Genomic DNA, 144,179 nt, shown 5'->3' on the forward strand with positions numbered 1-144,179 from the left:
AGATGTCACACTGGAGGAGCGTGGAACCCCAGGAGGAGGAGGCTTAGTGACAGACGGCGACTTGGAGGGTTTAGAAGTGGATTTCAAAAGTTTAACCTTGGTGGAAGAGGTAGGATTTCTCATCTCTTTCACGCAAAACTGAGAATGTTCGATAGATCTAGCAAGAGTTAGAGCAGTTTCTAAATCAGGCTCATCAGATGATAGTAATATCTCTAGAATTTTCTTATTGGAGGTCTTCTCAATTAATTGATCCCGGATGATTTCATCTCTAAATTCCCTGTAATTGCAATTGACTGCAAGAATTCTAAGCGTGGCCACAAAATCATCAATCGATTCACCAGGAATTTGAGCTCGCTGAAGAAATTTGTGTCGTTCAAGAACAATGTTCCTTTTTGGACTAAAACGCTTGTCCAAGGTTTTGTTGACTCTGGCATAATCATCCACCAACAAGGTATCACCACTATCCTTACCAGTCACTAAAGTGCTCACAGTTTCCATGGGTAGAGTTTTTAAGACACTTCTGCCTTCAGTCCCAAGGTTATAAATCAATAAAGCTTTCTTTTTTTTTTAAGTAAAAGTATCCCCATCAATTGCCTCCAAATACGCTTCAAATGTGTCCTTCCAATCATCCCACTTCACAGGAGGCGTGCCAGCAGACTGATCTAAGACGTGATCCATAGCGGCTCGTGGGTGAGTTGCTGCCCCACACTAATACCAACAATGACAAAACGAACCCTGTAAAATGAAAACAATGCAATCAAATCACAACAAGGAAGTACATAGTGGTGTGCACCATAATGAATGCTGTGCACATCAGCGGTGAAAAGTAATGTAAACAGATATTACAGATGCAGCTGTGCACAACAGTAGAATAAGATGCTGGCGCTGATGAGCACACGAGAAAGAGCTGTGCACATCAGCGGGTGAGAATTGCAGTCTGAGTGACTGTATATGTAGCAAGAAAGAACTGTGCGCATCAGCGAGGTAAACCGATACGACTGACACTGTTCGTCGGCTAACCGCGCTGAATGGAAAGCTGTGCGCGTCAGCAAGGTTTCTATGGAAATGGCAACCCAAATGGCCGCAAGCAGTGTCAGAACGTCGCGTGAAGGTCAGGCAGGACGTGCAGACAGAAGTCAGGCAACGCGCGGTGACGCAAGAGCAGAAACGGCTCAATCGCTGAACGGGGCTAATTTGAGAAGAGTACCTTAAAAATGTTGACCACGCAGACCCCTAGCCAGCCAGGATGCAATGGAGACACCACGATTGTAGAAGTGAGGCAGGAATTGCCGAAGGGGTGGCAAACGAAACGCAGAATTCGGTGGTCCCAAGAAGTCAATTACGCGAAAACAGCTGATCGGAGTACTTCAAAGAATGATGGGGAGGCTGCATCTGGCATCAATCGTCGCCAGTGAAAGGAAGTAGAGCTCCACATCAAAGGTAATTAGGAGGATACTTTATTCATGCCAGTTCAGGGACTCCCTGGCAGCAACTGGCGAAGTAAGAACACTTCAACACAATGTTCCATGCAGGGATTGTTCATGTGCCCAGGTTCCCAGCTCTTAGTGACTAGATCCCAACAAAGTCCTTGTAACTTGACATCAGAGGCAATGAGCCGTGTGATAATGGGTTTGTTTGTAATTTTAGACAGCTCTCTGACACATTCAGATGCGTAAAGCAGGCACAGAAGGGTGCTTGGGTTTTCTATTATTATTGATGGGTATGTTCTACTGCAAATGTCTGTGTGGACTTTTTAGACACTTTAATAACAATTGTCTATTTTGTCGTTTGTTAGGGCAGATAAGAGTTTTTTTTGCATGACTAAATTACATTCTTTCTTTCAGAGCTGGGGGCCTTGGGAATCCCAGGAGTTCTCAGCAGGGTAGAACCGTGAGTTTTACCTAAATACACATGCACCCTCACGGTTATGGTACGCCTTAGCGTGCGTACACCGCCTGGGGTTTTCCACCTGGTCCTGATGAAAGCTTTGCTGATCTAAGCACTAAAGCAGAAACATGTCGACCATTTTATCACATTTTAAGGACACATTTGGTTCAAATTTATAATCACTAGTGTCCGACTCACTTATGTTTTATTGATAGCCGGCTGGCCCTATATTAAAATTAGTACTGGGATCAGCTTGCTACCTTTTAAAATCACTATTCACTTTTCTTTGGGCACTACCTTGACACGTCCAATATAACCAGCTCCACTGTAAATCAGGCGTGGCACCACACCAAGGAGACATTCGGTCTCCTTGGTGGAACCCAATGGTGAAGCATGTCACCAACCAAGTTGGTGAGTGAGGGTTCTCCTTTTAATAAAGGTTATTCCCACTGCTCACACACCCTTTGTTACTCCTGTTTTGGTTTATAATTTACTCTGGCTGCAATTTTAGTATTCATTTCTTACCATTTATTTTGCGCAATTAGTCACTTCTTTGTTGTTTACGAGCAAGTCCTTGTGCCATCTCCCGCCGCTGCTGGTCTAGTACCCAGCCCCATTGTTGCTCCTTATCTGCTGTGTGTCACTAGTACCGTATTAAACTGCAATGCCTTGTTCTGCCACTGTTGTAACTTTAGTTGTAACATTGTTTCTTTTGCCGCCTTTTCATTATTTTGTCATTGTGTATCCCTTAGCCTGTGCTTGTTTTGTTTAGCCACTGTTGTAACATTTGTGTAACATGTGTTTCTTTTGCAACCCTTTTCATTGTTATTGTTTCCCCTAGCCTAAGCTTGTTTTTGGTTTGTGACTTCTATTTTCCAATGCCGTTCCCCCGCCACTGCTCATTTTGCCGCATTTTATTTTACTGCTTCCCTCCCACTTACTGCATTCTGAAAGCCCCGACCCACAGTCCAGAACCTACTTAATGGAGGCCGAAAAGCGACCTCATTGAGCAGGTCCTCATGCTAGCTCCTCCCACTGCTGCTGTTCTCACTCCCAGCCCTGTTGTTACTCCTTATCTGCTCTGTATCAGTAGCAACATACTTAACTGCATTGCCTTATTCTGCCACGGTCGTAACTTTTGTTGTAACATTGTTCCTTTTGCCACCTTTCCATTATTTTATTATTGTCTATCCCTAATCATGTGCTTGTTTTGTTCTGCCATTGTTATAACATGTGTGTAAAATTTGTTTCTTTTGCCAACCTTTTCATTTTTATGTTATTGTGTTTTCCTTAACCTATGCTTGCTTTTGGGTTGTGACTGCAGTTTTTCTTCGCCGCTCGTTTTGCCACTGTTTTTTCTGCACCCTTCACGTCCGCCTACTGCCAAACACAACTTAAAGGAGGATGGAGCGTGGAGCGCAGCAGATGCATGCCAAAGGCATGCCTAAAGTCAAGCCCATCCGCACCTGGACCACGCTCAGTGCCGGGAACCCTGGCTCTGCTGCCACCCGAAAAAACACTGCTGCCAGTATCGAAGCCCTGGACTGTGTAATAACAACTGCTGCACCTCTCCCTGATTTACCATCAGACCTTTCACCCGCCGGCATTTCCTCTTCTCCTGCTTCACTGGAATTCTAGCACGTACAGCGAGCACCACCACGCCAATTATGAGCCCCTGAAGGTTTCGCCACTGCCTTCTGCTCAATACACAATCTGTCTGCAAGCACGCTACCGATATATGGGACACCAACACCTCCCATACCCCAATGTAATTTTCTTCACAGAGCTCTGGCTCCACACTGCATCTACACCCAATTTGCCTCTGCTATGCTAGACGGCTACAATATTACACAGCGAGAACGCATCAACAAGAATGGAGGAGGAATCGCTATCATCCCCAAGCAAACCATACACTGCACCACCACCGCAGACAACATCACCCCTATCATGGAACACCTCAACTTTCAATTCCGAACCAACACCAAGACTACCTTCAGAGAAACACTCTTGGCTGCAGACCTCCAGGATCCCCCCGCCCAGTTTTTGCAACACCATTTCCAAATTCATTGCTCTGCTCACCATCGACTCAAAAAATGACTTCTTGCTTGGCGACCTCAATTTTCACCTTGCCAGCCCCAACAACACCAACAGAGAAAACCTCAGAGAAAGTATGAGCAACAATGGCCTCACCCAACCTGTAACCAACCCAACACACATTGCCGGACACATACTCAACCCCATCTTCATGCCCAGAGACAAAGTCAAGTACAATACATATACACTAACCTCAGCAGATGCCAAGGGTGGGAACCAGAGGCTCAGGGTTAAGGGGCAAGCTAGCCTCCACTCTACTATGAATCCACAAAAGAAGATTGCCCCTAGATTGTGTTCTTAAAGGTATCTACAGAGTTAGGGGAGGATGCATTGCCAATGGGGGCATCTCATAGAAAGTTATGGACTGGCCTCACACACTGCCCGGTGTCATGCTTCATCATCGGCTGTCCTCGCCCTCTAAAAACTGCATCCACCAAAGCAACAGTGGAGGACACTCCTTCTCCTTCCTCTCTGCGAAATCCTGAAACGACCTCCCTCTTTGCCTCCGGACCTCGTTCTCCCTGTTTGAATTTAGAAAAGGACTCAAAACCTGGCTATTCAACAAAGCCCCTACAGCAGAACTCCCCGCGCATGGATAGCCTCACGGGTGTTTAGCCACTCTATACTGAAGAATCATTTATACCCACTTACTGGGTCTCGGTGGCGGGGGAACCGCCCAAGTATTCCATACCCTCCTTACATAGAAAAAGGAGACACAGGAGCCTTTGTCTGCAGAGGAACCAAGTTTTATTCGAATAGCTCGGGCTATGGAACAGAGTCCCAAGCTTGTCGGAGACAAGACAGAGGAGCCTGCTGCTTCACTCCGCAGCTTACAAGCCTTATATACACATTTCATACTTAAGAAAACAGTTTGGATGGGGGCCTGGCGCCTCCGAGTGAGAATGCAGTTACACCATTCTTTGTTCAGGCAGGACGGTGCTGCAACAGTGGTACAAAAGATTATGGACAGGTCTTGCAAAACAGGATATGTACGTGAGAGAACAGACAGATCTTGAACAGCAGGATACGTGAAAGAAACAAGTTGTGGGACGATGGTGTAACCAAATCTTGCAAAACAGGGTGGGTGTGTGCAGGAGTGTAGTCTGAGGGTGGTGAGGCCAATTCTTTGATCCCTTTTTCAAAATTGGCTTAACCACAAGGAGCAGGAAGGGCACGGTGGTTGTGACAGTTAGAGTTTCATCAGACATCCGCAGAAACGACCAGGAGGATCCTGCAGAGGTGTTTGACACGAAATAGCAATGCAAAATAAATGCCGAGAAGAAGGACACTTTTCTTCAATACAAATCCTCATTAAGTGACATCCATAGAACTCTGTGAGACGCTATCCTAAAACGAAAAACACAAGAAAAGTACGTGTTTAGCAGTGTTAGACTTTATGATACAGGTGCAAATAGAGAGGAGGATTGAGCTGCTGGCTGAGCATTAGAAAATTATTTCACAGGTAGGGTAGGGGGGCTTTATTAACTCTGTCAGAGGTGGTGAAGAAAAATAATTTATCGTTTATTTCATTTAAGTTCAGGGGGCATATTATCAAGGGCATTATCGCCGCTTTAGCTTTAAAGCGGCGATATTATTATCGCCCTATTAGCAAGCCTGCGCTAACATGCGTTAGCGCAAGCTTTCCGGTGTTAACTGCCGTTTTTTTTATCGCCTTGCATGCCAGCGATACATATCGCTAATGGCATGCAAGGTGGGTGTAACTTACCTAAATTCCTCCGTAGAAATCTCTAACAGCACTTCGCTGTATTATCAATGATGACCCGCGATAAAAAAAATCGAACTAACCCATGATATACGCAGGTTTTTAACACCTGGAAAAAACCTGACTAAACCTGGTCATATGAGGGAGAATAGCACCCCTTTACCATGTTAAGAGGTGCTGTTGTCTTTTAAAGGGGGTACATTGCAGTTCATCAAGAATTAATCTTGCCTGTGACCTAGCATTAAGAATATTGATGATAAATTAGCAATGAATAGTTTGATAATATACCTTTGATGTGAGGAAAAGTGTTTTTCTGATCGGAATCATTTGTACCGAGATTCCATTGGTTTTTCATTGCCATCTCGTGTCAAACACTTCCACATGACCCACCTGGTCGTTTCTGCTGATGCCTGAGGAAAATCTAACTAACACGACAACAGCCATCTTGCAGCCTGCATTTCTGCCTAGGAACTGTTGCACACAGAGCCCCCTTGTTCTTGCAATTCAACAGAAAGCCATGAGACACTCACACCCTGTGTAAATGATTTGTTTTCCATCTCCTGCTCCTTGACACCGTGATCTGGTTATCTGGACAATGGTCTGACTGCTGGGCCTTGATCAGGGTGATTAAACAATGACCTGAAAGACCGGGCTTTAATCAAGGTGATTAAACAATGACCTGAAAGACTGAGCCTTGATCAAGCTGAGTGAACAATGATTTGTGTACCAAGCCTTGACCAGGTTACCATCTACAAAGGTCCTCTGGATCTGGTTATCAACTGCAAACACTGCCCTGATTGAACAATGAACTAACAGCTAAAAGACTGAGATGAAAAAGTATAAAAGGCTTGTAAGTTGCGGAGTAAAGCAGCAGCCTTCTCAGTCTTGTTTCTGATGAGCTTGGGACTCTGTTCCATAGCCCGGGCTATTTGAATAAATCTGGGTACCTTCTGCAGACAAAGGCTCCTGTGTCTCCTTTTACTACGTATGAAGGGTATGGAAGGCTTGGGCGGTCCCCCCGCCGCCGATACCCAGTAAGTGGGTTAATCCGGTTCTTCAAATGGCACCTGAACAAGGACTCCACGAGCACGAAGGTCAGGCCCAGTAGATGTGAGGAGGTGCACGGAGAGAGCTTACAATCCGGTAAGCTGAATGACTTGCCCGCTGTTCCTCCTCACCCGGTCTGGGCCACATGACTGCGTTCTGGCTGGAGTCTCCTAGCAAATAATTTCTGGACTAGGACACAGCCCTACGTCTGCAGAAGAGAACTACCCCTGTAAGGTAAGGGTGGACGGATCACCCACCAACTCTGTATAAATCTGTTATTGACTTTCGTAAAGGCCAAGCTGTTATTGACTTTTGCCAAAGCCAAGCAAGCGAGGTGAGTTTTTTAAAGACACGCGGGTGTCTGTTCTGTATGATTCTTCTGTTATTGACTTTTGCAAAAGCCAAGCAAGCGTGGTGAGTTTTAAAAACCCGCTGGTGTCTGTTATCTGTTTTCAAGCATGCCAGTCAGTAGTAAGTTCAAGAGATTATGTTGTTGTATGTGTACGCAGGACTCCCAGCTGGAGGCGGCTTGTCCTCTTCCTCCAGAAGGGACCCCTGGCCATACGATGTATGTTAAACATGGCCCTTTTACCATAATGTTTTCCTCATTCTGGGTAAAATATATGAAACAAAGTAACACGGAATTACAGTGGCCACTTTATGGCTCCTTTAATTCCCAAGTTCTCGCCAACCTAGAGGAACAATTAATGAAAGGAAAAACGCACCCGTCTATATTTGAATCTGTCCATTTTTGGAGGAAAGAGATAGAGCAAAGAGCTAGAAAGCAGAAGGCTCAAGAAACAAAACAAGAACGTATGTCAATGACCAACCACGCCAGAGAAAATTTACAAAATCAAATGACAAAATCAGTAGAAATAGCCGATAGGGAGCATGGGGCCCGGGTACAAAAATATTATCCAGCTCGTGAGGAGAAAGGAAAGGGCCATTGGGAAGGGGGAGAAGAAGGTGATTCCTTGCTTGATACCATGCTAGAAAGCCCTCCTGCATATGCTCCAATGTACCCTGCCCTGACGCCTCACACCCCGCATATCCCCCCACCACAGCCCAATCCTGCCCCCACTGCCCCTCTTACTGTTCTCCCTGTCACACCATACCTCCCGATTTTTCCTATGACACTGACCACGCCCACTAACCCTGTCCTCGCTGCGGGAATGACAACAAGTCTCCATTCACCCAACCCCAACACGCCCTTTTCCTGCTGCCCCGTGTACTACAGTTAAGCAGGATTTATATAAATTGTTGAATTCCCCCCCACTGGCCTCCTTGCACTCTGCAGTCAGGTTTTCGTCCCTTCGAGAAAATTACCTACAGAGGCAACAGTGTGAATGTTGGATAAATAACAGGAATATTTATGCCTTTAAAGAAATATGATCCACCTTTTCCCAGTGGATGATTATGGAGCAGACCACCTGGGCTGAATACATGTGTACCCTCGTCATGAAAAGATTTGAGAATGCGCTTATGCAGATACCCACCGGATTAATGGACATTAGGTCGGAAATAAAAAGAGGCGATGTTCAGGGAGAGGGGATGTTTGGCACTTTGTCTGCTTTAATGGCTTACCGTGATATGACAGCTTTTCCCAACACCCCTCTAGAAACAGCTATGCCAATGAGGGAGGCAGCCCCTGTCTTTGTTAACCGCATCGCTGCTGCGGTGATTTTTGCGCTACACGGCTTTTTTTGAAAAGCCGCGTTAGATGACGAGCTCAGCTCGTCATCCGCACATGCCCCCCGTGGCTGATGACGAGCTGAGCTCGTCATCAGCATTGAATGGGTTAACACACTTACCGATACCCAAAATAATGGCCGAGGCTCTGTTGAGGCACACTGGCGCAGGCTTTGGGTTCATGGGCCTTGGAAAAGGTCAGAAGTAATGCAGTTAAAAGGACAATTACCAGATCCCCGGATGAATCCGGATGCCTTTTACCGAGAATTAGGTCAGATTATATCTGCAGGTACTCTCGTTCTTTCGGATATAGATTTACTTTTTGGTACAGTTGTCCCTAAAGAAATTTGGGACAAAATTCGACATACTGACCATGAAGTAGCGTTGGTCGGTAAATGGGCTGACCTAGAGGCTATGGAAGAAGCAAGGGTAGGAGGGACTAAACCAGAAGCTGCCATCCTGACTTTGCCCGGTAAAATAATGACGTTTATGAAAACACTTTTGCCGGAAACTGTCATTAACTGGGATAAAATAAACGTCTGTAGGCAGCGAAAAGATGAGAATGTGGCTGACTTCTTTACCCATTTTGAGACAGAAAACAAGGGACATAGTAGTTTGGATCCCCGGACCCCAGGTTCTGGCCCAGCATTTGTTGATAAGTTTGTCAGCAACTTGCTTCCTGAGATCTCCGCCAGGCTTAAGAAAGTTGAAAGTACGTGGTCTGCCCAAACTATGACTGGTATCTTGGCTATGGCAAAATATCACAAGAATAGGGAGAATGAAGATAGAGACAAGGAAAATAAGAAGGTTAGGGATCTTAAGACTAAGGCACTTCTGCAGCAGGCTTAGCCTCCCTAAGGTCCCGATGCCCACGGGAATTTCAGACCTCAACACAAACCCCCTACGAGGGCTCGCCAGTCTACCTCCTTCAGCCCTCAACGTACAGGAGCCTTCCAAACAGATCAGTGTACTTATTGTAAGGGGTACGGCCATTGGATAGATGAGTGTCCTATGTTAGCTGAAAACATCCGATCAGGGATGACTCAGCCTTGCGCTCCCAGGTAGCGGAGGCCGACTTGGGACCATGGCCCATCCCATCCACAGGATACAAAAACGCAGGCCCAGGGATGATGCTCAGAATTTTCTTTTGGATACTGGGGCCACCAGGTCTTTAATTGCACGTCTGTCAGTCCTGGAGGAACCCCTTTCTGGCAATCTGAATGTCTCTGTGGGTTTTGTAGGAACACCTGTGACCAGCCCTGTCTCTGAACCCCTTCCTCTCGATATTGGCCCTACACATGTTGACGCTCCATTGGTCCTTACTACAGGTCGCAGTGAAAACTTGTTAGACATGGATTTACTGAAAGACCATATCATGTAGTCCCCAAGGTGTATCCCTAACAATTTCCTCCACCGCAGCTTCCGATGTGTACCTGTCCAGTCCCCTCCCACCAGAGTTGCAGACACTGATGTAGGGTGTCTCAACATATCCCCTCATGTGGTACATATCCAGCCAGGTGCACTTCTCCCCGCCTCCGGCAGTATTGACTGCCCGCGGAAGGAGAAATGGCCCTTTTAACAATAATATCTGAATTAATGGAGAAGGCCGTAGTGTAGGAAACACGAGGAAATATCTGTAACAGTCCCATTATTCCCGTTCTTAAAAAGACAAATGGAGATGCTCTCTCCCCTAAAATATACTGATTCGTGATTGACCTGAGAGCCCTTAACAAAATAACAATATCCCAATATCCTGTTGTCCCCGACATTACAGCCCTCTTAACGATGGTCCCTTCTGATGCAACGCACTTCTCTGTCATAGACCTGAAGAATGCTTTTTTCAGCATTCCTATACATCCTGACAGCAGACATTTTTTTGGTTTCTCCCTTGGTGTGCAGAGCTTTAGATTCTGCCGCGCCCCTCAAGGTTTCACCGAGAGCCCCAGTATCTATAGTCAAGCAGCCCTAAAAAGTCAACTAGATTCCTTGGAACTCCCTGATAATTCCACACTATTACAATATGTAGATGACCTCCTCATTGCTGCAAATTCTGGCCCAGCATGTAAAGAAGCTACTCTCTGTTAGTTACGCCACCTTGCTCTCCATAATCACAAATTCTCTTTGAAAAGGCTTCAGTTTTTTCAAGAGGTTCTTCTGATCGGCATTATTTGTACTGAGACTCCATTGCTTTTTCATTGCCATCTCTTGTCAAACACTTCCACACGACCCACCTGGTCATTTCTGCTAATGCCTGAGGAAAATCTAATTAACACAACAACAGCCATCTTGCAGCCTGCATTTCTGCCCAGGAACTGTCATATACCCAATCCCTCATGTTCTTGCAGTTCAACAGAAAGCCATGAGACACTCACACCCTGTACAAATGATTTGTTTTCCATCTCCTACTCACAGCCTGGTAAACATCCTTGACACCGTGATCAGGTTATATGGACAATGGTCTGACTGCTGGGCCTTGATCAGGGTGATTAAACAATGACCTGAAAGACCTGGCTTTGATCAAGGTGATTAAACAATGACCTGAAAGACTGAGCCATGATCAAGCCGAGAGAACAATGATTTGTGTACCAAGCCTTGACCAGGTCACCATCTACAAACGTCGTCTGGATCTGGTTATCAACTGCAAACACTGCCCTGATTGAACAATGAACTAACAGCCAAAAGACTGAGATGAAAAAGTATAAAAGGCTTGTAAGCTGCGGAGTAAAGCAGCAGCCTCCTCTGTCTTGTTTCTGACGAGCTTGGGACTCTGTTCCATAGCCCGGGTTATTTGAATAAATCTGGGTTCCTCCTGCAGACGAAGGCTCCTGTGTCTCCTTTTACTACTTATGAAGGGTATGGAAGGCTTGGACGGTTCCACCGCCGCAGAGACCCAGAAAGTGGGTTAATCCGGTTCTTCAGATGTTAGCGTTCAATGTTACATTGGGTAATGAAAGACTATTCATTGCTAATTTATCATCAATATTCTAAATATTAGGTAACAGGCAAGATTAATTTATGATCAACTGCAATGTATAGGTTGGCAAATTTCATGCTGCAGCTTGCGAAGCGCCTGTAAAACAGGGGGTTTTCAGGCGGCATGGCACGTTAGCTGCAATATAATGCCCGCTAACGCGCTGATTACATGCTATCGCATGTTTGTCTATCGCGTGCTAGCTGGAGTTTTAGCTTCCTTTCCCAGACACCATCACGTTAACGATGTTTTAATAGTACGTTGATAATGGACAACCATTTATACCCACTTACTGGGTCTCGGTGGCGGAGGAACCACCCACGTCTTCCATACCCTCCTTATATAGAAAAAAGGAGACACAGGAGCCTTCGTCTGCAGGAGGAACCATGTTTTATTCGAATAACCTGGGCTTACAGAGTCCCAAGCTCGTCGGAGACAAGACAGAGGAGGCTGCTGCTTCACTCTACAACAGCTTACAGGTTTTATATACACATTTCCCACCTTTAGAAACAAGTTTGGGTGGGCGCCTGGCGCCCGAGTCAAAATGCAGTTTCACCATTCTTTGTTCAGGCAGGGCGGTGCTGCAACAGACGGCACAAAAGATTACGGACAGGTCTTGCAAAACAGGATATGTACGTGAGAGAACAGACTGATCTTGAACAGCAGGATATGTGAAAGAAGCAAGTTCTGGGACGGTGGTGTGACCAAGTCTTGCGAAACAGGGTGGGTGTGTGCAGGAGTTCACTCCGAATGTGGTGAGGCCAATTCTTTGTTCCCTTTTTCGAAATTGTCTCAACCACAAGGAGCAGGAAGGGCAGGGTGGTCGTGACAGTTAGAGTTTCATCAGACATCAGCAGAAACTACCAGGAGGGTCTTGCAGAGGTGTTTGACACGTAATGGCAATGCAAGAATAATGGAGTCCTGACACAAAATAAATGCCGACAAGAAGGACACTTTTCCTCAGACCCTCCTTTTGCCAATGAGTGGCAAATACTCTAGGAAACGTCGATATTTATGAGATAATCTGTTTCTTGTTGGAGCATCATCTTCATGTTGGTGTCCTGAATGTTAGAAGGTTGAGGCTTGAGAGCCTGAACACTACATTGCACAGAGCATTGGCAGGCACTGAATGCACAAACAGCAGGAGGCTAGGACTGCTACTCCCAAGGCAAGGAAGATGAGGACCCTCCATCCCAATTGGGAAAGGAGGCCCCAGATCCAGCATGTCAGGGAACAGTTGCCTTCATCCTGATGAATTTCAGAGGAAAGGTGATGAAGACGTTGGATGGCATCATATACTGTGGGTGCGTGATCTGGAATATACACACAGCCGCTGGAGCAAATCAATTTACACATACCACCATGATCAGCGAGGATGATGTCAAGGACCATTCTACTTTGAAGTGTTACAAGGCGGTTTGCCTGTAGCTCTGCAGTGATGTTGGAGAGGGTACCAGCTGTTTCTGTGATGGTGGCCTCAAGGACCCTGGTCAGTCCTCATATAGCCCAACACTTTGCCATGGGGCCCAAGAATGGGAGGAAACCCTTAAAGAAGTCCCCGGCTTCCTGGTTTACTGTATCCTCAGCTGATATGACACCCCTACGTGAGCGGCGCAAAGTGCCCTTCATCATCAGGTGGTAATCTCCATGGGTAGAATACGTTGGTAGAAGGATGAAGGCCAGATAGCAGGTACCAGACCATTTACGGGGGGAGCCAAGTGTAGGCTGCTGTGCCACAGATAAAATAAGTGTTGGGGGATGCCATCAACTTTGGAGGAGACGTAGAGTTTAAAGTTTTAATGATATCAAAGATACTAGTACCAACTTTCCTAGTTCCCAAGCCATGGATGCAGACACAGCCCGGCATATTTATAACGTTCAGAGTGTTTCATACATTAGGTAGTAGCCTTCTGGCTTGAAATTTGGTAAATGTTTGTGAAGAAGTTGAGTTAAATACCACCATCTCACAGTGTTCATCCGTCGGTAATAGCAATGTTGAAGAGCCGGTCGAGCAAAAAGGGGTATTGGTATTGCCAGACCTGTTTCGCCAGAAGTCATCTCGAAATGTTCCAATGGCAGAATTGGCACTACCATTGATAGTATAGGCCTCCTGCATCAACATCCACCATGCAAGACAGGACCCAGAAATGGAAAAAGGATAAGGAAGAATGGGACAGGTTGTGTCAAAGCATGCAGCACCAGTCCACATATCCAACAGTTGGAAGTATTTATGATCAGCTGATGATGATGTAACATCTGGAAAAAGGTGTTATTGAAGAATTCTGCACGGCGGGGTAAATCGTGGGCGGGTAACGTGAAATACTGATGCTCTGCAGGAGTCGGGGTAGGAGTTAGTGGGGTAACAGGATAGAAGATCAGTAACATCCATCCGCTGATAGACAAGATGATTGAGACAAACAGCGTCACCACGGGGATCACGGAGCACTTGCTATGTAGGAGACTGACATATCATTTCTGGACTTGGGTGGATTGGACGGCTGCCTTTGTACTAAGCCAGGGACCACTAGCGGCTGTCTATGATTAGTGGTTGCTTCACTGGATGCAGGTGCCAAGAGCCCTAGGGGTGTACCTTAGTCTGACACACCAGCACCGGTCTTAGCCGGGAGATCACAGCTCTACAGCCTATAGGTACCTGGGCGAAGTCAAGGGCAAGCCTTCCTTCTGGAACGCAAGATATATCGGGTAGAAGTAGGAACAATATGGTTAGGAAATAATTGTTGCTGATGCTGAGCAGAGTGAGGGGAGTGTTCCACCTTTCCCTTCAGTATACTGTCACTCTCTGCTTCCGTAGATGTAAAATGTAATCTTGTGTCGCTGAATGGAACAAACGTCGGGAGTATTTCTGTCTCTGAGTCTCCTCGTCCTTCTCTTACCCACTGATCATAGGGTAGAGGCAGAGGCTCTCGTCTACAGTGTGTTGCGTGGTTTCAGTTCTTCCGACCTTCAACTTTCATGGCAGTGCGGTGGCCGGTAACACCTGACAGGGCTGTGTCCAGCGGGGCTCGAGGCTCTTAGTATGTTGAAAGTTGCGAATCAGAACTCTGTCTCCAGGTTGAATAAAGTGTCCTGGGCCCTCGATTTTATCAGGTATGGCCTCATGCACCTGGTGGTAAAGAGAACAAACTGTATATATATTCAGTCAACACGGGGTATTCAACATCAGACAGTTTCTGGGGCCGTGGAACACCCCACATATTTGCAGGCCTCCCAAGCACAATGTCATGGGGAGATAGTCCTATCCTGGTATGGGCCATTGTCCTGACAGACGGCAGAGCCAGGGGCAGAGTATCAACCCAAGTGACACCTGTCTCGGCTACGATCTTGGCCATTTTAGTCTTTAGGATGCCATTGTACACCTCCACTAGACCTGCTGACTGGGGGTGGTTAGCTGCATGAAATTTTTGTTTCATACCCAGTGCTGAACCGACATACTTCTTTATTTGAGCAGTAAAGTGTGTCCCGTTGTCACTCCAGACTAAACGGCGCAAACCAAATTGTGGGAAGTATTCTTTCAATAGTATTTTGGCGGTAGCGATAGCTGTGCAGTCTTTGACAGGGTAGCCCTCCACCCATCGGCTCATGGTACAGACCACCACGAGGAAGAATTTTAAATTGTTACATCTGTCCATCTGGATATAATCCATCTGGAGGGCTTCGAAAGGAAAGGTAGGGGAGAGAATCCTCCTCCAGAGGTTACTGTACCTTTTCCCGGGTTGTACGTAAGGCAAATCATGCATGTTTTGACCATCCTCTCAGCATGTGCTGGTATCTTTGAGTTATACCAGGTGGGTTCCAGCATCTTACATATCCCTTTCGCACTAATGTAATCAGGGCCATGGGCCATCGTGATTACCGGTAGCACATGACTGTCAGGTAACATCCATTGTCTCTCCATAGTGATACGGGCCCAACAACCATCTATTTCCTTTACCACCAAATGCTCCATCCACATCCTCAACTCCTCAGGGGTAGCATGGGACTGAATATTGATAACACTCTGTACTGTATCTTCAACCATGCCCCCCTCTGCCACACACCTCCCACATACATTTTTCTTAAGAGCTGTCTGTCTGGCTGGCTGTCTGGTCAGCCAGGGCATTGCCTTTTCCAACATCATCCGTCACTTTCTTATGCGCTTTACATTTTATAATGGCTACCTTTCTGGGAAATGTCAGGGAGTCTAATAATCAGTGAATTTGGGGGCCATGTTGAATTTTCGCTCCGTGTGAAGTAAGGAAATTCCTTTCTTTCCACAGTCTCCCAACGTTGTAAGCCACCCCAAAGGCATACTGACTGTCAGTTATTCCTTTGCTTAACTCACAGGCTCTAGTGAGGGCCACTAATACTGCAGCTTTAGCAGAGCACTGCGGAATCTGAGCTGTTTCTACTACTTGCTCCAATCTCGTAAGGGCGTAGGCGGCTGATGTGTTACCATCTGGCCCTCTGAGACATGATCCGTCGCACATACAGTGTACCTTCTGGGTCTGCTATTGGGGTATCCTGTAAGTCAACCCGTCCCTTCGTCTCCTCCTCTGTCCTCAATATACAGTCATGTGGATCTAAACAGGCATCCTGAGTATCCAGTGGGAGTAAGGTGGCGGGATTCAGTACAGTGCATCTCTTGATGTTAATGTGGCTGGAAAAGAGTGTTAATTCATATCCTGTGAGTCATGCGCTAGTGAGGTACTGTGTCGTGGTGTTATTAAGGAGGGTATCCACAGAATGGGGAACCATCAGAGACAAGGGGGAGTTCATGGATATCCCCGCACTCTGACGGACCATGAGTGCGGCCGCAGCTGTCGCCCGTAGACATCCTGGGAGAGCCCTTGCAACATGATCTAAGGTAGCTGAAAAATAGGCACATGGCCGATGGTGACCTCCGAATATCTGGGTCAAGACAGCGCATGCACAGCCGTCTGTCTCATGTACAAAAAGAAAAATTGTTTGTTATAATCAGGAGTACCGAGGACTGGAGCAGTACACAGAGCTCTTTTTAACCCCTTAGATGCGGCCGCTTTTTTTCCCGTGTGCGGCCGCCGGCCGAACACGGGCGGGCCATGACGAACCCCAGCCGTCATCAGCACACGAGCACCGTAGTGCATGACGGCTGGGGTTCGTCACCAGCATGGAAGGGGTTAAATCCTGGAAGGCCTGCATATGCTATCTAGTCCATGGAAACGAACCGTCTGATATATCTTTAGTGGTGAGGGCAAGAAGAAGTTTGCCAATGGCCTAAAAATTGGAAATCCACTGTCTGCAGTATAAGGTTATACCTATGAAGGCTCGCACCTGCTTTTGTGTCAGTGGCGTCGCCATAGCATTGATAATGGCTACACGATCAGCAATGAGCTACCTTCCCTCCTTCAAGAGTAGATGACCTAAATAAGTCACCTTCTCTTGACAAAACAGAAGCTTTTTTAAAGAGACATTGTGGTTAAGGAGGGCAAGGTGTTGTAACAAACAGAGAGTAGCCTCTTTACATGTCAGGGCGGAATTTGCAGTAATGAGGAGGTCATCAACATACTGCAGCAGTGTGGAATTATTAGGGAGTTCCAAGGAATCTAGTTGACTTTTGAGAGCTTGACTATTGATACTGGGGCTCACGGTGAAGCCTTGAGGGGTGCGGCAAAATCTAAACCTCCGCCCACCAAGGGAGAAACCAAAAAAAGTCTGCTGTTAGGATGTAAAGGAATACAGAAAAAGGCATTCTTCAGGTCTATGACAGAAAAGTGTGTGGCATCAGAAGGAACCATCGTCAAGAGGGCTGTAATGTTGGGGATAACGGGGTATTGGAAGATTTTTTGTTAAAGGCTCTCAGGTCAATCACGAATCTGTATATCTTAGGGGAGAGAGCATCTCCATTGGTCTTTTTAAGACCCGGAATAATGGGACTGTTACAGATATTACCATGTGTCTCCTCCACTACGCCATTGTCCATCAATTCAGATATTATTGTTAAAAGGCCCGCTTCTCTTTCCGCGGGCAGTCGATACTATCGAAGGTGGGGAAGGATGGAGCCGGGCTGAATACGTACCACATGAGCGGGTATATTGAGACAGCCGACATAAGTGTCTGATGATGCCCAGAGAGAGGACGGTAAAGACTGCAACTCTGGTGTGAGGGGACCGGAGGGGGAAATTGTTAGGGATAGACCTTGGGGACTACATGATGTGGTCGCATACAGAGCTTTCAGTAAATCCAGGCCTAATAAATTTTCACTGCAACCTGTAGTGAAGACCAAGGGAGAGTCAAAATGTGCTGGGCCAATATCAAGAGGGAGGGGTTCAGAGACAGGGCTGGTCACGGGAGTTCCTGCAAAACCCACGGAGACATTCATGTTGCCAGAAAGGGGTGCCTCCGCGACTGACAGACTTGCAATAGAAGACCTGGTGGCCCCAGTATCCAGAATAAAATTCTGATCATTCCCCACAACTGACATTTGAACATACAGGCCCCTTTGATCCACTGGAATTTGCACTCTAGTAATACCCCTTTCCTGGCTGTCCTATGCTTGATAGAACCCTGTCTCATCAACTTTGTCATAATCTTTATTGTAATAAGTGCATGTTGCTTCGTATCCATCAAACCAATTGGCCGGGCGTTGCCGGACAGGAGCGTCATCCCTGGACCTATGCTCTTTGTCCTGCGGACAGGGCGGGCCATGGTCCCTAGTTGGCCTCCCCTCCCTAGGAGCACGAGGCTGAGGATTCCCTGTTCGGATGTTTACAGCTAACACGGGACACTCATCTGTCCAATGGCCGTATCCTTTACAATAAGCACACTGATCTGTTTGGAGGGCTCCCGTGCGTTGAGGGCCTGAGGGGGTAGACTGGGAAGCCCTCGGAGGGGGTTGGGGCTGCGGTCTGAAATTCCAGTGGGCATCGGGACCTCGGGGAGGGTAAGCCTGCTGCAGAAGTACCTTAGTCTTAAAATCCCTAGCCTTCTTAATTTCCTTCTCTCTATCTTATTATTATTATTATTATTATTAAGGGGGTTTGTAAAGCGCCTGGTGACGCCTCCCGGCGTGTCCCCGCGCTGTGGAGAAAGAGTCTTAGGAGGGCGGAGACGGAAAACAGGCAGCTAGAGAGTGAAAAGATAGGTTTTCAACAATTTTCTGAAGGAAGCCTCATTTTTATCTAGTCTGATGTTCATGGGGAGGGTATTCCACTTCTTAGCTGCAAGAGTGCGGAAGGACCTACCTCCCATTCTAGCTTTTTTTGGGAGCGTTGTTTTAAGCAGGCCCATTCCCTTAGAATGAAGGGATCTGTTGGGCTCGTACGGTAAAGCTAGATCGGACATGTAGGAGGGGGCTTTTTGATGGATAATCCTGTGGCTCCAGAGGAGTGCTTTGAATAGTATCCTCTTACCGATAGGCAGCCAGTGGAGGGTAGCCTGGGAAGGTCTGGAAGGAGCTCTACGGGGGAGTCTTAGCACTAGGCGTGCGGCTGAGTTTTGCAAGACTTGTAATCTTCTGATGTTTTTTTCAGAAGTGCCCAGCAGCAGTACGTTGCCATTGTCTATTCGGGAGGTAATGAGTGCCTGAGCCATGGTGCGCCTGGAGTTCAAAGGGAGCAAGTCCAGGGTGCGATTAAGAGTTTTCATGACTCCAAAGCACTTACCTACTGTTTTTTTGACATGGATGTCATAGGAGAGCTTGTTGTCTATCCAGACACCCAAGTTCTTAGCTTCCTGACTGGGAGTTGGTAAGGGTCCCAGACAGGTAGGCCACCAGTCTTTAGTCCATTTTGTGTCTTTTCCTCCTATTATGAGTACCTCAGTTTTTGTGCCATTTAATTTGAGGCAGCGTTCGGTCATCCAAGCTGCAAGCTTGCTCATGCAGGATTTAAAATTGTCGGCCTCGGAGGAGGGAGCTTGAGACAGGGAGATCAGAAGTTGAGTATAGTCGGCGTAAGAGACAAGCTCTATGCCGAACGATTGGACCACCTCTGCCAACGGTGCCATGTACAGGTTGAACAGGGTGGGACTCAGGGCAGAGCCCTGAGGTACCCCCTGTTCTAATGTCATGCTGTCCGAGAGGAAAGTCCCTCTCTGGACCTGAAAGCTCCTGTTGGTAAGGAAGGCCTTCAGCCATCCCAGAGCCTCTTTGGTGACCCCCGCTCTGTTTAGACACTGTAGCAAGATGGAGTGTGCTACAGTGTCAAACGCGGCGCTGAGGTCCAGCATGATGAGAGCCATGGTCTTGCCCTCGTCGGCTCCTTCCCGCAGAGTTTCAGTTGCTCTCAGGAGTGCTGTCTCTGTGGAGAAGCTCGATCTGAAGCCCGACTGCGATGCATGAAAGGCATTTTGGGCTTCAAGATGGGCCATAAGTTGGACATTGGCTACTTTCTCTGCAAGTTTTGCTAGATATGGTAGCAGGGAGATTGGGCGTAGGTTCTCCAATATGTCCTGACTCATGTTGGTTTTTTTTTCGATGGGGAGCACTATAGCTTTCTTCCATTCTGCAGGTAAACAGGCAGTGGAAAAACTTCATTCTCCCTATTCTCGTGATACTGTGTCATAGCCAAGATACCAGTCATAGTCTGGGCAGACCATGTACTCTCAACCTTCTTGAGCCTGGCGGAAATCTCAGGAAGCAAGTTGCTGACAAACTTATCAACAAATACTGGGCTAGAGCATGGGATCCGGGGGTTAAAGCCACTATGTCCCTTGTATTCTGTTTCAAAGCGGGTAAAGAATTCAGCCACACTTTCATCTTTTCACTGCCTACAGGCATTTATCTTATCCCAGTTAATGACTGTTTCTGTCAAAAATGTTTTCATAAGCGTTATTATTTTACGGGCAAAGTCAGGATGGCAGCTTCTGGCTTAGTCCCTCCTGCCCTTGCATCTTCCATAGCTTCCAGATTAACCCATTTACCTTCCAGCTCTACTTCATGGTCAATATGTCGAATTTTATCCCAAATTTCAGGAGGAACGACCGTACCAAAGAGCAAGTCGATGTCTTCCAGGGGCGGGGAGGGGTAAAGCTGCAGGGATTGGGCGGATGGGGACTCGTTGTCATTCCCGTGGCAAGGACAGCGGTAGTGTGCGCAGTCGGTGTCATAGGCGTCAAAATTGGGGGGGGGGTCAGTGTGACAGGGGGAACAGTAGAAAGGGCATTGGGGGCAGGAGTGTGCAGCACGGCTGGTGCAGCTGCATGTTGGGCAGGGGGTGTCAGCGCAGGGTACATGTGGGCATAAGCAGGAGGACTTTCTAACATGGTATCGCGTAGGGAAGGGCCCTCTTCTCCCCCTTCCATAAAGCCTTTTCCTTTCTCTTCACGGGCCGGGTAGCACTTCTGCACCTGTGCCCTATGTTCCCTATCAACTATCTCTACAGATTTTTCCATTCGGTCCTGTAAGTGCTCCCTACCATGGTCCGCCTTTGACATCCGCCCCCGCTTCCTTTCTAGAGCCTTTTCCTTCTTTGCTCTCTGCTCAATTTCCTTCCTCCACAACCTGACAGACTCAAACATCGAGGGACGAATCTTCCATTTAAATAGCTGTTCCTCTAGATTTGCCAGAACTTGCGGGTCAAACGACCCATAAGGCGGCCAATGTAATTCTGACTTACTTTGTTTAGTGTATTTGGCCCAAAAAAGGGAAAACATTTTAGCAGAAGGACCATGTTTAGTATACATGGTGTGACCAGAGGTCCCCTCAGGAGGAAGCGAACAGGCCGCCTCCAGCTGGGAGTCCTGCTCACACATACAACAACATAATTTCTTAAACTTACTACTGGCCGGCATTTTTGTAAACATATAACAGACAATAGCGAGTTTAAAAAACCCACCTCGCTAGCTTGGCTTTTGCAAAAGTCAATAACAGCAGAATCAAACAGACTCGGTGGGTGATCAGCCCACCCTTACCCGACAGGGGTAGTTCTCTTCTGCAGACTCTGGAGTTCTCTTTCTGCTCCAGAAATCACTTTGTTAGGGGACCCCAGCGAGGACACAGTCATGTGGCCCAGACCGGGCAGGGAGGAACAGCGGACGAGTCGTTCGGCTACCGGACTGCAGGAATCCCTTGGGTAGGGTACCTCCGTCGGAGTCTCTCCGTGCACCTCCTCACATCCACCGGGCCTGACCTTCGTGCTCGTGGGGTACCTGTTCGGGTGCCAGATGAAGAACTGTTTATACCCACTTACTGGGTCTCGGTGGCGGGGGAACCGCCCAAGTCTTCCATACCCTCCTTATATAGAGGAAAGGAGACACAGGAGCCTTCGTCTGCAGGAGGAACCAAGTTTTATTCGAATAGGCTGGGCTTATGGAACAGAGTCCCAAGCTCGTCGGAGACAAGACAGAGGAGGCTGCTGCTTCACTCCACAGCTTACAGGCCTTATATACACATTTCCCACCTTAAGAAACCAGTTTGGATGGTGGCCTGGCGCCTCCGAGTCAGAATGCAGTTACGCCATTCTTTGTTCAGGCATGACGGTGCTGCAACAGATGGTACAAAAGATTACGGACAGGTCTTGCAAAACAGGATATGTACGTGAGAGAAGAAACAGATCTTGAACAGCAGGATATGTGAAAGAAACAAGTTCTGGGAAGGTGGTGTTACCAAGTCTTGCGAAACAGGGTGGGTGCGTGCAGAAGTTCAGTCCGAGGGTGGTGAGGCCAATTCTTTGTTCCCTTTTTCGAAATTGGCTCAACCACAAGGAGCAGGAAGGGCAGGGTGGTCGTGACAGTTAGAGTTTCATCAGACATCATCAGAAACTACCAGGAGAGTCATGCAGAGGTGTTTGACACGAAATGGCAATGCAAAAATAATGGAGTCCTGACACAAAATAAAGGCCGACAAGAAGGACCCTTTTCCTCAATAAAAAGGCGAGTGTGTCCAGGATAGGATGCGATAAATAAAATGCGGATGACCTTTGCTGGCGATCATTATCGCCTCTTCTAGATAATATACCCCATAGTTATTAAAACCGTTGCACAAAAAGTGATTAAAACACATACATTGGTTTAAAAGGTGTTACAAATACTGACAAAACTGAATGTACAAAGTAGTAGAAGTAAAATAATTTTAAATAGTGGGTAGATATGGAAAAGCAATAGCAATGTATGAAATATACATTTGGAATTTCTTTGAAAAAAATAGTGTAGGGAAATAAACTGATTTTCTAAAACTATATTTTGGTGCCTCACTTCGTGAAGGTATGCCTAACCCATTACTGTACCTCTTTATTATTTCAATGAGATATAATAAAAAATATGTTGACTTCTGCTACTACAGTATGTAGTTATTGTATTGTTTTTTATATAAAATAAGACAAGTAATGGCATTAGATGTACTTAAGTTATTCAATAGGATTATGAAGTGATCACCAGCCACATGTATTGCCATACCATCACTTACTAAGGTTGGATGTTTTTTCCTTTGGTTTGTGTGGAGGGATATTTTTATAGGCAGTAATTATATACGGTTTCAACATGATTACATAATTATTATGTGTGGAGTTTCTGTTTGTAATAGTGGCCATCTCTGACTCTGAATTACTAATCTGCCCATGGTTTACATGATGTTTGTGGGTTTTCTGTACACAGGTAGCTTTTAAGTTGTGTAGCACACTTAGTTCGCCGCTGAGATGGCACAACCCACAAATAAATCTTGATAAGAGCTCACGACAAGGCATGATGAGATGGTGCTCTTCTGAAGTTTCACTGCTAAGGGTGGTGATTGAAGTACTCCTTCAAATTCTGCCAAAGACACACACTGTCTGTCTGCCTTCCTGTCTGCCTGTGTTATGCATTTCTGACTGTTGAAATCATGAAGTCGGTGCCAAAGTTGTCATTTTGTCAGGTTTCAAGGTGAGAAATAACTTGCCCTTCCTAACCACAGGGTACATAACTACTCCTGGTTGGATGAGGTTGGCAGAGTCTCAGCCAATGTGAGGAGGAAGAGGTGACAAAGGTGGAAAAGTGAGAATGTACTCTGTATCGAGCCTCCGCTAACCTCTTCCTTTCTTGATGTCCTTCCTGCCATGGCGCTGGTTCACAAGTCTTTGAACTGTGTGTTTATGTATAATGAAGTGTGTGTGTGCGTGTGCGCATGCGTGCGTGCTACGGTGTGTGTTTGTATGTCTACGGTTGGATGAAGGCAATATCCTTGGCGCATGTGCAGAATAGTGCCCATCCTTGGTCTAACTGTAGCCCTGGCAGATTCTGACCATACTTGATATCTTTTGTTTCTGTTGGAATTAAGGGAGCCAAACCTGACATGATGGCTCTGGCATTTTGTGCCCTTGTTAATAGCCACCATGGAATAATGGCAGTTCTGGTCCATTTGGGCTTCTTTGGTGTATATGGATGCCCTCCACATTATGTAGACCATCTCTAGCATGATGGAAGCCTCAGGATATTGTGAGTATCCATGGCTTTATGGTTGTCCTCCATGACACAATCATGGCTATCCCTGGTGTATTGTTTGCTGTCACTGGCATAATGATGGTCCTTGGTTATTGGCTTGTATTTACATAGCACTTTTCCATACACAGTGCAAGGACTACAACTGTTATCCTTGACATACTGTAATCCCCTTGACATTAAGGTAACTAGTCCTGGCATAGTGGTGATCCAGACGTAATATAGGCATATTTGGATTAATGTATGATGGTCCCTACAGAGCTCCTTTTTATTGCAATTATAAAGAAAACGAAATAGACACTATTTGACCCTGTCTTTTTCAGAATTATTTTCTGGAAAAAAGTTGGAGAAGTTATTTGTGACTACACTTTCAAAATTCAAGAGCCACATCCAACAGTGAAAGTTGCAGATTGAAACAACAATGTTTTCTTTTTATGTTTTCCTATGCCATGTTTATCGTGGCCGGCATTTAGGTCATTATGCCAGTCTGGACTATTCCTTGAAATCGCTACAACCAGGCTTTGGGGCCTAAAGGGGGAGAGGGAGGGTGTGGAAAAAGGTAGGGCTATGACCTTTTTCAAGATTTGCCCGGCGCTAACCGCCTTTGTACCATTCAAATTACCAAGCAATGAGGCAGGCGCCGGAGACCAGAAGGCAGGAAACAGAAGTTTTATTCCGACGGAGCAGAACACATCAGATCAGACAACAAGGTATCGTCTCGAGGTGCTCTATCAGCCTCTCGGAGGCCTGGCCTCTTATACACTGGTTTATGGCATGTGACCTTTCTTTATTACAATCAGAACATTGTGAAGTAAGGAAAAAGACATCCCCGTAATCCTCGTGTCAATCCCACCCCCATATACCTCCACAATAGAGGTCCTCAACCTGCTGATAAGAGGAGGGGGTCATCACGCAGCTGAGTATTCCGCCGAGTCTTAGGATGTGTGCGCCTGATCATATCCCAGGGGGTGGGGAGGCCTTGATCAATAGAGGGTCCTTTGAAGAAGATCGACTTCATACAATAAGGGGCAGTAAATGATATCTCCCGGCTTAGGCGATGGCCTCGGACCTGTGTGGACAGCTGGACACGGGGGAAGGGGTCATCAAAGGAGTGGTATTCATGCTGCGTGGACAATCGAGCGCGGAGGGAAGGTTTATCAACAGAGGGGCATTCATGGAAGGAGAGGAGATGCTGGTCAGGCGCAGGCGTGACTCCCAAGGACAGGGTCATGCAGAAGGGTTATGCTCATGAGGGGGAGGGAGGGGGAGCCAGGGTGCGCGGAGGATGCTTGCTGGGTCAGAGGGGCGCGCTGGCGATCGATCGTGGACAGGGAGACCATGATACCTAAAATGGCTGTCGTGCACGTCGCACGTGGGTGACAAGCTGGCGCAGATGATGTTTAGCTCGCAAACTAAAATTCCACAGTCCTCCCTTTTAACATGTCTCGCCAACTTGTCAGTTTGGATTTATCCCCATAAGGCCACGTATTTCTACTTCGTAAAGGGGACTCATGTGCTCAGTTCGGAAGTCCAAAGTCTTCGGGCACATACAGTTAGAAACGAAGCTGCACAAGGAGGGTAGACATTGAATACCCAAGCAGCACCCACATAATATCACAACAGGTATCAGTATGAAGGAAAACAACCTCCAACCCCAGTTCCTCAAAGTGTCCCAAAACCAGCTCCCAAGCGACCATCCTTCCTGCTCTTGGTGAACCTCCGAGGAAAGTCTGTGGAGGTGTTCAATGGCTTTGTAGACTGAAGGCGAGTTATCTGGCACGTAGGTGCAGCAGCTGGATCCGATGATGCGGCATGCTCCTCCTCGATCGGCTAGGACCACATCTAGAACAAAGCGGTTTTGAAGGGTCACAAGGCGGACCGCCTGAAGCTCCGCCGTGTTGTTAGCGAGGATGCCGGCCGTGATGTTGATCGTTGTTTCTACTGCCTGGGTCAGGTGTCGGATAGCGCGGCTGTTTGCCATTGGGCCCCACAGAGGAACAAGTCCCTTTGCTGCATCTAGGAACTGTGCCCCAGTGGAGTCGGCTTGTCCAATGTCATCTGCACGCCTCTGCCGGTGATGGTTGGCAGGGGCTACATACGTGGGGGGAAGAACGAAGGCAATGTAACAGATACCCTTCCAACCTTTCGGGAGCCAGGTGTAAGCTTTGGTGCCACACACAAAGTACATATTTGGAGAAGCAACAAATGAAGGGGGGTCAACTGAGTCCAATGTTCTGGTGATTCGGCAGGAACTGTGACCCACCAGCTGCGTTCCCTGGCCTTCTAGGCACACAAGACCGGTGACATTGATAACAGACAGAGCCACAGTCAGAGTGGCGGTGGTTTGTTTTTGCAGATGAGAGAAGGTGGATCTAGCTGGATTGTGGAGTACCTGTACTTCAACAAGTTCTTTGGCTGGAATGTCTTTAAGGAAGGTGGCGCCTGTGAGCGCAGGACACAGGGGAGCAGAGGTCTTTCCGGTTTTGTTCAGCCAGAACCCAGAGTAGAAGTGCGACACTGTCTGGCTGGAAGTGGTGTTGTCCTTGTGGCTCTCTTGCATGAGGATCAACCAGGCGAGGCAGGAGCCGTGAACTGAGAAAGGAGAAGGGATGAAGGGGATGGAGTGTCCAGTGGCATGCGGGAGCAACCCGCAGATCCAGCAGTTCGTAGCATTTGCAGCAAGGTTGTGTTGGTGCAACAGTTGCACGAAGGAATTGTTCCAGAATTCCCTGCGCCTTTCTCGGAGCTGAGGCGACAGGGAGATTAGGTGATGCTCCTTCATGGGGGTCGGTTGTGCAGTAGGCAGCAAAGCCTCATGAGCCGGTGTGCTTTCCTCCAGAATCCAGAAGGAGGTCATGAGGAGGAGGCAGAAGAGGAAGACAATAAAGAGGGCGATTGTCTTTGATTTGTGCAAATTGTCAGTCTTTGGGTTTCTATAGTGGGTATTTCCTGTTGCTGCCATCATCTTCTTATCTGGCGCTTCCATCATCTTCTTATCTGGCGCTTCCATCACCTTCAAGGGGCTCGGTAGCGGGCAGAACCACAGACTTCGTTTAGCTTCTCTCCCGGCATCCCTTGGTTGTGCTTAGGTCACTGTTCTGAGATTCAACTTAGTCCGTGGCCTACTTAGCCGAAGCTCCCTCCCTTCGACGCAGGAAATACCCTTCTCTGGATGGCACAGTGGTATCAGAGAATTTTGCAAGTTCGAGTGCCTCAGTATCGGGATAACAGTTCAATGTCGGTCGGTCTTTGTTCAGGAGCTCTTCTTGGGTGTTGACGCTTTCTGTCGTGGCCAGGTTTGCAGAGACCTTCCGGCAGTGATGTGCGTGCAGCCAGTGCCTCTTCCCCTCCACTCGAAGCGCCGTCCGTGTGGTAATCAGCACTTGCCAGGGGCCCGTCCACCGGGGTTCCAGACTCTTGGTCCGTTGGAAATTTCGTATTAGAACGAAATCTCCCGGTTGGATGTAGTGGCCGGGGCCCCTGGAAGCATCGGGGATGGCCTGCTGCACCTGTTGATGAATGACAGACAACGTTTTAGTTAACTTGCACAAATAATCAGATAGTAGGACGTCCGGGACGTCATGAATGGAGGTTGGCTTGGGAGCAGTCCAGAGGTTCATCGGTCGCCCGAATACAACCTCGTAGGGGGTCAAATGGTGTTTGGTGGGGGTAGAACGCATCGATAGCAGGGCCAAAGGGAGAGCGTCTGGCCATTTAAGTCCGGTGGTTGCCACTATTTTTGACAATTTCAACTTCAGTGTGGCATTATGGCGTTCCACCAGGCCGGCGGATTGGGGGTGGAAGACTGCGTGAAATCTCTGTTTCACCCCCAATCCTTTTAGGATTAGTTGGATAACCTCAGCTATGAAGTGGGGGCCATTGTCGCTCCATAAATTTCGACAAAGGCCATAGCGAGGAAAGAATTCTTTCAGTAGTACTTTGGCAGTAGTCATGGCAGTGTTGTCTCGGGTTGGATAGGTCTGTACCCATTTGCTGAAGGCACATACGATGACTAGTACATACTTCAGGCTTTGGCATCTCTCTAGTTGGATGTAGTCCATCTGAAGGACCTCAAAGGGGTGATTGGGGGTCCCAAACCCTCCCCGGGGTACCACAGTTCCTTTCCCGGGGTTGTGTTGCAAACAGATAAGGCACTGCTGGACTAGGCGTCTAGCTGAGTCGGGGATTTTGTCGTTGTGCCAGACTTTGGAAATGAGTTCGATCATGGGTGCAGATCCTATGTGTGCGGGGGAATGTGCCATCATCAGTATGGGGATCAGATATGAGTCAGTCAGCAACCATCTGTTGGCATCCTTCGTTCGCCAGCAGCCCTCATCATCCTTCAAACCCACCCCTGCCCATTTAATCAGTTCGTGAGGGGTGCTGGCCGACTGGATGTCTCTGATCATTTCCCTTGTGTCAGTCCATTTCTCTGCTTGTGACCTGGTCACATACATGCGTGTCACCGTCCTATTCTCAGCTGTGGTTCGTGCAGTGATGTCGGCCAGTGCATTCCCTTGTCCGACTAAGTCTGTCACCCTTTTGTGTGCCTGACATTTGATCACCGCTAATCGTTTGGGGAGGAGAACTGCTTCAATCAGGGCGGAGACTAGATCTCCGTGGAGGATAGGGGTGCCGTGGGACGTCAGGAATCCCCTCTCCCTCCACAGGAGCCCAAAATGGTGAACCACCCCGAAGGCATACTGGCTGTCTGTATATACGTTCGTGGTGGTCCCTCTGGCTATGATGCATGCTCGTGTGAGGGCTATCAGCTCCGCTGCCTGGGCAGACCGTTGTGCGATGCAGGCTGTCTCAACTACTGTTCGGGCTGTCGTTACTGCATAGGCAGCTGAAGTGGTCCCATCTGGGAGTTTGATGCATGAGCCGTCTACCCATACTCTCCATCGGGGTCAGTGAAAGCAGTGTCTCGGAGGTCAACTCTACTCCTAGTTTGTTCGTCCGTGAGGGTCACACAGTCGTGTATGGGAGGAACGTCGGGGTCATTTTCAGGCAGGGGCAGTAATGTGGCAGGGTTCAAAGTCGTGCATCTCTTTAGTGTGATGTGGGGTGCAAGTAGCGTCAATTCGTACCCTGTCAGTCGTGCGCTAGTCAAATGTTGAGTCTTGGTTTGGTTCAGAAGGGTGTCGACAGCATGGGGTACTAACACGGTGAGGGAGTTTGAAAGTACTATTCCTTCGCTCTGGCGGATAGAGACAGCAGCGGCAGCTACTGCTCGAAGGCAGGCAGGCAAAGCTCTGGCTACAGGATCAAGAGTGGCGGAGAAGTAGGCACAAGGGCGCTGCTTAGGACCAATTGATTGAGTTAGGACAGACAATGCACACCCCTCCCTTTCGTGGGTGAAGAGGGAGAAGGGTTTGGAGTAATCCGGGGTTCCTAGGACGGGTGCTGAACAGAGTGCATCCCGTAATTCCTTAAAGGATGCTTGACACTCAGTGGTCCAAGGAAGCAGGGAGGGGACATCTTTGGTCAACAGGGCAAGTAGTGGTTTCACAATGAGGCTGTAATTAGGTAACCACTGTCTGCAAAAAGAGGTTAGGCCAACCAAAGAGCGGACTTGCTTTTGTGTTTTTGGGACGGGGGTGTCTAGGATGGTTTGGATTCGGTCAGGTGTAAGTTTCCTCCCTTCTTTGGACAGGAGATGGCCTAGGTATGTCACTTGTGGCTGGCAGAACTGCAATTTCTTTTTGGAAACTTTATGGCCATTTTCTGCAAGAAAGTGTAGGAGTTGGACAGAGGCTGTGGTTGCGAGGGGGGTGGTGTCGGCCGCCAAAAGGATATCATCGACATATTGGATCAACACCACTCCATCTGGTAGCTGGAAGGCATCCAGCTGTCTTTTGAGGGCCTGGCTGTAAATGCTGGGGCTTTCAGTGTACCACTGGGGAGCTCTACAAAATCGGTACGAGCGGGATTTTAAAGTGAAGCCGAAGAGATAACGGCTGTCTGGATGGATGGGGATAGAGAAAAACGCATTCTTAAGGTCGATAACAGTGAAGGTGGTGGCAGTGGACGGGATGAGGGTCAGAATGGTGGTGATATCGGTGACTACGGGGTATTGGGGTACAACCACTTTGTTAATTTCTCGCAGGTCGATGATGAAGCGGTATGCTTTCTCATCTCCTTCGCCTTGCTTCTTAACAATAGGTAGGATTGGGCTGTTGCAGACGTTGCTAACCACCTCTTCAACCACTCCCGCATCCACCAGAGATTGAATGATTGCTACCAGTGCCTTCTCGCCCTCGGGGGATATCCGATATTGTGGGAGTTTCGGGAGCATAGCGTCCTGTCTTACAGTTATATGAATGGGGGTCAATCATCATTCGTCCCACATCAGAGTCATTTTTGGCCCATAGGTACGGAGGCAGGGTATAAAGCAAGGACAGGTCAGCATCAGTTATGGAGCACATGTGCCGTGCAGGGCAGGATTTGGGTATGTCTGGGTTGTCGTACAGGATGACTCGGATTCCATCTGGGGAACACCTAATGGTAGCTCGAAAATGTTTCAGTAAGTCAATGCCCATAATGGCGTCAGGGGAGTTGGAGGAGAGCAGAAATGTCGCGTCAGTGGTGTTGTTTTCTAGGTCAAAGGTGATAGGTACGGACAGGGGATTAGTGGAGGGCGTTCCATCGAAACCTATCGATGTAATGTGTGAGCCAGACAAGGGTGCCCTTGGAATCAGTCGTTTTGATAACACACTACGTGTCGCCCCAGTGTCTACCAAGAATGGAGACTCTGTACCCAGGACTTTAGCAGTGACGTAAGGACCTTGCTGGTCAACACAGAGCTCGACTGGATCCCTCCCTTGCCCCTGGCAGTCCTATGCAAAATCAGGGGCATTCTCACCATCGGACAGTTGATATTGGTTCTGTCGGGGGCGGTCAAATGTGTTCAATCTCCCTGATCTGTCATTGTTGGTGTCGTTTGTGTGCCCTCGTCCTTGTACTCTATTTCTCGGACCACCTGCCACATCCCTGGGGTCCCTATTTCTATTCATCTCTAGCAGAACCGGACACTGGGATTTCCAATGGCCGAATCCTTTGCAGAAGGCGCATTGGTCATTGCTAATGTCTCTACGTCCAGTGTGGGGTGTTGGGGTGTGATCTTTAGGAGGTAGATTTCTGGGGGTGGTCGATTGGTAGTTCCCTCTTTGGTGTTCCCGTCCTGCCGCTATAACTTGTATCTGGGCTATCATTACCCTTTCTTTTAAATCTTTCTTCTTTTTCTCGGACGCCCTATCATTCTCATTCTTTTGGTGCTCGTAATACTGAGCCATCTGAAGGATAGCTGCGGGTTTGGAGGCCCCCCAACTACTCTCACTCGTCTGCAGTTTTTGGGAGACCTCTTGTGATAGGCCCTTTACATAATTTTGTACGAACAGGTGCTGTCCGGTTGCGGTGGTCCTGTCTTGGCCACTGTAGTCGGAGAACACTGTCTCGAATCGGGAGAAGTATTCTGACACATCTTCCTGGGGTTTCTGTCGACAGGCCGTGACTATCGACCAATCTACCTTTTTCTCTGGGATCAGTGTCTTTAACTTCTGAACTAATTTGTCTGGGAGTTCTAATATGTCCTTTACTGGTTTCCTTCCAGGCTCTCGCTGTCTATCTAGTTTACTGAGTTGGTCCCAGGTATGTCCAAACAGATCCGTGTGGTCAGCCTTCCGGATTTGCTTCCACACGTCAGCTGGCAGGCATAACCCGAAAAACAAGTCAATGTCCGCTAAGGTCATTATCGTCGAACCCAAGGCTGTGCCTAATTCGGTATAGAATGCTGTCGGGTTCTTTCTTAAATCGGGCAGAGTTTGTTTAAAGGTTAGGATATCTTGTCGGTCCCATGGTTGGTAAACCCAATTGTACACAACCCTCCCTTTTGCATCTGCATGATTAATATCATCGCTTGTTCCCTGGCCACGTGGCCGGATCCAGTAAGGGGCCGCTTCTCTGATGGGCATCATAGTATTGGCTACTTCTACTGAGGTCGTTTCAGGGACTGTAACCTTGGCTTCTGGTTTTTGTTCCGTGAGGTGGCGGAAGACCTCAAGCATCTGCATGAAGAGCTCCGTCGCCTCACATTCAGTCCCATCTCCAACATCAACCTTTCTATATAGCGTTGTCAGGTTAGCGGGGCCCTACTCTGATACCTATCCTCATATGCGTTCAGGGTGTGGTAGCTGAATCGCAAAATGAAATGCCGTCTATGGCTGTCGGCATGTGAGTTATACATGTTCATTGTGTATTCTTCGCTCTCCCTTCGTTCTACTAATGTCTTTGCTATTTTGTCAATCCCATCCCGTTCATCTTTGCTCAACCTATTTGGTCTGGCTGGTGGTTGCTTGCTAGCCTCGGGGCCATCTGGCGATGTTGTTAATGTGGCTGGTGCGGAGGCCGTGAGGGCTGGTGCACTAGCGCTAAGGCCGCTTTCGCTCGCACTTGGGGCTTGCAAGCTTTGTTGGCAGGGGGCATATGGAGGGGGCATATAGATGATTGGGGGACCTAGTAGTAACTCATCGTTCGTCCGTTGTTTGGAGGGCAATTCGGGGTAGAGCGCAGAGGGGGTCCTAATAGGGCATTGACCTGTCGACCCTGATTCTTGGTTTTGTGCAGCTTCTTTTCTTTCTTGTATTTCTTCTTCTAGTTGCTTAGCGGCTAGGTGGGCTGCCTTTCGTAATTCTTTCCCTATTTTTGCTTCTTCTCTTTTCTTTCGTTGTTCCGTTTCTTTGCGCCACATGCCTATACTATCGAGCATAGTGGGCGTGGTCTTATTTTTCTGGAGCGCTATTTCCAATGTTTTTATTTTATTTTCATCAAAGGAACCTATCAGTGGCCACTGACTTTCAGGGTTCTTCTTTGTATATTTATGCCATAGCTTAGTATAAGCTATAGCGACTAGTCCATGCTTAGTGAACATGTCCTTATTAGGGGTGCCTTCCAGTGGAGCTGGATGGTTCATCTCTAATAAGCGGTCCGGGCTGTACAGGCTACCAATCAGTGGGGAGAAGATAGGCATGACGGGTTACAACGGGGACAAAGGTCTGCACTACCTATCTTATCACGGCGGACAAAGACTAGACAGAATATTTCTATTCTACGTTGTTTGTAGGCCGTGAATACCTCAAAAGAACCAATACCGAACACTTAGTGTACGGTCAATCAAACAATCAATGGGGAGAATAAGTGGGTACGACGTGTTAAAGTTTTGCGTTACCCACACTTTCTCTACCTGCAAAGAGAGACCTTGTTCTTCCCTGTTTGCAGACAAAGAATCTCCAGACAACAATCCACGAACGACAGTTCGGGAAAACAGTGGGGGAGGAAGATAGGCACGACGGATTACAATGGGGACAAAAGTCTGCGTTACCTATCCTTCACTGTTTGCAAAGAGAGAGCCTGTTGTTTTCTCCGTTTGCAGACGGTGAATCTCCAGAGGGATCAACAAAGCGTAATACTAGTATTATCCAAACCAAACAATCATTTCTCAATTTGTCGTGTTTACACGACCTTACCCGGACCGCATGGACGGTTTCCTGTCTTCCGAATCCAGCGCCCGATCGTCCTCTCTTCTTCGTGACGTTCGTGGCACTCCTGATGGTTCCCAGTCAGGACCGTAGATCACTTGAGAGAGGTCTGTTCGGAACTAGTGAATGTCGGATGATCGGCTGTCAGACGAGGGTCTATCGGACACGAGCTCTCCCGATCGTTGCAGTCGTTCACTCTGTCGTCGGGACCTCTCCCACTGGATCCACGTGTCGCTGATGGGCCCCACGCTTTGGGACGCCAATTGTGGAAAAAGGTAGGGCTATGACCTTTTTCAAGATTTGCCCGGCGCTAACCGCCTTTGTACCATTCAAATTACCAAGCAATGAGGCAGGCGCCGGAGACCAGAAGGTAGGAAACAGAAGTTTTATTCCGACCGAGCAGAACACATCAGATCAGACATCAAGGTATCGTCTCGAGGTGCTCTAACAGCCTCTCGGAGGCCTGGCCTCTTATACACTGGTTTATGGCATGTGACCTTTCTTTATTACAATCAGAACATTGTGAAGTAAGGAAAAAGACATCCCCGTAATCCTCGTGTCAATCCCACCCCCATATACCTCCACAATAGAGGTCCTCAACCTGCTGATAAGAGGAGGGGGTCATCACGCAGCTGAGTATTCCGCCGAGTCTTAGGATGTGTGCGCCTGATCATATCCCAGGGGGTGGGGAGGCCTTGATCAATAGAGGGTCCTTTGAAGAAGATCGACTTCATACAATAAGGGGCAGTAAATGATATCTCCCGGCTTAGGCGATGGCCTCGGACCTGTGTGGACAGCTGGACACGGGGGAAGGGGTCATCAAAGGAGTGGTATTCATGCCGCGTGGACAATCGAGCGCGGAGGGAAGGTTTATCAACAGAGGGGCATTCATGGGAGGAGAGGAGATGCTGGTCAGGCGCAGGCGTGACTCCCAAGGACAGGGTCATGCAGAAGGGTTATGCTCATGAGGGGGAGGGAGGGGAAGCCAGGGTGCGCGGAGGATGCTTGCTGGGTCAGAGGGGCGCGCTGGCGATCGATCGTGGACAGGGAGACCATGATACCTAAAATGGCTGTCGTGCACGTCGTACGTGGGTGACAAGCTGGCGCAGATGATGTTTAGCTCGCAAACTAAAATTCCACAAGGGGAGGAAAAGCACCGTCCAGAGACTCAAAATTAGGTGTGATAAAGGCCGCTTTATTGGAAGCAGGTGCACCTTAACAATGAAACCCTTGGCCTGTGCCGTACAAAACTATACCTCACTAAATATGCAATTTCCTGACAAAGCCCCCCACCCCCACCCCTAACTGGTTCCCCCAATCCACAAACAGTAAACAATTAGCATAAACGTCAATTTGCCTCTCCACCTGGCTAAATCCTTTATTATGCTTGACCTACCCCCGCTAATCCAACACCCGTACTCCTATACATCCCCCATATATTAGGAAGAACCGCCCCAAGGCAAAATTCACCCCACACCTGCTCCAGCGACACCACCAACCTCACAACCATTGAGCAAAACTAGATGCACCGGCCCCCAAGAAAACTCCTTCCAAAAAACCACCGCACACCACCAAACCCCTCCTATGCCCTGAAGAAAGCATTCACCCGTCCCCCTGCCCCCCCCCAGACCCCGTACCTGAAACCCCCCCAAACCACTTGATTGAAAACCCAGGGTGGGAGGGTGGGAAAACAATTACCTCCGCTACCCCCGCCCGGCTGCTGTGTCACCAGTCACCTTCTTTCTAAAATGGTGGCTTGTGCACAAGGTGTCCGGGTTTTTACGTGGCCAGCCCAAACCCAGCCCAAAACCAGCCCAAAACCAGCCCACCTCCAGCCCAAGGCTACCAAGTAGCCCAAAACCAGCCCACGTACGGTGCTGGCTCTACCCCCCCGGCCCCAAAACTCCCCGGGGGTGGCAGGCCTCCCGCTGGTCGGCCGCCCCCCCCAAATCCCCATTGGGGCCTAAAGGGGGAGAGGGGGGGAGGAAAAGCACCGACCAGAGACTCAAAATTAGGTGTGATAAAGGCCACTTTATTGGAAGCAGGTGCACCTTAACAATGAAACCCTTGGCCTGTGCCGTACAAAACTATACCTCACTAAATATGCAATTTCCTGACAAAGCCCCCCACCCCCGCCCCTAACTGGTTCCCCAATCCACAAACAGTAAACAATTAGCATAAACGTCAATTTGCCTCTCCACCTGGCTAAATCCTTTATTATGCTTGACCTACCCCCCGCTAATCCAACAACCGTACTCCTATACTTCCCCCATATATTAGGAAGAACCACCACTCGAAAGGCGTGCTAACGGCTTTCGACCCCCCCTAGGAATCCAGCCCTTCCAGCCATCTGCGCCCCAACCCTCTCCAGTGCCTCCCTCAAGTGTAGCACAGAACTCCATTCCGTACCCCAGGTGGAAAACACCCCAATCCCCTGCCAGTTCACTGCCCCGTGCCGCAGCTCTGGGTGCTACATCCTCTCATCCGTCTACCTTCCCCGACCTTTACTTCCTTGAAAATTCCCTACGTGTCCAATCTATGGCTGCTGGCCTCTCGCCCCCCTACCACCCACCTGGGACCAAATTCTGACCCCTCAACCTGACACCCCGCCTACCCGCGCCGTACCTCTACCAGATCCCTTCTCACTTGTTGAACCCAACGCAAACCCTTTTCACTGTACCAAGCCCACGTCAGGCACCTTTTCCCCTGTTCCACTGCACACACAGCCTGCCAACGCATGCCAGCTCATGCCCCCTTATCCTTGCCGCTGACCCTGAGACCTGTCGTCCGACTCTGACCACTGATTCCGTTGCTTGACCCAGTCCCCCTTTCGGCCTGCTTTACAACTGAGTAAGCCCCAACAGAACTCTCCAGCGCCGCTGCAGTTGGCCCTCCCCTGCACCTGAAAAGACACACATGTGAGAGGCGAGAAATGTCCATCATATCGCATGTTCACTTCCCAACTCGCAGCCTGCATCTGCCCCGGAACAGTCCGACCTCCAGGGCCCGCGGCCCTCTTCAACCTTGCTGCGCCGCCTCCGTTGCCGCCCCCACTTCGATACAATGCCTCCGTAACACCATCGAGTCCTCACCCATAAACCATAGGGCGTGCCGCAGGACCCCTAATGCCTGTGCCGCATACGTCCCCCCAATCCCCCCGCCAATGGCGAATCGCCCCCTGAAAGCCCCCGTCCCTCTACTTCAACCCGAACCGCGAGACCCGCTCCTGCAGAAGCCGTCCATCTCCCTGCCCCCACTGCACCAGACCGCCGCACTACCTCCCGCGTCCGCTCATATGCACACCCAGGAAATGCCCCCGAACGCCAGTCCCCAGCCAATCTCCCCTTTTCCCCCCACCGACAACGTACCCGAGGATGCGGCCGCGTCACAACCGGACAGCGTCAGACCCAAACGACGACGTTACCATCACCCTGGCCTACGTCAGGCGTGCTTCCATGGCCACGGAGTCGAGCTCTATATAAGGAATGACTGCCTCTAACTGGGACCGTGCGTCTTCGCTGGTGCCCGGGGCGCCCCAGGTAAGCCACAATGCCCGGAAAACCGTCCAGCTCCACTGGCAGTCCGTCGAAAACCGGCCGTCCCACCAGCGAGACGTCAACCAGATAGTGCGTCACCGCCCAGAGCCTGTCCGCCAGGAAAAAAACCCACTGCAAAATCCACATAATGGCGCACCCAGCGCACCAAAATTTGAACAGTCCATGTGCCGTGCTGTCGCCCCCCCATGCCAACCTTGCCGCCCCCTCGTCCTCTGGCAGGTGTGCTTCCATGGCCCGGAGTCGAGCTCTATCCAACCAAGGACAGCACTGTACTGGGACCGTACATCTCCTCTGGCGCCAGGGGCGCCCCCCCAGGCAAGCCACGAGGCCCATAACTGACCAGCAACGGCCGGCAGTGTGCTGAACTCGGCCGTCACACCAGCAAGAAGTCCTCCAGATCGTGCGTCTGTCCCAGAGCCTGTCCGCCAGGAAAAGCCCACTGCCACAAAGAATCTAACGCCCAAACGCTCCTGCGAAATAACAAACCCCCCCCCATGCTCTTGACCCCCACAAGGCTCCCCGGTCAAACCGTGTCCCCCCCGACCGGTGATACCCCGCATGCCTCCAAAACCACCAGGACGCCAACCAAACTCTGCACTTTGCCCCAGAGCCTTCACCCACCCCCGCCAGGCTCCTCCGCACCATGTCCCTGCTTGTATACCCCACCCCTGAGGGTACCGCTGCTAAAGTCCCCGACCGACTGACCCCCCCCCGACCCCGCACGCTGCTTGGACAACCAAGACTGGCCAGGCTCCTTCCTGCGCCCAACCCCGCAGGAGAACCCTCAACCCCGCAGCGCGGCTCTAAACCGAAAGAGGGGGGGACCCCATCCCCCGCCCCGCTCTCCTCCTTATACACCTGCCCCGCGCTGGCCCGTGATCGCATTGCTAGCTCAACTCCTCCACCCTCACCGGCGACGGGCCTATGCCCCGAACCTTGACCCCTATTCCCCTCTCCCAGCCCCCCCCCCCTTGGCACCCCTTCCAACCGCGACATTCCCCGGCGCCCCCCCCAAGCTCTCCGGTATACCTCCGCTACCCCCGCCCGGCTGCTGTGTCACCAGTCACCTTCTTTCTAAAATGGTGGCTTGTGCACAAGGTGTCCGGGTTTTTACATGGCCATCCCAAACCCAGCCCAAAACCAGCCCACCCCCAGCCCAAGGCTACCAAGTAGCCCAAAACCAGCCCACGTACGGTGCTGGCTCAACCCCCCCCCCTCCCCCGGCCCCAAAACTCCCCGGGGGTGGCAGGCCTCCTGCTGGTCAGCCGCCCCCCCCCCGAAATCCCCAGTTGATTTACAAATTGTAAGAGACTGGACGATATGTGGATAGGAAATTTGAATCTACGGAGCCAGCACACAGGGTGTCTCACAGTGAGAAGTTGCATAGCACAGTTGCCCCCCCCTACGCACTTCACATGAGCTCTTTCAACAAAAGTAAGCAAGGTGCCGGTTGGTGTTTGGATTTTAAATAAAAATAAAAATATAAACATTTTTTTTTTCTATTTTGCTTTTGCTACAGAAGCTCGTGTTTTTCCTCAGTAGCTCTCACTCGTTCAATGAGTTACCCTCTTGGGCATCCATTTCGTGTTTCTCTCGGCGTCTGTTTTACATTACCCCGAGTGTACATTTTCCTTTGCGGCTGTCCCGTGCGTGCACTGGTGGGAGTTGGGGAGTGCTCGGAGATCGAGTGAGATGCTTCTGAGGGAGAACGAAGAGGCTCCTCCCGGCCGTGACAGTTTCCAGAGCATCTCCACCTCGAGGCTGGCGCAGCTATCATTTCGCTTCTTGTGACCCTTCCTAACCCGAGCTGGTCAGCAGGCCAGCAGTAATGTCAGGCGTGTTTACTTGTGTAAGACTGATGGCGTCCAGGTGGGTTTTCCTGAGCCGTGTTTTTATAATGAAGCCAAGGAATGCATTTTCTAAGCTCTGCGCTCAGCCAAAAACATGAGCGGACCAGCTATGGCTGTTTCTTTCTGCTAATTTAGGTAACGCATGTACCAGGTCTCGCAGACTCGGAAAGTTGGGACTAACCACTATGTTCTTTTCCTCACCAGTTATGTGCCATACGATTTGGAGATAATCATATTTTCCAAGCATTCCCTTATTTCCGAGTCACCGCAGTGTTTTTACCGCAGTATTGGGTTTGCCTTAAATGAGAGAATGCCGGGTCATTCATAATTCACGAGAGCATGGCGAGTTGTTTAATTGTCATGATGTGTTGATATAGTGGTTATAATCTTCCATTTCTTCAACACAATTAGAATCTGTGAGTGACACATGGATCAGTTATGGGATGGATGGTTAGAAAGGTAATGTAGATTCGAGGGGGAAACTAATGGGGAATATTTATATTTACTCAGGTGTTAACGGTGGATATTTACATACTCCGGCTTGGGAGTATAACCGTCAGAGCAGGAAGGGAGGCGACTGGTGGTAATATTAGAGATGTCATAGCCTACTTACAATCATATGGTGACCTTTCACATTCTAATTACAGGAGGAACATAGCACATACCCCATTGGACAGTTATTTGATGGATTTTGGTCTGGGGTGTGGTTTTCCACGTTGGAGGACAGGGAGTGCACTTGATTGGTGCTTAGGTCACGCTTCACAGGGTTTTAATGATGGGGTCATTGATTTGACAAATATATTCTCTTGCCCTACAACTATGATGGACAATTCAACTGCGCAGTATGTCCTATGCTAACGTTAACTTTCGATGTATATTTTTGGAAACATTACCTTTGGATAGTGATTTGATGTGTTGGACTACTATGGGACATTGAAGCAACGTCTGAAACAAGTCAATCAAACGGTTTTTGTGAGTTAATGCGCTTGGGTTTCCACTCAAATGTTACAAATTGCGTTGGAATTTAACAGTACACATATGTCACCCAAAAATGGGTTAAATACTGATTTGCAATGACATGTAACATTGCAATTGCAATTTTTAAAATTTTTTTTTAGCCCTGACAAAGTCATTGTGTTACGCCCTTTGACGACGAGTTTGGCTAAGGCTAAAAAGAGGAGGTCAGTGGGCCGAAAATAATATCCGCATATATTGTGTGATGCCATCAATTGGTATCCCCCAGAGTTTCGGACGACTATCTCAGGGCTATAGCCAGCGGCTCCAGCGCTAGAACAGACAGGAGGGGGGAAAATGGGCACCCCTGTCTCGTACCTCTGTGTATTGCATATTCTCTGAAGATGTGGCCCCCCAGTCCGTGCCCTGGTGGTGGGGTTAACGTAGAGCAGGCGTACCCATTGGAGAAAATCCAGGGGGAGGCCGAAGTGCTGTAGAGCCGCAAACATATATCCCCATGTTATAGAGTCAAAGGCTAGACGCAAGTCCACCGCCAAGCATCCTGCATTACCATACTCCACGGGGGTGGCCAGCATGATATGATGAAGTCTTCCACTGTTTAGAAAAGTGCTGCGTGCAGAGAGGAACCCGCATCGATCTCAATGTATAAGGGTGGGGAGGGCAGGTACTAAACGATCAGCGAGGTCCTTACTTAGGATTTTATATTTGGTTGCTAATAAAGACAGAGGTCTGTAGTTAGATAAATCGGTGCCATCCAGTCCTGGGTTGTGACACCACTAGGGCTTGCATAGTGGATTGTGGCAGGTAGCCGGTATTCCAAGCCGTTTTATAGCATTCCTCCAGCTTAGGGACTAAGATGTCTGAGTATGTTTAATAGAATTCAATGGGCAGGTGCCTTGTTACGGTTTAGGCCTCTGATTGCAACTCTTATTTCATGTTGGGTGATGCGCCCTGAGAGATTGTTATGTGTAGCTTCCGTGGTTGCAGGGAATGTCAGACCATTTAAAATTCATGTACTAAGTTATCATCAGTGTGCGCTGGTGTCACATATATATTGCTAAGAAAAGTGCAAAATGCCTCAATAATCTCCAGTAGAGAATGAACTAAGCCCTTCTATGGTGATCGTATGCTAGTGATAATTGGCTCTTCGGGGCTGTCCCTCAGTATTCGGGCTAGTTGTGTACCTGACTTGTCGGCCTCAGTATGTTTTCGTTGTGTGAAAGCTTGGTGGTCTATAAGTCGAATGGTTTCCAGGATCTCCGCATGTTTGATGTGAACCTCCAGTAGGGATTCCCGTTTGTCTGGGTCGGTCACAGCGGCTTGTTCCAACTCTGTCATTAGAGTTTATATACCAATAAGACTCTTACGTGTTTCTTGTCTAGCCCCTACAATGGCACCAATTGCAGAGCCTGGAACCACCACCTTGAGCGCGTCCCAATCTATTAGATTGGAGGAATCTGTATTCCAATTTTCTGAAAAATAGTTACTAATGGTGGTAGATATTGTGGTCCGAAACGGGGCATCTTCCAGGAGTTGAGGCCATAATTTCCAGGTCAGTACAGGGGTTGGAATTCTGCCCCATGTAAGCGTAAGCTCCAGGGGGTTTATGGTCAGAGAAAGTGTTGGCTAAATAGGTGTACTGGTGTATATGTGTGACAATGGTGTGGGAGCAGAGGAACCTATTGAGTCTGGTATGGAGCTGGTGGACTGGGGAGTATAAGGAATATTCCCTATGTGTGGGATGCAACATGCGCAATGCGTCATTGAGCCTCCAGCCCTGTAACCATGTGTTGAGAAGCTCAGCCTTTTTGTGGGCTCCGGTGCCATGCAATGGAGGATGGGATCTATCTAAGTCCACATCAAAGACAGCATCTCAGTTGCCCCCTAGAATCCAGGGAATGTCATCCCACCCCGTCAGGGCTCTGAAAAAGTGTCCTGATCAAAATTCAGAGCGGAGCTGCTTCCCAGGACTACAGGCAGACTGTCTAGGGTGTCCTGCGATCATCTCGACGTGGGTGGGGTAGGTGACTAGATGCCCTCTGCCAGCAACTAACCAGGTCTTGTACATATAGTTCTGGCCCCACCAGGTCAGCCTAGGGGATCTCCTACCGGGGACTTCGGGTTCTCAATGGAGGTTTGATCCTACGACACAAAGCCAGGTCGTATCCTCGATTTCTCCTACTATTGAGAAATCGTTAAGCAATTATATGAGCACTTTTTTGGTCCTGAAGAATTGCCTTAGCGGCAAGAAACATGTCGACCACACTTGCACTAAGGGTTGAATGAGGTTTAGATACCTAACTTTCTCGCCTCAATACCCCTTAAATTTTTAATAAAGCAGTGAGCCATGTTATTAAAATTTCACCCAATGGACTCCACTGACTTTTTTTAGACACACTTCACTCATGCTCACTATTGCACTTTTTTAGGCCCCTCACATGCATACACCCTACGGCAAAGGAATAAAAGAACTCCACCAAAGTGCAGCAGCCTGTGCTGCCCGACGGGCATTGCACCGCCAGCCTGTCGAAGGGGCAGGATACCGATGATGACGCTGGACGACCATCGGGTGGGATGACAACAGTTGTCCAACCGATGTCTTGTGTGAGGTATCCCTGAAATTCCGACAAAGGGTTCACTTTTCACTTTTATTTTCACCCCTATGAGAGAGAGGTTAATTGTAGTCATTTAGTTGGCTCTGTCCGGGGAACTTTGTACTCTTTTTGCTGTGTAGACTGTCTAGGGTGCCCTTTAACAGTATATTTCGGCCCTGATCGTCCGCGCGACGATCTAATTTTGTAAACGGGCTCCTATGGCGAATCCATATGGTCGCCCCTCTAGCAAAGGCCGAAATGTTGGTAGAGAATACATGGCCTCCGACTCCATCAAATGTGACTCCTGAAGGAAGACAACATGTGCCCTCCGCCTAAGGAGGTAAGCATGGACTCAGTGGCGCTTGTGCACTGCCCCTAGCCCTCGCACATTCCAGGGCAGCAGGTTGTAAGATCCTAAGGTGGCATTATTGCGAGGCATAAGTATACAATATGAGCTATGCTCTTTGCAGTTCGGAGCCAGAGAATGAACACAGACTAGGAATTCCCCATCCCTTGTGAACTAAACATACTCAGCGCAGCCAATAAACAGTGCTGAGCCAAACAAATAACTTGAACATACAAAGTCCATAGAACGGTGCATTCGCTGTGTGAGGGGTTAGCGCCGACAACCATACTATAGCTTGTTTGGGTACAGAGCTCCGGTAGCTCTACAGGGCCCTCGGGGGGTTTCTCGTAACATATCTATCTGTGCAGGTTATAGAGAGAATCACCTTATGTATCAGTGTAGGGTCCCAACACTAAGGTAATGTGAGCATCTGACACTACCTAAAAGACCTTATCAGATCGTATGTGCCTTGACTACTTGCATAGATACAGCTTGGATAAAAGCATAACATTTCGGATCACACTGTATAAATTGTATACTCATTATGAGCATGAGCGGGCCATCTCAGAAAAAAGGATACTGCTTGATTTGTTATATCATTCTTGTGACTCAATCAGCCCAACCGGTGCAGTCATACAGTGTAGAGTCAGTCCCTTGCCATTCAGTTATCAAGTAAGCCATCCCTGGTCTGAGGCGTCGCTGAGGGGAAAAGAGTAATGCTGTGGTCTGAGTTGGATTGAATAATGCTGTAGTGATTTTTGTGTTATCCTCGCGAAATGATCCAGCTGTAGCTAGCGCCTACGCTCCGTCTGCCATCTTTTGAGCTGGAGTTGGACCGATTCATGCAGGGTTCTTCGGTCCTCGACCATAACCACAGGCTTGTTGTTGTTGTGACTTTACAGGGCTATGTCTCACCGAGCCCGACGACTTACCCTGACTTTGATCCAGGTCCATCACCTCCAGCCATTCTTCCGCATCATTGGGGCTGTCAAAGAAGTAGGTCTTCCTGTTGTGCATAACTTTAAGTCTGGCTAGGAACAATAGGGCGTTTTTAAGCAGGGCTGCCCATAACTTTTTTTTTACTGCTTAGAAGGAGGTCCGCTGACTCTGTACCATTATAGTGTAGTCCGGGTACGGAGATATCCACTGATTTTTGATTTGGATTTGCGTTTTTCCCCTCGCCTTTTGTAAAATCATGTTTTGGTCTCTATAATTTAACATTTTGACAATCAGAGGACGGGGCGGTGCTCCGACCTTTGGCACCCCAGTCAGAATCCAGTGTGCCCTCTCCACACAGAAATATGGAGACAAGCCGTCAGGGGTGACATGCTCTCGGAACCAAGCTTCCATGAAGTACGCAGGTTTAGTGCCCTCACTGCTCTCCGGAAGCCCAATGACGATCCGGTCCTGAAGGCCACTGACTTGGTGTTGCAGCTGTATTATTTGCGTAGTATGTTCTGAGAGTTGGGGGTCCATGCTAGCCAATGCCTTCTCATGTTCCCGTACTGTGTCAGCGAGTTTCCTGTGGTCTGCTCTCAGGAAAGTAATATTTAACAACAAGGGGTGGTGATGGACAGAGTTTCTGAATTAAGCAGAATACTCTCACCCAGTCAAGAGATCAGGGCTAGATCCAACACCGTTTTTTAGCTCACTGCACCATCCCAGTTCAGAACCTAGCTATATGCAAATTAGTCTGTTCCTGTCCCAGTGCATGATGGGAACAGGGCAAACCAAACTACCAAGCCAATTCTTACACTGGGAAGGAAACAAGCTTCTGGGGACCGGTTTCTGGCATTTCAGCCGTCGTCGGCCCGGCTTGAATCCTGATGGAAAGTAAGGCCGGTCGTAAGGGCTCCAATTTGCTGTTCTATTATTTTCCTAGAGTCCGGGACTTTCTTTAATATCAGGTCCAGCTTATCAGAATGGGTCTCAGCCAACCCAGTGTGGAGGTACCCAACAATAGGTCCCTAGTTTTGGACTTGGGAGGGCCACCTGCAGTTAGCCAGTTGTCTAGCATCTTGCCTTTGAGTCTGTCCATCCTGGAGACCAATCAGCGGCCAGTGCAGTTATGGTATTTAAGGTGACTACCATTGAACTACGCCACCACCCAATGCATTGCAGGTCTAGGAGCTTCACCATACAATGCATGAAAAGGAGGTGGTCCACCCTAATAGTCTCGAGCGGTTTTGACCCACAATCGAGGTATCACTTGCTAAATCGCAGCGCCCTACACTGCGCCAGACAGTTATTGAGGAATGGGGCTGAGGGGTGAGGAAAAGTGTTTTTTCTGATCAGCATCAGTTGTACCCGGACTCCATTGTTTTTTTATTGCCATCTCGTATCAAATACTTCCACACGACCCACCTGGTCATTTCTGATGATGCCTCAGGAAAATCTAAACTGACACGACAAAAACCATCTTGCAGCCTGCATTTCTGCCCAGGAACTGTAGCACACCCAACCCCCTGTTCTTTGCAGTTCAACAGAAAGCCATGAGACACCCACGTCCTGTGTTAACAAGCTTGTTTTCTATCTCCTGCTCCCAGCCTGGTAAACATCCTTGACACCGTGATCAGGTTATCTGGACAATGGTCTGACTATTGAGCCCTGATCAGGGTGATTAAACAGGGACTTGAAGGACTGGCTTTGATCAAGCCAAGTGAACAATGATCTGTGTACCAAGCCTTGACCAGGTCACCAACTACAAACATCGTCTGGATCTGGTTATCAACTGCAAACACTGCCCTGATTGAACAATGGACTAACAACCAAAAGACTGGGATGCTTTTTTTTCTAAAAGGCTTGTAAGCTACATAGTGAAGTAGCAGCCTCCTTTGTCTTGTCTCTGACTAGCTTGGGACTCTGTTCCATAGCCTGGGCTATTGAAATAAATCTGGGTTCTTCCTGCAGACGAAGGCTCCTGTGTCTCCTTTTACTAAGTATGGAAGGTATGGAAGACTTGGGCAGTTCCCCCGCCGCCGAGACCAAGTAAGTGGGTTATCCCGGTTCTTCAACTGGCACCTGAACAGGTACTCCACGAGCACAAAGGTCAGGCCCGGTGGATGTGAGAAGGTGCACGGAGAGACTCCGACGGAGGCGCCCGACCCGAGGGATTCTTGTATTCAGGTAGACCGAACGACTCGCCCGCTGTTCCTCCTCACCCGGTCTGGGCCACATGACCACATTTTCGCTGGAGTCCCCTAGCAAATAATTTCTGGAACAGAACACAGCCCTATGTCGGCAGAAGAGAACTACCCCTGTAAGGTAAGGGTGGACTGATCATCCACCAAGTCTGTATGATTTTGTTATTGACTTTCGCAAAAGCCAAGTTATTGACTTTTTCCAAAGCCAAGCAAGCAAGGTGAAGTTTTAAAAACCCGCTGGTGTCTGTTCTGTATGATTCTGCTGTTATTGACTTTTGCAAAAGCCAAGCAAGCAAGGTGAGTTTTAGAAACCCGCTGGTGTCTGTTATCTGTTTTTAAGCATGCCAGTCAGTAGTGAGTTGTAGAAATGATGTTGTTGTATCTCCAGAAGGGACCCCTAGCCATACGATGTATGTTAAACATGGCCCTTCTGCCATAATGTTTTCCTCATTCTTGGAAAAATATACTAACAAAGTAACGCGGAATTACAGTGGCAACTTTATGGCTCCTTTAATTCCCAAGTTCTCACCAACTTAGAGGAACAATTAATGAAAAGAAAATCGCGCCCGTTTATGTTTGAATCTGTCCGATTTTGGAGGAAAGAGATAGAGCAGAGAGCTAGAAAACAGTAGGCCCAAGCAAGGAAACAGGAACGTATGTCAATGGCCGACCACGCTAGAGAAAATTTACAAAATCAAATGACAAAATCGGTAGAAATTGCCGATAGGGAGCATTGGGCTCGGGAACAAAAATGTTATCCAGCTCGTGAGGAGAAAGGAAAGGGCCACATGGAAGGGGGTAGAAGAAGGTGATTCCTTGCTTGATACCACGCTAGAAAGCCCTCCTGCATATGCCCAATGTACCCTGCCCTGACGCCTCCCACCACGCATGTCCCCCCGGCACAGCCCACTCCTGCCCCCACTGCCCCTCCTACTGTTCTCCCTGTTACACTGACCCTCCTGACTCTTCCTATGACACCAACCACGCCTGTTAACCCTGTCCTCACTGCGGGGGACGCGGCTACGCTGTGCAGCGGAATGGCCGCGTTTTAGCTCGGCTCCGCCGGTTGAGACAACAAAATCCGTTATAAATCCTTCAAGGACTTGCCAAAATGGTCCGTGCTATGCTGTGGGAGATGCTTACCCCCCTGAGGCACTGCATATAACTACGGGCGGAGACGCGACGCGGAGATACCAAGAACGACTTTCCCCGGAACGGTGGCAGGCGTGTGAGGCCTGCGGGTGAAGCCGGGACCTCGTGTGCCAGTGAGCCGCGGCGGTCACACTGAGTCTGAAGTGGGTGTGTCCCCTGCCGGCGGAGCTGGATTGACGCTGTGGGACGGGGACAGGTTCCACGCTTCCTCCCGCCGGCTCACCTTGTAGACAGAGCGTCAGCGCACCGCCGGGGGCTCAGGCTGATAGTCCCTGTGGGCGGAGAGAGCCTGCATCGGGTACAGCGGCGGCCTGGTGGGGGCATGGAACAGGCCGGAGGAGGCGGTGGAGCCCGAGGGAGAGGTGAGGCAGAAGCCGCTAAAAGAAGACTGACCGCATCGGTGAACATCGGCTCTGGAAACCCCGACTACAGGCCTTAATCACAGGGCGGCGATACGACTTGTCTGTAGTATAGCTGAGGACGGACATCGCGGTCGGGCCGCCATCTTGTGAAGCGGAGCTGGAGCCTGCGATTATACGAGAGGTAACAACTGAGTAGGACAATGTGCTGAAGCAGCAAAAGCTCCTTAGTGAATGTTAACAAATGGATGCCTGAATGGAATAGTAGATTGTAAATACTATGACTATGGTTGGATGGCGACATAACTACTTCGGGCTATATGAATAGATTGTGAGAGATCTGGCTCAGCGCCAGGGAGTTTGATGGTCTTCCCCCACCTCAGATATAGATGTGGAGGTCGCTGCTGGTGAATGATACATTTCCCTCTAATTTAATCCCAGTAGGATCTTTTTCAAGGTGGTTGAGTATCTGCTTTGGGAGTGCACAGAGGGCTGGGGAGCGCCATCCTTTCCCCGCGGCCCCCAGCTGTATATTGCTGAATGTTATATAGCGGATAGCGCAGTTTGACAACGCTGATAACCCGCAACACATCGTTATAGCGAAATTTGGCCAGCGACCAAGCGAGGACTAGGTGGATGTCAGTGCGATGCCCCTATATTGCCCGGATAGCACCCATTTAGTGAACAACGTGGTGTGATTATTGGCTTCACTGAGCCGAGATTAAAGGGCGTGTGCGGTTTACTTACACTCAGGCGGGTATCCACCGCATAGTGCAGCTGTCTACCTTTGCGTCAGAGATAGAAACATGGGAAAGCCGGAGACGAGACAGCCAAAAATGTACTTTGATAAAAAATCCATTAAAGTGCCGGATGGCGATGTTGGTCAACAAGACCTACCAGGTGGCAGCACTGCGGAAAACCCTCCTGCAGAGGACATCAGGGAAATGTTCAAGGAGCTCAAATCAAGCCTGCAGGGTATAGACTCCAAAATGGACTCCTTAGCGGATCGTATGGATAGGATAACACAGTGTGTTGAGAAACAAGAGGGCCGTATATCTGTACTGGAAACGAGAGTAACATAGACGGAAGAGGGTCAAACGGATATGGACAAGAAACTGCGAGGAATGGATGGAGTGCTACAGCTGATCAAATGGAAGAACGAGGACTTGGAGGCGCCATCAAGGCGCAACAACGTACGAATTACGGGTGTGGCAGAATCGGCTGACATACAAAACATGGAAAAATATGTGGAGGAGATGATGAGGGAGTTGTTTGGCCCCAAGCTCTCTGCCATGTTCCTGATTGAAAGGGCTCATCGCTTGTTGGGGCCGATGCCGAAGCAGGGGGCACCGTTGAGACCAATAATAGCAGATTCTTCAACTACAGAGACAGAGACACTATTCTTCGACTCGCACGAGAGAAAGGTGAGGTCCAATATAAAGGAAACCACATCGCGCTCTATCCAGACTTTACTTTGCATGTTCAGGCGGCCCGTAGAGATTTTCTTCCAGCAAAGAAAATATTTCAGCAGATTGGAACCAGATATGCTTTGATTTATCTGGCTAAGCTGCGTGTACAAGGTCACGGAAAGCCTGCCTTTTTTAAGCAGGGGCTGAAAATTCGTTCTGCTCGCGGAATTTGCTGATTTTCCGCGAATCTGGCGAATTCGCGGTAAAATTTGTGAATCAGCGGGACAAATTTTCATCCAAGCACTTACAGGGTTACAGCAGCAGATGCAAAAGTTGAAGCTAATTTTTTGTCACCTTTTACAAAAGGGTTACAAAGAAATTAACTTCAACTTGGGCACCTGCTGCTGTAAGCCTGTAAGTGCTTCCTGGCGCCTCGTTGACTACTTGCAACTATTCTCTGACCCTGCTCTGACCCATTGAAGCAGGATCAGAGAATAGTTACAAGTAGGCAATGAGGCGCCTGTCACGAAAATTAAACCTCAACAGGAAGCACTGACAGATATGAAAACAAGCATTTGCAATGCAATAGGTCTCGCATTAGGAAAGTTTGAGCTATTGGTCTTGTAAATGACATTTTTTTTATTTATGTGTTGGTTTTGAAAATAGCTAAATTAATAGCTTTGTCATTTACAATGCCAATAGTTATAACTTTCGCAAATGTGACACCTATAGCATTTGTAATGCAACATGTTTTGTATTTATGTGACTTAGATGTATTGATATTACAAATCACAATGGCTTTTAATTTTTTTAAATAATTAATACTTAAATAAAAGTGATTTTAATTTATAATGGCAATAGCTTAAACTTTTGTAAATAACTTTTGTGAAGATTATGTTCAGTGTATTTTATTGTGACGAAAATCCAAGCACAGAAGTGAAATATTAACATATTTTTGTGACATTTGTAATAAAGCTTGAAACATTGAGAGAACATATTTGAACCAGTTGTTGTTGAATGGTTGCGCTGATTGATGCTGGGGTGGTGCTGAGTGGTGCTGTGGTGGTGCTGAGTGGTGCTGTGGTGATGTTGGGTGGTGCTGTGATGGTGCTGAGTGATACTGGGATGGTGCTGAGTGATGCTGGGGTGGTGCTGGGTGGTGCTGTGGTGGTGCTGAGTGGTGCTCTGGTGGTGCTGAGTGATAATGTGGTGGTGCTGAGTGATGCTGTGGTGGTGTTAAGTGATGCTGTGGTGGCGCTGAGTGGTGCTGTGGTGGTGCTGAGTGGTGCTGTGAGGGTGCTGAGTGATGCTGTGGTGCTGCTGAGTGATGCTGTGGTGGTGCTGGGTGGTGCTGTGGTGGTGCTGAGTGATAATGTGGTGGCGCTGAGTGATGCTGTGGTGCCACTGAGTGGTGCTGAGTGGTGCTGTGGTGGTGCTGAGTGATGCTGTGGTGGTGCTGAGTGATGCTGTGGTGGTGCTGAGTGGTGTTGTGGTGGTGCTGAGTGATAATGTGGTGGTGCTGAGTGATGCTGTGGTGGTGCTGAGTGGTGCTGTGGTGGTGCTGAGTGATAATGTGGTGATGATGAGTGATAATGTGGTGGTGCTGAGTGATGCTGGGATAGCACTTAGTGATGATGTAGTGATGCAGAGGGCAGAAAGGCACAAAAAGCAGTCTAACAAAGGGCTTAAGGGTAGAACAACAAAGGAAAAACGAGTCTAACAGAGGGCAGAAGGGCACAAAAAAACAGTCTAACAGAGGACAGACGGGCAGAAAAATAAGGGAAAAACAAGTCTAACAGAGGGCAGAAGGGCACAAAAAAGGAGTCTAACAGGGGGCAGAATGAATCCCGCCCTGCGTGTTTGTCCACGAAGATGCCACCGTTTTGTGCAATACCTCTACTCAACTGGAGTACTTTCTACTGTCTAATCAGTAAGTGCTCCCTCGTTGGCTAAATGTATAGGGGCAGATTTACAATAACTGGCGCATCCCCAGGGATGCGCCAGTTATTGTGCGCCGCAGCTCCGCCTCCCATGGTCCACCGCATTTACAATGCGGCGCACCATGTGGCAAAAATGGCACAGATGCTTCAAGCATCTGTGCCATAAAAGCAGCGCATTGCTGGAGCTGCGTCGCAAGCGCGACGCAGCTCCAGCAATGCTCTGGAGGGCCCTATCTCCCCAATGCTGCGTCAAGCCTTGCGCCTGCTTCAAGCAGGCGCAGGGATTTGACGCAGCATTGGCCTAAAAGTGACTGAGTGAAATCTTGTAGATTTCACTCAGCCACTTTTAGGAGGCGTTCCTGCGCAGGAACGCCCTCCCCTGCGCCGGAACGCCTCCTGATGGCACAGGGCTTTACAACGTGATGCATCTCTCAGATCCGTCACGTTGTTAATACCCAGCACCATGGCGCATCTTTTGTGCTGCCGCTGCGTCACAAAAGTGCTGCAACTGCGGCGCAAAAGAGGCGCAAGCGGCTTGTAAATCTGTCCCATAGTGCTTTTACTATACTGTAGCTGTGTAAAGGGCCAGAAGATGTGTCTCCAGTGACCATGTGTGCCTGTGTTACAGGCACACATGGTCACTGGAGACACATCTTCTGGCCCTTTACGCAGTTGCAGTGTAGTAAAAGCACTATACATTTACCCAATGAGGCAGCACTTACTGGATTAGCCAGTAGAAAGTACTCCCGGGCAAATCGCAATAAAATCCGCGATTTCGTGGGAAAATTCGCAAATTTGCAGATTTTTTTTTGCAATTTCGCGGGGAAATCCGTGACTTCGCGGAACGCGAATTCGCAAATTTCGCCCCTGCTTAGCCTTTTTCACGGACACTAAGGCAGCCCTGGCCTATGCCAAACAGATGGCCAAGGAACACAAACACTTGGCAGCTCTGACTGACCTTAGGCAGGATGGGAAATCTGAGTGATAATGACTGGTCAATTTGACACTGGCTGAATGTGCAGATAAGTCTGAAAATTTATGAAATACCACAGGGATTGACTCTCCTATATGACACTGTGGGGACAGCTATATGTGGGTTGACAGTCGTCCAAGGTTGCAGCTGTGGGCCCGGAAAGTGTGCTTCGGTTCATCGGGGGGGGCGACTATGGTGGGCATGGTCAAAGGCAGTCAACTGCTGTCTCGGCCACCCCACCAAATGAGTGGGGGAGGTTTGCCAGAGTCCTCATGTACCCTCATGTGATGATTCCTTTGAAATTTTATTGTTTTCTTGCTGGAGCAAGGAAGGGGAAAATACACAACCTAATTGGGGGGTTGGTGTGGGTGTAGGGTGGAGAGGGATGTTTTTTTAATGTTCTATTACCTGCCATGCCTTCTATCAGTGAATGTGAATTACTCTCAACGATTGGGCGCTGCCACAGGACGGAGTAGTGTTTCTGGAGAGCTGTGGCTTTGCTTTGTCTTGCCTCTAGTACTTATGCTTGAACTTGCGCACCTGTCACGGGTATACCCATGTGTAGCAAGGCTTATAGAAATATACATCTCTCAATACAACTGTGACGGCCATTACAAGTTTATCATGGAATGTAAGGGGGCTCAATGATAGAAGGAAGGTCCGTTTGATCCATTCATATTTGACTCGCCATGGGGTGGATGTTTGTTTATTGCAGGAAACGCATTGAAGCCCAACACACACGAACTTGCTGCGACACAGTCGCTGGGGTGAGATAGTGGAAGCCTCATATTCAAACTACTCCAGGGGTGTAGCTATATTGATTTGGAAAGGGTTACACTGGAAGACTCATGCCACGGTCCTTGACAAGGAAGGGAGATATATAATTATACAGGGTGCCTTGTTTAACACTCCAGTGATTATAGTGAATCCATATGGTCCGAACACTGACAGCCCTCTATTTTCTCAACACATCTGGCATTAAATCAATTCGTTAGGGCGGACAGCGGTAATGTGGGGTGGTGTTTTTAACGTGGTGCTATCCCCTACAGCTGATAGGCAAGGTGCGGCACGCGAACACCACCCCAGGGCAGCAGTGGTCTTACGGGATATATTGGAGGAGGGGCCCTTGGTGGACACATGGAGGGTATTACACCCAATGGCCAGAGAGGGTACGTTGTGACGGCACACAGGAGTGCATGGTCGAGGCTGGACTATTGGTTGCTTTCCAAGGGCTTACACACCCAAGTGATAGAGGCCTCACACCTCCCACGTACATTTTGAGATCATGCACCTAGTCGGATGATTATGCAAATTCCCCCACGATATGTGCAGCCATTTAGTTGGCGATTCCCATTACGTGCATTGTTGAATCAGGTGTTCCGTGAAGAGCTTAGAGGTAAATTGATGGAATATTTTGAGACAAATGAGGGGTCAGTAGACTCACCGGGGACATTATGGGAAGCATTTAATGTGGTGGCAAGGGGCCACTGTATGGCTCTGAAGGTGGGGGTGCTTAGATCCATTCAGACGTTGGAACGTGATATAGCTATACTAGAGGCTGACTATAGGGCGCAGCCTTTCCTGGCTACTTGAAACCTGACAAGGACCCTAAAAAACCTGACTCGTATCGTCCGCTCTCATTAATCAATTTGGACGCCAAAATTTATGCTAAATTAATAGCTGACAGATTAAAACCCATTCTCCCACAAATTGCATTATCAGGTCAATCGGGCTTTATACCAGGCAGATCCACCGCACACAATCTTAGAGTAATATTTGGGCTCCTACATTTCCTGGCCCCGCATGTACAGGCGGTGGCGGCACTATTGGATGCCACGTAAGCCTTCGACTCATTAGAGTGGAAATTCTTATTTGCCCTACTGTCCGGAATGGGGTTTAGTCCACTTTTCATAAAACAGATACAATTGAATTAAACGAGTCCACCGGCAAAGGTGAAGGGGTGCTTTCACCATTTTTATTTGCGATAGCAACTGAACCGCTAGCGGCAAGATTACGACAACACCATACACCGTAGTATAGGCTTAACCTCTAGAGGACTACTGATATCCATGTATGCGTATGACGTGATAATTTATTTACCAAACCCACAGGATAATTTTGACATAGTCATGAGGGAGTTTATTAGATACGGTGGTCTAACGGGCATACAAATTAATTGGGCTGAATCAGTATTGCTCCCCTTAACTGATGACACTGGGAGATGGAAAACTGAATTCCCAATACAGTGGACGAGTGGCACTGTGATCAGCAGATCCATTCAGGAACTATGGTTAGCAAATTATGGTAGGGTAATTGACTGGTTGGAGGACAAGATTCAGCGCTGGAAACGGTTACCGCTCTCATTAACAGGGAGAGTAGCTATTACAAAAATGGTCATCTTACCGAAATTATTGTATCTATTTGTTAACATTCCCATGCCGCTCAACACTCACTTCTTCAGACGCCAGCGTACCGGGATATTGGATTTGATGTGGGCAGGGCGTCAACCCCGGGTTGCATGGACCCTATAGATGCTCCCATTTTCCCAGGGAGGTCTGGGAGCCCCTGACTTTGAATTATATGCGTATAGTGCACAGGCCTGCACTACTGGCAGCATCCCACTCCCTACCAGCCGCATGTCGCAATTGAATTAGATATAGCCGCGCCTGCTCCAATACATGTGGCGGTATATCATCCTTATAAACGCTCCCAAAATGACATAAACGCGGTTGAGACTACACGTTGGGCGTGGAACAAGCTTGTAAAACGTGCAGGACACAAAGAATTAAATGCACCTTCCATGCCGTTGGGAGGTAATCCACTACTCGGACCATTAACAGATAGGGCTGTGACTGAGCGCGCCAAGAGACATGGCCTTTTGATAGGTGGCGACCTATATCCAGACAATGTATTCCTGTCAATACAGAAAATGTGTGGAACAGAGGCACCCTCAGCGTCTGACATGCTGCTATATTACCAATTAAGGGCAGCGTGCAAGGCCAGATACCCGGACTTCCCTAAGGCTCCGGCCCAGTTGCCAGCATTAGAAAACATTCTGACTAATAATTCTGCAAGAAAATTGATTACTCGCATCTACAGCGTGATGCAGAAGACATCCCCGGTGGTTCTTAACACTTCTAGAGAGGATTGGGAGAAGGAGGCAGATATTACAATCACAGACAAGCAGTGGAAATTATGCTGTTCCCATTTGGAAAATCTATCACCTAACTATAGGTTGAGACTCATACACTTCCATTATTTTCACAGAACATACCGTACACCAATACAATTGCACCGCATGGGTCTACGACAAGACACATGCTGCTGGAGATGCGGGACACCAGAGGCCTCATTCTTGCATCTGATTTGGGAGTGCAGGGTGGTTGCAGACTATTGGTTGGAAATTATACACCACATTAGGGAAATAATAGATTTTAAATTGAGGGCTGACCCACTGGTGGTGCTCCTGGGTTTTGTTCTGGAGATACCCACTACATCACATAAGTTAGTGGCAATGGTATTATTATTGGCTAAACGTCAAGTAGCTGTGCACTGGAAAGGATTGAGTACCCCTACAGTGGCGGGCTGGTTGAATACAGTAATATATACTGTAGAGATCAGCTGACGACCTACTGGGAACTGCTTCCTAGTGGCTCTAGACCTTCTGAAATATGGCACCCTCTAGTGAGATGGTTGGATCAGGGAGACTCTGATCTCTGTTTGACTGGGCGAGACACACACAGAACTGAATCGAACTAGTGGCTACGAATGAAAAGGAGATGTTTTATAGAATATATATATGGAATATCTCTTTCTTTTCACGTAGTTTGTTAAAGTGGTGGAGTCAGGGGGATGCCCCCATAGAAACATTTTTCGCTGGTATACTGTACAAACACGTATTTAATATTTCAATTCGTAGGCATGGTGGGGTGGGACAGGGTTACTAAACAAGAAGGTAAATGTTATAACGCACTGGAAGTTTATTGCATCATTACTGCAAAACATAAGCGATACATACTTATTATGTTTAATACACACTCGCCGCCAGACCCCCGGGTTGTCGGCCATAAGCTGTGTAATATCAGATCAAGCACGGTGTTGATTTGCTGCCGGCCTCAGGGTTGTAGGCGCATAGCTGTGTATCATGTGCAAAACGTTATAAAGGTTTTGGAAAAAAATTATAAAAAAAACCCTGTCCTCACTGCAGTAATGACAACAAGTCTCTATCCGCCCAACCCCTGCGGCCTTACCCCTACCCGCCCTTTTCCTACTTCCCTGTGGTCTACAGTTAAGCAGAATTTATATAAATTGTTGAATTCCCCCTGACTGGCCTCCCTGCGCTCTGCAATCAGCTTTTCGTCCCTTCGAGAAAATGACCTACACAGGCAACAGTGTGAATTTTGGATAATAACGGTAATATTTATACCTTTAAAGAAATATGGTCCACCTTTCCTCAGTGGACGATTATGGAACAGACCACCTGGGCTGAATATATGTGTACTTTGGTCATGCAAAAATTTGAGAATGCGCTTATGCAGATACCCGTCGGATTAATGGACCTTAGGTCACAAATAAAAAGAGGCGATGTTCAGGGGGAGGGGATGTTTGGCGCTATGTCTGCTTTAATGGCTTACCGTGATATGACCGCTTTCCCAACACCCCTCTAGAAACAGCTATGCCAATGAGAGAGGCGGCCCGGTCTTTGTTAATGCACTTACTAATGGCCAAAATAAAGGCAGAGGGGCTGTTGAAGCACACTGGCCCATGCTTTGGGTTCATGTTCCTTGGAAAAGATCAGAAGTAATGCAGTCAAAAGGACAATTACCAGATGCCCGGAAGAATCCAGCTGCCTTTTACAGAGAATTAGGTCAGATTATATCTGCAGGTACTCTTGTTCTTGAGGATATAGATTTACTTTTTGGTGCTGTTGTCCCCACTGAAATTTAGGACAAAATTCGACATACTGACCATGAAGTAGCATTAGGAGGTAAATGGGTTGACCTAGAGGCTATGGAAGAAGCAAGGGCAGGAGGGACTAAACTAGAAGCTGCCATTCTGACTTTGCCCGGTAAATCAATGACGTTTATGAAAACGCTTTTGCCGGAAACTGTCATTAACTGGGATAAAATAAACGCCTGTAGGCAGCAAAAAGATGAGAATGTGGCTGACTTCTTTACCCGTTTTGAGACAGAATACAAGGGACATAGTGGTTGGATCCCCGGACCCCAGGTTCTGGCCCAGTGTTTGTCGATAAGTTTGTCGGCAACCTGCTTCCTGAGATCTCCGCCAGGCTTAACAAAGTTGAAAGTACGTGGTCTGCCCAAACTATGACTGGTATCTTGGCTATGGCACAATATCACGATAATAGGGTGAATGAAGATAGAGACAGAGAAAGTAAGAAGGTTAGGGATCTTAAGACTAAGGCACTCTGCAGCAGGCTTACCCTCCCCGAGGTCCAGATGCCCGCGGGAATTTTAGACCTCAACTCCAACCCCTTTGGAGGGCTCGCCAGTCTACCCCTTCCAGAGGTCAACGTACAGGAGCCCTCCAAACAGATCAGTGTGCTTATTGTAGGGGTAAGGCCATTGGATAGATGAGTGTCCCGTGTTAGCTGAAAACATAGGAACAGGGAAGACTCAGCTTCGTGCTCCTATTGAAGCAAGGCCGACTAGGGATCATGGCCCGCCCCATCCACAGGATAAAGAACGTAGGCCCAGGGATGACGCGCCCGGCCAATAGGTTTGATGAGCACGAAGCAACACGCACTTATTAGAATGATGATTATGACGAAGTTGATGAGACAGGATCCTACCAAGCATAGGACAGCCAAGAAAGGGGTATTACCAGAGTGCAAATTCCAGTGGATCAAAGGGGCCCGTATGTTCAAATGTCAGTTATGGGGAACAATAAGAATTTTCTTTTGGATACTGGGGCCACCAGGTCTTCTATTGCACGTCTGTCAGTCCCGGAGGCACCCCTTTCTGGCAATATGAATGTCTCAGTGGCTTTTGAAGGAACACCTGTGACCAGCCCCGTCTCTGAACCCCTCCCTCTCGATATTGGCCCTGCACATTTTGCCACTCCCTTGGTCCTTACTACAGGTTGCAGTGAAAACTTGTTAGGCATGGATTTACTGAAAGCTCTGTATGCAACCATATCATGTAGTCCCCAAGGTGTATCCCTAACAATTTCCCCCACCGCAGCTTCCTACATGTATCTGTCCCGTCCCCTCCCACCAGAGTTGCAGTCTTTACCTTCCTCCCTCTGGGCATCATCCGACACTGATGTGGGGTGTCTCAACATACCTCCTCATGTGGTACGCATCCAGCCAGGTGTACTTCTCCCCCGCCTCTGGCAGTATCGACTGCCCGTGGAAGGAGAAGTAGCCCTTTTAACAATAATGTCTGAATTGATGGACAAGGGCGTAGTGGAGGAGACACGTGGCAATATCTGTAACAGTCCCATTATTCTGGTTCTTAAAAAGACCAATGGAGATGCTATGTCCCCTAAAATATACAGATTTGTGATTGACCTAAGAGCCTTTAACAAAATTACAAGCTCCCATTACCCTGTTGTCCCCGACATTACAGCCCTCTTAACAATGGTCCCTTCTGATGCCACGCACTTTTCTGTCATAGACCTGAAGAATGCTTTTTTCAGCATTTCTATACATCCTGACAGCAGACAATTCTTTGGTTTCTCCCTTGGTGGGCGGAGCTTTAGATTCTGCCGTGCCCCTCAAGGTTTCACCGAGAGCCCCAGTATCTATAGTCCAGCCCTAAAAAGTCAACTAGATTCCTTGGAACTCCCTGATAATTCCACACTATTACAATATGTAGATGACCTCCTCATTGCTCCAAATTCTGCCCCAACATGTAAAGAAGCTATTCTCTGTCTGTTAAGCCACCTTGCCCTGCATAACCACAAAGTCTCTTTGAAAAAGCTTCAGTTTTGCCAAGAGAAGGTGACCTACTTAGGTCATCTCCTCTCGAAGGACGGAAGGCAGCTCACCGCTGATCGTGTAGCCATTATCAATGCTATGACGGCCCCACGAACACAAAAGCAGGCCTCTTCTTGCCCTCACCACTAAAAACATATTAGACAGTTCCTTTCCATGGACTACAGAACATGCGCAGGCCTTCCAAGATTTGAAGAGGGCCCTGTGTACTGCTCCAGTCCTCGGTACTGCTGATTATAGCAAACAATTTTTTCTTTTTGTACATGATACAGATGGCTGTGCATGCACTGTCCTGACCCAGATGTTCGGAGATCACCATCAGCCATGTGCCTATTTTTCAGCTACCTTAGATCCTGTTGCGAGTGCTCTCCCAGGATGCCTACGGGCGACAGCTGCGGCCGCCCTCATGGTCCGTCAGAGTGCGGGAATCGTCATGAACTCCCCCCTGATTCTGATGGTCCCCCATTCTGTAGATACCCTCCTTAATAACACCAAGACACAGTACCTCACTAGTGCACGACTTACAGGATATGAACTGACACTCTTTGCCAGCCACATTGACATCAAAAGATGCACTGCACTAAACCTCGCCACATTACTCCCACTGGGTACTCAGGATGCCTGCTTAGACCCACATGACTATATATTGAGGACAGAGGAGGAGACAAAGGGACGGGTTGACTTACAGGATACCCCGATAGCAGAACCAGAAGGTATACTGTATGTGGACGGATCATGTCTGAGAGGGCCAAATGGTAACACCTCAGCCGCCTACGCCCTCAAGACATTGGGGCAAGTAGAAGAAACAGCTCATATTCTGCAGTGCTCTGCTCAGGCAGCAGAATTAATGACCCTCACTAGAGCCTGTGAGATAAGCAAGGGAATAACAGTAAATATCTATACTGACAGTCAGTATGCCTTTGGGGTGGCCCACAACTTCGGGAGGTTGTGGGAAGAAAGGAATTTCCTCACGTCCCATGGGACCAAAATTCAACATGGCCCCCAATTCACCCACTGTTAGACTTCCTGACACTCCCCAGAAAGGTGGCCATTTTGTAAAGCCCATAAGAAAGTGACAGATTATGTTGGGAAAGGCAATGCCCTGGCTGACCAGACGGCCAGATAAACAGCTCTTAGAAAAATGGAAGGAATGTATGTAGGAGGTCCCACTAGGGCTGTGATCTTCCCAGATGAGAGTTGTGCAGGTGTGTCAGACTAAGGTATGCCATAGGGCTCCTTGGCACCTGCGCCCAGTGAAGCAACCACCAATCACAGACAGCCACTAGAGGTCCCTGGCTTAGCACAATTGCAGCCGTCCAAAACGCCCGAATCCAGAAACCAGATGTCAGTCTACGACATAGTAAATGCTTCATGGCCACCGTGGTGACGCTGTTTGTCTCCCTCATCCTGCCTATCCTTGGTTGGCTGTTACTAATCTACCATCCTGTTACCTCATCAACTCCTACACCGACTCCTGCAGAGCACCAATATTACACGCTATCAGCCCACAAATTACCCCGCCGTGCAGAATTCTTCAACAACACGTTCATCCAAATGTTGCATCATCACCAGCTGATCATGAACACATCCAACTGCTGGGTGTGTGGACTGATGCCGCATTCCATGATACACCCTGTCCCATTCTTTCCTTACCCATTTTCCAACTCTGGGTCTTGTCTTGCATGGTGGATGTTGATGCATGAGGCCTACACTGTCAATGGTACTGCCAATTCTGTCCTTGGGACATTTTGCGATGACTTCTTGCGGAACAGATCTGGCAATGCCAATGCTCCTTTTTGCCCGACCATCTCTTCCACATTACTTCTACCACCAGATGAACTTGGTGAGATGATAGTATTCAACTCAACCACTCGACAAATATTTTCTAGATTCCGCGCCAGAAGGATACTGCCTGATGAACGAAACACTCTGAATGTCATAAATGTGCAAGGTCGTGTCTGCATCCATGGCCTAGGGACTAAGAAAGTTGGTACCAGTACGTGTGATATAACTAAAGCCTTAAACTCTACATCTCCTCTGAAGCTGGTGGCATCCCCAACACCTATTTTATCTATGGCACTGCCGCCTACACTTGCCTCCCCCGTAACTGGTCTGGTACCTGCTATCTGGCTTTCCTCCTTCCACCAACGTATTCCACCCATGGAGACTACCACCTGTCAATGAAGGACGCCCTGCGCCGCTCACGTAGGGGCGTCATCTCAGCCGAGGATACAGCGGACCAGGAATCCGGGGACTTCTTTAAAGGTTTCCTTCCATTCTAGGGCCCCATGGCAAACAGTCGAGCTGTACGAGGACTGACCAGGGTCCTTGAGGCCACCATCACAGTAACAGCTGGTGCCCTCTCCAACATCACTGCAGAGCTACAGGCAGACCGCCTTCTAATGATCCAAAACCGCATGGTCCTCGACGTCATCCTTGCTGATCGTGGTGGTGTGTGTAAATTGATCGGCTCCAGCTGCTAAGTGTAAATACCAGACAACGCACATACAGTGTACGATGCCATCCAACGCCTGCATTGCCTTTCTTCTGAAATTCATCTGGATGAAGGCAACTGGTCCCTCACAGGCTGGATTTGGGGTCTTCTTTCCCAGAGGGGTTGGAAGGTGCTCATCTTCCTTGCCTTGGGAGTAGCCGTCCTGGTCTCCTGCTGTTTGTGCTTTCAGTTCCTGCCAGTGTTCTGTACAATGTGTGTCCAGACCATCAAGCCTCCACTCTCTAACATTCACAACACTAATATGATGATGATGCTCCAAGAAGAAACAGATGGTCTTATGAACATTGACATTTCTTAAAGTTTTTGCCACTCAATGACAAAAGGAGGGTCTGAGGAAAAGTGTTTTTTCTGATCAGCATCAGTTCTACCGGGACTCCCATTTTTTTTTCATTGCCATCTTGTGTCAAACACTTCCACACAACCCACCTGGTCATTTCTGCTGAGGCCTGAGGAAAATCTAAGCTGACATGACAAAAACCATCTTGCAGCCTGCATTTCTGCCCAGGAACTGTCGCACACCCAACCCCCTGTTCTTTGCAGTTCAACAGAAATTCATGAGACACCCACGCCCTGTGTAAACAAGCTTGTTTTCCATCTCCTGCTCCCAGCCTGGTAAACATTCTTGACACCGTGATCAGGTTATCTGTACAATGGTCTGGCTGTTGGGCCCTGATCAGGGTGATTAAACAATGATTTGAAAGACCGGCTTTGATCAAGCCGAGTGAACAATGATCTGTGTACCAAGCCTTGACCAGGTCACCAACTACAAACATCGTCTGGATCTGGTTATTAACTGCAAACACTTCCCTGATTGAACAATGGACTAACAACCAAAAGACTGGGATGAAAAATGTATAAGAGGCTTGTAAGCTACAGAGTGAAGTAGCAGCCTCCTCTCTCTTGTCTCTGACTAGCTTGGGATTCTGTTCCATAGCCTGGGCTATTGAAAAAAATCTGGGATCCTCCTGCAGACGAAGACTCCTGTATCTCCTTTTACTAAGTATGGAAGGTATGGAAGACTTGGGCGGTTCCCCCACCGCCGAGACCCAGTAAGTGGGCTATCCCGGTTATTCAGGAGGGAGGGGCAGCTCACCTTTATTCCAAGTATATACTGGCCTGGCCCAGTCACATCATACAAATCCTTCCTAGACCCCCTCAGTCCGCCCCGTTCACAGAGAGTAGAGAGTTTTCAGGGCTGCAGGGCTTGTCAGCCATTAGATCACACTGTCGTTGACCGCTGCTATCTCTCCCCAATCTTGCTATGCCCCAACCCCGTCGCTTCCAGGATGGGCCGGTCCCATGGAGACCGGAGCTCCCGCTGTTGCATGTGGGGGTATTCGCACCAACTGCCGATCCCATGCACCAGGGCCCCCAACAATGCCGCCCGGCGTCTCCATGGCTCAACAGTAAGTGGGGAATTTGCTGCATGCCTTTCGCAAAGGGGCCTGCCCGCCCAGCCAGGTATCGTATCCGTTCACTGTTAATAGGCTCCAGATATATCTTGTGCCTAGTCCAACTGGATCGCTCATCGCATGCAGCACTCGGTCAGCTCGGGGATCCCCTTGGGCGGGGGAGGCCGCGGCTCCGTCAGATTGCATCCAGGCCCACCACTGCCTGTGGCAGGAAACGTGACAACCTTGGCGGGCCCCGGCGGGCGCTGCCACCTCCTCATCCTCTGCGGGCTCTGGGGGAGGTGGGGAGGCGGGCCCGGGCTCCGGCACCGAGCGACGGGGCGACCAGGGGATCAGGGCTGGCTGCCTAGCACCGCTCGGGGAGGGAGGAAGAGGCAGCGCTAGAGATTAGCAGGCACCTTATTAGTATGCTTATCTCACCCCTCTGCCTGCCTGCCCCTGTTTACAAGACCCGAGGCACAGCCACAAACCGGCTCAGCTGCAAACCGAGCCAGGGCCGGCTGGCATCGGGGAGAGGGCAGTGGCCCGCAGGCAGCGCCAGCCGAGGGCTGGACATCAGCGCCTAACAACGGCTGCAGCACCAGAGGCAGGGATTTCACATCACGCAGGTGCAGCACACCTGTCACCTCTACCATGCATATGTCTACTAAGAACTAAGTATATTCGCTTATTTTTATCAAATGCACTTAGAGATTAATATTATGCCGAACCAGTTTCTTTTCCACATTTTTGCCCTTGAGGCGCACACACAGTATTAGCCACAACATGAAAATTCACACAGCATCATTCTACATAACTCAGGAAAAGTTCATTGAAAGTGACTAAATACATTATAGCAAAACCAGGAGAGTGAGAAAGAGAGTGCGCGTCCACACATGCAAACACATCTGATTCAGGTCGGAGGGCTTTAATCTGCCTCTATTCTTCTTGCAAATGTCTGACTGTTCCCAACATGTACTTGACATAAGACATCGAAAGATGCCATGTTTTTGTCTCTGTAACTAAGTGATTAGTTATAGACACGTGCAACACTGCCAATTTCAGCAATTTCTAATAAGAAAATGGTGTTTTTCTTGGCACATCAGTGTATTTTTCTAATGTCAAGTTTCTTTACCAGTAAAAAGTACAGTGAAATAAAGAGAATAATAAATATGTTCATGTTTGGTATGGTAATAGGAAATTATCTTATAATAAAACTAAATAAAATGGTAAAAACAAAGCATTAATTGGTGTTACAGTTAGATGTTGAAATGAGATAAGAACTAACTTTAAAATTCGAAAAAACCCTGAAATTCACATGTTACCTCATTCAGGACATGTTAAATGACATCACTGATGACACCATCCGGTCACTGTACCAGCAGTCTACAGGGTTTGTGGACTTGGAAGTAATTCAAAATACTAATTTAATTTGTTTTACACAAAATCTTTACACTATTTCTTCTACTTGTATACAGCCTTACGCTATTTCTTCTGCTTGTATACAGCCATTCCAAGATAGCCAAACAATTGTTTTTCCCACCTCCAAGCTCACTCATTCTTGTAGACAACTTCCTCATTCCCTTCAGATCTCCTTTTAAGGTGCATGTATGGGGTGTCAATCCAGACGTCTTCTATGTTCTGCTGTTGGGTGTCTGTGTCCCCGCTGAGTTGGGGTTATCTGGTATGTGATTGTGACTACTCATGTTTGCACCATTAATTTAAATCCTAATCTTTTTTATTCTTCGCCCTATTCCACTCACTGTGATAAATTTACCCCCCCTTTTTTTTTTGCAGACGACTTACCAACAATTACTTTCTCCTTGAGGTGAGAGTCTCTCCCATTGTGTATCCTTGCATGACTATTGTTTTTTGTTAGCAAATTCACGAATCCTAAAGCTTCATTAGAGCCTGAATATTTCTATTTATATATGCTCTCCAGGGTTTTGTGTACTGATAACATTGCATCAGACCTTGATGTAAATTGGTGATAGCGATAGATGGCTAAGCAGCCACTGCACCGAGTCTGATATATCTTTGGTAGCCTCCTTAGGAGGTATACTTGATATCAGATCTTTCTCCCCTGTCAACTCCATTTTCCCCGGTGCTGAGACTGGATTACTTAATACGAAAATGTATTCATGACCGGTGTAGCATGTGATATCAAAGCCTTTTCTAGCGGGAATACTGCCTACTCTGGCGATTCCATATTAGTTTGCATGTTTAATTTGAAATAAGACGTAAGTGAAGGAGTCACTTTTGGGCCTACTGGGACTAGACTCTTTTAACTCTCTTTTAAGGAGATGGCCTTTCCTTGTTTCCCTTGTTAAACAGGCAGACTTTTATTTTTTTATCTTGCCCAATGGGGGCACTTGAAATTGCCTAGTTTGGGTTTCAAATTGAACGATGGACTCCTTACTAAGCAAGGTATTAGATCTCAGTTTGTATCTTTTACAGAGAAATGCCTCACTATCAGAGTTAACTGGTAAAATTCCTCCCTTGTGTTGAATTAATAACTCACTCCCTTTAGTTGCATTGTTTTTGCCCACTGACGCTTGAAGTATGACATCCATATGTATGAAGCACGCACCATACTTCTGTCACAGTTCTTTTACCAGCTCTTCCTGGGTCGGTCTGGTTTCCTGGTTCAGGGCTCCAAGTTGGAAATCCTCAACTGAACCTCTCTCGCAAAACGGAGCTGCCAGGACAGGGAAACTGCAGCCAGCAGACTCCTCCAGGAAGCTGCAAGTATTGGCTCTGCTTCACTTAACCCTGCAACTAAAACTGGGGTTTCTCAATCGTGGCAAGGTGGACGTGCTGCCCGGGATTCACCAAGTGCGCCAGCAGCCCTGGAGAATGCCAAGCCCACGCACATTTGGGGAAGGAGAACCAAGCGCGGAGGACAGCCGTAAACCATACCGCTATGCAGCGCAGCAAACACAATGGGTAATACAGGCGGAGCACCAGTCCATTGTCCCGACAGAAAACAGAGACCAAGCATGGAATGCGGAAGACAGCTTCGAAGTGCAATGAGGTGCGGAGAGTAAAGAGGAATAGCGGGTAAAGCTAATCTATTGTCCTAACTGCGGGTGTTAAAACAATGAATGTATGCAGGTGTATAAATACATGACAATAATAATGCGTAATCCTGCGATGCAACCCTAACAAGATGTACCTAAGTGTACCAAGCATGTATGTAGGTGTAAAACCAAGAATCCCCCTAGGATGAAGCCAACCCCATTACCTGGTGTGAGAGAATAAATGGACCCTGTCTTGGTCTTGAGATGGACACCCCGCAAGGGATGTCTGACCACTGAGTGCTGGAATGTCTGCGTGCAGGAACTTCAGCGTCTCACATCAGTGTGTCAGCATGGAAGGCTTTCTCCCCTGCCTGTCCCAGCAAAGATATGGTGTTTATATACCCCAAAAAGGTACCCTCAGGGGTTCTACCTTGCTGAGTCATGTCGACCGAGAATAACAAAAAGGATGACCCTTATACATAGTTATTATGCAGAAGATAGTAATCCTGCTGTAATACTGAGAAATCACATGCATAATAAATTAGACTAGTATTCTGGGAAAACCACACAACATTTATGCAGCACCTTAACTAGGCAAAAGGTCAATACCAAAAAACGGTATGTAGTACAATAGCAGGGAAAATGTAGGTGAAAGGATAGGTTAATACCCAGGCCTATATTGGGGTACATTATAAAACACCACCACCTCAGCAGACCGGACAATATACAAAAGAGTTAATGTCCTCATAATCAATCGTAAAAACGTTATTTGAAAAATGTTCAGAATAACAAATGTCTAAAAGTATATAAAAAGTGCCTAAAACCTCTATAGATCCTTTATATATGTTTAAAAAGTCCTATAAGTGCATTAAAATATGTTCATATATATGGTTGGATAAACTGAGAGTGTCTGAAAGCCATGGTGGTCAGTAATAGTATAGAAGGAAAAAAAAACATTTATGTTTAAAATTCCAATTGGGTTGTTTTGGAAAAAGGCCAAATTCTTCCCAGCTCACAGAGAGCCAAATGTTTATGTGTCCTGTGTGGGAGACACAACATCACGGCTGCGTGCTTTCGTAGACAATGGTCCCTTTAACACCTCAGACATCAGGTTAATTGAGCAAAGATGATCTTCTTCAGTTTCCACAGCCAATGCTGAGGAAGTGTTTGAAACATCCAAAGCCTATGTGCCTGTAGTATAGCTGGTATCCAATCCGACAGGAGCTGAAGCATCCCGTAGTGGCTCTAAGAATGCTGAAATCAACATGGGAATATGCTGGGGGCACTGCAGTATGTGGGCCATTAACGGGCCCAGTAATAAATTCACATCTGGTGGCGCAACCGATGGAAGTGTTAGACAGAGATTCAACATGCATTCTTGTCCACAGAACAAGCAGAGGAGGACAGGCAAAACATACTCAATCCAGACTGGTTGGAACGATAGGAACCAAGACTTGCTTAGCTCCCGAAGTAGAGGTGTGCCCAGAGGGAGTACATGCGAACACGGTAACATCGATCCAAGAGCGTATTTTCATCTACTTGGTGACTGGGAATGCGTAGCAGAAAAATTAAAATAAGGATTCCCAATACCAGTAACAGGATTAGCAGAATTCCTCCAAAAATGCTTTAAAAGACAGAGTGTATAAAAGCTGGAATCACTCAGAAGACTAGGTGACAGGTGCTTAACAGTCCAGAATCTATGGTCTTAAAAGGGTGTAGCATACCCTTCATATCAGACATGTTAAAGATATGCTGTACCATTTCTCCGAAATAGAAAGGGCAGTTAGTTCATACCAGTGCCTCTATCTTAGCGGAGGACCTTGCAACCTGAAGATCAAAAGTCTCTAGGGCTGAGGTTAAGGGCGCATCTTTCTGTAAAAGCATGGCTTTCATTTGGCTCAAAGTATAAAGGAAACATGAAACGAAGGCCATAACGGCACCTTCCTGACTGTGTGGGTCGGTGGAAACAATACTTGCATACAGCAAGTAACCCTGGAACTTACTGTGACTAGATATGCGATGCGTGGAAGCATACCACAACAACCTTGATCATTCAGCATCAAGTAACTTCTGTTTGAGAGGAGCTTGAACACTGGATTAACCACAGCATCTGGGGACCCTTTCAAATGACAGGACAAGGTTGCAACTGAACCATTACAGGCCCCGTGAAGCATGATATCCTGGCAAATGACAGATCCACTCAATGAATTCTCGCAGTCTGTACCACTGAGAAACACTTCAGTTTCCCCATTCCTGCATCTAAATCTATACGGTAATTCCCAAGATTCATGGATGAATTCCTCACCCATTGCTTCATACCTACCTACCTGGTGGTATTATAGGCAATATTTAAACTGGAAAGTTGTTACTGGCTGTGTTACCGGGAGGTGTCCCTCAGGGATCGGCACTATCTCCCACTCTATTTAATATTTATGTTGCCCCACTGGCAAAACCAAAAAGAGTTTTGGGTTCTCGCTGGTGTCTTATGCTGATGACACTCAGCTGATAGTATCAGTAACCCAGGCAGAGGATGTAATGGCAGTCAAATTCTCTAATTGCATCTCGGCTTTGATGAATTGGATGAGCGATAACGTTTTAAAATTAAAAACAGAAAAAACAGAAGTTGTAGAGTTTGGACATAAGTCTGCCATTTGGGGCCCGCATTGGTGGCCATCCTCAGCAGGGGCCTGTCCAGTGCCAGTAACTAAAGTCAGAAATCTTGGCTTTATGTTTGATAATGAGCTGAACTGGAATGCACAGATCAATCAACTGTCATCAGCCTGTTTTTTATCCTTAAACAGTTGAAAAAGATCCTTTCGTTTAGTCCTCCTATTCTGAGGAAAACTGTGATAATTGCCACAATTCTTTGGAGAATTGACTATGGCAATGCTCTGTACCTGGGAGCCGGGGTAAGACAACTGGCCAAATTGCAATCAATCCAAAATGCGGCGGCTAGAGTCTTACTTAACTTACTGAAATACCATCCTACCTCATCTGCCTTGAAACAACTACACTGGCTCCCGGTACGAAGACGCATCGGGTTCAAATCACTCTGCCTGGTTCACAAAGCCCTATTTGGTGGTGTGGCAGAGGATGTGCAGTCCTTGTTTCCCCGGGACATACCTGCACGTGAGTTAAGATCGGCCATGCTTTGGTTGGTCAAACTTCCCAAGATAAAGAAAGGAAGATGGGGAGGAAAACGTTTCTCCTTTCTTGCTTCTAAATTATGGAATTCAGCTCCTACTCTTTTGAGAAAGGAATTGAATAGAAGGATGTTCCGGAGGGGAATTAAAACCTGGCTTTTTACTCACTAATAATTTGTGACTGTGCTGTGTTCTGTTCAGTTTCCATAGCACCAGTACGCCTCGGCAACAGTGCGCTCTACAAATATTTTCATTCATAAGGCCATACATTAACCATTCTGTGGACGGTGACTGTGCCACGGTTAAATGCAATTGGTCTACTTTTTTACTGTGTAGCATTGTATGTTTTGCATCCCTTTGTGCCATTGTTTTCTGCTTTTCAGAGAACAGAGATGTACTGTTGATATATTGACAGGGCACATAACCAGAGACCAATGATTGTATCTTACAGCTTAATGACACAATAGAACGTAATTGTGATTGTCCCTGTCGTAAGATGGACAGATCCTGTTCCATTATTCTATAGAAGAACATACAATGTTGCCTAGTGAATACATTTTGGATGCTAGCGTGGTCATGCCATTGTCAACCACAGCCAAAGCCTTTTCTAAGTTAACTCTGTCAATTTCACGCAATTTCTACGCATCTTCCTGTTGAGAGATTTTCGAAATTTCATTATAAAAGGCGTATAGGAAGCGTTACTGACGGGGCTTTCCAGGACCTAGCAAAATCCATGTCATCTGAGAGTAGAGACCAGTGGTTCACCTGTGACAGTGTTGAGGTTCTTAGTCCATCTAGGCATAACTTCCACACACTGTATGATGTTCTCATTATACATAACCCTACGCGTAGCAAAGCGAAGTGCACTTCGTGCTATGCTCGCTACGCGTTGCACTACACGAACTGCTTAGTGTGCTAGGAAATGCTGTTCGCAATGATTGCACAGAACCGGATGCTTGTCTGCACTGTGCAATCTTTGCATATGGTATCTTGCACAGTGCAATCGGTCCTTTTCTGCCTCTCTAGTAGATTTGTACTCGAGTGGCAGTTTACTCAATGCGGACTGGTAGTTTCTCATCGCGAGCGGTCGCAAGCATACGCAACCACTCGCAATGAGAAACCTGACACTCTCACGTTGAGTATCTCAACGGGAGGTTTATTTTCCACGCTCCCAATCGGAAACTTGATGTTGCTGATCGCAAACGAGGAAAAAGTCTCACCAGGATGTCATTTTGCTTGCTTGCGGTCGTCAACTTGACGTTGAGAACCACGAGCAGGCAGAAAATACCTGCTACACATTTTTGCACTGAGCTACATGCAAATTGCATAGCTGCGCAAACTACGCGAGCGTAGGGTAGTTTTCCGCCCAGGCTTATTTTGCATAGCATCCTCATATGCTTAGCAGACAGTGCATCGGAAAACTTTAGTGAGCTATCAGGTAATATAACATTCATGTTGGTCTTAATATGTTCTGCCTTGTGTTTTAAAATGTATTATGTTAATGTTTCTGCCTTTAGCTTTATGGTTCGTAATTCACAGTGTATGCAATAGCCAATGACTCTCTTGTGCCTATATCATCTAACTGCTGTGAATCAGAGTTTCTGTAAAGTTCACAGTCAGATGGGTATAAACATGAAATGCTCCTGCGAAGGCAATGCTCATATATGCAGTGGCCGGTCTAGACTTATTGAAATATTCCAGAGATTTCCGCTTCTGAACTGTCTGTGAAATATATGAATGATTGACAGTTAAATCTGAATAATAGTACTGTAAATTCTAGAGTCTGGTCCATACTCTTTAAAAACCCTTTTTTGGTTGGAGAAAACCTCATCACCCTTTTTTGGCAGGATGCAATACCCGTGGAGCGAGGATTGTGCACCATCACTCACCACATGTGTTTACTGCTCTAGAGGGTGGTTATTCATGCCCCATAGGCTTGACAATTCACCAGCCAGAATTGGGTTCCACGGCTGACAAAGATCAAACAAGCATTGGCAAGCCAATAGATTTCCGATTTAAAGGTGAGTACTGACCTATTGCTGTCTGGTGCTTTGTAAAGCATTAGTGCACATAGGTCCTGAGACATATGCTTACACATGTGGTGACGCATGAACCGTCTTGTAGACCATTCCAAGATGGCCATTGTGTGCTCTGGGGGCCAATTTTTACAATCCCATTCTACTTTGATAATGAAAATATACAGAAACTGTGCGTTCGCGCTCATAAAAATAAAACAAATAGTCTGGTAGCACTTTACAGCTACTGGGCTCTAAAGTTTAAAACAAAGTGTAACAAAAACAGGCTGACAGGTGGATGGAGCACTGGAGCCGAACTGGCTGGAGTGGATGGGGATCACTACCCACCTCAAACCCCTAAAATTACCCTTACCTCCCTTTACCGCTACCTACCGCAATCGTTAAAATTACCCTTACCTCCCTTTACCACTATCAAACGCCATCATTAAAATTACCCTTACCTCCTTTTACCACTGACCACATGGAAACCCTTTTTTAAATAACATTTTAATTATGCTACTTAAATTTTAAGTACCTGCGTGGCATAGGTGCAAATACTTACCTGCTTGTTGTTTACTTGACTGGTAAAGCTTGTGTGGCAAAGGCATTGTGTGGTTAAGACTCCGTTATAAAGCCTTTTCCCCCTATTACTTTGATGGATGCGTTGAATCCTATATTTAATTTGTGGCTGCAGTCACTGTGAGGTCTCAGCAGCCAAACATCCATATTACTTATATTACATGGCACTCCTTCGATATAGCATGCTCCAAGGGGCTGGGAGCTTAGCAAACTGTGCATCCCAAGTTTGCCATCTGTGCCCCACGCCTTTATTGGCCACAAGTAGGTAAACCTAGTATAGTTTGCAATAACGTTTGGACCCGTATTACTCTAGAATTTTCTGTGAGCCTTGATAGGGTAAAACTTTCAGACCCGCTTCCTACAATTAGATCCGAACAGGTGCTCTCCTAATTTATCACTACATTGGGCACCGTTTAGCCACAGAGATGGATGGAGGACATCCCTGTCCCTTTCTTTTTCCACCTATGTCAGGATTCACCTTATCCTAATGCCAGCATGAATAAGCTAATTTTCTATTCCCTGCCATACTGCACCGAATCTATTGAACTCTGAAATAAATGCACACATTGATGTATTGCAGCTATGGGAGCTCCACAAAGCAATGCTTGCCTTACCACACTCTGAAAGCATGCAACTTTTATAGTGGGAACAGGTAATATATGCAATGAGATATAGAATAAATACATATATTTTGATTTATTTCTATGCGAACGGACCTCACTGTTCCTTACATCCAGGAAGACACCTAATAGGGAGATATATACACTTCATCTGATCCCCTGCCCTGCCAGATCCTTGGCGCAATAGCTGAGAATGAAAATAAAAATAAAAATCTAAAATACAATCTGTGTATGTTGCATAGATTTATGCTTTGAAGTGATTAACATGTTGACTTTGTTGAAAAAGCACAGGTTCAACCTCTGAAATTGAAGTGTGATACCTGATAAACCACTAATTTGACGGCTGCATGAGAAGGACAATTGGAATTGGTAGGACTTTAGATTCACTTGCAGTAGGTTTTCCAGATACAGACGAGTCTTTATTCTTTAATAGTCGATATTAATCATACACAAAAAGACTGGGCCCAATTATGGAGTTAGGAAGGATGGAATTCTGCTACCTTGGATCGAATGGAAATGGGTGACACTGCATCCGTATTTACTGGCGCGGGAACACTGGACTTGATATCAATTACCGTTTGGGAATTCTGGCCGGTAAGACCCCTGTGTGGGAAATGGCTGCATTACCAGCCCAGCCCCTTTTCCCGCCCCTGTCCAACTGTCAGCAATGGCACAGGGGAAGCATGTAAGGTTCCCTCCTACACCAGCCCCCAGCTCACATTTACCCCTTCTCAGAGCAGGTTGTAAATCTGAGTGTTAATAGTCATGTAACAGAGAATACTATGAGGAATTTCACCCAGTAAAAGTCTGCACAATTATTGCGCATTTCACGGGGATTACCTCATAACTGCAGGAATTCCATGAAGACATCCCAGCCCTTTTTGATAACTCTGGCTGCCCATACTTTCTGCATAGCATTCCGCACTAATCATCAACAGGCCATTGTGACAAAATGAAGTCCATTCACCAAAATGATGGAGATTTGACATGACTCACCCTTTCACCCTCGAAGACTTCGGTGGGCTGACCCTTTGCCCCTGTTGACTCCTCAACACTTCCTTGTAGGCTAAGGGAGGGGCAAAGTCACAGTGTATCAGGGCTCCTAAAACCCTTTTTTATGTCTAGTTCCTGCGGCTTCCTTTATAGCCTCTCAAGCTAGCAAAGGCAGTGCCGGGGTGGTCAAAGGGCGGCCCTAAAGAAGTGGCTTCCACCTCTTTCCATACCTAATTTACGTGCATGCGCCCCAGGGCGAAGGCAGAGGTGTCCAGGATCCTGTCTCTGCACTGCCCTGCTTTATGTCCAGCTCTGCATGCGTGATATGATCATCTGTCTCTTCTGAGGAGATAGAGGCCACTGTGGCGAACTCGAGGAATGTGTAATGGGGGCTGATAAGCAGACGGTGAGTAATACAGGGCTTAAGAAGCTCAATGAGTCATTCAGATCTGTGTGTACAATATCATAAATATATGGAACTAAAGGTTAATGTTGTCTATTTCAATTCCTTCCATGCAATAGATGGTGTGATGGTGAACTTGATGTTCTATTCATCTAACAATTCTCGTTTATGTGCACGATTATAAACCCAAGTTTGTGCCTTGACTTCCAAGTCTCTGTTATCACCACTTGCACTCTCACTGCCTACCTGCTTACGCTCATGATTACTCTATCATAAAAGAAAACGAAACAATATTTTTTCAGGCACCATCTTTAACTATTTGGCATTACCTGTATTATTTATCTTTGAATTGTAATGCAGTTCTTTTTATCCAAGCTCTTCATTACAAAGTTCTCAGTTACCTCGGTTGGGTCCTGTGCAATGGACAAATAAATCCCATTTCCTCTCATTGTTTGGAACCGTTCATTGCAAATAGTCTCATACCAAAGTGACCTAAAGTTGTGCCATAATTTTTTGTATTGCGCATTTTTAGAAAGCACAACTCTAACATAGAAGTTGTCAGCACTCTGTACAGAGAACAACTAAAAAGACTGAGATTTCTTTATAGAAAACCAGAAAGAGCAGCCAATGAAAGTATGTAACATGGACTATAAGTGATCTGACTTCAGCAGATCAGCAGTAATCAGAGGAGTGAATGATAAAGTGTTACCAGATGGTGAAGGGTGGAAAATGTGAATGGGGATTAGTGAGGAATAATATAAAGAATATGTATGTTAGCAGGGAAATGACATCTGATGGTTAAACAGAAAGGGGTCTATTCACAAAGGTACAATCTTACACATTGCTAAATGTACGCATGTAAGTTTAGTTTTACAATCTGTTGCAAATTTACTGCCTTGAGTTATTCACCAATTCTGAGTGTAAATGTAATACTTCTATGTCTCCACCCTTTCAGTTTAGGGGGTGGAGTCAGAAAAACATAATTTTTCACCATAAAGTTACTACTAGTAACTTTACATCTGTATTTTACTTTAAGTAGCTTTTCGTACCTCTCTGCACTATGTATGGAAGAGAATAGAATTCTATACACCTGAAAACAGTCCTATACACCTGACACCCATTCCCGTCCAACAAAATAAGCACTGCCCTCGCCATTGGATCTGCTTTTTTGCTCTTCAGTTTTCAGATCCTACAGCCACCCCATTCTGTCTGAAGGATGCATGCCACAGTTTTAAAGAGGAAGAGAAATTCCACAAAGGAGGTGATAGCCTTTGTAGCTGCTTTGTGACAAATTCCGACAAACAGCTACATGGGTTGCCCCCATTCATCCTCAGGGAAACTCAGAACACATCCCCATGGCAGGAGGTGACAGTCTCGCATCACAAAGATTATAAAAGCCAGTGGCAAGATGACAGAAGGCATATGAAGGAGAAGTTCTCCAGAAATCAACTGGGGAGTTCTTCTTGGAGGGTCAACTGAATCTTGTTTCCAACTCAACCCCCTTGAGGAGGTTGACTTTCTACAATGCACCCCCACCTGCTCTCTGGGCTGCCTCTTTCTGATAACACTAATGCGGTGTGAGGTAAGATTCTAACTCCCTCCTTCATTGAAAACAAATCCACAATCACCCATACATATCTGTCCTTTGCTCATACCTGCATTGCTAGACACACATCACACGTATACCCCTCAAAAACACCATCTCATATAAACAATATAAATTCCTATATGTGGCTAATTATACTTTTTATACACTCATTTTATACAGCAACTCTATGGAGTACATTGGTTGCTTCACTAGGGCAGGGGTCATTGCAACTGCAGCAGGGCAACACACAGGAAAGGTTTTGCAAAGCAACCAGACAACACACAGAATTGTCCTTATGCGAAAAATCTGACTAACACAATATTGAGGATATTGATCAGTTGTTTTGTTAAAACCTAACACTGTATTTGGCAATGCTAAGCATGGGCGAATTTTGCGGATCTCGCGTTCGCGAATTTTGCGGATTTGCGGATTCGCAATCCGCAAAATCCGCGCATTCCCGCGAATTTGCGGATTTTTTTTTTTGTGTTCGCCCGTGTTTCTGCCAGTTCGCGAGGGTTTTTACAATTTCGCAATTTGCGAACTTACCTGTCGGGTCGCAAGTTTTGCGAACTTGTTGTTTCTACATGTCCAGCCTGTTTGGGACACTCTTCTTCATCACTGCCACTCTCTGTCACCACTGCCACTCTCTGACTACTCATGCCACCCTCTGGCCCACCCATGCCACCCTCTGTTTCATCACCACACCCTCTGGTTGTCCAGTGTACATTATTTTCGGCAAAGCAAAGCACACCTTCCCTGCCTCAAGTGACCTGAATTAATTTGGGGCTGATTAATGTGTCACAGAATATTTTTTTAGCTGGCACCTGCTTCCTTAGTGCGCCCTGATTAGTGATCTTTTGCACTTGCTAAGTGCTTTCATTGTTGCAAAATTAGTTACAACACCTGCCCTGCCCCAACTGACAATAATGAATTAGGGGCTAATTAATGTGTCACTGAAAGAATTTAAAGTTCCAGCCTGGCACCTGCTTGTCTGCTCCTTTAGCTGTAAATCAGGACCTTTGTGGCATACAGTTAAGGTCAGAGCAGGGTCACACAATAGTTGCAAGCAGGCAACCGAATTCTGGAGGGCCCCCTCAGGAAGCACTACAAAGAATCGTTACAAATCATGAGGTTGACCTTTTGCACCTGCTCATTGCTTTTGCTTTTGCTGAAATCGTTTTTCGGTTTTTTTCGCGCTATTCGCGGGGCGCGGCGTCGTGCGAAACCGACCGCGGAAGCCGCCAATTCGTGCGAATGAGCATTTTATTTTTTTGCGGCTTGTTGTTTCGCGAGTTTTTTTGCAGTATTCGCGAGCCGCTTGCAGCGCAACACGCGAATTTACCCCAAGGTCGAGTACGGGCGCGGCCATTTTGTTTGCGTGACGTATTTCCGTTTCCGCCCGCTATGTATAATCTCGCGCAGTAAGCGCATTGCGAGTAGAGGTTCGCACGAGATCGCGCGGGAAATCTAGAGGTTCGCACGAGATCGCGAGGAAAATCTCGCGCGAACTTACTTTCGCGCTCGTGAACGGGCGCCGGCCATCTTGTTTTTCATTCATTTCCTGTGTCTGGGCATGGTGTTTAATCCTCTTGGTATCTTTGCCATCCTTTGCTTGTTTTCAGTTTTTTTTTTACGATTTTGCTTCTTATCTATCCCTCTCTTTTCCTAGCTGTATATTTTTGTCTTTTCTGCTATTTTTCTTTACTTTTAAACTACTTTTTTAAACTCTTTTCTTTTCTTCTTCCCTATCCTATTCTTTCTTAATTTTCTACTTCTTCCTACCTTACCTGCCCAGACCATGGTCAAGCCAGGCGCCGTGAAGCTGCCCAGGCACTTGAGGGCCGCAGCGGCGGCGGGGAGTAGTGCTGGACCCAGTGGCAGGACAGCATGCGGGAGATTGAGGGGGGAGCAGGTGACGCGACGGGAGATATTCAGCCCGGAGGAAGTGGGCGCGCTGGTCTACTTCGTCCAGCGCCGCCTGCCCAGGACCATCGCGGGAGGCGGCAGGATCGCGGCCGGCGGCTACAACATGCGGGAGCGCCGGAAGCGGTGGGAGAAGGTGTGCTGGGCCATATCCCACCTCTACGGGGTCCAGCGCACCTACAGCCAGGTCACCCATCGCTGGACGGACCTCCTGGACCGCGAGCGCGACCTGCTGGACCAGCTCGGCTTGGAGATCCCCGGGCTTGGTGAGTAGTAGTAGCCATTTAATCACTCACTACTATGATGTTTTCTCCTGCTCTGTGTTGTTGTATTGCAAATATTTGTTTTTTACATGGAGCAAGCCAATAATGCCGCTGATGACGATTACATTGTAGTTAAATTATATTTCAAAATCTTCTGTGCATTTCAGGTGCACTGCTCTCCTTCTCAGTGGCGTTGCTACTATGCTTATTTGTTTTCTATTTCGTGGTCTCATTGGCCTGAGTAACTATTATGTATGAGTGTACTTTACAGAACTGCGTAATGCTAGACACTAGGGGGCAGATTACATTTACAAGCCCCTTGCGCCACGTTTACGTTGCCTTGCGTGACGCAACAGCGGCGTAAACGTGCCGCATCCCTGCGAGTCATTTACAGCATGACGCATCTAGGGAGATGCGTCACGTTATAAAGCCATGGGCCTGCACCACAATGGGTGCGTTCCTAGTACGCAGGGTGGGCGGTCCAGCGGCTGTGCGCCTCGCAAAATTGCCTGCGTGAAATGTACAAGATTTAACGCAGGCACTTCTGCGACGCTGCTACGTCAATTCAATTCCTTATGTCTGCTCGAAGCAGGCGAAAGGACTGACACAGCATGTTAAGTATTGGGTGGCCCTGAGCATTACTGGAGTTGCATTGCGTTGGCGACGTGACTCCAGCGATGCGCCGCTCTTACGTGACGAGATGCGTCACGCAAGTGCCTACCCTTGCGCCAGGGCGCGCCGCATTGTAAATGAGGCACATCTGCCGTGTCGCAAGGGTAGTTTTGCGTGACGCATTTGATCTGGCGCATCTCTGGAGATGCGCCAGAACGCGTAAGTAAGTATGCCCCTAAGGGGCAGAATTGCAATTACCGTCGCATCCCTGCAAAGTAGCAGGGATGCGCCATTAATTGTGCGGCCCGCTACCACCACCAAACATGGTGCGCCGTATTTGCAATGCGGCGCACCATGGGCCCAAAACGTCACCGAAGCTTTACTGCTGGAGTTGCGTCGCAACGATGGCGCAGCTCCATCAATGCTCTGGGGTACCCTATCTCCCCAATGCTGGGTCAAGCCGTACGTCTGCTTCAAGCAGGTGCAGGGTTTGTGTGACGCATCATTGTCCTAAAGGTGACTGATTGATATTTTGTAGATTTCCCTCAGCCACTATTAGGATGTGTTCCAGCGCAGGAATGCCCTCCCTTGCGCCGGAACGCCCCCTGATGGCGCAGGGCTTTATAACGGGATGCATCTCCCAAATGCGTCACGTTGTTATAATATTATACGCCGCACCATGGCGCCCTTTTTTGTTTAGCTGCTGCGTCACAAAAGTCACGCAAGAACGGCGCAAAAGAGCCGCAAGGGCTTAAATCTGCCCCTTCCTTTGTAACCCTGACAATAAGAAAAATAGTGGCGGTGGATTGATAGTTTGACTATTTAAATGACTGGTAATGTAGCAGGCAACTGTTAGTGTTGTCACTGATCTGACTGAAATCACAATGGAGTTTGTCTGTCACTTTGCGTCTTGCCTGCGGACTGCGGACTGCCAGTCCTAGGTGAACGTTTCAGTACTTTGTTTAGTGAGTTACGTGACTTTCGAAGTCACAGGTCCGCAAATAAATGAAAAGTAACCATAATCAATATAATTTCGCGGAAATATTTTGTTATTGTTCTTTTGAAATGTTTGATTTGGTTGACATTGACAAGCAACAATCATCCATGTTTTCTGTTCTTTCTTTCATGTTGTACGTCAGCTCCCCCCAGGGGCGAGAGGAGGACACAGGAGCAGCAGGCGGCGGATGCTGTTCAACAGGGCCAGGATCGGGCAGGCGAGGGCTCCTCTGCTGGCCCCAGTAAGTTTTCATTTTAGACTAGTACCTATTTTTCCTAGCGTTCCTCATTTGACTTTTTTCAAAATTGTCTTTGCTCTTCTTGTAGACTGTATCTAAATTCTTATCCTGCCTCTACTATGACTCCCTGTGGTATTACTAGATTATTCTTATTAGTCTGTCTGTGTAGCTAACTAAGATTGCACGGTTGGCGAAACTCCTATGATTCTAGTCAGCAATAGCTCTATCAACTTAGTGCAGTCCTCTGGGATTGTCCATAATGTCTTTTGAAGTGTTCTATCTGGACTCATGCTTGCAAAAATTGCAAAACCTTTCGCTCAGTCACTCTAGTCTGGACCAAAAAACACAGATTGTATTTAAGTTTAAAAGCTTTATTAAAAGTAAACACATGTATTAAAATGAAGTCATAATAAAACTAAACGTTTAACTGATAATGGAAAAGTGGTTAGTGCTGACGATTAATTGAAGACATTTCTTGTGGTCGAGCCGAGCTCTCACCTGGTTTCAACTTGATCTTGTTGTTAGAAGTCCATCTTCTGTCTGTGTGGAGAAAAATGGTGCGTGTTAAAAAAACAGCCTTCATCAGTTGTGCCAAAAAGTGCAGCAAGACAACCTTCCCTGGAAAAAGGGACATTTTTTTTAACTTTAACGTAGACAGTCACAAATTACATTGTTTTCACATGTCTTCATTCCTAGACCAAATACTAGTGACTAGTGAGTGCTTTATTCTAACATTGTTAAATGTACTTTGTAGGTGGAACATCTGGTGGCGGGGCCAGTGTGGAGGTGGTGGAGCTCGACACGGAGGCGGAGGCTGATTCTTCAGGGGAGGAGGCGGCGGCGGCGGCGGCTGTGAGAGTTGAGACGGTGGTGGTGGCGGCCAGAGGTAAGCTCTTATATATTCCTTACTTATTGAGATTGAAGACTAGCTGGGAAGGCAAGAATATGAGATGCATGGCTGGGTGAATGATGAAGCAATGATGGGTGGAAGGACAACAGCCTGGGTGGGTGACACAGAAACTGTATGTGTCCATATACCTGGATCATGCTACTATCTGACTCTTAGATAGCATATGTGTATCTAGAGCAGGGGTACTCCTAGTACGGCCCGCGGGCCGGTGGTGGCCCGGCAAGCCTTCCTTGGCGGTGCGCAGACCTTGCAGACAATCACTGCTCCCCCGGCCCCCACAGAGCAGAGGCTTTTTTGTATTTCACCTGTTAGCGCCCCTGCATCTCCACTCTGACAATCACTGCTCCCCCGGCCCCCACAGAGCAGAGTGGAGATGCAAGGCCACAAAGAGGTGAAATAGAACAAAGCCTCTGCTCTGTGGGGCCGGGCAAGCAGTGATTGTCAGGGTGGAGAAGCAGGGGCGCTAAAACAAACAAAGCCTCAATAATATGTTAATGGTCTTTTAAAGACCTGTTAAGTACTTTGGTGTTGTTGTCTGTGTGTGCGCGTTGAGGAAGCGGTCTCAACCCGGGCTGAAGGCTGACACAGATAGACACACACACAGTGAGATGACAGAGGGGGAGGGAGAGGGAGGGCAGGAGGGAGAGAGAGATGGAGGGAGGGCAGGAGGGAGAGCAGGAGGGAGAGAGATGTATGTAAATGCTGGGTCTGGTGGCTCAGTGGATGAGGGCATCTGCTGCAGGGACCTGTGTGCAACCTCATGGTCACAAGTTATCGTTTTGCTTTAGCCCCGCCCCCTCTGACTCCGCCCCCACCAGTGCGGCCCTCGGCCCCAAACTACACTGTAAATGTAGCCCCTGAGAGAAAGTTTGTGAGTACCCATGATCTAGAGAGAGTAGACGGTCAGTGGATGAACTAAGTGTAACTTTGAAGAGCATGTAACACTGCACCCGCACGTCCGTTCCAGTGTAGGAAAGGCAAGGAAAAGAACTTTTAATTTTGTCCAAATACTACCATAAATAGTAGCAGTAGTTTGTATTGCAAGCACTGCATAGATCCGGTTATTATGGTGGCCACTCCCTACCTCTCTTAATAAGTTTAGTAGTACTCAGTCATTCATGTGTGGATGTATCACTGGTCACTCAATAAAAAGCAAAGCACCTAAAGTCATCCCATATATAAGCAAAAACATCCCATGTGAAGTGATAGATAATCAGATTATTTATCTTCTTCAATTTTCCATTTCTAGTACTCATTTCCACTGTAGGGTGAAAGTTAAATTAATTAAGCAGTAGCCCTTGAGTTGTAACAGAGTATTCTCAGTGCCACCCGTAATAGAAAAGTAAGAGCTTCACCACCTGCATGTACTGGACGGGTACAGTAACGCAACGGCAACGCAAGTCTAGGTCACTCCTCATGGCGTGCGTCTCTTTTTCTCGGGTGCAAGTTTACTGCGCTGGCATTATGCCGGCTTGCAGAAAATAACGTACCAATTTTCCAAAACAAGAGATAAGAAGAAGAATAAGACTGGTGTACTTTCATAGTCGACTCCAATGGAAGTCCACAGTGCTCGTAGAATTTGTTCCTTAAACTCCCACTAATGTTAGAGCAAGGATGAAGAAGTGTGAGGTTAGATAGATACTGGCCTCAATAGTTATGTAATGCGCTTGCAAGTTGCTAGTTGTACTGCAACACAAATTTCTGCTGAATGATTGAGTTAATCTTAAAGAGCATTGGTTACAGACTATGTCTTTCTTTCTTCATATAGGTTCTCCTTCCAAACGAACAAGGAGGAAGGAGCTGGCTAGAGCGGCCCGGCAACGGAGGATCGAGGCCACTGTTGCGGAATATCGGCGGCTGGTGGCCCTGGAGGACGTGGAAAGTGTGCAGTCGACAACTACAACAACGTCGTCTGCATCGGCCTCCGTGGCCCCACGGGCTGCCACCCAGCACAGTGGTCCACCCAGACTGAGCCGGGCTGCCAAAGGCAAACGCCACCACCGAGCAGCAAGGCCAACAGCTGCCTCTCACAGGCATTGCACCTGCAAGGCAGTGAAGGCACGCCTGCGCCGCACTACCCTGATGGTGTCCCGCCTTCAGCAGGAGCTCGCCTTGCTCCGCGAGGAGCATGATGCCCTGGCCCAAAAAGTTAACAGCATCCACCCATAGTGTCCCTTGCCCCGTTTTTAGAGACTTTTGGGGGGTGGGAATTGGGAGTTGGGTTTTTGGGGACTTTTGAAGGACAATCGTTGGGGTTAGGGAGGGTCTTGCGGGAGATTATTTTGTTAGGGATATAAATATACTTTTTCAAACTTTATCTGAGCATACCTGTTTTTTACTGCTTGCCTGGTGGGTGGGGGTTTAACGTTGACTGTTTTCCTGAAAGTTTAGTTCCATTTTCTTCCTTTAAGTGTAAATGCCCAAATGTTTTCAACACTAAGTGCCTCTCACAGACTAAGTGAAGTGAATCCAAGAGTCCTAGGACTTTAGTAGTACTACCTTCAGTCTCTCGTCTCTCGTACTAATACTCCATTATACCCCCAAACCACCAAACGCTTATCTTACCTGTAATTTGTGTTTGAAAGTAGGGCTAGACCCAGGGCTGGCTCCACGGGAAACACCGAATAACGTTGGCAATCTTGGTCGGATAAAATTTCCTCATAGCGGTGGTACTAGTGGTGTGACACAGTGGCAGTTGCATGCCTATGAAAAAAAAGAAAATGAAATCTGGTTTGTCCTCCTGAGCAATTCAACGGTACAACTGAGAATATAGCAGGTGACAGAAGTACAGTAGAGCAGTGCCACATTGTAGCCTAACAAATGGTAAAGTATAACTACTAATTCGGTTGAAGTTCTTTCACATTAGCAATGGTTCTTTGTCAAGCAGAGTAAGAATATATCATCGACAACTGTGGAAAGAAAGAATGCGACAGTACAGGGCCTGTGTGGAATTATTGATAACGATATTCAACATAAGGTCTCTGTAGCCAGATACCCGAGAGCCTTGCTGGTCACTATAAATCCATTCACAACAACACTCAATGGGGTTGGTCTGGAAGGTGTCAGGTTTACTCCCCGTGATCCAGTCGATGCAAATATGGTTCCACCTCCAAATGTCACCAACACCCAGAAGTGTAAACACAGGGTGTTCGAGCCATTAGGCGGGGGAGAAAAATAACAAACTAAAATAAAAAATGTGGGATGGGTAAAGGTGGGGTCAGCAGGGAAAGGATACCTGTAACAGAAGACAAGACAGGCATCAGTGAAGTGCTGTCCTAACATACAAGGGTACTCTCATATAGTCTCACTAAATAACCAAGGAAGTAGACAAGTACCTGAGCACCAAGAAAACATGACCTTGGATAGGAAATACTATAGCCCTTCTGCCACAATCTGTGAGGAAGGCCTAAGAAACACATAAACATATAGTTAACGAACACACTCCTGTCGCACCAAACACACTCGCGTTATACTAAGACATCAAACCCACTACTCACAACATACCACAAACTTGGTAGAGGACTCAATGTACAAAGGGGGTTCCAAATAGTCAAAGCAAAGATGTATGGTCCAACAAAAAGGAAGAGGGAAACGGTAGTGTGTAGGAAGCAAGAACTACAACACTGCGCTCTCTAAGTAATGACCCAGTAGAGAATCTTTGGTGAAGGTCAAACAGAAAAACGTAGTTGCGACCACCACTGAATTCTGCCAACAACACACCCCACGGTGCACTACACAAAGAGAACTGGGGTAGCCTGTAGTTACCTCACTACATGCCCAGTTATGGAGGTCCTTTGAAATACACAGTTATACAACGGAGACGCGTAGTTGTCCTTACTACCGCGCTCCGTTTTAATAGTACAAAAACGATCCCCGATGTGAACGCTAACACGTGGTATAGACCGCCACTGTGCTCCGCCACACACAATTCAACCAAACAGGAATTCATCAAAGGTAGAATTCTGTTAGAAAACAGTCACAGAACCTCCCTTAACAATCCGTTCAGGCAGTAATCAGCTGACCGCACGGGCGGCCGAAGAGTTTAGAGCGGCTTTACCTGAAGACGCGTGAAGTCCGTCTACCGCCAAGGACAGAACACGGAAGCGCTCCCCACTGAGCCTCAGGGGGGGGGGGAAGGTGATAGTCCACAGGAGACACGATAGAAAAGCATGCAGAGCGTCCGCTCTCATGCCGGTGCAGAACAGAAACCAGAATAACGCGCAACAGGAAGCGCGTCTGTTCCCCAGATAAACTTCCTGCAAGTCTCCCGCCTACTCATGGGAAATGTAGTTTCATAGTACGGTAGGCGCTTAGGGGCTGCGTAACCTGACAGAAGGTATAGTAGATAGAAAAGGAGAAATTGCTTTTTTTCTAGGTGTCCCCTCACTCACCAGGGTTGCCCCTTGGTGACATGCTTCATCATTGGGGCCATCCCAGTCCTCTACGGCCTGGGGCGTGCTGCGACTTGCGAATTACGTAGGAGCACTTACAAATGACTATGTGTGGTGCAGATGTGATAGTGGAGTGGACTAAGTGATGTGTTAAGGGATCAATTTAGAAGCCTAGAGAGAGCCAAGAAATGCAGTCACAGTCAGAGAAAAAGGCAAGGGATACTGTATCTATGTGGTTGTAGTGGTCCTGTTGGAAGTGGTAAGTAAGTTGCCTGCAGAAAAAAAATCCTCCTATTAGCGGCACTCCTCCATTGCAGCCGACGCTTCGTCCATCGATGTTGGTCACCAGAAGACACCCTGTAAAAAAAAGCACAGCATAGACAAACAATTGAACATAAACAATTCTTTGGGTACAAACCTATCCATCAATCTTTGAAAGTGCATGCACTACTGCATGCATGTCAGTGAAAAGTAAGTAGTACATTCGACAACTGTGGAAGAAAGAATGCAACAGTAAAGGGCCTATGTGTAAATTATTGATAACGATATTCAACATAAGGTCTCTGTAGCCAGATACCCGAGAGCCTTGCTGGTCACTATAAATCCATTCACAACAACACTCAGTGGGGTTGGTCTGGAAGGTATAGTAGATAGAAAAGGAGAAATTGCTTTTTTTCTAGGTGTCCCCTCACTCACCAGGGTTGCCCCTTGGTGACATGCTTCATCATTGGGGCCATCCCAGTCCTCTACGGCCTGGGGCGTGCTGCGACTTGCGAATTACGTAGGAGCACTTACAAATGACTATGTGTGGTGCAGATGTGATAGTGGAGTGGACTAAGTGATGTGTTAAGGGATCAATGTAGAAGCCGAGAGAGAGCCAAGAAATGCAGTCACAGTCAGAGAAAAAGGCAAGGGATACTGTATCTATGTGGTTGTAGTGGTCCTGTTGGAAGTGGTAAGTAAGTTGCCTGCAGAAAAAAAATCCTCCTATTAGCGGCACTCCTCCATTGCAGCCGACGCTTCGTCCATCGATGTTGGTCACCAGAAGACACCCTGTCCACTGCCTGCCTGATGCTGAATTGTGGCTCGCTACTGTGAAGCCTGACTCCATCCTTTTTTCCCCATTGCAGAGACTGAAACCCGGCCTGTAATTATTCAACGAAAAACAGGAAGTGATATAATATTACAACACCACTGATAAATAAATATAAGGTATGTAGGCTGTGGAGTGCAAAAAGTCACAATTTGTTTTTCCTAGTAGACAGTACAATATTTTTGAAAGTGCGTACTCTGAGTCACCTTTTGAAGGATAAATAAGTATGGGCAAATTAATGTAGCGGATCTTGCCCCTCAAGCTAGGTGTACTGTAAACTGTGTTTTAGAACAAAATTAGATCTTCCTAGCAGTGCTCCCACCCAGACCCTTACTAAAGCCAGTCGCAAAAATGTAGAACACCCCCAATCAAATCTCAAAAAACGAGGCCTAGCAGAAAACTGGTGACAAAACTTACTTTGAAAGTAAAAGTAGGCCGAAGTACCCTAATTACCCATTACCCCCCGTGGATTGCATTCAAACCACTTGCAAGCAACCAAGCAAAAGTAGCCATAGCCAGCATCGCTCCAAGACTCGAAATCCCCCCCACTCAAACACATGCAATAGAAATACTGCTAACCCTAACGAACCCTAAGTTAAGAATAGTGGCAAAGGCTTTCTTTAACTATGCCAAATCCCCCCTTTCCCACCATGGATTTTCTTCAAATGACTTGCAACCAAAATTACACATTCTCACGAGTGCTCTAAGACCCCAGAACTCAGTTTGAAAAATCTAGAACACCCCGAAACACATGCAATCCTGCTGCTAGGGCTAACCCTAACGAACCCTAAGTTACAAAAAGTGCCAAAACTAAAGGCTTTTCCGCGCGGATTTTGTCCCAACCACTTCTACCCGGTATTAGACCTTCCCAGGAATGCCCCAAGACCCGGCAACCCACCCGCCAAGAAGCGTAACACCCCCAAACAGGCCAAAAGCAAAATCTCATACTTGCAATATTTCTGGGCCTTCGGTCCAAACGCGCTGCGTAGCTAGGCCATAAGTCGGGGTTGGCACGACGGATTTCCTGAAAAGCAAATGCAATCAAGATTAGAGTGTCCCAGCAGTGCTCCCAGACCACGAAACTCACCCGCAAACAGACGGAACCCCCCCTAAGAGCACCTCAAAGGCAAGCAAGTCATCAAAAACACAAAAAAAATTCCGCCTGGGATTTGGTCCAAAACACTTTTATCCGGTATTAGAGCTTCCCAGCAATGGCCCCAGAGCCGTCAACCCAGGAGAAAACGAGTAGAAGACCCCCAAACAGCCAAAGAGCAAAAGTACAAAAATGGGGACTTAGTCAATTTTTCACAAATTTCCCAAATCACTCCGCGCGCGCTCTGCAGCTAGGCCCTAAGTCCCCTCTGCCACCATGGATTTGCTTCAAACCTCTTGCAAAGTAAAGTATATATAGCCAGCAGTGCTCCCAGACCACGAAACTCACCCACAAACACCAGGAAGCCCCCCAAACAGGCCCCCGAAAATGCTACACAGAGCAAAATGTCAGAAATAGCCAAAAAAAAATCGGCCTGGATTTTGTCCCAACCACTTCTACCCGGTATTAGACCTTCCCAGGAATGCCCCAAGACCCGTCAACCCACCCGCCAAGAAGCATAACACCCCCAAACAGGCCAAAAGCAAAATCTCATACTTGCAATATTTCTGGGCCTTCGGTCCAAACGCGCTGCGTAGCTAGGCCATAAGTCGGGGTTGGCACGACGGATTTCCTGAAAAGCAAATGCAATCAAGATTAGAGTGTCCCAGCAGTGCTCCCAGACCACGAAACTCACCCACAAACACCAGGAAGCCCCCCAAACAGGCCCCCGAAAACGCTACATAGAGCAAAATGTCAGAAATAGCCCAAAAAAAATCGGCCTGGATTTTGTCCCAACCACTTCTACCCGGTATTAGACCTTCCCAGGAATGCCCCAAGACCCGTCAACCCACCCACCAAGAAGCATAACACCCCCAAACAGGCCAAAAGCAAAATCTCATACTTGCAATATTTCTGGGCCTTCGGTCCAAACGCGCTGCGTAGCTAGGCCATAAGTCGGGGTTGGCACGACGGATTTCCTGAAAAGCAAATGCAATCAAGATTAGAGTGTCCCAGCAATGCTCCCAGACCACGAAACTCACCCACAAACAGACGGAACCCCCCCTAAGAGCACCTCAAAGGCAAGCAAGTCATCAAAAACACAAAAAATTTTCCGCCTCGGATTTGGTCCAAACCGCTTTTAGTGCTTCCCAGCAATGGCCCCAGACCCGTCAACTCACCTGCAAAGAGGTAGAACAACACCCCCACAAGTGCTGAGTCTTTCTTCATTGGGCGTAAACCAGCCCTCTGCTTTGATGGAAATAGGAGTCTGGAGGAGGAGGATAGAGGAGCATGTTCTTCTGAACTTGTGAACCTGAGGAATGCAGACTGCGGCACCTTCAAATAAATTAGCAAACAAGTGAAGACAGTTCTGCTGATGGGCTTGTTTTTGTGATTATCTGATTAAAGTTTGAATTATATTAACTGTGCACAACAAAGAAAGACAGACACACAGGAATAAAAGTGAATAAGGATGAAAAAGAAAGTTATTTATTCGTTGTCTCATTTTCAGGGCTCGAAGTCGGTATCACGGTCCAGGAATAAGAATAAGGCTTCGTCATCATACTCTGCAAATTCAGGCAGGGTGAGCTCAGTGTCACCTGACAGAGTAGAAATTCCCTCATCTATGTTGCTGGCCACCTCCTCTTCATCCGGCACGCTCTCTCGTACTCTGAAATCTGGTGGTATGAGGTGCTGATTCATCTTGATCATTGTTAACCTCTCCACATTTTTGGGCGAGAGGCGGCTCCGTTTGGGAGTTACAATCCCACCAGCCGCACTGAAAACCCGTTCAGAAGACACGCTTGCGAGTGGGCAAGACAAGTAGTTTAAAGCCAGGTTGGTGAGCTGTGGCCACAATTCTTTTTTCCCATGCCAATACGCCAATGGGTCAGAATTAACATAGACCTCTGTTGAGTCATTCAGATAGTCCTTCACCATCGACTCAAGGTCCTCATCCAAGGTTCTTCCACTTTGCTTAGCTCTTGCTGTGCCTCTGACCTTTTGAGAACCAAACCCACGCAGAGCTAGCCAATCCTCTTCAGCCTCCAATGTTTCTGTTGTCTTTCGTGCAGATGATCCGGTTGCCGGTGTCTTTAACGGCTGAGAGGTCACTTGTGCCACAGCCACAGGTGCAGAAGTGGATTGTTTTGACTGGGGATGGCCTGCTGATGTACTGCCATTTCCTTCAATTTCCAGCCGTTCTGTTTCAAACTTCTTGGCTGACAAGGCTAGCCAACGTTTGTACTTTAGAACATGTTCATCATCAAAAGGAAAGAATGCTTGGCCTGCCAGCGCCTTTTTGTAGCGTGGATCCAGAATAGTAGCACAAATGTAATGCTGTTCTGAGTGGATCTTTTTAAGACGTTCATCACCTTGTAGGAGCTCTAATAATTGCTCGGCCAGAAGCAAAGAGTCTTGGTTTTTATCTTTTCTAAACACAGAACACACCTCCTTCAGTTGGTCCTCCAGCATGTACAACAATGGGATAGCTTTTCCCAAATTAGAGTCCTCCTTGCTGACTGCACGCGTGAAGAACTCAAAAGGACGAAGCATGCGTGTCAGGCTTTCAACTATGTTCCATTGCGGCCCACCCATCCTCAGCTCCTCTGCACCCTCTTTAAGGAAATATTGATCGAGTTCCGTATACTGCTCATACAGACGCTCAAGCATGTAGAAGGTTGAGTTCCAACGTGTTACCACCTCCTGGATGAGTGCTTTCACTGGCATTTGATGTTGATATAGCAGGCTCCTCAGCTGCTTCCGGGCCTTAAAAGAATGGCTGAAATGCTTGCACATTTTTCGGCAGGTGTCCAATACACCGTACGCTGCACTGCCTTTATTACCCAAGAATTTTTGGACAACCAGGTTTATACAGTGCGCCAAACACGGCACTCTGAAATAGTAACCGTCCCTCATGGCCTTAACTATATTGGAGCCATTGTCCGTGGAAACATAACCAACCTTGCGTTTTAGTGGGGACAGACAGTTAAGGACCTTTGTGTTAAAGACATCCAAAATGTTTTCTGCTGTGTGACGTTTCTCCAAACCAAACATGGCTAGTGTTGCATGTTTCCGAGCACCTTTAAAAACAATGTTAGTGTCAACACCTGAGTTTAGCTTTGCTTTAGCCCCTGAAAAAGAGACCCAGTGTGCAGTGATGCACATGTAATCTTCGCCTGCGCCACTGGTCCACATGTCTGTTGTCAGATGTATAGTGTGAACAGCACTCTTCTGCAAAGCTGCCCCAATCACCTTCAGAACATCTTCATGTAGTGCTGGAACCGCAACTCGTGCAAAATAGAACCGGCTAGGAACCTTCCATTTAGGGCAGAGCGCTGTCACTAATTCTAGAAAACCAACCCCTTCTACAAAAGAAAAAGGGAGAAGGTCCAGAGCTAGCATTTTAGCCAGCTTAGTGTTATACAGACGGGTCATTGGGTGGTTGCGTTCATATTGCGCTTCTGTAAACAACATCTTTTTAATGTTGCCCTGGACCAAGGATTTACGGGATGATGATGATCTCTTCGACCCAGTTACGCTCGCTGATGAACTTTTCCGCATTGATGTCTCACTCTCTCCCACACTCTTAGTGTGGCTCCCATGGGGTGTGCTGCTGACAGGGGAACTGGGTGTAAGTGAAGTGTTTGAATCGTCTTCTACCTCCTCGTCATCACCAGATGAAAAAACAACGTTTTCATTGCGTGCAATTGCGGCTTCCTTGATCGTGTGTAGGTGCGCAAACCATTGGACATCGTGCGTTCTCCTAAGATGACCTCTCTGGCCTCCGGTACCATAGTTGGAACCCAACTTACCACGACTAACTCGAAGCTTACAAATGCTACAAATGGCTACGTTTTCATTTTTTGGGCAAACACTAAAGAAGTCCCAAACTGGAGACTTGAAATGTCTTCGGGGGCCGGAGGAGGCGGCGATACTGGTGGTTGTGGTCCTGCTGCTAATGCCAGATGAAGTGGAGGATGTGGATTGCCGAACTTCAGTACGTTTTGCACTTTCACCACCACGAATTGAGGTCGAGGACGAGGTGGGTACCTTCTTGCGAAGAAATATGGAAGCGGTAGGTTTTGGTGTACTACTTAACTCCAAATCTAATGATTCCATTTCCATTGCCTCCTCGCCGACATCATCATCACGCTCAGCAGCTTCTCGGGATAGGGTCAAAATGTCTCTTTGCTGCATGCCCGGTGGGGCTGCAGTGACCTTTGTGATGACTGGCTCGTCGTCATCGTGAGAGGCTTCATCACCAGCAGTATCTGTCACTTCTTGTTGAGCCTCATCACACTCCATAGGTTTGAGTTTTTGGACGACCTTCCTTTTACGCTTAGGTACCGGTGTCAGATCATGGTGTGCCTCACTCTCAGGCTGCCGTGGTGGTACCCATTCGTCATCCAGATCATCAGAAGGCGGTGGGCTTGAAGAAGATGTAGACACCCCCCTTGATCTTTTCCTTGCTAGGGATGTGGAAGACAATGAATGATCATCAGGAAGAGTGGCTTCCAATGATACCTCGGCTTCATTGTCGATTTCCTGATGTGCCCCTACTTCGGGAGGAACAACTATTGTGGGCACTTGTGAACCTCCATGCACCTTTGCTTGCGCATCTCCTTTTGCTGCCTCTCCTTCCACATGTACTTGGGCGTGTACTTGCACATGGTGTTGTTGTTGCGGCTGTATTGATTCAGGGACATTGCTGCTACTTTCTTGCGATGAGCCAACATCACTGGTCGATGGTGATTGGAGAAGTACACTGACTGCCTCTGAAGCACTCAAGGGCTTTGACTTAAGTTGGCGTGGTGGTGGAGGCACTGAACCCAATGGAGCAGGGGTGCTGCTCCCAGCTTGGTCCCCAGCAGAACCTGCTGCAGCAGGCGTACTTTTTTTTTTGCTCCCAAAAAACGTGGCGGGTGGCACACCAGCCTCCTTGGTACCCTGCTTCTTCTGCTCCTTACTAGCAACTTTCTTGCTAGAGGAGCTACGGAGAACTTTCTTTGGGGGCTGGGCCATCTTCTTCAGAGCAGGTCAGACAGCAGGCCGCAGTTGCACGAATTGTAGAGTTGTCTGAGGCCAGACGTGACGTCGCGTGACGTTATGCTGCACACACACACCGCTGCAGGACTTCTTCCTGGCACTGGTGGTTCTCTTGAGTCTTGTGCACCTAAAAAAAATGGAAGACAGAGGAACATCAGTTCAGTTATAGAGCACAAAAAAAATCGAAAAACACTGCAAAATCAGCACAATCCCAATCCATCCATGCCCTCCATAATGTTTAAATTCAAGACAACCCACAGAAAGACTAGGCCCATGCAAGACTCACTAGTACCCCTGGGCATAAATAAAGGTTGAAAAGTAGGCAAAATGGTTGGAGGCCTAACAACAAAGCCTGCATTCAAAATGGCCACTTGCCTGCCCGCACATGGCCAGTGCCTGTAGCTGCACTCAAAATGGCCACCAGCCACATGGCATGTCCCTCCCCATGAACACCCCCAAAAATCGAAAAACACTGCAAAATCAGCACAATCCCATTCCATCCATGGCCTCCATGATGTTTAAATTCAAGACAACCCACAGAAAGACTAGGCCCATGCAAGACTCACTACCCCTGGGCATAAATAAAGGTTGAAAAGTAGGCAAAATGGTTGGAGGCCTAACAACAAAGCCTGCATTCAAAATGGCCACTTGCCTGCCAGCACATGGCCAGTGCCTGTAGCTGCACTCAAAATGGCCACCAGCCACATGGCATGTCCCTCCCCATGAACACCCCCAAAAATCGAAAAACACTGCAAAATCAGCACAATCCCATTCCATCCATGCCCTCCATGATGTTTAAATTCAAGACACCCCACAGAAAGACTAGGCCCATGCACCACTCACTACCCCTGGTCAAGGCCCCAACAACAGGTCAAAAATCGAAAAACACAGAAAAATCAGCACAATCCCATTCAATCCATGCCCTCCATGATGTTTAAGTTGAAGACAGCCCACAGAAAGACTAGGCCCATGCTAGACTCAAATACCCCTGGTGAAAAGGCCACAAGTACAGGCCCAAAAAACGAAAATCACTGAAAAATCTGCACAATCCCATTCAATCCATGCCCTCCATGATGTTTAAGTTGAAGACAGCCCACAGAAAGACTAGGCCCATGCTAGACTCAAATACCCCTGGTGAAAAGGCCACAAGTACAGGCCCAAAAAACGAAAATCACTGAAAAATCTGCACAATCCCATTCCATCCATGGCCTCCATGATGTTTAAATTCAAGACAACCCACAGAAAGACTAGGCCCATGCAAGACTCACTACCCCTGGGCATAAATAAAGGTTGAAAAGTAGGCAAAATGGTTGGAGGCCTAACAACAAAGCCTGCATTCAAAATGGCCACTTGCCTGCCAGCACATGGCCAGTGCCTGTAGCTGCACTCAAAATGGCCACCAGCCACATGGCATGTCCCTCCCCATGAACACCCCCAAAAATCGAAAAACACTGCAAAATCAGCACAATCCCATTCCATCCATGGCCTCCATGATGTTTAAATTCAAGACAACCCACAGAAAGACTAGGCCCATGCAAGACTCACTACCCCTGGGCATAAATAAAGGTTGAAAAGTAGGCAAAATGGTTGGAGGCCTAACAACAAGGCCTGCATTCAAAATGGCCACTTGCCTGCCAGCACATGGCCAGTGCCTGTAGCTGCACTCAAAATGGCCACCAGCCACATGGCATGTCCCTCCCCATGAACACCCCCAAAAATCGAAAAACACTGCAAAATCAGCACAATCCCATTCCATCCATGCCCTCCATGATGTTTAAATTCAAGACACCCCACAGAAAGACTAGGCCCATGCACCACTCACTACCCCTGGTCAAGGCCCCAACAACAGGTCAAAAATCGAAAAACACAGAAAAATCAGCACAATCCCATTCAATCCATGCCCTCCATGATGTTTAAGTTGAAGACAGCCCACAGAAAGACTAGGCCCATGCTAGACTCAAATACCCCTGGTGAAAAGGCCACAAGTACAGGCCCAAAAAACGAAAATCACTGAAAAATCTGCACAATCCCATTCCATCCATGGCCTCCATGATGTTTAAATTCAAGACAACCCACAGAAAGACTAGGCCCATGCAAGACTCACTACCCCTGGGCATAAATAAAGGTTGAAAAGTAGGCAAAATGGTTGGAGGCCTAACAACAAAGCCTGCATTCAAAATGGCCACTTGCCTGCCAGCACATGGCCAGTGCCTGTAGCTGCACTCAAAATGGCCACCAGCCACATGGCATGTCCCTCCCCATGAACACCCCCAAAAATCGAAAAACACTGCAAAATCAGCACAATCCCATTCCATCCATGGCCTACATGATGTTTAAATTCAAGACAGCCCACAGAAAGACTAGGCCCATGCACCACTCACTACCCCTGGTCAAGGCCCCAACAACAGGTCAAAAATCGAAAAACACAGAAAAATCAGCACAATCCCATTCCATCCATGCCCTCCATGATGTTTAAATTCAAGACACCCCACAGACAGACTAGGCCCATGCAACACTCACTACCCCTGGTGAAAAGGCCACAAGTACAGCCCAAAAAAACGAAAATCACTGAAAAATAAGCACAATCCCAAGCCATCCAGCCCCTCCATGATGTTTAAATTCAAGACACCCCACAGAAAGACTCAGTCCACCCACCACTGAGTACCCCTGGGCAAAAGGCCCCAAAACAGCCCAAAAATCGAAAATTCCAAAATTTTAATTGCAGCAACTGTATTGCCCCAAACAAACTTACTTGTAAAATTTCTAATCCAACAGTGATCCAAAGAAAGTCAAAAAGGCCTCAAATCCAAAGATCCAGCAGCATCCACAAAAAGTAATCCTTCCAGCTGCACATCCAAATGAAAAGTGACCAGGAGATGGACAAAGCACTGGGAGGAGCCTGCTGAACAGGAACAGGAAGTTGAAGACTATGGGGCACTTCCTTCCTCCCACCCCCCTGCACCCCTCCCCAAAATGGACTCCTCGCTAAAAAAGTGCAGGCAAATGTCAAACTAAGGAGTTATTCACATAAAAATCATCATTTCTAGAAGGTTTATGCTGCTTGCTGGTGGATTTCTTGTGCAGAATTGCAAATTTATATTTTCGCTCGCCGCATCTCAAATCTCGCAATTGCGAAGTACCGCGAGACGTGATCTCGCCGTACTCGCGTTGACAAACTATCGCTGGCAAGCCGCGATGACGTAATCGCGCTCGCCAATTCCCGCGGGATCACACAGCAAGATCCAAAATGGCGCAGCACTCGCAAACTATCGAAAAAAACAACTCGGCAAACGATGATAAACGCCGCGCGCCGCAAAAATTGTATCACCAACGCCGCGCGCCGCCAAAAAAATCCGCTGCGTGCGAATTTGCGGATTTTGCGGGAAATCCGCAAATCTCGCGGATTGCGGATTTCCCGAAAATCCGCAAAATCCGCGAGCGTAACGGATTTTCCGCCCATGCTTAGGTTAGGAATTCCTTTTAATTGTATTCTAATGTAACCTTGATCTTTATATTGTTACACTATTATATACTCAAATTTGTATTTGAACCTTTTTAAAGTGCTCTGTTCATCTCCTGTCCACCACCTGCAACAACATTGATTCTAGCACTGCACCAAAACCTGAACTGGCACCACACAGCAGACATGGTAGAGACTGGTAAGGAAAATGTCTGCTTGTTTGAATTTGGATCTAACCTCTTTTTTATTACTGACAGAGTTACTGTATGTCTTTTGACACACATCTCTAATGACACTGTTGGAAATATGCCCTTCCTTCAGGGTCACCCCAGATTATTTACCACCTCCTTGCGGAACCCTACTTTTCCCTGCTATAGAACACTGTGCGCTTTAACCCTGCTATCCAGTAGTAAAGTGCTGTGCTCCTCCATTCACCATGATGAAATTGGCACACCACTAATTGGTAAATTTAACTTCCCTCTAAGTCCCTTGTATATAATGTTGAAAGTGAAGCCAGGGCCGGTAAGTTAAAGGTTTCCAGTGAGCTGCAGTACTAATTGTGCCGCCCACTGCAGTGACAATGCAACCATGACTTCAGGCCAGCCACTAGTAGCCTGACCAGGCAGGGTTTTTTATGGTGTGTTAATCCAGTTTTTAGTCATTTGCATCAGAATTTTATGGTTACAATTGCACTTCTTTTTTTCCTAAAATCTTTTTACTGAGATTTCAAACAAAGTATGACCACAGTATTTCAGTTCATCCAAAGTGAGCACATTTAAAAATCAAGGCATCAGGAAGTACCCCAAAGAAACCTCCACCTAACATATCTCACCATGTCTGGCATCCACGGGGAGAATAGCCACCAAGCAATGTAACACACTCTAACTAAATCTCAGCCCCAATATACTGGAGATAAAGACTGGCTGTCCACATTCTGTCAAACAAGCCCAGGGCCGTCCAATGGTGTGCAGTGCCGTTTGTGGCTGACCAGAGGTTAGACGGTGAAATTCAGGCCTCTATTTCACATCAAAGAGAAAATGGGCACCAGTCATATTACTAATTAACGTTACATCGCAAGGACGGACCATAGCTGGTGACACCATTGTGTAGGGTGGTGGCACTCCGCCTGTTTACAATTGTAAGCTATAGTTAGTTTAGGCGCCCCCAAACACTCCTGCAGCATATGCCATTCATGCTGCCTCACTGTTGAGTTCAATAGGTTTTATGCCTAGGAGCATAACCTTGGGTGTAGCATGGACTGGGAACCATAATGTAGTTCTAAGTGCCCATGCCATTACCTCCCAAGAAGGACATACATTTGGGCAAGCCCACCAAATACGGAGTGCTTTTCCCAGGGTGCCACAGGTCATCTAGCACCAAGGCGGACCATGGTGCATACAATGCAGTGTGGCTGGAGCTACCACACTTTATAATGAATTTCCATCATTAGAATTGATGTGGACGATGAGTGGATGCTCTTCCCAAGTAGTTTCCACTGTTGCAATGTAATTTGTTTCCTCCAAGGTGGCTTTTATATTTCCCTGTGGTAAGAGTCTCTGGTGACAGTAATATTCAATACAGATTAGAAATAGTGTTCCAAGAGCACACCAGCTTAGGCATTTCTTTTCAAATGGAGTTTTGTCCCTTATCGCTTCAAAGCGAATGGGGGTGTGAGTGATCGAATGTCGAATCTGAGCATAATGCAGATATTCTGCTTCAGGGAGGTCAAAATCCACTTCACATTGCAAAAAGGTCTTTGAAGTCATCCCTGCAAACATGTCCGAAATCAATGTGCAACCGCCTTCTCTCAGTGTCAAATGATGCCTAAGTCTTGCTCTACCATGACCATTGACTATCATTGGCACTTTGTGCTTCTTAGCGCTAGTTCGACTTACAATTTTAAAAATTCATGTCTACGATTTCTCTCATTTACTCTATTTCTCAAAATGTATTGGGAATGTTTATTGTTTGTCATTTTGACTTCATTACTGTTGTAGCACTGCATAAATACTTTGCACATTGCCTCTAAGTTAAGGCTGCTGATCTGTAACCTAGCCGTCAGGGTTTGATTTCAGGTTTATTGAGTGTCTTCAATGGTTCACCCTCACAAGGATTGTGATTTTGTACTTGAGGTGGGTTCTTACCCCTCTCAACTAAAACCCCAATTTCTTACGGGCACTGTGTAAAATTTGTGTTTCTATTGTTTTAGATATTTTAAATTGTCTTATAAAAGTTCCCTAACACTTGCCAATGTAAGGGGAGTACTATAAGATATCTAGTAGGTTTATTTTCAGGATAGCCATTGCTGTGGGTCTTAATGTCTCTCTCTCTCCAGTCAACTTCTGTTATACAACAGTGCCTGATGTCCACCTTCAGAACATCAATATCAGTGACATCAGGGGATATCCTGGCAGCAGCTATTGGGCTTTTGCCAACTGTGGGCAAGTACGTTTAGAAACCTATGTTTTTAACTTTTGCATCTCATCATTAGTGTTTTCAGTAAGCTATTTATTTCTGTTTTATAAGTATATCCAGTTTCATAAGTTATTTTGATGGTGAGGTTGGATTTTCTTTCTTGTATGTAACTCTAATGTGTCAGAATTTTTGTTCATGTTGACTTTGACAGATTGACAATATCAATTGAACATAATTTACATCTCTGTGTCTGCTTGATCTGGAGATACTTTGGAAACACAAACTCAAGGGCACATGTTAATAAACTGACCTCACAGGGGATCTCCACAAATCAACTCTCTGTGACTGGAACCCGTGAGTTCTTATTGTTGAGCTGCACTAATTCAATCCATGGATCAACCCTTAATTTCATGTTTCAATATGCTCACATGGTGCTATCTTTGTTATTTATTTGCAGAATAATGTTTATTAAAGTATTGTATTGAAATATAGACACAAAGCTATATTTGATGTACTTGAAATGCTAAAATATTCTTCTTCCTGGTGCGGGGTACACTGTACCAGACGATGATGCTGAACCATCAACAAGGGGAGGACAGTGGGCAATCTGAGGAGAGAATCCAATCCTCTTCCAAGCAACCATATCATCATTAAGCATTGCTTGACAAGAGGAGCAGGACATGGTGAAGGAGGAGAAAGGATGAGGTAGATGACATTGCTGCCCCCACACATAACATCTTCAAGAAGGCCACTTCATGAATAGGCAGCAGAACATCTCCTGAATCACTTCTGAGGATTCTCATTCCACAGTCATTAGCTAGGAAGCCACGGATGCTTATTTCCCCTGTGCAACACCAAACTCCACACAAGCCTTACCTAACAGTTACCACTGGTAATCTCCTACACATTCCTCCCATAAAGCTGCATCTCAATCTCCTCTCAGTCTCTGAGTGAGAGAACACCCCTGGTTAGGATTAGGTATCCCCCACTCACCATTTCCCACCAACAACAGCCAAGTTGGCACCCAGGTCCATTCTGGACTTTCTGATGTCCATGTCAGATGGCTGCATATGTGAGAGGAGTTGTCAGGTTCTAGCGCTGCTTACTGGGAGGATTAGTTTTATCAACAGCAGTCTACTGCACAGGAGAATGTTAAAATGATGGGGGCTATCCTCTGTGAGATAACTGCTTCACATGAAGGACTCCATCAGATGACTGGCAGACAGGCCTGTGCCCTGCATAACATTGTGAAAATTGTTAAGCACATGACAAAGATGCACCCACACATCTCCAACCTTTTACCAAAGAAAGAGCCATGCAACATGCCTTGACCATGTAGATGATAAAGGGAATAGACAGAAATGAAAATATCAATCTTCACTGCCAAAGCATGCAGATGGTTCTTCAGAGGCACCTCAAAGTAAGGGTGAAACTCCAATTGCCAAAGTCACACCTCTGCCATAACCAGTTGCACCCCTATTGGTGGTGGTATTAGTGGTGATATTGGTGGTGGTGGTATTGGTGGTGGTGGTATTAGTGATGGTGGTGGTATTGGTGGTGGTGGTGGGGAGGTATTGGTGGTATTGGTGTTGGTGGTGGTATTGGTGGTGGTGATATTGGTGTTGGTGGTGGTATTGGTGGTGGTGTGAAAGTGGTGGTATTGGGGGTGTTATGGCTGGTGGTATTGGTGGTGGTGGAGGTGGAGGTGGTGGCATTTATGGTGGTGGTATTGGTGGTGGTGGTTGTATTGGCCGTACTGGTAGAGGTATTGGTGATGGTATTGGTGGTGGTGTTGGTGCTGGTATTGGTGTTGGAGGTATTGGTGGTGGTGTTATTGGTGGTGGTGGTGGCATTGATGGTGAAATGAATTAATGAAATGAAAAAGAATTTATAAAGCGCATGGCTACCCATGGGTGTCCCAGCACTAATGAGTCAGGCTTACAAAGGAGGAGGTGGGGATTCAAGGAACATTTGGAAAGCGGAAAGTTTTCATTGCCTTTCGAAACTTCTGCAAGCTAGGTTCAGTGCGGAGTTTGAGGGGAAGGGAGTTCTATGCTGTTGCGGCATTGATGGCAAAGCGCCGTCTGCCTGTTCAAGCTTACTTTATTCGGGGGACATGTACAGATGGTCAGATCTGAGAGCTCTGTTGGCTTTGTAGGGACCAACCAGATTTCTCATGATGGGAGGGCCCTTGCCCTGAAGGGATTTGTGCATAATGCGCATCGATTTAAATATAATTCTCTCCCTTATTGGCAACCAATGTAGTGCTCTAAGGGCGGGTTTAGCCAAGAGCCTGGCTGGAGATCCAGTCAGCAATCTCGCCGCTGAATTCTGAGCTAGTTGAAGTCTATTTATAGTAGCCTCTGGGGCCCCCAGGTATAGGGTGTTACTATAGTCCAGCCTGGAAAGGACTAGGCCTTGAACGAGGAGCTTCCTGGAGGAGGGAGGGAGGAGGGGAAGGATTTTCCGCGCCGTACGGAGTTAGCCAAAACACACGCCAGCAGTTTTCTTTGCCTGGGTTCTAAGCGAGAGATCTTGGTCCAGCCAAATTCCGAGGCTTTTAATTTCATTTTTTGGGATGGGAGTCGTTCCCATGCATGTGGGCCACATGGAATTGGAGATAGGTATGGTCTTATGTCCCAGGAGCATAAGCTCTGTTTTATCTCCATTTAACTTAAGCAGGGAATCCCTCATCCAGCCAAAGATCTCTGACAGACAGGATCGAAGATTCTCGGAGCAATGGTCGGATTGATTAAGTGAGATGACTAATTGTGTGTCGTCTGAGTAGGTGACCAATTTAATCCCGAAGGGGGAGACCATGTCTTCCAGTGGGGACATCTACACATTAAAAAGTGTCGGGCTCAGGGATGAGCCCTGAGGCACACCACACTGGAGAGGAATAGCTTTGGAGCGAGTAGTGCCTTCCGAGACCTGGAAAGTTCTATTGTTTAGAAAGGATTGTAACCAATCCAGAGCAGAGTCCTTAACTCCTAAATTACTAAGGCGGGGAATGAGGATACGGTGATCAACCGCGTCAAATGCCGCTCTTAGGTCTAGGAGGATCAGCGCTGCTGATCCTCCTGAATCCAGAATCTGTCTTGCCTCTTCAACCACCATGATAAGGGCGGTCTCTGTGTCCTGCCCAGGGCGGAAGCCTGTCTGGGAGCTGCGCAGCGATTCGCTTCCTTCCAGAAAAGCAGAAAGTTGCTGATTAGCGAACTTCTCCGCAATCTTACTGATCCCTGGCAGAAGCGAGATGGGTCGAAAGTTGGCCATCTCAGCAGGATCCAATTGTGGCTTCTTTAATAGGGCCCTTACAATGGACTTTTTCCAACTGGGCGGGACAATGCCCTGGTAAAAGAAATAGTTAATAAGGTCGATCGCAAGCGGAGCGATGGTTGACGCCACCAGTTTCAAGATGTACATCGGGGCAGGATCGTCTGGGGAGCCGCTTTTTATTATACCCAACATTTTTTTAAATCCCTCCCTAGAAATTGGGGAAAAAGAATCTAGGACTGGTCCCTTCCGTGGGACACTGGGAGTGCTAGGCTCAGGCAGATGGTCACAGCAAGGTAGGCTTTTTAATATGTTTTGGATTTTACTTGCAAAAAATTCCGCAAGTAGGGTACATCTTGACCCTAAGATGTCAGGTGCGGTAGGGGGATCAGGAAGTTTCAAGAGTTCATTCACTATCCGGAAAGTCTCTCTCGAGGAGTTTGAAGAAGCTCACACTTTCTCCTCAAAGAATGCAGCCTGAGCAGCTTTAAGTAAGGCTTTGTAAGACCTGATGGCTGATCTATATACTGATTTATTATTCTTGGCCCAATCTGCTCTCCACACTGGTTCTAATTTTTTGCACACTTTTCTCTGGTCTCTGAGTTCTGCTGTGTACCAAGGAGATTTAAATGGTTTACTTTTTTTCTCTAGTCTTTTCCTAGGTAGGGTACGGTCAAGGGAGTTTTCAATCCAGGATGTGAAATTATTGCCTGCCACCAGCGGATCTGGGTCATGTTTAGGGGCGGATTGCTCCAGTAGGCTTAACCATTCATCAAGTGGAAGTTTGGACCATGGCCTTTCTTGGTTTCGTGTCACCTGGACTCGCGGTATATCCGCGGTAATTTGCCAGCTAATTGGGACTAGGAAGTGGTCTGACCAGGGGATGGGTAGAGGTTCCCTAGGTTCCATGGATAAGATATTCGTGAATATAGGGTCAAGAAGATGCCCGTTAGTATGCGTGGCAAGTGAACTTTTAAGCTGAAGGCCATAAGCTTTAAGATCAAGTGCTAATTCACATGCCCCTTGTCGTCAAAGTTAAGATTTAGGTCTCCTAGAAGTACAAAGTTGGTCGTGGTAGAGGCTAAAGAGAAAACTGTCTCCAAAAGTGAATTGCCAAATTGTCCCAGGGCGCCCGGAGGTCGATAAACAAGTAGCCCTCCGAAAGTTATTGTGGGGGAGATTTGAATCGTAAAATTAACGTTTTCAGAGTCTAATATGCCACCATCCACCAGCCTGCAGGAGAGATAGTCTTTACACACAATGGAGACTCCACCCCCTTTGCCAATGGCCCTATTCTGGAATTGGATAAGGTATCCTGGGGGGAGAGCTTGGACTATGTCTGAATCTAAATTTGATGACAGCCAAGTCTCCGTTAAAAACATTACATCAAGATTATAATCCTGAATGAGATGATTGATTTCTAGTGAATGTTTAGGCAGTGACCTACAGTTTAATAGGGCCAGGTTTACAAGCACTGCAGCATGGGTAGTCAACTTTCCTTCTGACATGGAATAATGGCAGAAGTTACATTGACTGTGAGGTCTCTCTGGGATAGGCGAGTTGGTACACACCGGATTTCTGTCTGATCTCCATTGGAGGAGTGCGTCGCGCAGGTAAGTAATGATGGGGTGAGGGGGCCCGGCCAGAGTTCCTGGCCCTAGGCACCAACTGGATTCCCGGCTTCTGCCTCAGGAGTCCCAACTCTATCACTTTGGGCTAGCCAATGAGTGTCTTAAATACTGGGCGGAGCCTAAATCGCCCACAACACTAGCCCGCCAACCTCCAGTCCCCCAAGATGGCGCCCGAGTGTCTGAGCCCGAGACCAGAAATGAGCCCAAATTGGCCCTGGAAGCGCGTCAGCCCTCGTGGAGATCAATGAGGAAGGTGAGTGAAAGTGAGGGATTTTATTTTAAAAAATTGCGCAAAAAAGAAAAAGATAAGCGTAGCAACACTTTTTTAAAAATAGCTATGCCCTCGGATTCACAGCTGCCGCCTCAGGAGTCCCAACTCTTTCACTTTGTGCTAGCCAATGAGTGTCTTAAATACTGTGCAGAGCGTAAATCGCCCGCAACACTAGCCCGCCAACCTCCACTCCCCCAAGATGGCGCCCGAGTGTCTGAGCCCGCGACCAGAAATGAGCCCAATTCGGACCTGGAAGCGTGTCAGCCCTCGTGGAGATCAATGAGGAAGGTGAGTGAAAGTGAGGGATTTTATTTTAAAAAATTGTACAAAAAAGAAAAAAATAAGCGTAGCAACACAGTTTTTAAAATAGCTATGCCCTCGGATTCCCTGCTTCCGCCTCAGGAGTCCCAACTCTATCACTTTGTGCTAGCTAATGAGTGTCTTAAATACTGTGCAGAGCCTAAATCGCCCGCAACACTAGCCCGCCAACCTCCACTCCCCCAAGATGGCGCCCGAGTGTCTGAGCCCGTGACCAGAAATGAGCCCAAATCGGGCCTGGAAGCGCGTCAGCCCTCGTGGAGATCAATGAGGAAGGTCAGTGAAAGTGAGGGATTTTATTTTAAAAAATTGCACAAAAAAAGAAAAAGATAAGCGTAGCAACACGGTTTTTAAAATAGCTGTGCCCTCGGATTCCCGGCTTCCGCCTCAGGAGTCATAACTCTATTGGTGCTAGTGGTATTGGTGGTGGTTGTGGTATTGGTGGTAGTAATGGTGGAGGTGATGGTATTGGTGGTAGTGGTGGTATTGGTGGTGGTGGTAGTGGTATTGGTGGTGGTGGTATTAGCTGTGGTGGTATGGGTGGTGGTGGTATTGGTGGTGGTAGTATTGGTGATGGTGGTATTGGTGGTGGTGGTAGTGGTATTGGTGGTGGTATTGATAGTGTTGATTGTGGTGGTGTTGGTGGTATTGGTGTTGGTGGTAGTGGTGGTGCTGTTGGCAGTGGTGGTGGTATTAGTTGTGGTATTGGCGGTGGTGGTGGTATTGGTGGTGGTGGTGGTGGTATTGGTGGTATTGGTGGTGGTGGTAGTGTTGTTGTTAATAAAACAGGCTTTGTAAAACAACCCATCTGGTGCCTTTAGTGGAGATGTGCTGTTGTCAGCTTCAGCCCAATAGCATAGGCATATGTGCTACCTGGAATTCACATGACTTAATTTGCTGATCATTTCTAAATCCATTTTACTTGGGAAGGGTAGGTTTGAAACAGACACAAGATAATGCTGGGTTAAAGTGATTGAAAGCAGATGCCCCTGTTGTGGCGGCCATGCTGCTCGAAAAAGCACAAGCAGTTTCAGCTGAAGCAGCGCATGTCCGGCCTGCAGTAAGAGAAACTCAATAAAGTAAATAGTGCTTATGGACTAAATAACAGGTCCCATGTACCAACCAAAGAAAAAGGGCCAATTGCCATGGGAGGGTACAAATGAAGACAAGGCCATACTACGGAGGGACTAACAAGCCTATTATTGAATCCGAAGGCAGCATTTACGAAAGATAATGGCACAAGCCAGTGACAAATATGGGAGGAGAGTGGGCACATCTTCTCTCCCATACTCTACTACAGAAGTCTTGCAGAACGAGCAGTGCATGTGAGCTGCCGCTAGACTCGACCTAAAAATATAAGGTAGGCAGGGAAGGGATACCTTGACCGCCTAACCCTTGTGGGTAGGGCCCAGAGAGACCCCGTGGGACCAGAAGAAAAAATAATTTGAAAAAGTTGCAATCCTGAGGAACTCCGTTTGAATCGCAACTTGCTTCAAAAATTATTTTAATATATATATATGACTCCCAATTTGGGCCAGTGCCTTGGGGTCTACAACAAAACATTTATGGGGATGGGGCCTGAGTGGGGCCCCCCACCCTGAGCCACTCAGGACCTGGTGGACCCCATCCCATGGGGCCATGTAATGTTTGAAGGGGGCGGGGCATGTGTCTCCACAAACTGAGCCATGAATGTGCAAAAAATAGCAGAATGGTGTGTGCAGTTCCCCTCCCAAAGCATCAGTGAGGTCCCAGAGACCCCATCCCCAGTAGCAATTTCAAACTAAATGATCTATGCTTAAATAAGCCTTAGGTACCCCATCCCCTAGGGCTGATCTAATGTGAATGGGGAGGCAGCACCCCTCTCTGAGTTTATAAAGGTCTTGAGGACCCCATCCCCTGGTGCCAGCTCAATTACTCTGTCCTGGAGAGCCCACCTTCAGGATACAGTAGTTTCCCTTCCCGCAAGAGCACAGGCATGGAAACCCATGTCTACTCTCACCTAGCGGGATAACTTTTAAAGCTCCCGCTAGGTGAGAGCAGAATTTTGGTTCCCTGCCTGCACTTTCATCCCATCCTGCGGGAGCAAAAAAGCAGCTGCTTCCGCCAGGTGGGAGCATTGCCAGATCCCACAGCACCCATGATTTGTACGTCCAGGGAGCCAGCTGGGACCTGACAGGCTGTGTGGCTTCCCTATGAGCTGTCAACGTATTCTTTAGTGGTGGGTGCCTTGAGTAGGTCCTGGGGCACACACCTGGGAGCACCTGAAGCCCTGGGTGATGAGTTCCCTGGGGCCACTATTGGCAGGGGAGGGAGGCCGCACACCCCTCCCCTTACCTGCCCATATGGCTCCAGAGGAGAACACATGCCCCCCTTAAAATATATATTTGGCCTTGGGGATGGGTCCCTGGGGCCCCTTGTAGGATAGGGAGGGTACTGTGCATGCCACCCTTTCCTTTAGAAATATGTTTTGATCAGGTTAAAGGGTCCCTAAGTACACTATTGACGCGCGGGAGTTTGAACGTGCGCTCCCCTCCAATTTCTTTTTTAAAGGCCCTGGGGATGGCACCCTTAGAGGCTAAGGTGAGGAGGACCACACACCCCCTCCCCTTAATAAAAAAAGGCCTAAGTGGTTGATGACCCTGGGGCCACAAGTGGCTCGGGAGGGGGCCATGCAACACCTCCTCTTAATAAAAAAAGAGGCACTGAGGATAGGGTCCCCAGGGCCTTTAGGGCCTCGGGAAGGGAGCCATACTCCTGCCCCTAAAAAAAACAAAGAGCCTGGGGGCGAAGTTCCCAGGGCCCAAAGTGATTTGGGAAGGAGAGGCTGTGGCAATGTGTTGGACACAGGGCCTTGAACAAAACTTAGAACCTGTAGGCACCCCCATAGCATGCACCAAATGCTGTGTTCTGTATGGGGTTTGCTACCTGGGAGGGGGGGCGGTTTGCCACAGTGCCTGCTAACTATTTGCATAGCACGCTTAGTGTTGTTAAATGTGGGAAATTGGCTTTATGTATGGAAATAAAATAAATATTACTTTACATACGGTAATAAAATATCATTTTGTGCTTAAACAAACTCTGGAAAAAGACAAAGGCTAAAATGACGTTACAGTAAGTTGAAAATGTTAGTGACAACATAATGTTTTAAACAAACAAAACACTGAACAATGAAAATCACCAGTTAAAGTTATCTCTGGTAACTATAAATCATGCTGTAATGTCCCTATAACTCACATCCTCGGCATGCACAGCCAATTACCCCACATATTACTTCACTCTTGACATGTTACTTAACATCATTGATAACGTCACTGCATTATTTGAAAGTACATCATTAATGACAAGAATGTGCATTGCAGGAGTTCTATTTATAGTTACCATAGCGCACGAGTAATACTTACTAGAGATATATAACTGGTGAATGTCAGTTTTTTTTAGTTTAGAATGTTATGTTGTCACTGAATTGCTCACCTAACTATAATGTCACTTTAATATATATGTATATTACTTTACACAGCATTTAGTATTCCAACTTAAACAGATCAAACATAAGCGAAAGTCAGGGAACACGTTGCATGTTGGAGGGTTCAGATTTTCTATTCCCACTCTAATGAAAGAAATATTAGAGTGTTGGACTTCGCAGGGTTCAAAAGTCTTATTCCTAACCTCCACACTTAGCAACAGTATAGAAATTGTTGGACTTTGGAGTCAAATTTACTACTTCACTCTAATCTAATAAAATGTACAGCATGTGTTGGACTTTGGAGGATTCAGATTTACTATTCCCACTCCAATGAGAGCAAAATTAGAGAAAGTGTTGGACTTCTCAGGGGTCAGAAATGTTATTCCTAACCTCCAATCATAGGAATATTAGGGAAAGTGTTGGACTTTGGAGACAAATTTACTATTTCACTCCAATCTAATGAAAAGTATGGAGCGTTTCAGACTTTGGAGGATTCAAATTTGCTCTTCCCACTCCAACAAAAGCAAAATTAGGGAAAGTGTTGGACTTAAGAGGTGTGCAGATTTCTTATTCCCACTCCAATCTTAGCAACAGTAGGGAAATTATTGGATTTTGAAGGAATCAGATTGACTATTCCCTCTCTAACCTTACCAAGAGTAGGGAAAGTGTAAGACTTTGGACTGGTCAGATTTACTACTCACACTCCAATCTAAGCAAAAGTAGATGAAGTGTGGTGCTTTTGGAGGGATACGATTTACTGTTCACAGTCTAATCCAAACAACAGTAGAGGAAGTGTTGGGAATTTGAAGCAGGAAAATTCATTATTACCACTCCAATCTGAGCAACAGTAGGGAAAGTAATCAGTTTTATGGGGGGTCAGAGTTACTGTTTCCACTTCACCATAAGCAAAAGTAGGGAAGATGTTTCACTCTGAAGGGATCAGATTTGCTATTCCCTCTCTAATACTGCCTACAACGGGGAAAATGCTGAACTTTGGAGGGATCTTAATTGTTAATCCTATTTCAATCCAAGCAACAGTATGAAAAGTGCTGGATTTTGGAGGGTCATATTTACTATTCCCACTCCAGCGTGAGTAAAGGATGGGGATGGCCTTCAAGAGGTCAGATTCCCTATTCTCTTTCTAATCCTAGCAACAATATGTGAAGTGTTCTGTTCATCAGGGGTCAAATTTACTACTCCCACTTCAACTTTCCCAACAGTAGGGAAAGTGCTGGACCTTGGAGGAGTCGAATTTACTATTTCCACGCCAAATTAACCAAAAGTAGGCAAAGTTTTGGGCTTTGGTGGGGTCAGATTTAATATTTGCACTCCATGTAAGAAACATAAGCAATATTAAGGAAAGTGTTGGACTTAAAGGGGGAAGATTTCCTTTTCCCATTCCAATCTTAGCAACATTAGAGAAAATGTTGAGCTTGGTAGAGGTCACATTAACTATTTCCACTTCAACATAAGCAAACGTAGAGAAAGTGTTGGACTTTGGAGGGGTCGGATTTACTATTCCTACTCCGATTTTATCAGCATTAGAGAAAATGTTGGACTTTACAAGGGTAAAGTTTTCTGTTCCCACTCCAATCAGAGCAACATTTGAGAAAGTTATGGACTTTTTAGGAGTCAAGTTTACTATTTCCAGTGCAGAGTTAGCACAAGTAGGGAAAGAATTGGATTTTGGGGAGGACAGATGTATTAATAATAATAATAATAATAATCCACATTTGTAAAGCGCAAACCATCACCTGTTAGGGTCTCTAGGCGCTGGGGGCCATCGGGAAGATTAAGCAAGCTATTGCCCAGAGTCACATGGTGCTGAGCTAATCTGCCGCCGGCCCCGGGGATCAAACCGTGATCCCCAGATTCTGGAGTCATTCACCCTGGCCGTGGCACCACACCTCTTATTCCCATTCTATTTGGCGCAATGGTGGGAAATTGCTTTACTTCAGAGGGGTCACATGTATTATTCTATCTATCCTACACTTTTTAAATAGACATTTAAGTAGGAACATAAAATGTTTAAAAATCTTTGAAATAATAAACTAATTCATAAAAAATTTAACAAATACTATGAAATTAAATTAATACAAATTTTATATTACAGAAAATGTTTGAAAGAATGTAACATTTTTTTGATTAAAACATTTCATACCTTACTAGCCTAATCAATGAACACCGTGAAAGAATTAGCATTAATCAACAATAGATACTTTAAATACCACATTATTAAAATTGCATTAAAAGTAAATAAAACCATTACAGTTAATACAATGAATAAATATGTAACTCAATTTACTTTCAATACTTTCTGAAGCCATCTAATGCCGATTTTTATCTTGGAATATGTATTTATTTATTAATTGTCTTTTATTCACAAATTGTATTTGTTTTTTTATGGGCAAATAATGTTTTCTTGATGATGATGAAATATATAATTACCTTACAAAAAATTAAATAAATAATGCATCCAAATGATTTAGAATTACCTAAAAAATTTCAAATATTTTAAATAACAATTAATCAAATAATTGTCATAATTTACTACCAAATAAATTAATTAAGTAGATAAAAAGTCATCAAGAAAACCGTCAACAAACAGCTGACAGCCTTCCTGGAGACGAACAGCTCCCTTGATCCATCACAGTCCGGATTCCGAGCGAACCACAGTACCGAGACCGCGCTCATCGCGGCCACCGATGACATCCAGACCCTGCTGGACAATGGAGAAACCTCCGCCCTCATCCTGCTTGACCTTTCGGCTGCGTTCGACATGGTCTGCCACCGCACCCTGACAACCCGCCTCCGCCGCCCCGGGATCCATGGAAAGGCCCTGGTATGGATCACCTCCTTCCTCTCAGACAGAACCCAAAGAGTTCGTCTCCCGCCCTTTCTCGCAGAAGGCACCAAGATCATCTGCGGCGTACCTCAAGGCTCCTCGCTCAGCGTCACACTCGTCAACGTCTACATGAGCCCCCTCGCAGCCATCGCACGCAAGCACAACCTCAACATCATCTCCTACACCAACGATACCCAACTGATCCTCTCCCTCACCAACAAACCCACCTCCGCCAGAGCCAGCTTCCAGGACGGAATGAAAGACATCGCAGACTGGATGAAGCTCTGCCGCCTGAAACTGAACTCTGATAAGACGTATGTCCTCATCCTCTGCCCATCCATCTCCGCCTGGCATGACTCCTGGTGGCCCCCTGCTCTGGGCCACCCACCCAAGCCCACGGACCACGCATGCAACCTGGGCTTCATCCTTGACTCCTCCCTCATGATGGCCAAGCAAGTTAACGCCGTTACCTCCTCCTGATTCAACACTCTCCGCATGCTCCGTAATATCTTCCGCTGGATCCCTACTGGAACCAGGAAAACGGTCACCCAGACTCTCGTCACCAGCTGTCTGGACTACGGGAACGCCCTCTACGCTGGGACCACCGCCAAACTACAGAAAAGACTCCAGCACATCCAGAACGCCTCAGCACGACTCGTCTTGGACATCCCCCGACACAGCCACATATCCGCCCACCTGAGGGACCTGCACTGGCTCCCCATCAGCAAAAGGATCACGTTCAGACTCCTCACCCACGCACACAAGGCTCTCCACAACTTGAGCCCTGAATACCTCAACAACCGTCTCACGTTCTACACGCCAACCCACCAGCTTCGCTCTGTTATAAAACATCTCACCCTAATCCCCAATGACCTCAAGAACCCAATACTAAATTAACAATTTCTATTGAAATTAAATTAAATGTCATTTCATATATTTCGTATAAAATATTACAAAATATACTTATATAAATTAGACACCAATTTGGTTATAAAACCAATGCCTTATAACACTAAAATAACTCAAAATGTATCAAAATAATGAATAAATTATATGATATATAGCTCCATTTAAAAAAACATTTTTATAAACAATCTTATTAAAAATATATTAACCTAGTGAGGAGAAAGAAAGGTGGAAAAAGCATGAGAGTAGCGTTAGGTTACAGGACATATAGAAGGCTGTGGAAAAAGATAGAAAGAAACTGCAGCAGAAAACTAGATTCAAGGAGGTTGGGAAACTTCAATATTTTTACAATTAGTAGAGAAGGGGCATGAAAGGAATGAGGTCAAGGGAAGCCAAATTAAATATCTCTAAATGACTGTGTGCAGAGATGAATAGTGAGAGGTATCCAATCCGTGATTGTCAAGTTCCACCATGTCAAGTAGGAAATGTTGCCAACATTTTTCCAATTAGAAGTAATAACCTGAGATTCAACCACCAGGAGAAGATCCACTAACAATCCTTTGGTATTGTCCCCTGACCATATATCCAAACAACTGCAGAGAAAAAGACTAACTATATGAAAAGGAGATGAGAGTGAGAATATCTGTCAAATTGTGTGTGCCACTTGATTCCAAAAAATTGAGAGCTTAGGGCAAAGAAGGAATATATGAAGACAATTTCAGTTAGAGAAACCACAAGACCATCAACTGTTACTAGGTAGAAGTTTCAATTTTTAATAATGTGGAAGATGTTAAAAAACAGCCTATGATAGAAATAAAACATGGCATGAGTAGTACTGGCTGGGAAGGAAGTGCTGTTTAGCCACAGTTTAATCCATTAAGTGATAGAAAAGGTAGACTAAAAGTTGTGTTCCCTAGCAAGTTAAATTTTCGTTTTGGCCCTGTCTTTATCTTGGAATGAAAGCTGTTTATATATGAAAGCAGCTTCGATATCTGCACAGAAGTCATGAGGAGGAATGAAATCACCAGGAGTGTTATCAGAACTATGACAAGAATTACCAATGCTTAGAAAGAATGTGTGTAAGCAAAGAATATTTGTGTCTATGAGAAGTAGGAATATGGAAATGTCTACAAAGTTCCTCAAAGGAAATAAACTCCTTGTTAGAAAAGATTTGAGAAATAGATGCAATACCAGAGGCCAGCTGAGAACTTTGTTAGATATGGGGATTGCAGAATTGTACCAGATGGGAGAATATCAAGATTTATGAAGGAGAATAAACCCAGGAAATATACTTCTTGGCAATGTTGCCGGGGTGAATTAGTAAAGGAGAAGACATATGCAGAGGCTTTTGAGAAAGAAGGACCTATTGAAGAAAAGGAAACAGAGAAATGAGAAAGTTTGAGATATCACCAAACGGTGAAAGAAGTAGGGTTAGTACAACCTTATGAGGACCAAATCAGTTTGAGGACAAAAGCTGAATAACATTGTGAGATGTCAGGAAAGTTGACGCCACCATTTATTTTGGTTTAATAAGTTTGGATAAAGAGATTCAACCCAGATGCTTGTTCCAGAAGAACATAGACAGTGCAGAAAAGTACTCCTTTTAGCATGGTTACCCTCAACTTTTTTCCTGACTCTGAACACAATTTTGACTGAATGTGCACTGGGTTTGTGCTAATCAGGTTCCAGGTGCCTGTGTTCATTCCCATAACTGTACCTTTGTATGCATAATTGGCACACATCTGGCCCACATATAAGTCCCTTGCAAAAGGTACCAGTGGTACCAAAGGCATTGTGACCAGAGAGGGTCTCTAAGTGCTGTAGCATGTATTATGCCACCCTAAGAGACCCCTAACCAAACACTTGCACACTGCCAGTGCAGCCTGGGTATTTTGGTGCACCCCTACATCAAGGCAAGGTGCACTATACCTCTTGTGAGGGCATAACCGCAGGAGCAGATATGCCCCTATAGCGCCTAGGTACATTCTGAGGCAAGAAGAGCCCCAGTGTCCTGCTGAACCGCACAACCAGCCCTTCGGACCTACCTCTGCATCCTACGCCTTCAGCCCTAGTTGAAGTGGCCCACCGGTCCCAAGAAAGTTCCCCAGTGTTACTGAGCTCAAGTCCACTCCAGAGTGACCTTTCCTGGACACCAGCCTTAACATGAAGGGACCTCCAACCACGACCGGCTCAGGTAAGTCATTTATGATGTCCAAAGACACCCCTGCAGCCGCAGCCCTCAGGCCTTGGAGAACTCGACTGACGGTGTCCCTGTGGTCCTTAGCACCCCAACTTACCTCCAGAACCACTGGTTCCTTTTGTCCAGCTTCCTTTGTTCAAAATCCTCATTCTCTTTGATTTGTATTGGGCGCCTGATGCTGTGTTGGCACTCTGCATCCGGCCACCTCTGTGCCGCTAAGGGTGTGTGCTTGGTGCTGCTTCGTGCTCCCCCTCAGTGCTCGTCTAAACCCTTGGCAATTGACCCTCAACTCTGATTTTACTTACCTTCAACCAGGAACTCTTTGAGTATCCCGAGTCTCTAATGATTAAGATTGGGTGCCAGTGACCTAATTTGACCTCTGCACATGGCCGCCCCAGGGCCGCTGGTGGTGTAGGCTCTGCACTTACTTGACCCTTGCCCGGAGTTTATACTAAAACCCGAAGACTGGAATTGTAAGACGTGTACTTACCTGTGAAATTGCATGATTTTTGTTTTCTGTAGGGTAACATTGAACTGGTTGAAAAATTAACTAGGGGCCTGATTATGACGACGGGGAGATCGGCACCAACAGGCTGTCCGTGGATGTCTCCCCGCCATCTGACAAATATTTCCCGCCCGCCCTATTACAATGGCGGCGGGTTCTTCACTCGCTTGTGCAGGGGAGGGCTTGTAGTCCCTGCCATGTTGGCAGCGCCTGCCAGGCACCACCATAGGGATTACAATGTCCCTTTCCACTGGCCTTTTCATGGAGGTTAACCCGCCATGAAAAGGCTGGCAGAAAGGGACTTTGGGGCCTGTAGCGGACCCCCTTCCACCTGGCATTTGGCTTTGGATTTGGGGAAACCTATGGTGCCCTTCAACATATCCCTGCACCACGTGGCAGGCACCATATGGTGCCACCCACGAGGTGCAGGGATGTGTGTGGTGTGTTTGATTTGTACTGTAGTGGGTGTTGCAGAGCCCAGCACCCGCCGCAATACAAAACATGGGCAATGCCACCTCAACAGTGGCGGTCGCATCCTATTTTGCCGTGTGGGACCGCCGCCTTGTGGAAAATGAAACAATGGCAGACGGACTGAGTACCTTCCGCCATCGTAATCAGGCCCTAACTGTCCACTTTTATACTGAGAAATTCTCATTTTACAAAACGTATTATACTGCAACAAAGTATCTTTGTTTCTAAGTAATAAACATACAAAAAGTAATATTTTTACAAACAATTGGTTTAGGATTCAGTCCATGAGTATGTGTATTTATTTCTTGTCTGAGTGTGTACAACAAATGCTTAACACAGAGCTCTGATAAGCCTAAGTGATCGCCCATGATATCACAAAAGAGAGCATTAGTATTATCTGCTTTAGCCTCTGTTAAGCCTCTGGGGATCCACTGGATCGGTGCACACTACACCTTACTTTGGTATAGTATTTAAAGAGCCAGATGCCTACAGATAGTATACTGTCAATAGAATGGAAAACGATGTGAGAAAGCCAAAGAGGGAGAATTTGTCGATAGAAATTAATAATGTGCAAAAACATCATTTTAATAGTGTCTAGTCAGCCCCACCAAGCGAGACAAAGAGGGACCATTGGGCAAAAAGGGTGAATATTTTCAGTCTTAAAGCCTATAATTTGGCCTTGAGTATTTCTTTAACCTCTTGGCTGCTTGAGTTCTTTTTCCGCTGTGCTGGACCACAATAAAAACGGGTGTGGTCATGACGAGCTCATAAGCACCCGAGCACTGAGCTGCATGATGAGTTGAGCTCATCATGAGCATTGGTGGGGTTAAGGGATAGAGAATAAATAATTACTATGCATTTAATCCTAGAGGAATTCCACAAGAAAGCAGTATCTTTAAGTATATCCTTAAGACAAAATTTATGAAAGGGCATATTTTTCAATGTTAAGTCAATAACCGGATACCGAAGAGTAGCTAGACAGAAGACGGAAGTATTCAGGGATAAAGGTGGAAGGATCAGCAACAAAAAGAAGAATATCGTCAGCATAAGCTTTGAATTTAATATGCAATTGTTTCTGCATATAACCAGTGAGAGTTGGAAGAGACTCAAGAATTCAAATTTTTGTTATAAACTAGTGCCTCTAGTAAGGGCAAACAAGAAGATTGAAGAACTTTAATGAAGACAGAAGTAGAGGGAAAAGAGTATAGAATTTTAATGTACTCTAGGAATTTAGGACCAAAATCGTGTCACTTAAGAGGTCTGAAAAGGAAATCCCAGTCAAACCATTAGCCTGCAAAGCAAATATTTTGGAGAAGATTTTGCAATCTGTGTTAATAAGGGAGATTGATCCATAATTCTTACATTCTGTAAAATGTTTATCTTTCTTAGGAACCAAACAAATCATGGCTCCTGTAATGGAAATAAGATGTGTTGGTAAAAGAGAACAAATAAGGAACCAAAAGTGAAGACAATTCAACAGTAAAGCCTTTCGGGTCCAGAGCTTTTTTGGGGGGGAGTTTGGGGATGGGCAGCTAGAATCTCAGCTGAAGAGATATCGGCTTCCAATGGGGAAAAATCCACTTGTGGATTATGTGGTTACGGGTTTGAGTTAAAAAAAGAGTCAATAGAATCTTCAGAGGGTGAAGTGTCCTCAGTGTAAAGTTGGGTGCAGTATTCCACAAAACGGGTTATAATTTCCTGATCTTTGAGTAATGTATTACCAGAAGTGTAATGGATTACCTGTGACCTAGATTTCTGTTTCTTAACCGTCCAATAGTTGGCCAGCATCCCACCTGCTATGTTAGAAGTGCTTTAGTACTTTGCATTTATTTTAAGAAGACCATTGCTAGCATTGGCAATGGAAGATCTGTTGGAATCAAGTTTAGCCTCACTGCATTGATCTAAATAATATTTGTGGGAGGAGAAGTGATATGCATGTGCTAATTTCTTTATAAGATATAAAAGAATGGAGGATTTCTTGGAAGAAGCCTTTTTCTTACCTGAAAAAATAATGGATTTAGTCTCTCGCAGTAGCCATGAAGGAAACCCAATTATGGTGGAACTAAACATCTGGATAAATACTGGTCATAGAAAATTCAGAAATAAAGTCCTCAAAACCCACGACAAATGCCTGATCTTGTAACAGGTAATTGTTAAAATGCCATCATTTAGAGTGAGGGAAAGATTAAGTGGGCTGAATGTAATTGATCACTGGAGCATGGGGTACTATAGTTCAGTGTGTAAGAGTTGCTGTGAAAGTCTTATCCAGACAAATGTAATCAATTCTAGAAGAGGAGTGATGTGAAGTAGAAATAAATATCATAAACGTTCAGTGTTAAGAAGATGCCAAGCTTCAACTAATCCTCTATGAGTTATAGTTCTGTATAAAGCCTTTTATTGTAAGGGATATATTTAAACACAGACTTACAGTCTAAAATGGGGTCTATCATTTGATTGCAATCGCCCCCAAAACTAAATTAAAATGCATTACAGACATTAGTTTTTGTGAAAGTGAATCCCAAAATGAAGGAGATTGTCCAGTAGGCCCATAAACATAAGCAAGGGAATAGGGACTGTTCCAGCCCCACTCATCTGAAGTACAGGTACAGCAGGAACGTAGATAGTTCCATTCAACCCTACCCAGCGCTCGACCCTCCGTGCTAAACGAACATAGCACAAGCGGCCAACACACCGGGGGAAGGTAGGAAGGAAAAGGAAACAGGGAAGGATGTGATGACACTAATAGGCTTCTCTCTGAGTTTCACTAGAACTGCAGGGACTCCACCAAGCGTTTACAGGGACATACAATAGAAAAGGAATACAAACTTTAATAAACAAACACCTGAGGTGAACTAATCATAACATCATAAATCCCTTGCTCACCCCTTGCTGTGGTGTAGTCGCCGCCGTATTTATCGGAATTTAAGACACTCTTCAAATCATACACAGAAGCAGCAATTCAGAGTGGTCCAAAACATCCACAAATTTGCCCAGAAGAGAAGTCAAAATAGTTTGATACAGCGGGAAAAACACTGAACGTGAAAAAACCCGCTGTTAAGCCTCTCCACTATTTAACAACAAGGTTTAACCGACAAGGATGGGAGAGCGCATATACACAAAAGAAAACAAGCAGTGCACTAGAAAATAAGGAAAAGAAAAAAAAGGAAGGGCAATCCAGAACAGGAAACGAGGCTAAACAACTCCTCGCTAACCTGACCCCGGCAATAAGGTCCCACAGTCCAAGAAACAAGAAGTCCAGTTTGTTTGCTCCAACCGGAACAAACCGATTCCTCCGAGGACCCAACACAGCCAAGAACTCATCCAGGTAGCGAACACTTCGATTCTCAGCCGGGCGCAAGGACGTGAAAGGCCAACTCCTTCCGGGGCAAGGAACCGGAAGCAAAGAGGAACTGTGAGAGGGCTCTAAATACGCCCCATAGCACCTCTAAATCCCAACGCGACTGCGCAGGAAATGGAAAAGCCAGCACTAACCACGCACAGGGGGAAAATAGAAAAAGAAAACCTGCCCACACCCATAAAACAGAAAAACAAGGAAGAAACAGCACACCAGTACAGCACAAACAGGGGCAAACATACACACAGGAATACGGTAAGGGACAGGGCTATCGGACCGCAACAGGGACAACCATTAATGTTAGCCAAAAGAAATAACTACCTACCATTAACAATAATTTCATGTATTAAAACAGTAGCATTTAAAGATTTATGGAAGAAAATGACAACACCACTTTTTTGATTAACCACAGAAGAACAGCAAATATCTGCAACCCAACTTTTCTTTAGCACTTGAATACCTTTTTTAAGGAGATGATATTCTTGCAACACGGCAAAATGGCGAGACAGTTTAGAGAGGTGAGAAAGAATTCTCCAAGAAATTACTCAAAGAATATTTATAAGGAAAATAACATCATACAATTGAAAAAGAATGATCTAACATATGTAAAAGGAAAAAGATAAACCTTAATGTTGCAACCATACTCCTTTGGTATGTTCCGTCCACCCCTGTCATTCTGCCCCAGTTGGTTTCCCCCACCCTGAAGTTTACTATGGAACGTTGGTGCTCTCTTCAGTGAGGAGAATGGATGGTCAATAAAATACAACTTAGCATATTTCCAGAGTCCTGTCATATATTTCTGGAATTCCAACACTGGCGACGGAACTGCGCAGGGGGCAGTATTGGCCATTTTCCCTTTGTGTACTCTCTCCACACAAGAAGGGTGAAAGACCAGGAGGCATCTAATTTGAAGATATCTGCCTGCAGAGGAAATTAAGGAGCAGGACACACCAGCTGAGCAAGCCTTTTTCAAGAGAAGAAAGTGACGTGGAAGCGGATCTTAAAGGCTGGACTCTGGTTGAGTTATCCTTTCAACACCAGCATTCACATTTTATCTCGGGACGCACTGGTAAGGAAGTCTGCGCCACCCTCCTAGGATTTTGGCAAGCCGTACGTGCGGGACACAAGTCATATTAACTGTGTATCTTGGCTTTGCTAGAGATTTAGTGTCCGCCGTCAGCGAAATGATCTCTGCTCCCTTTTTCGTCACACAGCATGTTCCCCTGTGTACTGCCTTGAGGGGTGGATGAAGCGGCGTGCTAGCTATTTCAAAAGTTTCTCTGAGGCAAGTTTCCTGCTGACCAGAGTTTAATCAGAACTTAACAGAGTACATTACATTTGCCTGCCTGGTCTCCGGTATCCTGTGGGAGAGGACATAATGGAGGAAATTCCTCGGCCACTTACCTGCCACCATTGGTCGGCATGAGTTGTTGCGCATAGACGAGTGTGTGGGCATCAGGCGGGTACGAGTGAGGCACAGCTGCACAGACCTGTGGATATCACCCTCATCAGTGTCAGGGTTATACGAGGAGCGTTGTGGCTTTGGTGCGGGGATTTCCTGTCAGCGTTCCCTCATTGGGAGTATCCTGCACCGAGAATTCTGTCAGGTCGCCTGCATCACGTCAGCTGCGAGAGCCGGATCTGTCGACGCCTTTCGACGCGCCATCTGCTGGGGGCCGTCATCAATCAGTATCCGGAGCTCGTCAATTTCTGCCGGCGCATCGGGTACTGCGGGCCGGTAATTGTGATTCTTAAAGCAGCAACAAGTCTATTGTGTTCCTGCACCCCACGGTACTTCATGTTGGGTGAATCTAGTAAAGTTAAATAGTGATTTTCCTGCGGTCAAGGTGGTGAGTGTACCGATCTGCATCCAGTTTCAAATTTTCAGCTACGGCACATTCCAGCATAATAAAACTTCCTCATTCTCCAGAACTTTTGCGTGCAAGGAACAGAACTATTGATGTTTATTGTGTAGTATAACGGTGGTTAACTGTGGTTCTATATTCCATCATTTATATTGTGTTTAATTTTTGTCACAGGTATACCCCTGCATGTTCTGCCCCTTATTTCTAGCGAGTTTATGATATTTTGCCTGCTCTAGGGGTGCCACATTTTTCTATCCTCTCCTCACTAGTGCCTTATCCTTCCCTGGTGAAAATGGCTGCAGCAAGCATGAGTCAACCCCACCCGTTTTGAATGACATTGGGGAACCGGAAATTAGTTGGAAGGAATGGGTGAAGCTGTTCGAATTCTACCTCTTAGCTATAGGGGGTGAGAGGTTCAACCCAGTAAGGAAACAGCACATATTGCTTCATAACTTGGGTGTGCAGGGGCAAAAAGTGTATGAATAATTACCAGTGCCAGAACAGGAGGAGGATGTTGTAGGAGAAGTAGATGTGTTTGCGCAAACTATGGGAAAATTAGCAAAACATTTTGGAGACAGAATAAATGTGGTACTAGAAAGTCACAAGTTTTTTAAGAGGTGCCAGGGTAAACAAGAGTCAGTGCAGAATTATATTGCATCTTTATGGGGTCTTACTCAACTGTGTGAGTTTGGTAAACTCACTGATTCCCTTATAAGAGATCAACTGGTGAGGTGCACTAATTATTCCCACATCCAAGAACAATTATTGGCAAAAAACCCAGGGTTAAGAGAAGCTATTGAAATAGCAAAGTCAGTAGAGCACACTGCAAGGTGCATTAACGAAATGAAACCCAACAGTGAGGTCGTAGGAACTATCAAAGATGAGGAAGACAAGAATGAGGTGTATAAGATGAAATTTAAAGAGAACACTAGCACCAGAGTAGATAACAGAGAGAAGGGTCCCAAATGCTACAGGTCTGGCAACAACAACCATTTTGCAACCTTTTTCCAATGCCCTGCCAGGTACGTCACTTGTAAAAAAATTTAATAGGAGAGGGCATTTTGCGAGAGTATGTAGAGCTGCACACTAGAGAACAGGAGAAGAACACGGAGAGGGTCGCAAGTAAGGAAGTAAGATGCATAGAGCATAAAGGTGAAATAATGGTGTTGCAATTAAAAGATGTCAGTAATACTGTAAATTCTATCTATCCTAAGTGCGATGTACTCATTGATAACAAATGTGTCGAAATGTATGCTGATTCATGTTCACCGTTCACTTTACTAAGCAAAGATGATTTTGTTTCTTTGGATGACGGTAAGGTCAGTGAGTTAAAAATGCCATATATTTCACCTACAGGATACAATAAAGGATCCATACCTCTGTTAGGTATGAAAAGTATGCAGTTACAATTTAAGGACAGGAAAACTTATGGAACGGTGTACGTAGTGAAATCAGGGTCAAACTTACTAGGGTGGGTACACCAAAAAGAGCTGGGAATCATCTTAGACCACAATAGTGCTGAACAAGACATGCTCACAGAAAAGTTCCATATGGGTGATAACATTTGTGAAGAGTTCATGCAGTTATTTAAGGAGGAGCTAGGGTGTTTGCACAATTTCCAACATAGGATCAAGCTTAAATACAATGCAAAACCAGTTGTACACAGACTACGGCCAGTGCCACATAAATTAAAAAATCCCCTTGAGAAGGAGTTGCGTAAGCTATATGACTTAGACATAATACAACCTGTAAACTGTTCTGAATGGTTGGCTCCGATAGTTATCCAAGTCAAATGAGGAAGGGATTTGTCTCTGTGTAGACTTGCGCAGTCTCAATGACAGTATTTGGGTAGAAAGACATCCGTTGCCCATAATCAACGAAATTCTTAGCACCATGGGTCCTGCAAGGTATTTTAGTGTGATTGATTTATCCATGACGTACCACCAGATCGAACTTCATCCAGAATCAAGACCACTCGCAGCATTCATCACCCCTTTCTGGGCATTCATGTTTAAGAGAAAGCCTTTCGGCATTGCGCCCGCTGCAGCTGTTTTTCAAAAAGCCATGCAGAAGATTTTGGAAGGTGTAGAACGTACCATGTGTTTCCAAGATGATATTTTAGTCTATGGCAAAAACGCGGAAGAACATGATGCCGTACTAAGGCAAGTTTTCAGGAGACTCACGGATGCTGGCCTAACGGTAAAAAGAGAAAAATGCAAGATTAGAGTACAAGAAGTTGAATACCTGGGACATACAATTTCAGAAGATGGATTCAGACCTAAGAGCAGCTTGATACAAGCGGTAAAAGAGGCTCCCCATCCTAGGAACGAAAGAGGAACTTAAGTCCTTCCTTGGACTCATGGAGTATATGTCCAAGTATGTTGACAACTTTGCTGCCAAAAGCGAGCCTATGAGAGAACTCTTGAAGAAAAACAAGGAGTTAATGTGGAATGAAGAACATGAAGTTGTGGGGAATTCCTTAAAGAATGACCTAATCAACTCTCCGGCTCTAGGAACTTTTGACCCGTCCAAGAGAAATATACTTGCAACTGATGCTTCAAAGAACGGTCTGGGTGCAACTTTGATGCAAAAAGATGGGAAAGATGAGAAGATCACTGCCTTTGCATCCAGGAGTCTCACAAAACCTGAGCGGAACTACTCCGTAATCGAGAGGGAAGCCTTAGCCTGCTTTTGGGCTGTGAGATATTTCAAGTTTTTCCTATGGGGTTTAAGGTTCACCATTCGGACTGCCCACAAATCCCTCACCTTTATATTTTGTAAAAAGGGTCTAGAAAATTGCACCCCACGTATCAACAGATGGATCCTAGGACTGGAGCACTACATTTTCAACATGTCGGGCAAGGAAAATAAAATTGCAGATTTCCTATCGAGATCACCTTTACCAGAAGCAGGAGCCACACAGGAAGCTTTTGACAGTCCCATATTAATGATGGACATACCCGCCATCACTGAAAGAGAATGGGTAGACAGTATGAAAGCTGATAAGAAGTTGAGTACTCTAAGAGAATACATGAAACAAGGATGGCCCAATAAGAAGAATGAGCAGGAAGCAGGCATTGAAGATTATTGGGAAGTCAGGAACGAACTGAGCGTCATTGGAGAAAAGGTATACCGCAACAACAGGGTGGTACCCCCTAAAGAACTCCGGAAGAGAGTTATCGACTTGGCACATGAAGGACACCTGGGGCGCAGTGCTACCAAAGCTAGGGTAAGATCCGATTTCTGGTTCCCCAGGATTGATGCGATGACCTAACAAATAGTAAAGGAGTGTAGTGCATGTGCCAAGAGTGACAAATCTAAAGTGGTACAGAAAGCTCCTTTGTCCCCAGTTAAAGTTCCTACTAAGCCGTGGAACAAATTGGCTATGGACATTATTGGACCAATGCTGGAATTAGGTGTACAAAAGAGATGTATGCTGGTCCTGATTGATTATACATCACACTGGATTAAGCAAAAATGTGTACATAATATCACCACAAAATCTGTGATTGAGTTCTTAAAGGGAGTGTTCTATGAGGAAGGGATATCATTGATTGTTGTTACTGACAATGGGGGACAGTTCACCTCAGAAGAAATGCAAGAATTCCTGAAGGAGTTGGATATAAAGCATGAAACCACAGCCTTTTTTTACCCAAAGGCCAACGGCCTAGTGGAGCGAGCAAACGGGATCATTAAGGAACATATTAATTTAGCTGCCATCAACGGACATGACATAGAAAACTCACTTAGGAAATGTCTGTGGGCATACCATACATCACCCAATAAGGTAACTGGAGTTTCAGCTTTTGTGTCATTGCGTGGTAGGGAACCATGTACTAAATTCAATCCAAGCTGGTTAAGCGGAGGCCGGGTCAGGGAAGTAGATCAGGAGGAGGCAAGAGAAAAGATCAAGCAACACCAAGACAAATACAAACTGTGGTACGACAAAAAACATGGTGTGAAAGCCAACAAGTGGGAGGTTGGTGATATGGTACAAGCTAGGAAGAACAATAAGTTGGGTACCACTCTCAGCAAATACTACTCTCCAAGTAAAATTGTTAAAGTGCTTAAGAATGTGGTCCAGCTTGAAAATGGTAAATGGTGGAGTTTTGACAACATTGTAAGTGCACATATGTAATGTTCTTTTGCTGTGTGAAACCCTGCTACCGTCTTGCCGGCTGGGTCGTCCCAGTCCCTTGTTTTTCTCTCACTTCACTTTACTTTCCTTTGTTCTGTTCGCTGTATAAGGAAGGGAGATGTTTTGCAACTATACTCCTTTGGTATGTTCCGTCCACCCCTGCCATTCTGCCCCAGTTGGTTTCCCTCACCCTGAAGTTTACTATGGAACGTTGGTGCTCTCTTCAGTGACGAGAGTGGATGGTCAATAAAATACAACTTAGCATATTTCCAGAGTCCTGTCATATATTTCTGGAATTCCAACACTTACATACACACAGTTCAATACAAACAGAAAAATGAACTTGTACACAAAAAATAGAATTTGAAAAAGGAGGGTCAGAAAAGTGAAAAATATGAGGGGGGAAATGTGAGTTCTAGCGGAGGTTCTAAGGCCGAGATTATATGCTCTTTGAATGTTCAGTGGTGATCTGCTGGAAAGGGCAACTAACTTTGGTAGATTCAACTGTAAGAAAGCAAGGATGTTGCCTCCATTGCCCCCTCCGTAATGCCATATATTCATAGGTTATTCCGCCCATTATGATTTTTTTAAGTCCTCAGTCTGTTGTTTGAGAGATGAAATTTCCTGGGACATGCTAGTAACATTTGAGGAGCTATCACCTGCCTCAGAAATGTGTGACTCCATGTCTGAAACGCCTGACTCAAGAGACGACCATTTATCCTCAAGACTGAGGAAATATAAATTTTATGGTCAAGTAATGTTCCCTAACGGGTACCCCACCGTCTCCATGTACCAGCTTAAAGTGCATGTAACTTCCCTCCTGTGCCAGCTATGAAGACGCAAATACATTTGCGTCCAACGTTAACCTGTCCTCTTTCAGACCCACCCTGAATGGGTTGAATACTCCGTTCCTAAGTATGCTATGCCAACGTCTTTTTGTGGTGTACTTTACACGTTTTTCAGCTCTGGCGAAGTAGGCCCTGAATTCTGCCATCGAGCCTTTTTTCCTGCTTTCTGACTCCGAAAGCCTCAGCCCAGTCTGTCTCTGTACCCGTGACCTCTGCCTTACTCCCTGTGCGGCTCACGTCGCTTAGCTCAGCCTGCTGCCTGCCAAGACTGTATTCAACCTTCGAATTATCTGTTCCGCTCCTCGAAAATGCATTCCTGCCTACTAGTTTAAGTAAACATCCCCCCAGTTGCAGAGCAAAGGGCCCGGCCTCACTGTCTCTGTGCAAGTAATTCATAGCCTCTGTTACCATGGTAGGACCATGCCCCTCGCATTCCTCTGTAGACATTTAGGCGCTTATACACGCACTCACAGTCAGTATAGAATAGCTTCTGCCCCAGAGACCTTTTCCGTTTAGATAATATGGTTCCCAAACATCAGATATCAGATATGATAGAGGTACGAGTTGATCTGACATGCCAGACTTCTGTCTCTTTCCGTCAGTGTAAATGTCAAGTCCCCTGCACCCTCCAGTTTCACGTCAATCACACGTCATGCAGCTGCGCGCGCATCCAGGCCTCAGATTTCTGCTGACATTACAAGATTCTGCTTTGTGCCACCCACTTGTGACACCTACCTGTGACGTTTCTAGCACACACCTCTATGTTCACGCCTAGTTCACGCCTTCCAATTACGTATCACTACCACGTGGATGCTGTTATCTTGTTTCTCTCAGCTGTTACGCCTACTGTATTGGTTTCTATAATGTAACTTAAGTATATAAGCTATGTATTGTCAATAAAATATTGCTCTATCCCTTCCTGCACCCCAGTGGTGGCAGGAACAAGATATCCGGTCTTGACCATTCCTTTTTAAGGAATAAAACCCCTAAGAACTCTAACACCACGGACTCTGCCTCTTTCTTTCCGATTGAGTTATTATTGATTAAGTACTTACCTGTATAGAAATTAGGACGGTAAATCAAATATTTACCACAAGACGCTAAAGAGTATATGTAGTTGCCATCATGAAGGGTTTAAGCCATTGCAACTCATCCATGAAATGTTCCATAGTAACGGGAAGGGGATATTTCTTTGGAGGGGCAGGATCTTTTTTGGGGTATTTACCACAACCGCCAGTACTATCTTTGCGTGAAACAGAGGCTCCACCAGTGAGAGAGACATTTTTCAGCTTAGCGTTACCATCATCTGCCCTTTTAAAAGCGTGATGAGCCAAGGAATAGCAAAGCAGCACTAATGGACAAGCAGGACAGAAAAATTTAAAAATAAAAGGACGCCAGTGATTAAGCAATTCTTATAAACCAACAACAAGAAATCCTGTAGCATTGCAAAAATGAGATGAGGCTGTCTGGCTCAGCATAAGTTAAAAACATTCAAATGTTGAAGAAAAGGGCATAGCAGTACTTCAAATATTAAAGTTGTGTATGTGAAGAGGCTACTGTTAAAAGTTAAACAGACAGAGGCTAAACGGAAAGAATAGTGCAAATGTAGCAAAGCAACACTAATTGTGTACAAGTGCTTACATTCCTGTCAGAGTAAAAAATGGCAGGAAAAGTATCAACTGAGTCAGAACGCAATGGAGAAGTGTGGTTTATTCGCTGTAGGGCAAGTTAATCTGCATAAAGAACTCACCACTGCAGTCACCAGCTGTTCAGCCACATTTGGTGATGTGGAACACCAAGCGAGTCTACGGTCGTAGGATGAAGAGAAAGTCCAGACTGAGTAGCTGGAGCTCTTCTAGCCAGTGCGATTTTGTGGGCAACCCAGCTGCAAATATGTATATATATATTTCTTTTGGTTTATATTGAGCACACTTGACCTGAAGATATCAGAGCTCCTTACAGGAGCACCAGCTGCAGTACAGATGGACACATTAATTTTATTAGGCGTAGGGAAATCATGAGATTTGCCCAGAATCACAGGATGTTGAGGGTCCCTGCCAAGACTCAAACCCAGTTACCCAGCATCGAGGTCTACCGCTCTAGCCATTAGGCCACATCCTGTGAAAGTGAATTTTATGACATACGTCATAGAGCATATAGTGTCTGAAGCCTGTTCAATCACCCTCAAACCACAGCAGCAATCACAACTTATGAGTGCAAAAAGATAAACAATTTAGGATTTTTACTACTGCAGATGAGATTGCTAATAGCGGTTGATGCAGCGTTACTCTGGAAATAATTTCTAATACCATAACACCTTTCCCTGAAGTACAAAATCATACATATACTCGACAGTGGGGCCCATGATACCGCGAGTCACTCACAAAATACTTCCATCCTACTTCATGGACCGGTGAATTTCAAAGGAGAGCTGCTTTATCAGAGTGGAGTGTCTAAACTACAACTAAATATTTATACTATTTACACCTGTAGTTTAAATGAGCTTACAATGGTTTTCATTCAATAAGACATTAAATAGACATGCCACCACTAAGGTTGACGTATCTGCTAGTAACAAATTAGGCGTAGGAAAACTCAAGACCAGCTTAATTCTCCATTTGTCTAATTTTTATTAAGAGCAAATTCAGCATGTCTAAACAGTTATTCATTTTATTTATTTTATTTATTCAAAACGACAATTAAAGGAATAAGAGTTTATTTCAGACAATCAATTTCATTTATTTCAGAAATTCAGAAATAGACATTTTATTTCTTTTCAGAAATGCAAGTATCAGTTAAAGACAGATAGTTCCCAAAATACATTTTTCCTATTTCCCTAACTTCCCTGAGTAATAGCCTCACCTAACGTTCCGATCTCATTCAGAAGAAATAGAAAATTATTCAAAGTCTTACATCCCAGGAAAATCACATTCCGACAGCATCTCTTGAGGAAATCGAAGAGAAGTTTTTTCTTCAATAAAATCAGCACTTTTTATACCCTTTTCACTAGCTCTATCTATCTAAGAGTGTAACTTTCAGCCTAAATTTGAGTTCTGATTGGACAATTTTGGGTAGGTGAGCATCACCTCATCATCATAATATTAATTTTCCTTCCGTCTGCAAGTTTTTAATGGGTCCATTGTGTTGGCCCAAGTCCGGCCTAGTCCTGTTCTCCATTCGCAACTTTGCTGGATATTATCACATTCTGAATCATTGTGCTCATCATTTTGGCAGCCATCTATACTTCCAGGCCACTTTGTCCTTGAACTGTAGTCACTCCAGGCACAAGCAGCTCGCATTCAGACTCGGATTATGCTCGCGCATGCGTACTTCTTTTATGGCCACAATAATTAAGTGACTCCATTTTCTTTTAGGCCTCACGAGTCAAAAATGGGAACTATCATAGAAACAAACACAAATGAACATTAATTTAAGAATTTTAGCTCTCCTGTTTACCTCCCCCCTTTCTAAGGTTTTCCCTATTAGTAGTTACCTAGCGAAATAGCCACACTTAAGCATGATATACTCACTTATCCTCGCGTTTTGCCACAAAATACGTAAACAAAAAGCACATTTTTACTGCATTCCATTATCTTGAAGCTGCTTATTAGTTTAGGACATGACAGAATCACAAAATTCGTTTTGCCATACACAGGAGCCTGCACTGTCATCCTAGGCCCGGCATAATCTTTTCTCCATTGACATAACCACCCATCCTGCGGTAGTAGTATGTGCATGCCGGTGAAGGGCTTCCTTACTTAATGAGCTTCCATGCCCCTCGGGTTGTTGCTGATCCAGACGGCAGACGCCCGGAACCCCTCGAGAAGCTGGAGGTTCTCCTCCCTTCAGGTATTTGACAACCGATCCACCCAGGGCAGAGTTAGCTGACACTCTTTTCACTCCCTAGACATCCGATTAACTTATGGTCCTTTTCATTGAGATTTTAGGCATCACGGACCGCGGCTGCAGCTGTCTCACAATGCCATTGTTTTGACACAAACAATCTTGACTAAGCTGTGAGTACCAATGGTTTTGTTTTAGTACCGACATACACAGCGGCTATCCACATTCGGATAACATTGCTGCTACCTCCGTTGTATGTTTTTTAATCTTCTGCAGTGTAATTGATGGAGAAAACGGATCTGGCGGCAAGACTAACCCGGCAACGCGGATCCTAGAAGTCGTAACCTCCATTCGTAAGTTCAGAATCTAGCCATTGGTGGCTTGACACACGCTTAGAGTAAGTATCATTTTTGATTAGTCCTTAACTTATACTCATTGAACCCACTAGCTCTTCCAATTAAATTGTTATGAGTATCCCGCTCTCCACCCAATTTGGAGCCTGTTGGCCCGACATAGAACAAAGTATGCCAAGCCATATTGACTTCGTTTTCTTCCCTGTATATTTCATTTGTTGCAATTACCCGACTTTTATTACGTATATCTTCACATTGTTTTAGATAAGCCCGGCCCCGTCCACCACCTTTCCTACACTTCACCCTATCCTGAGGAAGACCCCGCTTTAAGGTTTCATCGACACCTACAATCCCTTGGGGTTGAAACGTCGACTTATCCCGCATTACAACCGGCCAGCGATACATAACTCATGGACATTATTCTCTGTACATTTGGCATGGTTTCATGAGATTGATTGAACATTGATTGTTCTTCTATTCATTGGCTCTTTCTGAAGCCGGGATCAACTAATACTGTGATTTTATTGATTTTTTCCTTCCATTTGTCACCAATTTTGAGAATGTTGCACAAACCCCTCTTTCACTTACACGTCATCCCTCGTTCATTTCTTAGGGGCACTAATGATGATTCACTAAAACTGCAAAGAATAAACTTGACACAGTGTGATTAAATAACAGTGTGTTCGTATTTTGTTTTATGTTTTCTTATTAATTTTTACTACTGTTACTTGTCTAAATTATAGATACTGGGACCCCTTTCTTCTGTCTCTGAAGATCAGGCTGAAAAGCTGTAAAGCAGAAACTCTGAAATACCTCCCAGGTTTGAGGAGGGTCAATGCAGGCTACCCCAAAGTGAAAGAGTAGGACCTGCTGTCTTCCTGATGCCACCATATACAACACTTGCTCAGGCTTGTTGAGGAGATATGAATGGGGCAAGATGTAGGGAAAGGCATGCTCCCACTAGGTGCAATTGCAATCCAATGGTGTCTTCACTGCTGTGGTATTTCGAGGCGGCTTTATAAAGCAAAATAAGTACATGGCCTGCACCTTTTTGTAGCTAAGCACAGGCTCTGCTTGTCAAGGCCAGATAGTTGCAGAACCTTGAGGCTCATTACACAGGCTCTCTCCACAGGCCACGTTCCAGAAGGGTCTCAGTCAGCTCTTCTCTTCTGGAAACACAGGAAAGTTCTGAATGTAGCCAAGTTTCAGCGATTGATATCTGTCCCAACAATCAACTGTCAGCAAAGACAGCTGGAATGTAGAGGTCATAGGTTAAATATCCACAATTTTGTGAGCAGCCCTCATTCAAATTAGTGCCTTCTCAGGCTACTCATTTTAGCTAAAAGAAATGTAACTTTCTGCTTCGCATCCAAAAACCTGTTTTTCACTTATCACTTTTCTCTTTACCCTTCTTTTCTTCCACTGTCTTATTTGCCATAAACCCTCACTGTTTTATCTGTGGCATCAGATTAGCTTTCTTTGATGGAGTTTTATATTTTTCAAATTACTTGCTTTTTCTTTTTAATTCTAAACATTTCATAATTTTCTTGAAGACCGTACAAAATAGAAAGCATGTAATACATACATACATGAAGCCTGCGAGCACATGCTAATAACAGTAGAGATATACATTTCTTCCACCTATAACCTTGTACAAAGGGGACAATAGATAAACAGTAAAGTTTAAACTTGCTTGAAGGCAGAAGGTGAAGCATCACTACTGCAAGGGCAACATTGAGTTTCGCTAAATAGAGCATATGAAAACAGTAATACATCGCCCTAACACATACGAATGTGGAAGAGGGTTACAGTAGGCATGCCTAATATAAATCATGAGTAGGATGAACAAATAGGGGGAGAGATAGAAGGAGTAGAGGACAAGGGGAATCGCCTGTGGGTGAGAGATAGTAAGAAAAGGGTGAGAATGACAGCTAAGATCGATGACGGCGCAGAGTAGACCAAGAGGGGCGTCAGTTGCAGCCACAAAGTTATCCAGTGTGTGCTTAATAGATTGTGCTAAACTCTTATGTGTGTTTCTAGGATATATGACCCATGCCAACCATGTGTGAAATTACACATTATTTAGGGCCATATGTATCAACAACCTGATTTGCGATTCTCAAATAGCGATTTTTAAGAAATCGCTATTTGAGAATCGCAAATAGGGATGTATGTACAAAATAGCAATATTTTAGCGATTTCTTGGTATTCCTTAATTGCGATTAGCAAATTGCGAATCGCAATTAAGGAATACTTTCCCATTCATTTCTATGGGCCAGGAGACCCATAGAAATGAACGGGAAGTTATTCTCAATTTGCGATTCGCAATTTGAGAATCGCAAATTGAAAATAATTTCAAGGGTTTCGGAGTGTCCAAAGGACACCCTGTTGCACCCCTGAAATTAGCATGGATTCCTTAAGGCCAATTTGCATTTTTTCAATGCTTCTTACATTGCATTTAAAGAATCGCAAAATTTGCGATTCCTTAAATGCAATCGCAAAATAAGGAATTGCATATTTTGCAATTCCTTATTTTGCCTTAATCCATACCATTTGGTAAAATTGCATTTGCAAATGCCGAAATTCTGTGAATTTCGGCGTTTGCGAATGCAATTTTGCTTGATACATATGGCCTTTAATGTCTTCCAGTCCAAGAGAATGACTTTAATGGACAAAGTTAGTAAAGATCTAGTAGAGCTAAGTCTTTGTCAGGGAAGTCTAATGGAAGCATGGGGTCCTAACAGAATAAGCGGTAGGGAAAGCGCAAAGTTCACATAGAAGATAGCCTTAAGTCACTTATTGATATCGACCCAGTAAGAGGAAAGCCATTTGCACGAAAGGAACATATGCACAAAGTCCCCAGGCGCATCATCACAGGACCAGTAGGAGTCAGAGTTAATCAGTTTCAGTTTGAATGATCTTGATGTAGTCCGGTATATGATGTGTGCTGCAAAAAATCTTGTCTCGGAAACTATTGGTAGTTTAGTCTGCCCTGTTCCCATGATGCACTGGGCCAGGGACAGACTGATTTGCATATAGCCATGTTCTGAGCTGGGATGGGGCAGTGAGATAAATAACGGTGATGGATCAAGCCCTGATCTTTGGACTGGGTAAGAGTGGTCTGTTTAACTCAGACACTCTGTTCATCACCACCCCCTTTTTGTAAATCGTTTTTGGCCACTATAGGTGTGGCAGGGTATACTCAGACATGAGTCCCTTTCTCACTGCTCCATCAGGATTCAAGCAAGCCGGGCCGAAGAAGGCTGAAATGCCAGAAACCGGTCCCCGGTAGCTTGTCTCCTTTCTGGTGAAGAATTGGCTTGGTAGTTTAGTCTGCCCTGTTCCCATGATGCACTGGGCCAGGGACAGACTGATTTGCATATAGCCATGTTCTGAGCTGGGATGGGGCAGTGAGATAAATAATGGTGATGGATCAAGCCCTGATCTTTGGACTGGGTAAGAGTGGTCTGTTTAACTCAGACACTCTGTTCATCACCACCCCCTTTTTGTAAATCGTTTTTGGCCACTATAGGTGTGGCAGGGTATACTCAGACATGAGTCCCTTTCTCACTGCTCCATCAGGATTCAAGCAAGCCGGGCCGAAGAAGGCTGAAATGCCAGAAACCGGTCCCCGGTAGCTTGTCTTCTTTCTGGTGAAGAATTGGCTTGGTAGTTTAGTCTGCCCTGTTCCCATGATGCACTGGGCCAGGGACAGACTGATTTGCATATAGCCATGTTCTGAGCTGGGATGGGGCAGTGAGATAAATAACGGTGATGGATCAAGCCCTGATCTTTGGACTGGGTAAGAGTGGTCTGTTTAACTCAGACACTCTGTTCATCACCACCCCCTTTTTGTAAATCGTTTTTGGCCACTATAGGTGTGGCAGGGTATACTCAGACATGAGTCCCTTTCTCACTGCTCCATCAGGATTCAAGCAAGCCGGGCCGAAGAAGGCTGAAATGCCAGAAACCGGTCCCCGGTAGCTTGTCTCCTTTCTGGTGAAGAATTGGCTTGGTAGTTTAGTCTGCCCTGTTCCCATGATGCACTGGGCCAGGGACAGACTGATTTGCATATAGCCATGTTCTGAGCTGGGATGGGGCAGTGAGATAAATAACGGTGATGGATCAAGCCCTGATCTTTGGACTGGGTAAGAGTGGTCTGTTTAACTCAGACACTCTGTTCATCACCACCCCCTTTTTGTAAATCGTTTTTGGCCACTATAGGTGTGGCAGGGTATACTCAGACATGAGTCCCTTTCTCACTGCTCCATCAGGATTCAAGCAAGCCGGGCCGAAGAAGGCTGAAATGCCAGAAACCGGTCCCCGGTAGCTTGTCTCCTTTCTGGTGAAGAATTGGCTTGGTAGTTTAGTCTGCCCTGTTCCCATGATGCACTGGGCCAGGGACAGACTGATTTGCATATAGCCATGTTCTGAGCTGGGATGGGGCAGTGAGATAAATAACGGTGATGGATCAAGCCCTGATCTTTGGACTGGGTAAGAGTGGTCTGTTTAACTCAGACACTCTGTTCATCACCACCCCCTTTTTGTAAATCGTTTTTGGCCACTATAGGTGTGGCAGGGTATACTCAGACATGAGTCCCTTTCTCACTGCTCCATCAGGATTCAAGCAAGCCGGGCCGAAGAAGGCTGAAATGCCAGAAACCGGTCCCCGGTAGCTTGTCTCCTTTCTGGTGAAGAATTGGCTTGGTAGTTTAGTCTGCCCTGTTCCCATGATGCACTGGGCCAGGGACAGACTGATTTGCATATAGCCATGTTCTGAGCTGGGATGGGGCAGTGAGATAAATAACGGTGATGGATCAAGCCCTGATCTTTGGACTGGGTAAGAGTGGTCTGTTTAACTCAGACACTCTGTTCATCACCACCCCCTTTTTGTAAATCGGAAACTATTGGGATCAATTTATACTAAAGGAGATAGGTGGAAATTTTGGACCAAGCAGAGTCTGGTAAGGGTGTGTGTGCTTGAATTTCAGAAGTGTTTGGGCCAACATTTCTGAATGGCCAGAATTCGAGTGGACTTTGAGTTGTGTATATGTTTGTTAGTTTTAGACGTCAAGTGGCCACCTATACCGGGTTGTTGGATACATTGGAACAGAGTTGGGTGTTGGAGAGGGCCCAATTTGGAGAGTTTAGCTTTGATTGTCAGAAAATCACAGAAATCCATCTTGGTAAAGGAATGTTTCTCCTGTATCGGAAGCAAAAGAAATGGGAATATAATTAGCAAAAAGATCGGACACCATGTTGATGCCTTTTGCTGCTCATCAACTCAGTTGCTTTTAATTAGGCTAAAACTCACTGGCATTGCCATTTTCATGTCATTTTAACACTTATTTTACTCATACATTTTCTCCCCTTCTAAAGTACCCCTTCAATTATTGAGTCTTTCCATGTTTCCTTTCATTTCTATCTCCTTTTGTTTTCTTTACCCATCTTCTTTTTTAATTGCATTTTTCACCTCTCATCTCCCTTTGCTTTATTTACCTAGGTTGGATCCCCTTTTGCTCCTTTTATCAATTGTCAATCATGAATTGTCTGCCTGGTCTTGCCCCAACCAATTGTGCCTACTTGTTAATTATGTATATTCCTTCTCATACAATTGCATTGTAAAAGATTGTATTTGCTTGTCTCTTAAATTCTGTGAACGTGTTTTTCCTATTGCGCTTAACTATGGATGGCAAAATACTTCTTCTTAGGATCTACAAAGCTCTCACCTATAATGCCAGTTTACGGTGGTGCTCCTGCTCCGCTAAACTCTAAATATGGCCTTGAATCGCTGACCATTTAGAGGATAGGAAAGGGTCAGGGAAGCTTGAGAATGACCACAAAAGACAAAATCTCGAGGAGTTTGTGAGTTTTTCTAAATTCTAGATCAGGGGTACTCATAGTACGGCCCGCGGGCCAGCAGCAGCCCGGCAAGCCTTCCGTGGCGGCCCGCGGACCATGAGCCAGAGTACCCGTGTTTACTAAGACAGTCTGCAAACACTCTGCTACTCTGTGGGGGGCAGGCAATTTATTCCGGCGGAGTTGCAGGGGCGCCGAGAGGGTGTGAAAGACAGCAATGCCCCATTCACAATCAAATGGTCTTTTTGAAGACCTGTGAAATACTCGGGTGGGGCTGTGTGTCTGTGCGCGCTGAGAAAACAGGCTGGGGAAGCTGTCACAGCCCGGGTGTCACAGGCAGGGTGGGGTGACTGAGGGAGGTAGAGGGACAGAGACAGAGGGAGGGAAATGGAGACAGAGAAATGGAGACAGAAAAAGGTAGACAGACAGAGGGAGGAGGGCGATAGAGGGATGAGGGTGATAGAGGGATGAGGGCGACGGAGTGCGGGAGGCACAGTGAAGGAAGGGGAGTGAGGGAAGGGGAATGAGGGAGGGAGTGAGAGAAGGGGAGTGAGGGAAGGGGAATGAGGGAGGGAGTGAGAGAAGGGGAGTGAGGGAAGGGGAATGAGGGAGGGAGTGAGGGAAGGGGAATGAGGGAGGGAGTGAGGGAAGGGGAATGAGGGAAGGAGAGTGAGGGAAGGGGAATGAGGGAGGGAGTGAGGGAAGGGGAGTGAGGGAGAGAGAGGAGTGAGGGAGAGAGAGAGGAGTGAGGGGCGGGAGTGAGGGACGGGAGTGAGGGAGTGAGGGAAGGGGAGTGAGGGAAGGGGAGGGAGGGAAGGGGAGGGAGGGAGGGAAGGAGAGTGCGGGAGCGAGGGAAGGGAAGTGAGGGAGTAAGGGGAGTGAGGGAAGGGGAGTGAGGGAAGAGAGTGAGGGAAGGGAGTGAGGGAGTGAGGGAAGGGGGGAATGAGGGAGGGAGGGAGTGAGGGAAGGGGAGTGAGGGAGTGAGGAAAGGGGAGTGAGGGAAGGGGAGTGGGGGAAGGGGAGTGAGGGAAGGGGAGTGGGGGAAGGGGAATGAGGGAAGGGGAGTGAGGGAAGGGGAATGAGGGAAGGGAAGTGAGGGAGTGAGGGAAGGGGAGTGAGGGAGGGAGGGAAGGGGGTGATGGAAGGGGAGTGAGGGAGTGAAGGAAGGGGAGTTAGGGAGTGAGGGAAGGGGAGGGGGTGAGGGAATGGGAGTGTGGGAAGGGAGTGAGGGAAGGAGGAGTGAGGGAAGGGGAATGAGGGAGGGAGTGAGGGAAGGGGAGTGAGGGAACGGGAGCGAGGGAGTGAGGGAAGGGGAATGAGGGAGGAAGTGAGGGAAGGGGAGTGAGGGAACGGGAGTGAGGGAGTGAGGGAAGGCGAGTGAGGGAAGGCGAGTGAGGGAAGGGGAGTGAGGGAAGGGGAGTGAGGGAAGGGGAGTGAGGGAAGGGGAGGTAGTGAGGTTGAGGGAAGGGGAGTGAGGGAGGGAGAGGGGGAATAGGGGGAAGGGGAGTGAGGGAGGGAAGGAGAGGAATGGAGAGGGAGGAAGAGGGAGGAGAGGGAGGGAGAATGAAGGGGAGGGAGAGGAAAGGAGATGAAGGGAGAGGGAAGGAGAGAGGGAGAGGGAGTGAGACAGTCAGAATGAGGGTGAGATAGGGAAAGAGAGGGAGTGAGAGGGAGCGAGACAGAGGGAGACCGGGGAGGGAGACAGGGAGATAGAGGGATGGAGGGAGGGAGGCAGGCAAAGAGAGAGGGAGAGAGAGGGAGAGAGAGAGAGAGAGAGGGAGAGAGAGAGAGAGGGGAGAGAGAGAGAGAGAGAGAGAGAGAGAGAGAGAGAGAGAGAGAGAGAGAGAGAGAGAGAGAGAGAGAGAGAGAGAGAGAGGTGTGTATGCCGGGTCTGGTAGCTCAGTGGACGAAGGCGTCTGCTGCAGGGACCTGTGTTCAACCTCATGGTCACAGTTTTTTTGTTGCTCTAGCCCCGCCCCCACCAGTGCGGCCCTTGGACACAAACCACATTGTAAATTTGGCCCCTGAGAGAAAGTTTGTGAGTACCCATGTTCTAGATGGTAACCGTTTTGGAAATGCCCACTTCTGACAGCTTGAATGGGATTTATACATACATATTATTATACATCATCATGTAATAGGAAATATGAGTAAAAGGACTTTTGAGAGTATGTCACCATTTGTGAACACCAGCTATTTGTATCTGTGAATAACATTAGCTCTGGAAAATGGCTTTTTCAGTTACCTTCAGGAAGTGGAAGCATTGGAGCACGCTGGATGTTCTTTAGAAACTAGATTTTTATTATGGACAGTGAAAAGCAAAGGTAGGCAGCCCATGTGCTGTTCATACAATTCAATGAATACGACAACTTAGTATAAGGTTGATCAACATTCGTCTAATGCCCTCTCTCATCTGCATCTGCAATCGACTCCCTGTCAGATAATCCAGTCACTGACGAGCAGCGGGAGCTTTCCACATGCCACAATGCCCATTTTATGCCTGATTTGAGAATATTTCAACTAACCAAATCTCCTGTTGTGTTCATGAAGTCAATATTTTGATTTCCATCTGTAAAATATGTGACTCATATAGATCTTAATTTTTTGCTTCTTATTTAAACATTCCTCGTATGGCTGCATAAGTAATGTGTCTCCTATTACGTGATATCATTCAGATATATGAACTATGTCTGAAGAGAATCAGCGTAGTTTTGAATTAATTGGTTGAATCATACAATTCTTGATCATAAGTGTGGCCTGTCTGATGTGCTGTGTTACCCTTCCCTTCCCTTGGAATAAAAAGGTATTGTGTTGCACAGAGACAATTATTCCACATCAGTTCAAGTTGATTTGATCTCTAACACATCATGGCCAGTAAGGAGATGAATCATATCCTGTGTCTAACTGTATGACTCAATTAAAAGATAAAACCGTATTTAAGTTGGACGCTATTCACATAGACATAAATAACATCCCAAATCTAAAGAGTAGCTATATTAACAATTGTACAAATAGTGACAAATGTGTACAAATAAAATTCAAAGATGCAGAAATCAACACAACACACATTTTTGTGAGCCAAATTTACAGCGTTTCATGATCTAGTTTAGTTCGTGTTTAGATTAAATTAGAATCTGAAAAGTGCTCAACTAGGACATATTTGTGGTATATTATAGTCATTTTGCATTGGTGCAAGAATTAATATATTAACTTGCACTATTTCTGCTCCTTGTGCGAGGAGCTTTACCTCAAACATCTATTTTTTCACCTGGGAAAAATACAGAACCATCCGATTTAACACTATGTTATCCTTACACAGAATGAAGAGTGGAGACATTACTGGATTGACATTGGTATATGAAATGCTAGACACGTTCAGGAGTCTCTAAAGACCCATTCATTTTAAATTGCTTTGTTATGGGATAAGGCCAGCCTTGATTGGTCACTGTAGATTTAGGGAGAGAGAAAAGATAACTCAGCCAGTAGACTTGACTTTCAAAGTCAAAGGGCCAAAACCAAAACCACCATTTGAACTAATGACAGTGGCCCAAATGCAGTGTATACCTTAAGGTTACTCATGCGTCAAAAAACAAGGCTTCAGCTTGTGGTATTGTAAAATCAACTTCTCTGAAAGGTATCCTCGTTTGATGGGGTGGTAAGGATCCTGCCATCAGTAGAATGATAGTGCACAGATAGATTGGTGCACGAGGGCCTATGTCAAGTCAAGTCAAGTCAAATAATTTATATAGCGCGCTACATACCCAGAGGGTCTCAAGGCGCTTGAGGAGGGGTAGGGAAATTATTTGTCGAATATCCAGGTTTTAAGTTTTTTTCTGAATGCTAGGTGGTTTTGGGTGAGTTGGAGGTGAATGGGAAGTGAATTCCAGGTTTTGGCCGCGAGGTAGGAGAAGGATCTACCTCCCATGGTGGTTTCGTTGATGCGAGGAACAGCGGCAAGGGCTTGGTTGGAAGAGCGAAGCTGGCGGGGGGGGGGTGTAGAAGGAAACTCGCGTGTTGAGGCATTCGGGACCAAGTTCGTAGAGTGCTTTGTGTGTGTGGGTGAGGAGGCGGAAAGTTATTCTCTTATTGACAGGTAGCCAGTGGAGGTCTTTCAGGTGATTGGAAATGTGGTCTTTACGCGGGATGTCAAGTATGAATCTAGCTGATGCGTTCTGAATGCGTTGTAGTTTTTTCTGAATTTTTGCGGTGGTGCCGGCGTATAGGGTGTTTCCGCAGTCCAGGCGGCTTGTAACCAGTGCGTGGGTGACCGTTTTTCTTGTTTCGGTGGGGATCCAGCGAAACGTTTTTTTGAGCATGCGGAGAATGTTGAAGCAGGATGATGAGACGGCGTTGACTTGTCTGTTCATCGAGAGTGAGGAGTCCAGGATGACGCCCAGGTTCCGTGCGTGGTCCGTCGGGATGGGCGCTTTTCCAAGGGCCGCTGGCCACCAAGAGTCGTCCCAGGCGGAGGGGGTGGTCTCTAAAATAAGGACTTCTGTTTTGTCTGAGTTCAGTTTCAGACGGCTAAGCTTCATCCACTCTGCTACTTCTTTCATTCCTTTATGTAGGTTGGTTTTGGCGGTGTTAGGGTCTTTGGTGAGTGAGAGGATCAGTTGGGTGTCGTCAGCGTAGGAGATGATGTTGAGGTTGTGTTGGCGGGCGATGGTCGCGAGGGGGCTCATGTAAACGTTGAAGAGGGTAGGACTGAGTGAGGATCCTTGTGGGACGCCACAGATGATTTCAGAGGCCTCTGACTTAAACGGTGGGAGGCGGACTCTCTGAGTTCTTCCGGCGAGGAACGAGGGGATCCAGTCTAGTGCTTTTCCTTGGATTCCAATGTTTCTGAGGCGTTGTAGTAGGGTGCTATGGCATACTGTGTCGAAGGCTGCTGAGAGGTCAAGGAGGATGAGGGCGACTGTGTCTCCATTGTCCAGTAGTGTTCGAATGTCGTCCGTTGCTGCAATGAGTGCGGTCTCAGTGCTGTGTTTGGTTCTGAAGCCGGATTGAGAGGAGTCCAGGGCTTTATTGGTTTCGAGGAAGGCGGCGAGCTGGTTGTTGACTGCTTTCTCGATGACTTTGGCGGGGAATGGAAGGAGCGAGATGGGGCGGTAGTTTTTGAGTTCGGTGGGGTCAGCTGTGGTTTTTTTCAGGAGGGCGCTGAGTTCGGCGTGTTTCCAGCTTTCCGGGAAGGTGGCTGAGTTGAGGGAGGAGTTGATGACGTCTCGGAGGTGGGGTGCGATGATGGAGTCTGCCTTGTTGAAGATGTGGTGGGGGCATGGGTCTGTGGGGGATCCTGAGTGGATGGAGTTCATCAGGCGGATGGTGTCAACAGTGGAGATTGGGTTCCAGTTATTGAGGGTGTTCAGGGGTGGTGAAGGATCAGTAGAATGTTGAGTGGGTTGGTCTCCAGGTTGGTTGTCGAAGCTGTTGTGGATGTCTGAGATTTTGTCGTGGAAGAATGAAGCTAAGGAGTCGCAGAGGGTTTGAGATGGAGTGATGTCGTTGGAGTTGGCAGTGGGGTTGGTGAACTCTTTGACGATGTTGAATAATTCCTTGCTGTTATGAGCGTTGTTGTCTAGTCTGTCTCTGAATGAGGCTTTCTTGGCTGTCCGGATCAGTTGGTGGTGAATGCGGATGGGGTTTTTGAAGGCGTCCTTGGTGCTGGTGTTTGGGTCTTTTTTCCAGGCCTTCTCAAGGGAGCGACAGAGTTTCATGGATTTCTTAAGCTCATCGTTGAACCAGGGTGCGTTTCTGCTGCCAAGCTTAGTTTGACGTTTTTTCAAAGGTGCTAGGTTGTCTGCGCTATTGGTCAACCATTGCGTGAAGTTAATGGCTGCTTGGTTAGGGTTCGATGAGTAGGCAGGGGGGTTTAGAAGAAGCGATTTGGAGATCTCATCGATGGTGATTTTTTTCCAGTTTCTTCGCAGAGTTGGTTGAGGGTGGTTGTGGATCGTGGTCTTTTTGTAGTTGAAGTGGACGCAGCTGTGGTCCGTCCAATGGAGAGCTGTGGAGTGACTGAAGAAGATGTGCTTGCTGGAGGTGAAGATAGGGTCGAGAGTGTGTCCTGCATAGTGGGTGGGGGTGTTAACTAGTTGTTTGAGTCCGAGGTTGATAAAATTGTCCAGAAGGGTGGTGGTGTTGCTGTCGTTCCTCTTTTCCAGGTGAAAGTTGAGGTCTCCCAGTAGAATGTAGTCCTTGGAGGGGAGGGCGTGACGGTAAGGGGATGCCCCAAAAAGTTCATAACATTTGAGGGTCATGCTTACTGACTATGGGTTTGGGCAATTAAATCAGAATTCTGACATTGGATGTTAGTAGAAGCACATATTCATGTGCGTCTGGTGTAAGATGAAGAGTATTCGACATGACGGGAGCAGAAGCATCTTTGCATATTTTAGGGACATACCTGGTTCCGCTGACGGGATGACACTGTGCTAAACTGTCCGCAACCGATTGCTGCTTGTTTCTTGTTCGTTTGTCTTATCCTAATTACACAAAGAATTGCATTTGTTTTTAAGAAAAAGCACATGAACCTGATTTGGCACACTAACCTGAGAAATAGCTAGGCTCGGTTTATGCAATATAATCTGTTCAGTCAAAGTCTCCTGGGACACAAGGGTTTGGCTTGTCTGTTTGAAAGAGATAACAATAATTCAAATGTATGCAAAATATATAGATACAGGTATCAAGAATGAGAAATGCAGTATATGGTGAACAAATTGCGCACATATTTCCTATTCAACCTGCTCTCCCTAAAGTTCTATAATGGATTTAGGCTGTCTGGCACCTGGATGCCTACTCATTACGAAAAACATTTGTAAAATGCTTACTTGGTCAGTTTTCTATCTGTAATCTGAAACAGAAGGTGGGGCTTTTAAAACCGACAAATGCATCTTTGGGAAACAGGGCCTTCGCAATTGTTGACTTATTGATTCAAGGATTTTATAAATCACTCGTGCCCACATGCATCAAGGGTTTTTGCATTCGCAAACGGTGCGAATCGCAAAATTCGGTCGTTTGCAAATGCAAATCCCGTTTTTGGGATGCATGAAGCTTTTTGCTATTTTCGCAATTTAAGAATTTTTTTTTGCGATTTTTAAAATTGCGATTGCATTTAAGAAATCGCATTTTTGCGATTTCTTAAATGCAATGCAAGATTTTTTTTAAATTTCGAATTCGCAAATTAGAAGTGGTAAATTACCATGAAGTTCACCTTCATGGTAATTTTAGAAAACTTTCAAAAATGCACTAAAGTGCATTTTGAAAGTTTCATTTTAAACACACACATGCCCTTTGGGCATGTGTGTGTGAAAAAAGCACTTTCAGGTACATTTCAGGGGTGCAGGGGGGGGTCCTTTGGACCCCCCCTGCACCCTTGAAATTGCATTCTCATTTTGCGATTCCTTAATTGCGAATCGCAAATGAGAATGACTTCCAATTGATTCCAATGGGCCTCTAGGCCCATAGGAATCAATGTAAAGGGATTCCTTATTTGCGATTCGCAAAATTGGGAATCGCAAATAAGGAAAAATAAGGAATCGCAAATAAAAATGCGCATTTTAATGCATAGGTATTTGCGATTTCTAAATTGCCATTTCTTAATTTTCGCAATTTAGGAATCGCAAATACCAACAATGATGCATGTGGCAGTCTGTGTGCAACTATTGGCCACAGTGTAATATTTGGTGATGTTTCATTAGAGAGTTAGGTGTTTCGTTCCACATATAGTTTGCTCTGCCATGTTGTTAAACACTTGACACAGTACAAGAGGGTCTTCCAGTATTATTTATTTCCTTTTTAATAATCTGGACTGATCAAGAAGGTGTGAGTGGATGTCAAGGATGGATGCACTAAGAGGAGCTAATTACGAAAGCATCTGAGTCCCATGGTATGATTGTTCTGTGAATGGAATCATTAATTGTATTCCTTGCTTAAACAGGAGCCAGTGAAGTGATAACAAAGTCATTGATAGCTAGTCATGTTGTAGTTAAAAGGAATATACATTTCGTCTGGTTTTGGGAAGGTCTGAATTTTGCAGGTTAAGAGAAGGTGGTTTAAAGTTGGGGTGGATTAGTGTCCACTGCAAGTAATAAAGTCACTATCCTGTTATGTCTAGTCAATGGTTTCATTAATTTAAACCACTCGTAGCTATGACGCAGAGCAGACAGTCTTCATGTAATGAAAATGTGTAGAGCATTCAGAACTATCAAAACAGTTGAAAAATGGAACACACAACACAATAAAAATCCACTCCAATTTATAAAAATGGAGAAACATTTAATAAGCAAAATTACACTAAACAATGAAAATCAAATAAGTGGAACTAAAGGGATGAATTTTAAAATGTTTGAGTGAAAATAGCACCAAAAAGAGGTAAGCGTCAATGGTAGCCAAAGGTCACAGAAAACCGGGACCTAACCGCATTTTGAGGCCGACCACGATGTAGCACAGTTTGGATACACTAAGTAGACTGGCCCTGCTAGGGCCTGGAAGTAGGCAACTTTGAAAAGTTTTGAAAAGAGACTTTGTCGTTTTTCCGAGGAAAAACTCTTGTTCATATGTGACGAACCGAAAATTCAATGTGATGTTGTGGAACTGCATTACCCAGACTTCTTTTGAGGCCCAGACAATCAACGCAGTACTTGTTCACAGACCCCTGGAACACGGAGGGATAGGAGAGCCCTAACAGACTCTCAGGCTGTCAGGCAGAAGGCAACAACAAAGTCCAGTCAAGTTCCAGTTTCCACTGGTCAGCTAGGGTTCTTCACAGGAATGTCCTCTTTAACTATGTTATGGTGCTGGAGCCACCAACGGGATCTTCCTTATGATATTTGGAGATCTTTCTGTCCACAGATCTCAAGTAGAAGGTCCATGTCCTCAGGTGCTTCTCACAGGACAACAGATGACACTTGTGGCAGGTTCAGTCTTCCTGGTATCCTTTTGCAATTCCAGCAGTGCTCAGATAGCATGTCTAGAGGTGCCACATTTAGGCCTGCCACTCTGTAGTGGGTGGGAATGACGCCTGCGCACTCCCTAACCAATGGGGTAAAAGTTCCCAGTCGCAGTTCTGCCAACTTTTTTTAGTAGTTCCTATTTGCCTTAGTGGAAGCATTTCCATAATACATTATGCCAAGGCATTTTCAAGATGGTGTATGACTTCAGTCACACTAAACATGCACTCTGGGCTGGCGTGTCGGAGTATTATAGGGAAATCATCAGTTTCCTGCCACATCAAATACTAAAATCCAGTTTGAGGTAAGCACTGTACCCACAAGAATCCCAGAGACAGAATTCTGGTATGGAAAAAATTAGTGTTATACCTTGCTGGGTAGATGTGCAGGGAGCTGAATGTAGAGTGCCTTGGCATATTTACGAAATCATATCATTAGAGGCACTAATACTTGAATTCTGTAGGAAAGGGGCACTGTGTAGAATGCCTCTTAGTTGCTTGATTAACCTGAGTTTGGAGTGAGGTTTGAGGTTTGAGTACATAACTACATTCAAACTTGTCACTTCTTTCAAGAGTGTAGGTGGGAGGCCAATTTCAAGACACCCTCATGAGGTAAGGCAATATTTAGTTATAATCCACACGGGAGGATCTCTATTTAGAAGAGTTGCATTTAGGATGGTGTTGTTGTATCCAGGGGTTTACTGCACTGAGGTACCCACCAAGGCCAGAGGAGTCTAGGTCTAAAGATTTATGAAGATTTAAGATGGTCTGGGGATCACCAGCATTGCTATAACAGGTGATCCTAGAGAACAGACAAGACCCAGACGTTGGGAAAGGTAAATATTGAAGAGAGGAATTGCAGCTGCTGATCCTTGAGCAATACTTACCTGACAGAAGAGAAATCATGAGAATGGAGGAATGGGATAATGTGGGCTCTGTCTGTGAGGTACAACCTAATCCAATTGAGGATCATACTCTAGATTCCTGCATCTTTTGGGCTTTCAATGAATAGGTGGTGTTTAACACTGTCAAATGATGCTGACAGGTCAGTCCCAGGTGGCTAGCAATGCAGATTTGATAATTCATCCAGAAGAAAATCCAGCTTGTCTGCCCCAAGATTTCTTATTCAAGTGGCATTCTGAGAAAGCAGCCTTCAGCTAGATTACCTTAGAGTAATCAGACAGTATTGGTATTTACCAAATTGGATTTTCGAAGTACTTGCTTCTTCAAAATTGGATTAATGCACATAGTGAGAGGTTTGTAGGTGAACAATTTAGCTGCAGGGTTAGTGTGTAGTGACAATAGTCATTAGGGAATGATTTGAGAGATGTGAGGGCAGGGAAGTTATGATGGAGAGGACAGGATAGGGTGCAGAGAGAGAACATTTAGTTGTGGGAAGAGAACAGTTAAGTGGCATGTCTCTTTTGTGCTTGACATTGCAACAAGGTAAGGGAAGATGAAAAAGTCACTAGAGCGAGGTTTGTGAGATTTGTAGTGTAAGATGGGGGTGATGACTGTGGTGGATGGCAGTTACAACAAGGGGAGGGTGGGTAGAATGGTTGTGGCGGGCACAGCAGAGTAAGGTTTGTTGGGTACTTGGAAATGTTGGTGGATAAGTTTAATTAAAATTCATGTTACTCTGTCTTCCAAGCAGAGTATTCCAGCATTTTGAAATCAACTAGGAAACTATGACCATATTCGGTCACAGTCTCTAGAGGGCAGCAGTGTAGTTCCACAGTTTTCTTCAATAATGCCATATCTATTTGGGGGCTATGGGCAATCTGTAT

Source organism: Lissotriton vulgaris, chromosome 2_1 (assembly GCF_964263255.1).
Source record: "Lissotriton vulgaris chromosome 2_1, aLisVul1.2, whole genome shotgun sequence".
Taxonomy (NCBI): domain Eukaryota; kingdom Metazoa; phylum Chordata; class Amphibia; order Caudata; family Salamandridae; genus Lissotriton; species Lissotriton vulgaris.